General features: G+C 41.3%; 4 protein-coding genes across 4 annotated transcripts; 3 read left to right on the forward strand and 1 right to left on the reverse strand.

Moving 5' to 3' along the window:
* The first annotated feature begins 9,273 nt into the window (after window positions 1-9,273).
* On the forward strand, window positions 9,274-10,010 carry LOC147879988 (eukaryotic translation initiation factor 1A-like). Its single transcript, XM_087371803.1, has one exon. The coding sequence runs from the start codon at window positions 9,387-9,389 to the stop codon at window positions 9,822-9,824; it is 438 nt and encodes a 145-aa protein (XP_087227929.1). The 5' UTR covers window positions 9,274-9,386; the 3' UTR covers window positions 9,825-10,010.
* A 23,283-nt stretch (window positions 10,011-33,293) lies between these two features.
* LOC147879989 (uncharacterized) lies at window positions 33,294-35,125 on the forward strand. Its single transcript, XM_087372152.1, has 3 exons — window positions 33,294-33,846; window positions 34,125-34,552; window positions 34,796-35,125. Exons 1-2 carry the CDS (start codon window positions 33,631-33,633, stop codon window positions 34,512-34,514), a joined length of 606 nt encoding a protein of 201 aa, XP_087228278.1. The 5' UTR covers window positions 33,294-33,630; the 3' UTR covers window positions 34,515-34,552; window positions 34,796-35,125.
* A 22,607-nt stretch (window positions 35,126-57,732) lies between these two features.
* Window positions 57,733-74,408, forward strand: LOC147879990 (uncharacterized). The gene is made up of 3 exons (XM_087371634.1): window positions 57,733-57,931; window positions 73,760-73,824; window positions 74,015-74,408. Exons 1-3 carry the CDS (start codon window positions 57,733-57,735, stop codon window positions 74,354-74,356), a joined length of 606 nt encoding a protein of 201 aa, XP_087227760.1. The 3' UTR covers window positions 74,357-74,408.
* Window positions 74,409-133,083: 58,675 nt separating this feature from the next.
* LOC147879991 (uncharacterized) lies at window positions 133,084-137,651 on the reverse strand. The gene is made up of 2 exons (XM_087371636.1): window positions 136,238-137,651; window positions 133,084-136,142 (listed from the first exon to the last, which is right to left on the reverse strand). The coding sequence occupies exons 1-2, from the start codon at window positions 137,649-137,651 to the stop codon at window positions 133,408-133,410; spliced, it is 4,149 nt and encodes a 1,382-aa protein (XP_087227762.1). The 3' UTR covers window positions 133,084-133,407.
* Window positions 137,652-144,179: the final 6,528 nt, after the last annotated feature.

Here is a 144,179-nt window from a genome sequence, read left to right on the forward strand (position 1 = left end):
ACCACTACCTTACTATAGATTTCCCCCTACATGCAGGAGAATTTCTCAAAGTTTGTCCCTAGCAAGTATCTTACAAGAAATAGCAAGCTGCCGAATGGACTGAGTTTGCTAGCAATGTGGTTGCTAAAAAAACGCCCAATTTGAAATCATGCTGAGTCACATGAATGGCCTCTAAGGGCCTATTTCTATGTAGTGCAGATTCTCACATTGGGTATGGATGCGAGTGCTAAATTGGTTCACATGTGAGGTGTAAAGCCGTGACAGTGGCCCATAGTGCATCTAGGTGGTGGAATGAGTCCAACGGTTTCTATTAGACTGTTCAACCACCCTAGTGGTGCTGGAGGCACTGGGCAAAGTGCCCAACCAATGGGCACCTCTTTGCCACATTCCAGCCTCAGCATCAATCAACATTAGTAGGCTTGTAGCCCTCTTTGTCTCAAACATCTGCTGTCGCAAATGACCCTCGGGTGCCTCTTTGCCACATTTGAGCCGGAGCGTCAACAATCAATGTAAGCCGGCTTCGCGTCGATGAACTTTTGCACTTTCAAGTGTCCATGGAAATAGGCCCTAAAGTTCTCACAAAGTTTATATGAAACAACAAACAAGGTGAAGTAACTTTAGCAGGCCTGCCCTTATGAGCCAATGTAAGGAAGAGTCTCATTTTACAATGAAGTCTCTATATGGAGCAACAAGTGGTTAGACCAATGTATGTAGCTCCTTCTTGTATGTCTCTTCGTTGTGTTCTCATTAGTCCAAATATGGTCGATTGTAGATCGTTAGATTGTTGTCGGGCCTTTGTTGAGTTGGTGCATGTTGTGGTGGAGCATGAAGTCTTGTAGTTGTGTAGAAGAGCAGTTCAAGTCAATGTTGAAGTCACTGAGTGCGAATGTTGGGGTTGAATGTTTAAGGAGTTGCAACATGTTTTCCATGGCTTTCAAAGCAATGTGCTTGTTCTTATTTTTGGAGATTTGTACATGTTAAGCACTGCGATCACACCGTTGTCCTTGTTTTTTAATACTATCAGTAAGATCTGGAACCCGTGAATTAGAATTTGCTATTGTTTTTGAAGTTGGAGGTCTGGTCTGTAGTATGTTGCAATGCCAACACCGGCATGCATGCATACATTTAATGGTGGTGGCATAGTCAACATTGCTTCTGCGGATGTACAGGTTGGATCACCACGTGGAGTATGCTGTCGGAGGTCCTAACATTTTGCACATGATGAACAAGGGACCTTGTATTGAGAGTTTGCAAGGTTGGAGTATTATTTTGTGTTGTTGAGAGGTTTTCTTCATCAAGTGGCCACCAACGACTTTCCTTCATCCTTTTAATTTCATCTTTTATGATGGGGTCAACTTTGATATGCTTTTGTTCTAGCTTTGATAGAATGAAGAGGTTGGATGGGTCATGGACATGGGAGAGAGCTGTGTAAACTAGGCCATGTGCTCATATGTTTGTTAGGTTGAAGGTGACGGATTGCATTGTTAGACCTTGGGAGTGATGGATGTTCTTGCAGCTATAGGTTGGATGGGGAACTGCTTTCATGAGATTGAAGTGGTTTTTCCCAACTTGGAACTCGCAAATGACTTTTATTATGGGTGTCCAGTGTTTTGGAAGTTAGCTTTGTATAGATGCTTGTTTTCTGAACGTGTTCGCACTCCAAAATGCGTCATTGAAGCACATCCAAATGACATATGGCTTGGTGCCCATGTTGCTATCCATGAAAACTCCATCTGCACCATTCACAATCTCGTCTGACACATTCAAGTTCCCCGAACATATTTCTATGATCATCGTTGGTTTTAGACACAGCTCATTGTGAAGCCCCTCTATTTTTCTAGGATCAGTCGGAGCTTGCACAGTATTACTACATGTCTTGTGACACTTTTTTCTTTCAGTATGTGTGGAGTTGTTTGCAACATGTTGAAAACATATTCATTATGGTTGTATTTTGATGTGTTTGTGTAGAAGAGGTGCGGGATAGTGTGTTTTTGTGGTGGTTGTTTTAGGTGTTTTGCATTGAAGTGTTCGAGATCGGCATCTGATTATGATCCAATTCTGATCTTATTGAGCAATGCAAGGAAAGAGGCATCATTTTGGCGAATGGGTGTTCAAAGCTCGTAGTAAAATAGCTTCATTCTCCAAAACGATCCTAGCGTGGCTGAAGGAGCATGTCTCTCGTGAAAAATCCAGGAGTCCTTGGTTGGGATTGCCTAGCAGAGGTCTCCACATAAATAAAATGTCAACTCCACCAAAAGGCTAGTCGTGGTTGTGTTTTATTTCCTACATGCAAGAGTCTATTGCAATGAAGGTATTCAGGCCGACGAGCAAGATCTTGCCAATGACCAATAGTTGCACCTCTTTCAATGTTTTGAATAGTTGTTGCAATTTCTCTATGCAAAGCGAGGTTTAAGCTGATGCAAGTAGTGGTACGTGGAGGGCTACATGCAAAGTCATCCCGCCTATAGCATGTGCGGCCCTTCTAGTGTAAGCGAGCAACAATGCCCTAGGCAATTCAATGTTGGATGTGTCTTTGTGTGAGTAGAAGTGAAGTAGCACGCAAAGTAGCGCTTGCACATGCAGCATGAGCATGAAATTTTTCCCAGTACATGCCTCTCTGGAGAGAAGAAGATGGAATTGTTCTTGAGGTTTAGTAATTTTCTTGAGCATGACATCTTCCAGGATTAATCACTACTCGGAGGTAAGCTTTTTGAGAAGTGTGTAGTATTGTTTGTTTTCCATGATAGCATGCGGGTGGTGTTGTTTATCGCACTATTGTTTTTGTCTCGTGTAGATTCATTTCCAGTCCTAGGTCAAAGTTTTCTTTACTTGCAATGGAGTTGCCCTCGCTATTGTTGCTTGTTGGGGATAGGCAAGGCTCAAGCTTGACAGGTGAAGCTATGTATCTGCATGTCTTGTCAAACTTTGAGTGGTTCTCGTTAATGAGTTCCATGTGCGATTGATACATGTCATGCCACATCGGGAATTCTTCACTTAAGGAGTGCTCATTGTGCAAGAATGGTAGGTATAGCAAAGCAGAGCTCTCTATAATGGTTCTCAAGATCTTTTGACTTGTTGTAGTTATTGAAGCGTATAATTTTTCCTCGTTTTCTTGGATGGCCTTGCTTTGCTAGTATCATGTGCTCGCTGGCCAAAGTAGCAAGGCAAATGTTCTCAAATTGCATGTATCAGCGAATGTACTTTTTGATAACATTGTCAAAGAAAATGTTGGTGCTCGTTGGATCCATTGCCTCAAGTTGTGTGCACCTTTTCAAGAGGAGTGTTCTCTCCTCTACAAGGCTTGTGTTAATGTAGTAGAAGTCTCTTGTTGCACTTGTCAAGGGTAGCGATAGGCAAAGGTAAGAAACATGATGCAAACTTATGTGTTGTGTGTCTTATTGCATTTCCCAGGTTGCATATGGGCTCGTTCGCAGGCAATTCGTTGGACATGCTTAAATTGAGAGCACTTTTGACTGCTTCAGTTGTTTCTTTGTCTATTTTCGTCATGTACGATGTACAATAAGACATTGTTGCATGGGGGTTCAAGACAAATTGAATATCTGTGTTTGCCTCACAAAGCTTGGATATAGTCAGGTTGAAATTGTTCGTGTACAAATCCTTTGGTTCTCTTCTTAAAAAATCTGTTGGTTGGGAGAGTTTGCTTTTAAGTACAAAGATGTATTCATCCCGAGATATTGCAAGAACATGTGGAGGTCAAGTTGTAGCGAGCTTTCTTCTAGCAAGAGGCTTGAAATCTTCTTCATGTTTGCCTTAGTTGCTTTCACGTTAGCCTCTTCTAGCAGGGGAAGCAAGATTTATGTTTCTTTCATAGGTGGTCTTGGGAACCCAAACTTGCAATTGCCCCATCTTCGACAAGTCTTCCTTTGCCTATGTGTTTGTATTTCTTTCTCTAGAAGATCCAGGAGCAAGAAATCTGCCATGATGTACCTATCAATGTATGATGTGATGTCATCATTATCAATGCATCCGAAAGCCAGCGTGTTCTCACACCATAGTAGCCCATGGTCATGCTGGCTGCCTCTATTCTGAAACGCTGTCACAAAGAAGAAGTCAACGACTGCACCTAGAATGGAGTGGTTTTTTTAAAGCAAAAATTTAAGAGCATGGAACCTATGAATGTAGAATTGAGCCGTATTTATTAGGTCTTCCAATAGAGGTTTCCATATTCTCTCTGTATCCTATAAAGTCACAAAGAAAGTGGGTGGGCCAAGTTGGCGCAACATGGTGAATAAGTTCTTCTTCATGTGATGCTTGTAATCTATAGATGTGCGCAAGCATGTGAAGTCACGATAGCCAATGTTAGATTGAAGAAGTTTTTCAACGTTGATGTTGCCATACAGTGTTTGAGGGGACTTGGAGGCTCTTTTTCATTTCCTTGTGACAGGATGAAGTCACCCACATTCAATACACTAGTCCTATGCGTCTCGAGGATATATCCTGATTGGGTGTCACCCATTGTTCCAATTGAGCCTTGAGCTAAGTTGGTAGGGCATGTAGCCTTGATTCTATAGATCTTGCTACAAATGCTAGACATGGGGTACTAGCCGTTGTTGTCTTGGTCATTAAAAAATAATGCAAGCTTGTTGGCAGGCAATCTGGGCAAATGGATGCAATTCTTTGTAAGCGTAGCTCATCTTGAATGTCCTAATGCATGTTAGCCCTTTTTGGTTGGAGCAGATACAATGGAGCAACTAACATTGGCCAAGCCCAATCATTCATTAGAACTTTGTGGTTAACAGGCCCATCGTCATTACCGACTTTGATTGTTTGTACGATTGAGTTGCCATTGTGGAGCAGAATAGTAAAGGATATTCCAAGGACTTTTGATAAACGCTACAAGCAATCATGGACCGAATACCTTGATGTTGACGAGTCTTGCAAGAGGGCCTTGACCTTGTGCTTGGCCAGCTTGTCACTCCGTGGATCTTGGCATGGTCTCCTTAGCTTGTACCAGGGTGATGTTGCTTCGGAAGCTATTGCAGAGATGTGAAGCTGTTGCAGAGATGTGATTATGAAGGATGCTTAGCAAAGAGCTATATGTATGGTTTTTTACTAGTGTTGTGACACAGCTTAGTGTGTCCATTGTGTTTGTCTTTTTAATCATGAGGGTGTCACCCCACATCACATTTGTCAGTGGCTAGGTCGATATGTGTGTCCATCAAAGCATTGTTTGAGTGTAGCACAGGATCAACTCAAGATGCAAGTGCAAGGCGGGTGTGTGGGCTAATAGCACGAGAAGATGCTTCACTTAATGTAGTGTTGGTACTATCTTTAACTAGTTTCTTGTTTTTGAAGTGAGTTAGTATCACGAAAGTGTCTTGTTGGAAACTATGAAAAAGACAACAGTATGTAGAGAACAACGGCACAACCATGCAACGCAAGAGGTTTTATTCCCACCCAAATGTATGTACAATCTTGCGCTAGCCCAGTAGGCATTATGTAGAAATGTTGAGCTTTGGTTTGCATATTATAAGATCATGTTAAGCAAATTGTATGTCTATGCATCTCACACAAACACAGTGACGAATCCTGAGCTATTGATTGTGAATTGCCCTGTAGGACGACGGTCCATCAGTAAATTACATGTGGCGACCATGCTACGACTGTGGTAATCCATGAATGAGTGACACAATCCTGAAACCTCTTCCTCATGTGCGCCACGGAGCTTGACGTCAACCTTGGAGCCATCACGTAGTATAATGCGTCCCTTCAAAGAAGAAAGTGTGAAGATGTCTTCTCAGCCATCACATGTGTAGCAGAACAGCCTTGCTGGGTCGTGGCTAACACAAGAGCCTGAACATTCACCGCATTAGAACTCCACAAGGGGGCCATTCAAGTCACTGAAATGCAGAACACCACTCACCTATGTAAATGTTCATACGATTGTTAGAAATGAAAGCTACTCATATTTGTAGTTGATCACATGTGTGAGCAAGGAGACAAAGAGGGATTCCACCTGTTGATCATCGACAAGGTCCGACACTTGGAAAGCAAAAGCTTCCTGTAGAGTGGCCTGGAGTCTTCCTTCTAGAACAGTCGCAAGAATGGTGAAGTCGAAGATGGCCAAGGAATGGCGAGCATGCATATAGGAAACGTTTTGCGCAACATACATAATAATGCCCTCCTCGTTGAACTCTTGAACAATATGCGTCAGCGTTGGTCTTCGGTCATTCACAAATGATAACTGTATGGATGCACAAAAGACAAGTCAAAATGAAGGTCACAATGGGGTATGCAGACAACACTAGGCATACACTTCCTGTTGCATGGTCTTTGGGGTTGGGACCATATGCAATGATGATTTGCTCAGATTAGGGCCCCTCAAGATCGACCTTCACCACGATAAACACAATAGTCTTCATTACTGAGGTGTAGGGCACCTTTCGTTTCTGCATTTGTTGTGATACCCATGGCACATATGAACTGATTGTTGTCTCTGGGATGGAGGGAGTGCCATCGAATGTGTAAGAAAACAATACAACGTCTATGTTCAACAGATAACAGGATAGATAGGTTTAGGGGGTGTCTAAGTTGGATTAATGCTATTATAGTAGTTCTTAATACTTTTTTAAAAAAAGAGAAAAAAGCCGATTTTATTACTAGTTAACAGAAGTGTACAAAAATGGGCCATCTTAAAGGGCTTCCCGCCCGTGGCCTATGCTGTCACCAGTACCTAGGAGTAAGATCTGGCGATCTTCATCAGCCACACCCCCACTAGGGGGCCATGCTTCTGGGCTATGAAGCTTATCTCAAAAAGGTTTCTTCTGGTCAGGTTGATGACCATGGTGTCTTTGGCCCCTATTGAGCTGCGATCAAAAGCGAAGTAGTTTCGTCTCTACCTGCGGCCCAGGACTCCCTAACCGTTTTGCAAAAGTCCCCGCGCCAGAGAAATTTGTTGTTAGGGAGACTCAAACGAGTGTGTGATTTGCACTGGGAGACTAAACCGCCACGCCATCGAGCTGTGGTCTGAAATGCAGGAGTGTTGTGCGATCTCGCCGCTCATCGGGGCGCAACACCACCACCCCTCATCTGAGAGAGGTAGAACTTGTCCAGTCTGGCGGCACGATATTCTTCTCCCCTTCGTCTGTTGGACCAAGAGAATCCTCTATACCCAACGGGGTCGAGCTCTGCCGAATCGGTTAAGCCTTTGTTCAAGCACAGTTGAGACCAAGCTTCTAATTTTGCACCCGGTCTTGTGCTTTCTCTGTAAAGTTCTAGTCTCCTCCAAGTATCCACCTACTCCCAGCAATGTGAGAGTTGAGCAGCCCCCAACACTCAGCTCTGAGTTTCACTGCATTAGGGGCATAGATGTTTACTGTGTTGAACTGAAAAGCCTCAATCTCTACAGCGACTGCAATGAAGCACCACTCCTTGTCCCTGAAGAGTTCTCTCGCCTTTATCAAAATGGCCGAGCCCCCTTTTCCTCTCAGGGGGCTATTCACAAAGGGGTATAGCCCATCTTTTTCAGGGAGAACCAGAATCCATCCAATTCCCTCCAATTCCCTGTATTTTTATCTCCTGCAGAAGGACTATGTCCGGGTTGAGCTTCCGCAGGGTCGCCATTCATGCACGTTGCTTCCCCGGGCTGCATCACGAATAAAATGGCATATAAAGAACAAGATCGTCCATCGTTGCTGGTAAGCAAGAGTTAGATTATTCTCAGACTTTTTTCTTAGTGGATGATAGACTGCGCGTGCAATCTCAATCTCAAGTTGTAAGTGAGATGGTGTAGTGCTTCGTTTTCTCTGGTGCGCAATGCAGATCGAAGAGGGGCTCTCGTTTCCAGCGCCCAGTTTCAATCGTAAGTGGGTGTGGTGCTCGTATATGCAAATTATTGCTGTTCTACTCTTTTATCGGACTTTGAGGAGCAAGAGTGTTCCTCCAGATTTTCATTACTGACTGACTGATATGTAATGGTTTTGGAAGCACCATTGTTTGGATGCTGATTCATTTCCAATTTGCAAGCAAGGAGAACACTGAACACGCAAAGAGGGAGATTCACAAAATCTATAAATCTAAGGATCCTCAATCTGAGAAAGCGAAGGAAATCAGAGGGCTCATCTGAAACATTTGCGAATTAGCGAACACAAGATGTGAAATCTCAGGAGTACAGGAACATATCAAGGCAGAGATTAGAGAACAATTCCAGGGAGACGAAATCAAATGAGAAAACAACTGAGATCGGAGGGCACATCAAGTCTGCTGCAAAACAATCAATCAGTGTTTGGTTTCCTCCGTCCTGTGCAAGAAAATCTGCGAGAGAAAGGGGCTAATGTTTTGATTTTAGTGGTGACTCGGCATATACTAATTCATCAACACAGTTTGACCTTACGTAGATGTTCATAGCACACTTCATCGTACCTTTCATGCCTTCGTCGCTCAGGAGCTTCCGAACTGCACACAGCAGGTCATCAACCATATTTCCAACAATATTCTAGCGTGTTAAAAATCAGATTGGGGAAGTTACCGTCGACATAGTCCTGTGTTGCCACAGCCTCGAAACCTCTCCTCAGATACGACTTCTTCTTCTTCTTCTTCACGCCCGTGAGCTTCTTGAATAATGGTGCGCGGCAAGGAAGACGTTATCATGCACGTTGCGAAGCAGCTCACCGGATGACCTGCTTGGTAAAAAGGACGCTTAACAACATGCAATCGCAATAAAGACGAAGCACATCCTTCCAGGTACTACCTGCATCTGCTTGACTACCCCGACTCCCCTTATGAGGGTCCAAAGAATTGGCATCATCAGCGGAGCAGGACTCTCCATTCGATTCATACTTCTTCAGCTCTGCAAACAATACCCTTGTACATCATTACGATCGAGGCACCCACGTTCATCCAATTCTAAACCGAACTAAGAAACGAAAATGGAATGCGAATTGGAAAACACAAACAACGAAACAGAACGCTTCAATGACACCTACCTCTTCCGAACGTCCCGCTACCAGAGTCCATGGACTCAACTGCTCCCTCAAAAGCTGCCATTGATAGACGATGCCTATGATTACTTGCGAGATGCACACGAGACACTATCAGAACAGCGCGGCAAGCTACAGTGGAAGAAAACACCGAAATCTTTATGGGAAGCGCAGCCTCCATGTACACCCACTGCGACTGCGAGCTATCCAAATCAGACTGCCAGTCCGCTACACAATACTCACAGATAATTTGGTGACCCGTGGAAACTCACTTGGGGTGTGGCCAATAACTGCGCAGTTACTGTACAGTTCCGTCGTCTTCTCCTTCACCACTGCTTGTTTTGTCGAGCTCGCAGTGAAAGCTTGAAGCTTGACTGTTTCTCCCGAGAAATCTTTGCAGCTTTTCCCCTCCACAGCCTCTCCCCTCTCCTCCCATATCCCTCCTCCATGCCTAAGAACAAGGGTAAGGGAGGTAAGAACCGTAAACGTGGCAAGAACGAGGCAGAAGACGAAAAACGCGAGCTCGTCTTCAAGGAAGATGGCCAAGAGTACGCCCAGGTCCTCCGCATGCTTGGCAATGGCCGCTGTGAAGCCCTTTGCATTGACGGATCCAAGCGCCTCTGCCATATCCGCGGCAAAATGCACAAGAAGGTCTGGATCGCTTCCGGGGATGTCATTCTCGTCGGCCTACGCGATTACCAGGACGACAAGGCGGATGTCATCTTGAAATACCAACCCGACGAGGCCCGGCTTCTAAAGGCTTATGGTGAGCTGCCCGACAACGTGCGGCTCAACGAGGGGATTGCGGGTGGGATGGATGAGGAGGATGAAGGGGCTGGCGATGACTATCTCGAGTTCGAGGATGAGGACATAGACAAGATCTAATCTCGTAGTAGCGGAACTTCTTGCTCTTTGGTTTTATTGCAAATTTTGGTGTTATGTATGCCCGCACAAGGGGTGTTCCACATGTAAGTAATCGCGGTCAAGATACTTGCGTACATCAACTTGTATTGTGAAGACCTGCCTTCCTCGATTTCACAAGAATAGAGCGTGTCTTTGACAGCCTCATCATATCTGACTCTCGTTTTTTTTCTAGGATGGCGTCTGCGTGAGCTTAGATTCTAGTATAATCGTGCTACAATAATACAAGAACTGTGTGTTACAGTTAAATTCATATTCTTGTGTCTCCCTTCATATGATGAATGTGGGAGTGTTCCGAAATCTCTATGCCTGTTGTTTCCATTTTACAGTGTGTGAAGCCTCTGGAAAACAAAACATCCAACGAGATCTAAGACAAGAAACGGAGGATGCAACATAGCTGGTTTATCCTCATTTGTACACTACTATTTGCAGCTACTTCATGGACTTATATCTTTCATTGGATTTAGCTGCATAATTTTTTCAGAAAGCTGAGTACGTGAACGACCTATATCTGCGATGAGGGTGCATGTCGCTGATGTTTGAGAAGGAAGCTAATTCTTTAGCTAGAACTTTTGAGTCATGATGCTGTAATGAATAAGCTCACATGAAATGGTTTGAGACGTTTGTGGATAATGGTCCAAGACTAAGGTCTTATGAAAGTATGTGTGCGAGGCTCCCAACAAGAGTACAGCGTTCTGGATAGCGTTGCAGAGGTTGGGCTACGTCTACACGGAGTTTATTATGTGATGGTGCAGAGGTTGGGCTACGTCTACAAGGAGTTTATTTATGTGATCCTCCAATCTTGGGGCTGTAGTCTTTTACCATTAACGACTATCCAGATTTATATGAGGAAATTGTTTCATAGTTACCGAAATCAACTAATGTATTGTCAACCTGCAATTACCTGATCAAATAAACGTGCTACCGATGTGATGAATAATGAGCTGTATGTTCATTTATTAACCAAGCAAGAGGTAACTGTACTTTCTTGTGAGGAACTAAGTGTTTGCTTTTTGTGATGTCGTGATTCTACAAGGGCAGGAGAGGTTATATGATGAGGCAATGGATCTTGCTTTTTGCATTCAAAGGCAACTTGTACTTTTACTGGGAAAATCTTAGACTAATAAGCCACAGATGCACTCTAAGTTTTCTGTTATAGTAGTACAACCGATCAAACGAAGTAGTAATTGTTACATCATAGGAGAGAGTTTTGATCCGGATGATTTAAACCAGGCAGTTTCAATGTAATGGAAAGTATGAGTAGCCACACAAGATCAGGTTACTGGGTGATACGGAAATTGTAAATTGACAGGAATCCCTCAAACTTGTTTGACCCTGCCGTTCTTAGGCTGAGTTCCGACAGAGAAATTTCATGTGATGACCTTCGTGTATAAATGCATCCATGCTTGTGTTGTAGTGTGCACATGTCATGTGCACGGATGGGTATCTGATGTGTACAGAGGTACACAAGACTAGCCCAGGTAGCCTGGGGGGGCTTGGGGCTAGGCAGGCTTGATTCTCGGGTTGAGTGGCAAGGGTAGATAGAGATCTCCGCTATTTTTGGCGCATTGGGCCCGAGTCTATAACAGGGGCCGAGGGGTTCAATTTTTCACTGTGCAGGTGGGAGCAAGTCTAGCTCCCTCGTGCAAGGTCTGATCCTGGATCGTGTTACGGACACGCGCCTGCATCCTAGCATAGCCCAAGGCCCAGCAACAGATCCAAGGCCTCCAGGTGCCACCTAGTGGTATGGGACACCAGGCTGGTTGGGGATCTAGTTGGGAGTTCGAGCCAGTAGCTCAGCTCGTGGCTTGGAGGGGACATCTCTTGATTCGAGATCATTTTTGGTAGATGTCGTGGTTGGGTGGCGAGTAGCCTGCTCAGTTCCTCACGTTTCTTGCTGTTCTTGTGTTTGCTTGCAGGTCCGAATTCTTAGGAGCTCCGGGGTCGTGTCAATTGGTATCAGAGCCAACTCCTAAGGTATGATTCTCTGGGAATGACGATGGAAGGGGATATTCCTCCAGGTATGCCCAAACTCGAAATTTGCCAAGAAAAAACTCAGAATATGCTCTGGAATCGTCAGGTAGAAATCTGCGTGTGTCAGCTAAAGATAAACAAGATTTCGTTTTTGAACATGAAGGGTATTTGTAGTGCCAGAAATCACTGATGTTAGGGAAAGATGATGGGGAGTGTAGGAATCGCCCAGGTTTTGGGAAGGAGGAGGACAGCGCAAACATGGCTGATGTAGAAACTGAGCAGAGGAGCGATATGACGTAGAACCTGAGTACAGGATGCGCTTGATCCAATGGGGCTGTAGAGAGGGCAATGATTGCTTTCCCAGATTTTCCATTGAAAAGCGAACACATTCCAATTATGGAAGGGAGGGGGGATTTTGGACAGCTTTGAATAGCTGCTTACTGAAAAGCAGGACAACCTAGGAATCCGGAGCTTTATGGCTTTCTATCCAATTTAGGCTGCCCAAAAATCACCAGCCCCCTTGCCTTTATAAATCGCACCTTCTCCTTGGATAGGCGCAGATCAGGCGCTTTACTAGGCCTTCTCTTCCACGATTCTGACTCAGCCTCCTGCCTCTTTTTCTTGCTGGATCGCACAGCTCCCTTGACTCCAGCTCTGCTGGTTCGCATCCATAGCTCTTTGGTCAGCAATTTGCTTCTCCTGCTTTCGTTTCTCAGCCGTACTCCTCTACTGTACTGCTTCTGCTCTTCCCAAATCACCATCTTTCTACCTCTCATGATTCCTCCTCTAGCCCTCATAGCTGATGCGAATTATTCATCCCAGGCTGAGGCTCAAGTGGTCGAACAGGTTATGGAGATGCAAGAAGGCGATGACCAAGACCTATATGAGACTTAATCACAAAGTCGGCTTTCAATACTTTTCTAGCCTGATTAGACTCCCGGTTTAATTTGGTTACTGAGCTGTCCCAACAGATGCAAGCACTACAGAATTCCTTCACCCTCGTGTTAGGCACTGTTCAGGCTCTTACCCACGTGGATGCATTAGCCTCGGTGTTGGGTCCGATTATCACTTTGGAACACTACTTTGGAGAACAAAAATGAAGAACGAAGGAGGTGGTCGACACTTGGCTCCACAAGTGGCAGGTACATGTCCAGTTTCATTCTTATGTTGACGACAAGAAAGTCCAGCTCGCGGTTGGTTACTTATTTGGCAAGGCCCGCCTCTGGTGGAAAGAATTACGGCTGAAGCCCACTAGTTGGAGTAAATGAAGAGAGTTACAAGAAAGAGTTTCTAAAGAAGGACTATGACATCGTAGGCAAGCTTAAAGCCTGTGATATGTCCAAGTAGAACTTGACTTTTGAAGTTTATCTTTAGAAGTTTCGTGATTTGCATGCCAAAGCTACAAAGATGGACCCTGTGACTTTATTGGGATTCTTTGTATATGGATTGCTTGATTCCTATAAACTCCAGATCAAGAACAATAAATGCACCACTTTGCAAGAGGCCATGAATTATGCACGCATATATGAAGCTACCCTAGACGGCGCAAAGGGAACCACTACTTCAGATACGAGTGGGAAGAACAAGAGAAAGAACTGTATGCAATAGTGTATGCTCTCAAGGTTTGGAGACACTACTTGCATGGCTTAAAGTTTCTTGTATTGACTGATCATCAATCAATAAAGTATGTTTGTGACGGGTCAAAATTAAGGGGAAGAAAGGCCAGATCGACAGAGTTAATGCAAGACTTTGATTTTGAAATACGTTATCAATAGGGTTTCTTGAATGATGTGGCGGATGCCTTAAGTCGGGTCAAGTTCATAAATGTTATGTCATTTACGAAAATATCCTCAGACATATTTCAATCCTTGAGAGGGCTTTGCACAACGGATAGTCATTTCAGTTCTTTTTGGCAGAAGGTCCGGATGGGAGTTCCATGGTTGACAAGAACTCAGGGATTGTTCCACCTACACTACAGGCGGCTGGAGGTTAGTGGATGATTAGGAATGGTTTGTTGTTCCGGAGTGAAAAGATTTGTGTGCCAGATGTTCCGGATCTTCGATCCGCGTGCATTTGTTAAAGCTATGTAGTAGGTTGCCGTGTTTGTCAGGCCACTAAGACAGAACGTCTTAGAAATGCGGGTTTATTACAGCCATTGCAAATCCCTGGTAATAAATGGGAAAGTATTTCCATGGACTTTATTACAGGTTTGCCTAGAACGCGCAAGGGTCATGACTCCATTTAGTTCATAGCTGACCGTCTGACAAAGATGGCTAGATTCTTACCTACTAGATCGACCATATCATCTATTTAGTTGGCTCACGAGTTTGTGGACCAATTGTTTTCCTCAGTCAGAAATTCTTCTCGAAGATGATCACAATCAATTAGATTAGCAATCCCGACACTAGCTTCCCACAGAGCCCAACCAACTCTATCAAAAACCATTTCCATAGCCCCAATCCCCACAGAAGAGTTATATGGTTTGCCTTCAAACATAGTTAGTGATCGAGACTTAAGTTTACAAGTGCCTTTTGGACACTTGTTTTTCAGAAGTTGGAAACTACTGTAAGTATGGGTTCCTCAGATCATGCACAATCCAATGGCAATACAGAAAAGGTCAACTAGTTGGCTGAAGATATGCTTCATGCATATGTTTCTAAGAGACAGTCCTCACGAGAAGACTATCTCCCCATGATAGAATTTGCTTATAACAGTGCAAAGCATTCAAGTACGGGTTACAATTCTTTTATGCTTATGTACGGTTTTCAACCTAAGTCACCAGTTATGGTTGGGTTCAAGGGAATAAACAATGATGCTGCAAGGACATGCTTGCAAGACATGCAATAAATGTTGCAGTTTGCCAAGGAGTCTATTAGAAGTGCCTAGGTTCAAGAAAGATTTTATGCTAATAGACATCGTTCACCCAGAGAGTACTCTGATGGAATGATGGTATATTTACGTATTCCCAAATCCAAGAGCTTAAGTACTAGTCTGGTTCCAAAATTATCCCCTAGATACTGTGGTTTGTTCAAGATTATTAAAAGAATCGGACCAGCTGCATATAAACTAGAATTGCGTCCTGATGTTAAAGTACATCCAGTTTTCATGTCAGTAGACTGAAAGAGTTTTTGGGTGCTAATGATCGGCTTGTTTCTCCTCACGAAATAATAGTAGTTACTGATTTGACTTTTATTCCACACAAACCTGAGAGTATTCTTGAATTTCATGAAAGACAGATCAAGAATAGAACTATCACAGAATACAAGATCAAGTGGAAGGATCGTGTTGAGGAGGATGCAACATGGGAGACATAACCTAATCTCCCGAGAACATTTTCGGGTTTTCTTACGAACTCAGGAGTGAGTTCTTAGAGGAGGGGAAGTATGTCATGTGCACGGATGGGTATTTGACATGTACAGAGGTACACAAGACTAGCCCAAGTAGCTTGGGGGGGCTTAGGGCTAGGCATGCTTGATTCTCGAGTTGAGTTGTAAGGGTACGAACCAGATAGAGGTCTCCGCTATTTTTGGCGCATTGGGCATGAGTCTATAAAAGGGGCCCAGGGGTTCAGTTTTTCAGTGTGCAGGTGGGAGCAAGTCTAGCTCCCTTGTGCAAGGTCTGATCCTGGATCGTGTTGTGGATGCGCGCCTGCATCCTAGCATAGCCCAACGCCCAGTTCCAGATCCAAGGCCTCTAGGTGCCACCCGGTGGTATGGGATACCAGGCTGGTTGGGGATCTAGTTGGGAGTTCGTGCCAGTAGCTCAGCTCGTGGCTCGGAGGGGACATCTCTTGATTCGAGCTCATTTCTTGTAGATGTTGTGGTTGGGTGGTGAGCAGCCTGCTCAGCTCCTCACATTTCTTGCTGTTCTTGTGTTTGCTTGCAGGTCTGGATTCTCAGGAGCTCTGGGGTTGTGTCAGCACATCTGCTCAGTTTTACACAGGCTTCTAGAGATTAGGCATCGATTAAACGGAAGTGGAAGTTCGTGCTTTCTTTAACTTTTCATAAGCTTCATTTTCTAGTATCACCCCAGTTTTCAGTGCCAAATCATGTAATGGGGTTGCCATTTGTGCAAAGTTACATTAACATGAACATAGACCAACGACAATGAAATTCGGGTATATACTTTAAATCTGTCTATTCTGAAATTGCCTTGAGCTTATCAGGATTCATTCTAGCTCCTCCATTAGAAACAATGTGGCCCTAAATCTTCTTTAAGGAAAGAATAATTCACTTTTAAGCATCAAAGGCAACTTTCACGTGCTCACGATGCTCTTCCTCCTTACTAAGTTCCAATTTTAACTGATGATGTTTCTAGAAGAATCTGCTCATCATTCGATAGAAGATGGCTAGACGTTACTTTGCAGGCCTAGTCAAGTTCTCATGGAGGATATTATGGGAATTTTTGGGAGTGAGACAGTTAGGTCTGTCTAAGGGTTAACAGTTTTCGCTGTTCAGCCCTGATGGTTGTGTGTTACACACTACTACATATATACAAGGCCACATTATCCCTCAGTCTGTATATGGGTGTGATAGTCCCTCCATATGCCAATATCGTCCTGGGAGGGAAAAGGCCAGTCCTTCCCAATGGCCTCCCACTTGGCCCACTCTACCTGCTATATTGTCCACCCTGAAGATATCCAACCGCCTGCTCCTTATGGGATATAGGCTCAACTGCCTTCAAGACGTACTAGCCACATGCCACAGTCTGAGCTGCCACATGTATTCACCAATCAGAGCAGCCACAACCACGGCCTGTTAAACCTTGTAGCAGCTGCCACGGCCTCCATACACACAGAGCTGCCGCAGGTTGGCATGTTCTGTGACAGCTGCGACAAATTTTTCTGCATGCACAGCCGCCAGGAGCCACAGCATGCCATGCGTCAACCTCGTGTGCACCAGATGGTCAGCCACAGTCAACAGGTCTGCCTGCTCTGATACGATGTTGTCAACCCATAGCCATGTGCAGCCTCAGAGCACCCCAAAAACCTTGGCGAGGGATACATCTACCTAATATAGGCAGTGAGATATAGCAACCAAAACTTCAAAAGACGTGTCCACAAATAGGACCAAAATGTAAGTATTTGGACTCACAACCTACACCACGTGTATAGCCAGATGTTCCTCCACTGGTGCTAGCTCTGAAGCCACGAGGTGTTGAACCTCCTGCTCTCTCTGTCTTCTGTGCGCCTCCAATTGAGGTCTTTGTGGAGCGCCAAGACGCCTTCTCAGCTACCGTTCTGCTGTAGGTGTCCAGACACCCAAGACTAGGGCTGTCTCTCTACTTGCTGGTGCCTGTGCTGCACCCTGCTGTTGCTAATCTCCACCCTGCTACGTCTGGAGTGCAACCTTCCAAGTGCTGGAATGACCTGCTGAAAATGTTAATATAACTGTCCACTGCTCATCCTGGAATGCACCCTGCAGTGACTGATGTGTTTATTTCTGCCCCCCACGAGAGGGCTTTATATAGGGCATTCAGCTGGCCGACTAGATCTAACTTGCCGACTCATTTTGTGGGTCTGCCCGACAACCAGTCGACCAGTCTGTGCAGTCAATGCACTGTCCTTTGACTGACACCTCCTGCTCTCTCCTTCTTCTGTGCGCCTCCAATTGAGGTCTTTGTGGAGCACCAAGAGGCCTTCTCAGCTACCCTTCTGCTGTAGGTGTCCAGACACCCAAGACTAGGGCTGTCTCTCTACTTGCTGGTGCCTGTGCTGCACCATGCTGTTGCTAATCTCCACCCTGCTATGTCTGGAGTGCAACCTTCCAAGTGCTGGAATGACCTGCTTAAAATGTTAATATAACTGTCCACTGCTCATCCTGGAATGCACCCTGCAGTGACTGATGTGTTTATTTCTGCCCCCCACTAGAGGGCTTTATATAGGGCATTCAGCTGGCCGACTAGATCTAACTTGCCGACTCATTTTGTGGGTCTGCCCGACAACCAGTCGACCAGTCTGTGCAGTCAATGCACTGTCCTTTGACTGACAGACATCGAGGCCTATAAATGGCCCAGTTTGCAGGCATATGCCTGCCCCACATTTTGCACTGCTTCATCTGCCCAACCAAATGAAGTCAACTTCAAGAGTATGTTAGGATGAGATGTATTTAACCTTGTAAGTCATCCATGCGACACACTTTTAGAAGGACAAGAGTATGCAGTTTCGTCTTGATTGCAAGGGTTTGAAAGGTTAGGTGTTAGGAAGTCTACCTTGGATGATGTGTTGATGGATTCGCCTCAAAGAGCCAAATGTACCACCAAGATAGATCTAAGATTGGCAAGCACTGAATGTACGGAGACAAGGACGATTTGAGAGAGTCCGAATGTGACTTTTTACATAATACTTTCTTTAGGTCATGCTATGGCCAGGCAAGTAGAATCATTTTCTTGTTTTATTACTAGGTTCTTTGGCTATGACTACCAATCTGTGTATTACTACTATTGAAGTACCACGAGCAGCCTCAGCGCATAAAGGCAATAGAAATACAAATATCCCTTAAATCCTTGCTTAGGGAAAGTGGGGGTATTACAGGTTCCAAATCATAGAGAGACCTATGTGCCTCCATGGATAGTAATTTGTTGAATCACGCCCTGTCACACCTTCCAATTTAGAAGAACCCTCATGTTAGCCTCACAAATACTAGTAAGGGATAAACTCATGGATTAGGCCAAGGGCAAAAGGTGGTCATGAAGGGATAGAGTAAAAGCTTCTATGCAAATAGAAGAAGCATGCATGATAATCAGGAGCAAAAGAGAGCAAGCACTACCTCCATCACAAAACAATAAGGGTTGCACGTACGTTCTCAATGATGATTTTCTTGAGAGACATTGTGCATCTTTTCTTCACATCCAAGTTTTTATTATCATTTTGTGTGATTGTCATTTTGGAAAAAGTAGTAATTGTTTCACATTGTATATTATCCTTCATATTCATAAGGAAGTGAGTGTTGGGATACGACAAATCTAGTGAAAAATAAAAGCTCATAGGAACATATCACGTTGTCTTTTAAAGGCCTTCAACTTCATAAATCGACACGTCAACTTGCTCAAAGCTCTGACCAGTGGCTATATAGGCAAGCTCTGAGCATTGCTCTAGTCTTACTCAGGTGTATCTTCAAGTTCCTCCTCAATGCTACACTATTTTGGTGGTGTATAAGCCGCTCACAACAAATGCTCCCTTAAGCTTTTATGTAGGCAAAACAATCGTCCCAGACATACGTCACTGCCTTGCTGCTTGTAGCTCCCTCTTCAATGTCATAATATGCAAAGGCATGTCAAGTGCCTTCAAATAGGATCATACTGGTAAATATATCCATTAATGGGCCATTACATGGTTCATTTTCATTACCCCCTTGAGCTTTAGATACCCAAACATAGTCTCCTTTCTTAGAGAAATTTCCCTTTTGGTGGTCATGGTACTATCGTAAGGACAGACACTCACAAAAAATGAAGTGGCATACACTTTTGATCCTCAAAGGTTAGCCCAAGGTGCTTTCTTTTTCCTGTATCACATCTTCATAGATTCAACTTGAATGCTATAGTGATGCATAGTGCGTGTTGACACACTTTCTTTCGATTCTATAGATACGACAATCACTTGAACGAGTAACATATAAAAGACATGACACAGCAAGGACACAACATGCAGTGGATGCATTTCACACATAAAAAATATAAGAAGCTAAGGAATGATATATTTGATAAGTTTCCACTAGGGTGCACATGATGTAGAAGTAGCTTTAACCCCCTGCATCCACCCACAAAAAAGATTTGTCAGATTAAAAACTTTTATTGTGGGACTACAGGCCTCAATGCAAAGCTCTACTTGTTATCAATTTTACATTGTCAAATGCCATTACAAATCAAATTTGTAGGTTTAGGAAGACGTACTTTGTGGGGAACTCAGTGTTTAAGTCACTAGCCTCCAAATATTCCATAAGAAGCAAAGAAACTCACACAACTTGATAGTAAAGGGTAAATTCATGGATTAGGCCAAGGGCAAAAGGTGATCATGAAGGGAGAGTAAAACCTTCTATGCAAATAGAAGGAGCATGCATGATAATCAGGAGTAAAAGAGAGCAAGCATCGCCTTCATCATAAAACAATAAGGGTTGCATGTACTTTCTCAACAATGTTGGTTTTCTTGAGAGCCATTGTGCTTCTTTTCTTCACATCCGAATTTTGAGTATCATTTTATGTGATTGTCATTTTGGAAAAAATTGTAATTGTTTCGCATTGTATAGTGCCCTTCAGATTCATACGGAATTAAGTGATGGGCTATGACAAATCTAGTGAAAATAAAAGCTCACAGGAACACATCACTCTGTCTTTAACGTCCTTCAGCTTCATAGATCAACTCATCGACGTGTAGACTAATGTCTATATAGGGAACTCTATTCATTGCTCTAGTCTTACTCAGGTGTATATATTCATCTTCTTCCGCAATGTCACACTAGTTGGGTGGTATATATGAAGCCGCTCACAGCAAATGCTCCCTTAAGCTAAATGTGTAGGCAAAAAAATCACCCCACACATATGTCGCCACCTTGCTACCTGTAGCTCCCTCTTCAATGTCATACTATGCAAAGGCTCATGCTAGTAAAACTTGGCAAACTTAGAGTGTATATCATCATGTTTGTGTGGTTTTCCATACGTCCTCACACATAAATAGGTCCTTGAGTCAGCCACCACATATTTCCAATTAGGGCAAAAACTATGTATCACCTATATGCATTACTGTGCCATCACATGGTTCATTTTCATTACCCCCTTGAGCTGTAGATAGCAAAACATTATCTCCTTTCTCAGAGAAATTTCCCTTTTGGTGGTCATGGTACTATAATAATGACACTCACAAAAAATGAAGTGGCATACACTTGCATTTGTGTACTCCACGCATTTCTATGAAATGTGTGACTACATTTATGGTTTGCATATCGTGATAGCTCTTTTGATCCTCAAAGGCTAGCTTAAGGACTTTACAAACACATGATTTTGTGGTCTGAAAAATCCCGTAACAACACAACCATAGCCCATTATCCATCAAATTCTTTAAAAATATCATGAGATAGGGTCATTAGAATGCATCATAGATTCTTATTAGTTAGTGTAGTCCACTCTCATCCTTATCAACCATAGCAACCAATCTAGTGGGCGTGTTCGCATTGAATTTGCCAATGGAGAATGTGCTCCCCACATAAATGTGTATCAACTACAAAGCCATCACTATCAAAGTGACCACTTACCTAGCAAACACAAGAAACCACTAAAAAAACACTAGAATCTCCTAAACAAAGACCAAAGGAGGAAAACTGAGTCCCTCCACACACCAAGCTCATTACCACCACCAAGACAATAGGAAAAGGAGGCACAAGAAAAAATGGGAAGGGAGAAAGCCAAAACAATTGCCAGGCCGATGAGCAAAAACCTCCTACAACATCTTCACCTCCTACTAACACAACACCATCGACTTTAAGTCCACCCATAATTAACCCACCAATGTGAAAACAAATAGCTCCTACAAAGAAAAGCCACATGAAATCAAGTCATGAAAAACCAAACAAAAATTAATTCCTTTAAACCAAACAAAGACTACCCTAACCACCTTTAAAGATCAATAACACTCCAAGAAACCAAAGAGAAAAGGGCCTAATACAAGCATCTAAGAAAAGAAAAAGATAAGATGTCAATCCTGCCAAACCCAAGATCTATTGGAAAGCAATGATGCATGCAAGCTCAGCCTCCAATGTGTATACGTGTGCTCGCAAGTCCTCGATATCTTTGTCTTGAGATGCAAGGCGAGCTTGTAACTCCTCGGCAGTAGTGACCCTGCTGATAAAGAGGTATGGCAGATGTTGCCAGGTCAACAAGGTCACTATGTGCCTAGGGAGTTAGTACACAAGGCCTTTAAGACATGGGTTCTCTGTTCTCTACTCTTGCTCACTTGCGCTCCGCAAGATGTCCCTTTCCTGTTCTTGATGATAGGTGATGCTCGTCGTTCGAATCTACACATCGATGCAAGATGTTGTGGACTTACGCCTATCGAATGAAGAATATGGGCATCTACAGGTTGTTGGGGATGCTCCCTTCCACCTCTATGAATTGCTCAAGAAGGATGTGGGCAAGATTTTTGTGCCGTGGGTCTGCCAACTTGGGCTATGCATATTTATTTCTAGCATTTCTTGATCGAAGAAACAAGGTGTTTCTTACAAACTCCAATGGACAAAGCCTTTGTACTTGTCAAAGAGAGAGCGTGTCACCTTGCATGGTGTCGTCATCCACTGGACCAGTGGCAAACATTCCTAGTCCCTCCCTTCCCAACATCTCTATTTGGGCCTGCAAGATAGCTTGAGCCTCAACGTGATTTAGTTGGTCTGCTAAGTCGGCCTCTTGAGGCACAAATGATGCTTTTGGATTCTCATGAATTGGAGGATCCTCTGGTTGTGCTTGTGGTTGGGGAGGATCCTGTGGTAAACATTCTCTCCCTCCCTGCTCATATTTAACCTAAAAAATGACATGTAGATAGAATTGTTTTATATCATGTATACCGAATTAAACAATTAAATTCAACATGACACTTACCGCATCAATTCTTATATAAACAATATTTAAACAGTATCTCATTAAATTGTACCATGACACGCATCACCTTAACTATTATCCTAGACCCTTGCTGCTACATCTAAGTCCCTAAAACATAGATCTTAGATCCTAGGACCTAGATCCTAAGCCTTAGACCTTGAACCCTAAACCAAATATCATAACTCCTAAACCCTACCTAAACCCTAAATTACATTCAATAATCTATAAAATATCTTAATTTGTACAACAGCTTGAGGGTGCATCCAACCTGTTGCACAAATTAAGAAAGTTCCTTGAATTGCGCAACAGGTTGGGGGTTTACCAAACCTGTTGCACAAATCATCAAATTTTCTTAATTTGTGCAACAGGATGGGCACACCCCCAACCTAATGCACGTGTAACAGGTTGGGATGCACCAGCCTATTAAGACTGTTTGAGTAATTTTGGGAAAATTTCTTGATTTTGGGAAAATTTCTTGATTTTGGGACAAATTTGATCTTATCTCTCCCTCTCTCTCTTCCTGTTTATTGAAAAGTATAAGCTACTACTCAAACTTATGTTCATGGCACATGTGAAAAGTATAGGCCATGCTCGAGATCGTGGTATGAAGGTAATCGTGAATTTTCTATAATAGTGGGACTTGGTATTTTTCCAATATTACTAAAACAACCTTTGTTGCATCATCAAATTTACATGATTTGTGCAACAGGTTAGGTGTGCACCCAACCTATTGCACAAATCAGTATATTTTATAAATTGTTAATTGCAATGTAGGGTTTAGGATCTATGGTTTAGGGTTTAGGATTTAGGGTCTAAGGTCTAGGATCTAGGTCCTACTGTGTAAGGTTAAGAGTTTAGGTTCTAGGTTCTAGGGTTTAGGGTATAGGGTATAGGCTCTAGGGTTTAGGGTTTAGGGTCTAGTTTCTAGGTTCTAGGGACTAGTGTTTAAGATCTAGGGTTTAGGGTTTAGGATTTAGGGTTTAGGGCATAGTAACTAAGTTTAGTATTTAGGGTTTAGGGATTATTGGTTAGTGTATAAGGTTAAGAGTTTAGAGTCCAGAATCTAGGGTTTAGGGTCTAAGGTCTAGGATTTATGGTTTATGGCATAGGGTTTAGGGTTTAGGACTTGTAGGTTAATGTATAGGGTTTAAGAGTTTAGAGTCTAGGGTTTTGGGTTTAGAATCTAGGGTCTATGATTTAGGGCTTAGGGTTTAGAGTCTAGAGTGTAGGGTTTAGGGTTTAGTAAAAGATATGTAAAAATGCATTTCAAACTATGCAATTGATATTCGATGGGTATGATACTTTGCACGAGCTTTAAATCATTAAGTTTAAGGTTTAAGCAAAGTGATGGAAAAGCATGTTGGCCAAGAGCATAGACGATGCATATTTTTTAACAATTATTCATGCTACATGATAAGAAATAAGAAAATATGCATTTTAGACAACATAAAATGATATTTGATGGGTATGATACTTTACAAAGGCCTTAGACAAAGTGAGATTAAGGCTTGTACAAAGTATCATACCCATCGCAGATAGACATATACGTTAGAAGCACAACAAAGCATATTTTCAACACATAAGGATGATGCCTGGTAAGATAGAAGGATTCAATCATATTCATTTCAAACCATGCAAATGATACCCAATGGGTTTAATACTTTGCAGATGCCTAAAATTACATAGCTTAAGGCCTAAACAAAATATCATATCCATTTGAGTCAAGCACTTGGGACAAAACTACACCAATCATACATGTTTTCAACACTCATGGATGATACATTGTAAGAAACAAGGAAATATGCATTCTACACTACACAAATGATATCCAAATGATATCTGATTGATATTATACTCTGCACAAGCCTTAAAATAATAAATTGTTAAAGGCTTTTGCAAAGTGTCATACTCATAGAAAATAAGCACATAGGCTAAAGGCACACTGATGCTTATTTTTGAACACTAAGCTTACAAATCCATAGTTTATGATTTTGTACATAAATTTCCTTAGTTTATGATTCTCTAATATTATCCATTGTTTGGAAAATATTTATTGATTCTTAAATTTCTAAATTTATTTTTAAAAATATATTAAAATTTTTTGGGCAGTGTTTCCAGTACCAAGGATCATTGTTTGAACGCTTTTCACTCAGTAATAGAGCAACGGGTCTCCGATAGGAAATATACCCTTAGTCAAAATTGCAGAGTAATGGACTTCATATGCCTTTTAAATCATGACTCTGAACACAAGACAATATATAAACAGAGTCTGGCAGCGCGCATGTCTTGGCCACGCATCCATCTACAGGTCATTCACCACTGAAGATTTTTGAAAGTCAGTTGCCAATGCAAACTGATGCTCTGAATCCCCCGGAGTGAGCCATGACGCTCCATACTCGCAACGATAATGCATATCCAAAGTTTGAGAAAGCTTGAGAAGACGCTTAGAGGGCAAAGGATATATATATTCCATAATAATAAAGTGGTAATGTGCTAATGTTAGGGAAGAGTTGAGTTTGAGAAAAAATTATCTCCACCTATTGTGTACGCAACAGGTTAGGGGAGCCTCAAAATTGTTTTAAGTGCAATAGTTTTGAATAGGTTTAAAAAATATTTAAAAGTTTCAAAATTTTCAATTTGAAAGATATTGAAAATTTTAAAATTTTCAAAAGTTGTTACCCATATGATAGGTTTGAAAGATATTGAAAATTTTCAAAAAGCGCAAAGAAAAACAAGTTTTTTTGAAGTTGTTGCGTACACAATCGGTTTGAGGAATATTTAAAATTGTCAAAATGCTCAAAGGAAAAAAATGTTTTTTGAAGTATAATAGGGCTGTGAGAGTTTTTTGAGAAATCTTTAAAAATTAGAAGTTGCGTACACAATAGCTTGGAAGATGGAATTCAAATTTTTTTCAAAAGGTTAATAATTGAAGTTGTTGCATACGCAAGAGGTTGGAAAGCAACTCACGTGTTGCAACATTTGGAAAATTTTACCAATTTGAGCAACAAGTTGAGATGAGGAGAGAACCACAGTGTTTGAAGAATGAAGTTTGGAATAAAGGAGTAAAGGTAATCCTACTTATAGTAAACTAAACATATTCCTTATATCATTCCCTCTCATAGAATCCATATTCCCTCCAATTCTCAATTCCTAAATTTTCAAATTCTCTCATAGGCTCCTCTTCTTCCTCCTCCTCATCCTAGGGACTCCCTCGAAATTCTCTCATTCTCACTTCCTTAATTTTCAAATTCTCTCATGGGCTCTTCCTCCTCCTCCTCCCAGGTACTCCCTTGTCCCCCTCACTCTCCTCCCTTCCTCCTCTCCAGTAACATCCCTCCCCCCTCTCGTCTTCCCCTCTTCCACCCACCACCCACCCCCTCCCTCCTCTCTCGCTCCCGCCTCCTTTCGCCTCTCCTTTCTCCCATTTCCTCCTCCTCCCTCTCTCCTCTTCCACCCTTCCCTTCTTCCCTCCCCCTCTCCTCTCTTCTCCACCTCCCCTCCCCTCCCTCTCCTCCGTCGCTCCTCCCCTCCCCCTAGCAGCTACTCTCTCCTCCCCCTCTACCACTCCCCTCTCCCTCCTCCCTCACTGTGCCTCACCCTCATGGCCCCTCCCCCCTGTAGCTCCTCCCCTCCCCTCCCTGTGGTTGATCCCTCCCTCCCCTGCCCCTCACCGCCCTCTCCTCACTCCTTTACTCCCTCCACCCTGCTACTCCCCTCCCCCTCGTCACTCTCACCATTCCCCTCCCCCTCGTTGCAACTACTCCCCTCCCCCTCACATCAACCCTGTGGTAACGCCCCTCCCCTTTCCTTGCTGATGATCCCTCTCCTTGCCCTTCTCTCCTCTCTCTCTCTCTCTCTCTCTCTCTCTCTCTCTCTCTCTCTCTCTCTCTCTCGGGTGGGAGGGGGTGAGGTGAGGTGGGGTCGAGGGTTGGTGAGCAGAGGGAAGGGACCCCCTCCCCCCCCACCCCCAACTTTTTGCATGTGCAATAGGGTGGGGGGGGTTAGGGGTAGCAAGAGGGGGGGTTTAGCAGGGGGATAGGGATAAGGGGTGTTAGCCAAGGGGGGAGGTAGGGGTAGTGAGAGGGGGGGTTAGTCGAGGGTAGGATTAGGTGGGTTAGCCGTGGGTTAGGGGTAGAGAGGGGGGGTAGGGGGTAGCAAGAGCGGGGGTTAGGGGATATATTATATTTTTATTTAAAAATTAATTTGAAAATGATTAAATTTTACTTATTTTAAAAATTATTTATATTAAATTTACTTTTTAAAATGAAAATAAGTCTATTTTAAAATTTTGAATTTTATGTTTTAACACAAAATATGTTTATTATATTTTTATTTAGAAAGTTAAGAGAAATTGTCTTAGTTTAAAATAACGAGTAGCATGACCCATCTACGACGAGTTAGGGACCCTCCTGCTTCAGATTTCATGTTGGGAATCGAGATCCTATGAATAAGATTTTTAGTTTATTTATAAATCTCATTATTTAAATGATTTTTAGGGAATTTTCAAATTGAATCTTGGTAGCATGTATGTTAATTGTTGGGAAAGATATTTTTCCTAGCATTGCATCTCTCTCTCTCTCTCTCTCTCTCTCTCTCTCTCTCTCTCTCTCTCTTGTGTATGTGTGTGTGTGGGGGGGGTGGAAACTACTTGCTAGATGCATATGTATTTATGTGTGTACATGCACACACATATACATTTTTGTATCATATATTGCACACATGCTCATTGTATGCATGCTATATATATATCTTCCACTTGTTGCAATCACATACGAGTCGTTATAAGCATCAACAATTATTTCTTCCTTTGGCTATAGACAAGCTCTAAAGAAGGTCTTTGGAGGCGGCATAGAAGTAGTATAGCTCGTTGATGATAAAAGACATAGCTGAGCTACTGAACTACGCAAAGTATGCTATGTGGGAGTAGCTACAAGCAAAGTAGCTCAGGCTGCCTGACCTGGGAGCATAAAGCTTTTGAAGTCTTGGAGATGATTTTCTTCTAGAGAGAAGACCCTTTAGGTTGTGTTTGTTGCCAGGAAGGAGGTTTGGACTCATGTTTCTATAATGGGTCTCCCCATTATGATGAGCATCCTCCTCATCACCCCAATTGGCGTTTTTCTTAATCTTTTTCTTAGCAAGTCTGCTCTTCTCCAGCGGCCCATGCCCTCCCCTTTTGAATCAATCGAGTTGCCTCAGACTCTAGCATGAGGGTGGATTCACTTGACTCCAAATGGGGGGCTCGGATAGATAATTCACAATGCTGATAGATTACTCTATTTGACATCATGTACAAGATCTTGCTAAGGTCTTGAGTCTACACCTTGTCCTATCCTCCTTGATATCATCTCTGACGCTCAGTCTAGTCTAAAAAGGTCTCTTGTTTTAAGAAAATAGCTATCATACTATATTTACTTCCCCAAATCTGATGAGATAGGTTTAAGTTCTTTATTGAAGTCACCTCAAGTTATGAGTGCTCTTGCTCATTTGGTTAGAGCATGCTATGATTACTTAGAAATATGTGAAAACATTAGGACAAAAGGCCTTCAATTATGTAGACATTGGTAGAAACCTTCCAATGCATGGAAAGCTAGCCATTCTTCATAGTCCTTTTAGTTGCGCTAATAAAAGGTTTGCTCCTATAATTGACAGTTCTTGAGGACATGTTGTTATTGTTGATACTGTGTCCTTCCTATTTCTTTTCTAAGGGACTATTTCTTAAAGGCAAAAATCCTTCTTCCAAGGATTCATGCCTATTAAAATACCAATGTTCCATCACCTACACCAACGGCGGCGACATATACAACAAAACATTAGGAGGCGTTCATGACCTAGCCATGACATTTCATGCTAGGAATGATCACACCAGAATGTCTTAAATAGTGACTACTATTGATTTTCTACTCTAGGGTCAATAGGGACTACTATAGGGCCAATAGGAACTACTATTGATTCTCTACATTGCTGGTTGTGTCATCTTTCAACTGTGTTGGTCTGATCAATTTAGTGGAATTTGAGAGATAAACACATTGTGTGGGACAAATTTTCAATAATATGCTTAAGAAAGAAATTTGGCTTATTGGACAACTCCCAACCCTCCAAATTTCTTTCTTAAGAACACTTTAGCATATGTTTCTTGTTGCATATTTTGTCTTGCTCTTCTTCCTCTACATGGCCAATAGGGACTACTTCGCTAATTCAGCTCTTGCTTGCAAGCTAGAAGACTATCATGGCAAGGACGAAGCAGATAGCTAGGGTGGTTGGTAGGGGGTCTCCCCTTGCTCAAGCTGCCACTACCCCTACTACTAGTGCCATTACATCATGGCTGCGTATGATCTTCTTTACTTCTGGATCCCAGAGACGATAGGCCATCTCTCCACTTTCACCATAACCCAGAAAGATGCATTTCCTAGACTTAGGATCTAGCTTCTTTCGAAGCTCTTTTGGCACATGTGCATATGCCTCACACCCAAATATACGCAAATGAGAGTAAGAGGGCTTCTTACCACTCCATGCCTCTTCAGGAATACCGCCATCCAAACTCTTACTAGGTGATCTATTGATCACATGCACTGCAGTCTTCATTGCCTCAGCCCAAAAACCACGAGAAAGACTTGCATTGGAAAGCATGCATTGCAACCTTTCTTGAATGGTACGGTTCATCTTTTCTGTAATTGGATTTTGCTCTGGAGTACGAGGGGATGTGAGCTCCCTCTTAATCCCACGTGTATCACAGAAATGCTGAAAGTCATGAGAGAGATACTCTCCACCATTGTCAGTCCGTACGCATTTAAGCGTTCTACCTGACTGATTCTCAACCAAGGCCAGCCATTTCTGAAATACCTGGAACACATCACTCTTCCGAGCTATAGCATAAGCCCACACTTTCCTGGTTGCATCATCAATGAATGTCACATAGTATTCAGCCCCGCCTAATGACCGTGTAGGCATGGGACCACATACGTCTGAATGCACCAAATCAAGCTTTTCAAACTCTTTCTTTCCCCTTCTTTTATGGGCTGATTTAGTCTGCTTCCCATAGAGACAATGCTCACAAAATTCAAAATCAGAGAAACTCAAATGCGGTACATAACCCAAACAGTATAAGAGTTTCATTCCATTCTGGCTCATGTGCCCCAACCTACAATGCCACAAAGAAGTGCTTGGCTGCTCGGTTATTGCAACAACATGATCAAATACCCCTGATACATGTAAGGGATACAAAGTCCCACACTTGGCACCCCTGGCCAAAAGCATAGAGCCCTTCTGAATTTTCCAACTCTGAAAGCCAAAAGTGGTGTGAAAACCAGCATCATCTAGCTGACCCACTGAAATAAGACTCTTGGTCAGCTTAGGCACATGCCTCACATGTTTCAAAACAAATGCAGACCCATTTGCAAAAGAAAACTTTATGTCACCTGCTCCCACTATGTCACATGCATAGTCATTTCCAAGATGCACACAACCCGTCTTTCCACTGTCATAAGTGGAGAACCATTCCCTATGGGGAGTAACATGGAATGAAGCACCAGAATCCAAAATCCAATCCTGGGAATATGCATCATCTGAAGTGGTAAGCAACTCTGCAGATAAACTAGACATGAAGAGAACGTCATTGTCACTATCATGTGTGACTGCATTGATCTCCTCGATCTTCACTTTTCCTTTGTCTTCCCTTGGACTTTCTTCCTTTTGATTTGCACCCCAATTTGCATTCTTTTTCTTATCCTTTTGCTCTCTTTTCAGCTTGTAGCAATCCTTTTTCATATGGCCCTTCTTGCCACAATGGTAACACTCAATGTTCCGTGCCCTGGATTTGCTACGAGACTTCCCTCTTTCTTGGGACTTCCCCCTGAACTGTGATCTGCCCCTTTGCACATTTAAGGCTGCATCTTGCTTGTTGCCATCCATAGACTTCTGTCTAATCTCCTCGGCCAACAAGCTACCCACAACATCATCAAATTTAAGTACTCCACTAGGTGCAGCGTTACTGACAGCTGTACGGAAGGTATCCCATGAGGATGGCAATGAACATAAGAGAAATATTGCCTTAGTCTCCGCATCAAAATTCATCTTCTGAGCCTGAAGCTGGCTAAAAATAATATTGAATTCATTCAAGTGAGAAGCAATGGAGACCCCTTCCTTCATCTGCAGCTCAAACAACCTCTTCATGAGGTAAACTTTATTAGAGGCAGTTTCCTTCTCATAAGTGGCACGTAGTTTCTTCCACAAATCTTTAGTAGTCTGCTCATTTACTACTGTGAAATAAACTGACTCTGCAAGATGAAGTCTAATAGTAGATTTTGCTAATGCATCCAACTCATTCCAATCATCCTCAGACATATTTGCAGGCTTAGCTTCAATCCCTGCCAAGGGTTTAATCTGCTTCTTTTGAATAAGCACATCCCTTATTTGTTCTTTCCACAAAGAAAAGTTTGTCCCATCAAACTTTTTAATGCTGAAAAACTCCTTTTCAGACATGGAAGAGGATGCCATGATGCAAATGAAACAAAATCCCAAATGCTAGTGCCTGCAAGAGAGAATCACACCAAATACCAGGTTCACCCAAATGTGTATGCCACAATAGAGTGAAATATCACCAAAACTCAAAGCTCAAAGCATCAAAAGATGCATCTGACTCATGTGCATATACTATGCATCCATGTGAGCAAATCTGGCCCAAAAGAAAATGCCAATAAGTGCCAAATGACTCAAGCATAAACACCGTCCACTGGCATATGCATCAATAATATCTCATCCAAGAGAGCATAGCACTATCAGTGCATCACTTGCAATGTGTCAAAGCTGTCCCTCAGCATAAAATAGCATCATGTGCAAAGCATCCATAAAAAATAGCATCCCACAAGGCAATTTGGGCCTATCAGCGCATCCAATAAGGACCGTAATGCATCCAAATGGCCTATAAATCATCCACTGCAACCCAATGCATACCACAAATGAGCGCACACTGCTCAAACTGCAACTAGAGTGATCTGCATAAGGTATGCTCAAGAAATCATAGTCCCCCGGTAATGACCACTACTGAAAATAGAACCTGAGATGCCTCAAAACATGGGCGCCATTGCATAATCGGACTCAGCAAGAAAATCTGCAAATATCTCTCTTCTGCCAGAACTCCAAAATCCCAACCGATGAGTGAGAAATGGGAGTCAACACTTATCCACTGCCATGTGGCATAAATCTAAGGTTTCAAAACCTTAGAATGAAAAATGCATAACAGAGAGACGAAATCGAATACACAGAGATCTATAACTCTGAAAATCCTCCACCGAATCGCGCAAGCACTGACAGGTAGGGGTTTTTGGCTGTCCAGAACGCAATGGGATAGACGGTTTTGGAAACCGTGGTCTTAATCACTGGGTCCAACACACGGACTGAAAAACGTTTTTGGAAATAGAGCTGTTTGTAAACTCCACCGGAGTGCAAATGATGAGCAACATAGAAGTTTTAGGACCTCCTGAGTCCACCGGAACTGACAGATCTGCAAATGGTTGCTCCAAACTTGAGTTCCAACACCCGGGCAAAAAACGCAGAAACTGACACAGTGAGTCAGAAATCCAATGAAATGATCCCAGATTCAAGAATGAAGGTGTTTCCAAGCTCCTGAAGTGAAGTGGACACCAAAAGTAAGCAATAGTTGCCTCTACAAGTCAATATGGAGTCTCTGTCATCGAACGGAACAGGGAAAAGCTCAAAAAACGACTTTTTCTTTGAAACCACTTAACAAGCTCTCAAAACCACTTCGCAAAACCAAAGTGACTTTTCCAAAGGTTCCTCCAAGGTCTCTGCACACTCGGATGCAAGTAAAGTCACCCACAAAGCTTCCCACAGAGCTTCTCCTTCCTCCCACAGAGCTGCTGAGCTTTAAGCATTCACGCACGCTCAACTAGATCACCTAGGCTCTGATACCAGTTGAGAGTGCTCTCAACGAAAGCAAGAACGGAAGAAGGAGAGAGAGAGAGACAGAGAGCCACACGAGTTTTGGTGGGTGCAGAACCACCCTAATCTTCTTTTTCATTCATTTATATATGTGTTTGAGTATTGTACATAACCGGGGTAAAGGCACAGTGACCTTTAACCCCCACACCTCTTAGAATCTCCAATTCTTGACTATTTTCTCCACTGTACATCTTGTTCCATAAAGATGCCAACGTAGTGCAGGTAGATGCGCCTATGAAGCAAAGCACTCTCTGAGGAGGTCCCCATGCATCGATGAACCTAGCGGCTAGACTGGAGATTTCTATTCTACCTTGCCACCCCACCAATCTGGGATGTTTTCCCTGGGTGATCATCGCTCTGACAAGGTCTAGGGGGTTGGTGGGGCACCCCCTGCAGCTTGAGTTCTCAATTGGAAGGTGAGTTGATTAAAATAGGATATGACATCAAGTTGCCACCTCTCGTCAAATGGTGTAGAGCGATGGAGTGGCAAAGTTTTCTAGCTCAGCTTGGCAATTGTGAGTTTGCAAGATGGCAATCTCACCCCCATGGGGACTCTCACCTGTCGGCGGGATTTGCTACGATAAACTGTGGGCAGACATGTATTTACGACAATAAGCTTGAAGTTGTCTTGATTTCTACTCAAAGGTATGGATTACAACCCCATGAAAAAGAGACCCCAGCAAAACCTTAAAGCTCAAAGATGTATATGGATTACAAACCCATGACAAGAAAAATGAATTCAACAAGCTAATCAAGAATAGAAGTCAAAGTAATTAATTAATTAGGGGCAAAAATTTGGTTTTCATGGGGCCATGCTCTTATCTTAGTTGGAATCAATCTCAATTTCAAATTCAAAATTTGGCGCTTTGGAGTTTGAACGTTCCGATGGAGAGATTTCAAATTGCACGCTAGACACAGAGACGTACTCTGCAACTCACGAATGAGAGGAAGATCGCGTTGCATTCTCTGAGCTTTCGATCTAGCATAGCTAAGATCACTCAGGAAGTCACGGTTAAGAGGAAGATCGTGTTCCATTTTCTGAGCTTTCCATCTTTACATACAGCAGGAGAGGCAACCGCTAAGGAGACGAAAGAAAAGGTCGCGTTGCATAAAGCGGAAGCGATTGCCATTGCCTGAGAGAGAGAGAGAGAGAGAGAGAGATCGATCTTTCGTTAGGCGTATAGAGGAGAAGATTGCCGAAGGCAGAGAGCGAGAGAGAGACGGACAAAGACAGAGAGAGGGAGAGGGAGAGAGAGAGATGAATGTCCTCCGCGATGCTTTGCCTGAGCGCCCTGCTAAACGCATAAGCCAGCAGCGTCCCAAGCTTGCTGTCGGGGCTACAGGCAAAGAGAACCTTTGTCCTTGGGATTCCAGGGATCCCAATGTACCATTGCACGACAGTAGAAGTCCCTTGCCGGAGGGCTTCCCTCGGTACCCTCTTCAAGACATCACAGATGTTCTCAGCCCTCTCAACGTGCGATATTTCTGTTCCTCCCCCATTTTGAAATTCGCTGTTTGCATTTCCCTTTTTTGTACGAATTACGCTTTTTGGTAGCCGACGCATCTTGTGTGCAGAGCTGATCGTGATTGCCTTCGGCCGTCGGGCTCGCTCTTCTGCCGGTCGTTTAAATTTACCTCTTGTTTGCTCTTTAGTTTTGGTCATGCTGCTGCCGGGTGGTCCGTAGGTTTGCGAATTGCGAATCTGATATTTTTCCCTCATGTGTTTCTCACTCCTGCGTCTTCATTTGGCAGATGCGACCTAAAGAAGAGCTGCATGGACAGACTGCAGCAGCACGGCGTGTGCACAGGCGCAAGAAAACAAAAAAGGAAAGCATTACGAAGGCTAGATCTCCAGAATCCGAAAGGCCTAATATCTCCGGGGAGGGGCTGAGACAGTGCATAATGATCGAGGCTGCAAAGAAAGAGGTCCAAATCCAATGTCAGGCACAGGCTAGTGAAGCCGAGGAAAAGGAAGAAATCAAACAGGACGGTAATGTTGAATCAATGCGTGGATGCAACGTGAGTGTTGCCTCAAGTTTAGAGGGAGGTTCTTTGCATGTCTCTACGCAGCAGAAAAGGCAGAGGAAATCAGCAAGGCTACATGGAACTAAGGCAAAAAGCAGTATCTTGAAGCTTCGCTGATACAACCCCAGTTGTCATGCTCTGTTTTGTCATATTGGGTGAGGAGCTTTTCTAGCAGGACTGCCTCTAATTTTCATGTTACTTCTGTTAGGAGCCCTCCATCAACACAATTTGTTAGGAGCCCTCCTTAATTTGCTCTAGTGATTTGGTTTCTTGTAATTTTAGGGAGCTCCTAGATTGATCCACAATGATTTGTTCAATTGATTGCTAAACCTGGCTTCTTCTTAAATGCCTGGGAGTTCTTAAGTTTCATAATGACCCTCATCCACATGATTTTTCAGGTTTCCTACGGCTGTCCATCCCACAAAGCTCTTCGGTTATAGATAATTTTCTGTTGGAGAGACAGCATTGCTCGTTCATGATTTACTCATTCGACAAGTAGATTCTGAGCTCTTGTAAGTTATCCTTTTGCTCTTGAGCGAGAAATCCAGCTGGCGTGTTTTGAGTCCTAATTTATGTAGATGGATTCTCTCCGTCAGCCAAACTTTTGTGGCAATGCTCTTTTAGTTGCAGTCACGTAAGATATTTATCATGCTTGCCGTTTAGACGCTCAAGCTGATCGGAGCCATGTGTTGAATACAAGGACTCGCCTCATTTTATGGAAGAAATGACAAATATAGTGCTTCGTTTACGTGGAATTTCGCCATTGCTTTGAGTTGTAGTTAGGTGATTGTGGCTTTCATTTCAATCTTTATAATGCTAGAAAACAAGATGAATTTCATTCATGTGGCTTGTCTGGATGGTCAACGGAAAAGGGGGGTGAGTTGCAAGGAGAGAGAGAGAGAGAGAGGAGGAGAAGAACAAGAGAGAGAAAAGGGGGGTGGAGGATTGAAGGGATGAAGAAGAAGAAGAGAGAGAAAAAAAGGTGGAGAATTTCATGGGATACTCACATGCTTCAATCAATGCAAAAAAAAGTGAACATAAAAATAACTAATTACTTGATTTTTCTCTTTGGAGGCCAAATGATTACTAAGGCCTATCCATTGGGGGCAAGCCAAAACTAGGGAAGTTGTCGTCTTTGTGGACTATTAAGTATTGTTTGTTTGCTTGAAACATGCTACAACAATTGTTTGCTTAGAACATGCTAAAGCAATTTAAGTAGGTGTTGAAGTGATTCTTGTAGATATTTGGAAAGCTCCTTTCTATCATGCTAATAGAGGAAAATCCACTTGCCCTTATTGCCACTTGTTGCTTTAAAAATGTAAAAAAAGAAAAAAACATGTCGACTTATACTTAAGGGGTGACTAAACCCAAATAGCTAGTTACAAAATTTGGCTAATTGTAATGGCAAACTACTTGGAACCCTATCAGAGAATAAACACCAAGTAGATAAGAGCTCACCAAGGGGTCTCTCCTTTGAACAATCGAGTTGGGTCAAATAACCCTCACTCCAACGTCCAAGTTATTATGAAACACTTGTTGATTTCTAGTAAACAAAATCAATTGTAAAATAGTTGTCCTTAAGTATTATGATCCTATCTGCCATTTGAGGTATTAAAAAGCTCATTACCAGGCACCATTTGATAATTCATAGTTTGTTGTGATTTTTTGAAGATTAACTCCTTTCTCAATCCATTATTATGTAACTATTGGGAGTTTGGCTCTTATGGGGTGATCCTCATGAGGATCCTTTGTGGTACTAAGGTTTAGATGGGGTGATTGATTCACACCTTCATTGGTCATATTAGGTGGAAGGAGCTTTGTGATTGGACAATGTAGGCAAGCAAGGTGATTGGTTGTCTTTGCTTGAAAAATCACGTGTCAACTCCTTGTTGCATATTAGTCTCGTGACCCTTGGAAGCTCTTGAGGTTTCTCGACTTTTACATATGCGGATCATCTATGCTCTTTGGAGCTCTTTTTAATTGACTTATGCAAGCTTGGCTTGGGGTGTGTGTGTTGTTTTGTACTTTGTGTGTTTAGCCTTTGTTGTTGATTGATATAGGTGCTTTGTGAGGTTGTAATAGTTGGATGATGTTGCCCAGGACGCAAATCCTTCCTACCAAAGAATTGGCATGGTTCATAAGTTTTGTAATACATAGTGACATCCTTGAACAAGGTCGGACATTAGTACCCATCATGTAAAATCTTCTTAGTTGTATAGTCATCGGCATAGTGGCCTCCACAAAATCCATCATGATAATGCTTTAATACCTTAGGTACTTCATTTGCATCAATGGCTCGTCTTAGTATCCCATCCATGCCTTGATGGTACAACACCCCATCAAAGAGAGTGTAGTGCCTAGTATCTCTTCGGAACTTCTTTCTCTCATAGCTAGTACTTTTTGAAGGAAAGGAGAAAGTGGTTAGAAACTTGTAGATACCACCATACCATGGATCCCCAACTTCTATGGCCACTACAAGGGTTACATCGAAGCACTCCTCTAAATCAATCAAAGCATTCTTTAAGTTGGAACAACCTCCTTTTACAATTTTGAAAGAAAAATCATATTCTTGTAGAACTGCCAACCGTTTGGCCAACCAGCCCATGGGATTTGGTGATTGAAGAACTTGTTTTGCAAGACCATTGTTGGAGATTATAATGAAGGACTTTTTAGCCACATAATGCTTAGATTTCTCAATGCTGAACACCAAGGATAAGGCATGCTTGTCAGCCTCAGAGTAGCATTGTTCAGTTTCGAGCAATTGTCGAGAAGCAAATCGAACGGGATACATGAATCGATCCTCCCTTTGTTGAGAAGAATACCCTAGAGTGTGCTCACCAAACCTAGGATTGATATAAAAAGTCTTTGGCCAATCAGGATTGCATAGAATAGGTCTCGAAGCCAGAACACTCTTGATTTATATAAATCCATGATCACAATCCTCATCCCAAGAGAAATCAACCCCATCTTTTAATAGCGTAGTCATGGGTCACGTCAAAGCATCATATTGATTAATGAAGCGGTGATAGTATCTTGTTAGATTGACAAATGGGCATACTTGACATTTGGTTGTTGGCGGGGAGAGCTTGAGGATAGCTTCTATCTTCTCAGGGTTAGGCTTGACGCCCTCAGATGAGGCAATATGTCCCAATAACCTCCCTTGAGTGGCTCTAATGGTGCATTTATCAGGGTTGAGGTTGCCATTTGCATCATTGACCCTTTGGAAGGCTAACCTAACCTTCATGACGTGCTCCTTCTGTGCCGAGAATATATAGAAATAATCTAAAAACACCTCTAAGAAAACCCCCAAATAAGGAGCAAACACCATCTACATAAATATTTGAAAGGTAGGTAGGAGCATTGGTGAGGCGAAATGGCATTACTTTGAATGCAAATGTCCCCCAGGGTGTGGCAAATGTGGTTTTAAGCACATCCTTCTTGACAATTCTAATTTGATAAAACTTGGAGTAATTATCATAGAAAGTATACATCTCATGATCACTTACCTTCTCAAGAGTGAGGTCTTGAAAGGGCAGAGGATGATGGTCCTTCTTGGTGGCTGCATTGAGTTTCTTATAATCGATGTAGACTCGCCACTTGTTTTTCTTTGGGGTGACTACCATTGGTGAAACCCATTTAGTATTGTGGACCGGAACAATAAACCTAACTTCTATAAGCTTCTGCAACTCTAAGTGCAAAGCATCGGTCTGTAGGGACCCTAATCTCCGATACTTTTGAGCCATTGGCTTAGCATCAGGGCTTCAGCTCTATCTTGTGTTCTATGGTAGTCACATGGCGAAGGTGGTGGTAGCTAGTTGCGAAGAGGTTAGGGAAATCTTTAAACATTTCTAGGAACTCGTCTTTCTCACTTGGAGTGAGGTCTGGGGAAAGCATAGATTCAAGCTGTTGAGGAGTAACTATTACCTTTTCCATGGGTGCTTTTCCATGGGTGGTGGGGTCGGAGACACCCCCATTGTGTAAACTTCTTCCTCTGAGAACTCCTCCCTGCCGTCTGAATCTTCCACTGATTCAGACACTGATGATGAGAGAGTATCACTGTCTTGCTCCTCTTCTTTTGGTTCAGTGGCACCTAGTTGCACTTACTGGGATCTTCTCCTTTGAAGTACCAAAAGACATGTGTCTTGTCTTCCAATAACTGACTGTATCTTCAATGTCCATTACATAGAAATTGACGGTGGTGGTCAACCCATTGACAGTGATGGGCCAATTCTCAATGACTCCCAAGGTGGCGAGTCGTCGACCATCTGCTACCTTGATTCGAGTGGAGGAACTCCTTGTGCATTTCAAATTCAACTTCTTCATGTAGCTCCCCCATCAATACACACTTTTGATACCGCAATTATCTATGATGACATCTACTGTATGCGGGTATCAATTAACTTATTCAGAGATAGAAGAAATCTCTTGTACCTTTTCCTTTTTCTTGCTCCTCCTTGTTGAGAGCCCTTGCTATAGCTCACGTCTCACCTTAGGGCTTAGTGCTATTAGTTGAGGAAGCGTGATGCTCAAAGACCGATGAGCAAGGTCCTGAACGACCGAATAGTCTTCTTGCCCTGAGCCAATAGGAAAATTCGAGGGTGACCACTTAATCCTGCGAGATCTTTTAGCCTTCTCTGTTGGTGGGTTTGCCATCTCAGCATCTGAGGGCTCTGAGAAGAACACCTTCTTGGGGCGGCCTGGTCCATGATTTGGAGAGGGGTCCGAGGTGGTACGACTTCTCTTCCCGAGGTCAAGGACCTCTACGTCAGAGTCCTCGGTGCCTGATTCACTTAGAAGATTCACCCTTGGAATATTGGGACATTCGGTGTGATAATGACCCTTCTGGTGGCACTCGTAGCACACAACATTTGCACGTTCTCTTGGAGGGCAATTGTGGCTTGATTTTTGATGCCCACCATCTCAAGTCGAAGATCATTAAGGGCCTTGGCTAAGTCATTTAGTAGGAGGTGCCGGGGGAGTAGGAAGGAGGGGGGCTCATGGGCGAGGCTGGGGAAATCTTCTAGGTGGAGGGTGAGGATATACACCTTGTTGAGGGTAAGCATCTAAGGGAGGACCATACATTTCAGGTTGAGGTGGTGGATACATCCCTGATGGGGGGTGGGGGTATGCCCCTGAGTTGGAACCCCAGGTTGTTGTTACAAGAATTGAGGGGGTTGCAGAGGGACAACCGTCTTCTTTGAAGTGGGGTCAAATTGAACTTTATCAAACTTTTGAGCAATCTCTTGTGCTCGCACCATGGTCTCTAGATTCTCCCATTTAAGCTTGAGGCAGAATTCATCACTTGCTCCTGCTACAAGGTAGCCCAACACATGGTGAGTCATTCCAGCTCAAAATCTGGCATTGTCCTCTTGCGTGGCAATTAAACGGTCCAAGAGCACAGCCTCTCGATCCACATATCGATGCGCCATCTCACCTTCTGATTGCTTCAGGTTTGCCATCTGTAGGTGTGTATTCTCTGGCTCCTCCTCTTTGCCGAAATACTTGATCATAGCTACTATCAACCTCAGCCAACTTTGGCGAATGTCCTCAGCCTACTTCTCATACCACACTTGAGCCAAACCCTCTAGGAATGTGGGAAGAACCAACAACCATCTATCTTCAGTAAGAAAGTTGAGAGAAACACAATGGTGCTTGAAGGCCACAAGATACTCATTTGGATTTTCTTCAACCCGACCACAGAACATAGGAATGTCAGCCATGCTTGGAAAATGGAAAAGAGAGGCAAAATGAGGATTATCTATTGGCAAACAATGGAAAGAGGTAGCTTGAACTGAAAAGGAAGATATATCCACAAAGCACACATAGGTAGGGTAGGGTGTGACTGGTGTATTGTGAAACACTATACGGGAAGAATCTTTAGCATAGAATAGCTCATAGACAATCTTAAAAGGACCAACCCTTATTGGTCGAGGCATGATATTGCATCCATCTTTACAGGTGAGGGTTAGAGACACGTTGCATGAGGTTGTTCATCAAGGCAAACAAGAATGCCATGACAAATGTCAACAGTTGGAGAGCTTGCACATCACCTTTAGCTTCTTCCAGTTCTTGTAGTTGCCATGCTATTTCTTCAAGGGGTGTGCGGTTTGGCATCCTTCTTTTGAGTAATGTCCTTAACGACCTTTTTGATGATGTTTCGAAGTCGGTAAACTCGTATCAAATATGCACAACACTTAGTTTCATGATGATCAGACAACCTTTGTATTCTTTATAAATGATCACCATCATTCGTGGCTTGTGGCTTTGTTGGGGCAGTGCTTCCACTCGTTTCATGCATGATTGAAGTACAAGCTTCATGTGCCAAGAAATCAGAAACTAAATTTTGAGCTCGAGGGATATGTTGAATTTTTATCTCTTCAAATTATTTGCAAAGTTCCAATGCTTGTTGATGTCATGGAACCAAGCCTTCGCTCCGCACCTTCCACCTTCCACTAACTTGTTCACACACGAGTTGAGAATCTCCTCGCACCTCAAGTTGCTTGATGTGATGTTCTTGCGCCTTTTGTAGCCCAAAAATGAGTGTCGAGTACTCAGCTTGGTTGCAAGTACTTGCAGGTGTAGACTTGCTATAACAATACACCTCACCCCTCGGTGAAGTGAGCTTCACACCCACATCAGTAACCTTGGTTGAAGGTTTGTATGCTCCGTCAAATTGAAGGATCCAAGATGTCATTACACCAAGACTAAAATCCAGACATCCCAGGTTTCTTGGTAGTCCAAGATAGGTAGAAGGAGAGGGTGGGGAGAATTCAATACTTGAGCAAGATGTTCAGCACCAAACAAACTTACTATCCTTTCTTGATAGTTTATCTTTTGACCAAAAAGAAATTACAACATGAAGCTTAAAATGTGGCACAAAGGTTGATTAGGTAAAAGGGATTCCTTGGCCGAAACATCATCAACCATAGCCAAAGCCCTAGAAACCTTTGTAGTGAGGTCGAGAAGAAATCATTTAAGACAAGCTTATCCATAGGAATTAATAAGCAGATGCGTCAAATCTCACCCCAAGCTTATGGATCATCCCACCCTTGGAAGAATGTCACCCTTGTAATTACCTTCGATGCAGCAAGTAGCTCGATCATCACACAATGAGTAGAATTGGAATCAAAGTCCTCCCAGTGTATCACTAGTTCTTCACTTTGAACCATCTACGGTGTCTCATCCCACCCATCATCTCCTCGAGCAATGCATTGTATAATCAATTATTGAAGGTTGACATGAAGATCAAGAAAGAGATCTTGCTAATTGGAAGCTGTAATGAGCGGAGGACCAAGCACCAAATCCTTGAACTCGTCGAGAAGTGACATAAATATCCACTCTCCTTGTGTGGCATGCATCTAAGGAGTGAACTTGAAAAAGTTTAGAATCTGCGATCTAGTATGAGATATGAATCGAGCACATGAAGTGAAGTACTTTTTCTTTTTACAGCAAGAGGAAACTCCCCACGGTTAGAGAGTTACAGTTCATGAGATTTCAACATATAAGCAATATCATTACATTTTGATCACTTCCTATTTGCTAGCCCATTGGTAAGTCTTCCTTTTGTGAATGGGGAGGTCTTGGATACAATTCCCACTCCTTAATAAAAGGAGAAGAGAGGAGAAGAGAAGAGAAAGAGAAGGAGAAGAAGAAGACAGAGGGACTCGAGGTGTGTTACAGGAGTTTTTGAAATACACGGAGATCGCGGGTTGGGGTTTTGCAGATGTGCAGCCGCGACCAAAAGGTGCGCAAATGCAGATGCGTGACCAGAAGGCGCGCAAATGCAGATGCAAGCAGTAGACATGTTGAATGTAGGCACAGAAGTAGAGAACCGCACATAGAAGATGCTACAAAACCGCACATAGTCGTAGGAGTAACAGATGTCGATGGATGGATTTTACGTTGACTGTAGGCATAGAAGTAGAGAACTGCACACAGAAGATGTCGTAGAACTGCACGTAGTCGTAGCAGATGTTGATGGGCAGATTTTATGCCACTAGCCATGGAGACTTCGATCCCAGTAGCCACAGCAATTCTATTAGAAAGAAATCAAGGCATGAGGCTTGACGCTAGGCATGGCAATGCTCGAGGGCCATAGAGGAAAAGGGAACGTGAGGGGAGAAGCGTTAACATGGGTGGGAAAAAGGGATTAAGAGCAGTGGGAATGAAGAGGAGGACTATGGCACAAGGGGGAAGGGAGAGGCGGAAGAGAAGCATGTACATGATGGGAGGTGGAATGTAGAGATGGAGACATCAAGGGAAGAGATTCATGCTTTATTTGAAAGGAAGAATGGGAGAAAATCAAAGTACTAGCTATGTGGCTTTACAAGAATGAGCGTGTCCCATCAAGGAATAGCCTCCTCCTTTTATAGCCAAGAGAGGGGGTCTCTCCTAATAAATGCATCCTCCCACATGCATGGTGTGTGTGGAGGAATCTCCCATGTGGGCTAAGTGGGTACACACTCTCAATTGTGTGCGACAATCCTTTGCCTCATTTTTACACATAAATCAAACCCCATATCCCAAGTCTAAGATACTTCCTTGGTCTCTTCCTAATTTTATAATACGTTCAAACATCTAGGAGGACAAATTGGCACAAGGAGTCTTGCCAGCTCATCCTACTTTCCCTATTATTTAACTTGCATTCTTGGACTATTTACACCCCCTCCACATGGGCCTATCCTACATGGAGGGGATAATCCAATATAATATCCATCTCCACCTATTTTATAATACTTCTCCCATGGTCCTTCGGCCATGTCTCAGTAAATGCAAACATGGGACTGCCTAGGTGGAGGGGTGGCACATGGAGGAACCATGCCACCTTAACATTTTATAATATTACTACCATGAATTATGTACAACACACCCTATGGGTCCTCTTACATGGAAGGGTGGCACATGGTCATGCCCTGCCACCTCAACCATGGGCCCTATGCACACCATATTTTATTATACTATTGCCACACATACAAGCACACACACATATTTTTGCCTTTTACCTTGGTCAAATTTATCTATAATAGTGGCTATTATTCATGCAAAAGGGCTTTGGCATGTAGTTGTAATAGGTATCGAGAAGAAGCCAAAGGTGAGTGGGCATGACATTTATAAGTTGCTAGCATGGGAAGCAAAGAAGGAGAGAGCAATTGGTTTCATGGGCAAAGCTTTCGGGCTAGAGTACTTTCATAATTTGGATTTTCATACGAAACATGCGAGAGTAGAACTGAAATAAGATCTCTTTGATTTGTAGATGGGTGAATTTGAGACACTTAAAGTGTTCTTAAATAGGATGCAGGCTTTGTTGAGGCAATTGAATGACCTTGGAGTAGGGGTAAAGGATGAAGACAAAAAGACAATTTTATTTAAGAGCTTACCCTTTGATTAATTCAGTGAAATTGTTCATATAATTTGCCTTTGATCAATTCAGTGAAATTGTTTGTATAATTCGCCTTGATGACTACATGGATTTCCTTGATTGGTGGGAATGTTATTGAGTGAGGAGAAGCACAACATGTCTATATTTAATAGAAGAGCTTATGTTGCCACTAGCAAAAACCATCCTTGAAAGAAAGGAAATGTCATTAATTGTCCAAAGGAGGGTCATATGGAAAACTATTACTACACTAACTTGATCAGCAGTTGAGGCAAACTAAAGGCAAAGAGAAGGCACTTGCAGTGGACGAACATAACAAAGAAGTTACTATGTTGGTTGAAGTGGATCACCTTTATGATCAAGACTATGCATTTTAAACTTTGTGGACTCTGAAGAGTAGTGATTATTGTCGAGAATCAGGCGCATTAGCAATTGCCTTGTGATTGTGTTTGCCCTTTGTGGGTGATAGTTATGGATTTTTGTAAGCATTGTTGTATTGGTATTTCACCTCTCCCCATTTTGGTTGAGGGGAGGAAGTGTTGGGAGTTTGTGCTCCTATGGGGTCATCCTCATGGGGATCATTTGTGGTACTAAGATTTGGAATGGGTGGTTGATTCACACATTCATTAGTTGTATACAACATGGTTAGACAAGGCATATGCAAAAGAAAAGATTACATAAATTGCGGAATTTTCGAGCAACTGCATAACATTGGATGCACAATTGTCTCAGACAATTGGATGCACAATTGTCTCAGCAACATTGGATGCACAATTATCTCAGACAGGTGGATAAGAATAGAACACCATGCTTTATTGAATGTGATGGTTATATCACTGCGTGGGGAGGCCTTTCACACATCCCATGTATAAAGAAGTCAAGGACCTATATAGCTGGTGTTTATGAAAGGTTATAATAGAGTTAGGCCTTGAAAAGGTTGTGCAAGTTGTCATGGATAATGCCAAGAGTTACAAAAAGGTGGGTAGAATATTGCAAAGGGACTATAGCAATCTATATGCATATGTGTGTTGTACGCATACTTTAAATCTTGCATTGAAAAATCGGTATAAACAACTGCCATGGTTCAAACAGATTGTTTATGAGGCTCAAGACATCGTGAAGTTAATACAATTGAAGCAATGTCTCGAAGCAATCTTTATGTCTTGTAAAGGTTCGGCCATGTTGCACTTGCCATCAACCACGACATTTGCCATATACTTCTACACTTTGCAATCCTTGTTGAAGAATATGAATTTTCTTATAAAGATTTTCATTGTGATACATTTGAACAATCGATGTCAGAGTTGATCGATAGGGCAATAAAGGAGAGGATACATGACTTGAAAGAGACATTGGGATCCCCTACATTATGGAAACGAGTTGAGGATGCTGCTAATGTTATGAAACTTGTATTATATGTGCTTAGGGCTTTGAACTCAAGGTTCCAACAATCAGAAAAGCATGGATGCACTTTTGGAGTATTGAGCAAGCTCTTATTTTAAGGAATCCCCCTACTTGCCCATGCCAAGAGAATGAGAGAAGACCATTTAATGCTACAAAACACAAGGAATTGTAAAAACTATTTAGGCCTCGATGGGAGCAAGCTAACAATCCCTTGCATAGTGTTGGGTACCTTTTAGACCTCGAGTGGTAGAATATAAAGCTCGACGAGATCCCAATTGTTATGCATGACTTTCATAAGTTTGTGCGACAATATTATCACCAAAACCATGAGTTTGTAAAGTCTTGCAATGAGTTAGCCAAGTATCAATGCAAGGAGGGGTTGCTTGCATCGAGTGATGTTCAAGCATTGGCATAAACTACATTTGCTTGGAAATGGTGGATGATGAATGGTGGCATGTGTGAGATTCTACGCCCGATTGCAATGAGGGTTTTTTCTTAGACATGCTCAAACTCGGGCTCAGAAAGAAATTGGAGTCATTATAAGTACATTCATAGTACTTTAAGAAATAGACTTCTAGAGGATCGAACTGAGAAGCTAGTGTTTAGTAATGCCGATTGTAGTGCTCTTGACCAATTTCATTTGTTGAAGAGCACGCTAGCTGGCATATGCAATAGAAGCCTATGCAATGATGTGATGAATAGATTCTTTTTGGCTCACTTTTGAGATTAGTTTTAATTGTGTGTGTGTGTGAGAGAGAGAGAGAGAGTAGAGAGAGAGAGAGAGAGAGAGAGAGAGAGAGAGAGAGAGAGAGAGAGAGAGAGAGAGAGAGAGAGCTTATTATGAAAGTGCAAATAAATCTCCATGACTAGGTTAATTCTTTATTTTGTTTGGAGAATGCTTTATTCTTTAGTCTTAAATTTATATTTCAATGGCAAATAGAAAATGCTTTTTCATTTAGGTTTTAGCAATTTAATGCGAGATAGAAATCTACATATTGTTTTAGGATTGCTAGTTTGCCAATTCGGATGGAATGCAGATGTAAGGATTTCTTTTGTTCAATAAACTTTAATTGCAAATGCTAAATGCTTTTCCATTTAGTTGTGCATATTTTGATTTAGAATTGCAACCTACTTTATTCTATAAATTTTAATTAGTTTATTACTTTATTCATTGATAATTGCAACCATATAAACCTAAAACAACATAAATATGAAAGAGCACATAACTTGAAACAAAGTCATATATTTCGATCATTGAGACCGTATACATTGTAAAGAGTGCAAAGTCATGGTTCTAGATACCATTGTCCTAAGCCCAAAACCATGTACAATGCCATTGATAGTTGGGCTTTACAAAGTGGATAAATAAATCTAGTCGACAAGTAATGTACTAGATAATAAATATGAAATTTATGGGTGTAAGGTAGAGCATAATACTCAGTTGAGTTATCAAACAAACATTGGCATATAGGGCACAAATAATTGTTTGGGCTATCTGAGGGAATTGTTTGCACGACATATGGTTGAGAAGTTGGATGTCAACAAAGAGCTAACTGTGCCTTCACGCACGCATCTTTGATGAGTGCTTCACGTGCATCATGGGCCTCTTGTTGCAACTGTGTGTTGAGGTCTTCCAAGCTCTTCAGTTGGGCACGTAGAGAAATAATCTCATTCTATAGCTATGGCTTAGTTTGCAGTCTTTCAGTTTCCAAGCATTGGACAGCTCAAACTGGGGCTATATTCTCTTTACAAAGCTATGCCACTTGTTGCTCTAGTTGTGCACGTGCACTCTCCAATGCCTTGAATAATTGTGATTGGGCGATCGTCACTTCAGTACGATCATATGTACGCTTGCTCTTATAAGATGAGAAGTCATTCGGGATATCCTTTATGAAGTGAACGTACAAGAATTTGGAAAAATACATCGCTTCTTCATTATGGTGCGGTGTCTTTCCATATATCTTAATATATATTGGCTTAGCATTTTGCCAAAACCGTTCATCTCAAAAAATTATCATCTTCCATTTGTTACGGTTGGTGGTTCAAAGCTTGGATTGGGGTGCTTCCACCTTCCTCCGTTGTCCTTTTACATCTCCTAGCTTGGTTGCATGAGGGTTCACCATCATCGACCTAAGGGCTAGATTGCCAAAAGTTCTTATTTCAAGACAAGCTTGTTGATTTCTTTCCATAGCATGTCTGCAAAACCAATGCCCATGGTATTGGTTGCTAGTTCGTATGTAATAATTATTAACAAAAGAGTTAAGAAATGATATATCTAATATTAAAAGTGAGAAAATTGTAATATTAAACATACAGACCTACAAGCTGAGCATATATGAATGTACGTGCAATAGTGTCTGGCACATGCTCGGGTGTTGCACTTGCAACCCTGTGTAGCCACTCGAATTGCGAGTGTTGATGCTCGACACATCGAGCCTTCTCTTTAACCTCCTCTTGCATCAATGGATGATTGCCTTCTCTTCTAGAATCATTGGCTCTGTGGTGGGCTGGGTTAGGAGTACCCTCTCCTTGTGACATTCTCATAATAAAGTATTGCTTGTTTTGCAAAGAGCGAAGTGTAGTTGAATGCTCGATGTACGACAGTATGTAAGGTTTGCATGCATCAAATTCAACATTTGTGAGGCATCAATGTGTGACATAGGATGCAAGATGCAAATGCCACATGCAATATGCTTGATGCAAGATGAAGATTTTACATATCCCATGCCAAATGCAAATTGTTACATATGCTATGCAAAATAATTTATAAAAAAATTACTTTAATTTAACAAAATGTACATGTTGCAATTTTTATTTATGTCGAATGGTATTTGTGCACATCATTTAGAGCCTTGTAAAGCCTCTTGGCTATTTTCGGCATCATTTGCCACAAGCCTTGTAATTCAGATTGGACTATATATTGCAGTTCTACCTTCATCGACAGTTCAAATTTCACTTGCCACATTCAGTGTTTTGCAACAGTTGATTCAGATAGTGATTTCATAGGCACTTTGAGTACATTTCTTGCACCATGTCTACAACTAGTGGGATCTCCAGCTATAAAAATAGTTTTTGCACCTGTAGAGCTGATCCTACCATTGCTCGAGCAGCACAGGAAAAATGGGACAAGAAAGACAAGTATGCATGTCATCTGATCAAGCAGAATGTGCAAGATGTCATGCTAGGATAGCTCAACATAATTAAGAAATCAAAAGAAGCATGGGATATGTTTGCAGCTCTCTACGAGTCCAAGAACACTTCCAGGATTCTCACACTGAGAAACCAAATCAACCAGAGTTTCTGCAATAGCAGTGAAACCGGTCATGCTTACATACTCAAAATCAAGGATTACAACAATCAACTCACAACAACAAGAGAGACTATGAATCCTTTATAAATGGTTCAAGTCATCTTGAAGGGACTAGGAGAGAGATACGAGAATCTAGTCCAGAGTATTGCCATCTAATGGCAAATTCTAAAAATGGAAGAACTTCAGATAGTTTTACTTTGGTAAAGAACTCAGGATGCAAGCTATTCATGCACACAAAGGTCATTCCAATGATTAAGTATTCACAACTTCAGATAGAAGCAGAGGCAGAGGCAGATCATTCTAGTGAAGTGGTCATCACATCAGCAACAAAATTAGCATCAAAGTTAGAACCAACATTAGCGACATTAGCATCAACAAAGAGGAAATCATTCCAATCGAGGAAGAATCCGAGGATGAGGGAATGCATCCACCAATGAGGAAGATTGCAAGGATGAGGGAATGCATCCACCAACATGTCAAACCTCAGTGCAACTACTATCATAAGTTTGGACACTGTGAAAGAGATTATAGCAAGAAGCAGTACAACCAAGGCGGTCAATCCAGCAACAATTGAGGAAATTTTTGCAGAAGAGGAAATCATCGTGGTGGACATTCTAGTCATAATCATTATGCAAATGAACATGGAAATATGTTTCTTGCAAATGAGGAAATGCAAAAGACTAATATAGTGTATCGAGACACTGATTGCAATTCAAAAGAGGATTTCAGCTATCAAGTCAACCAAGCACATCAAGATCCTTGGTACATCGAGAGCGGTGCATCATATCATATGACAAAGCATCAAGAACGGTTCATAGAGATGGAACCATTAGAAGGTTAGATGAATGTCATCTACACGGCAGATAATACACCGAATCTAGTTCAAGGGACATGGATTATCCCTATAAAAAATTTCATTGGTATGAAAGGATTGGTGAAAGATGTACTCTGTGTTCCGAATCTCAGCAAGAACCTCTTGTTATAGCACAAATGATGGAACACAACTATCGATTCATCTTCGACGGAGATGAATGCACTATTAGAGACAAATCCAAAGGATTTTAGCCTAGTAGAAGGAGGAGTCAAGGAAGGATGCTTGTTCGGAATGCTAGCTATAGTACCAGATTCGCATGCTATGTCAGCTCAACTCAAATAGATGCAACTATCCACGAAATGGCAAAAGAGATATGGTCATGTCAATTTCAAGAGCTTGATAGATTTCAAGAATCAGAATATGGCAATTGGGATTCCTAAGCTATAGTTTCTTGGAAGAGTTTACAAAGCATGGTGCTTTAGCAAACAAAAGCAAACTAACATTGGTAGAAGCAACTCTTGAGTAAGAGGTATTCTTGATTTGATACATACAGATGTATGGGGTTATGCCCACACCCACAGCATCAATGGTTCACTTAATACTTGACTTTCATCATGACGACTACAACAGATATTGTTGGGTCTACTTTCTAAAAGAGAAATGTGAAGTGTTTTCTAGATTTCAAGAATTCAAAGCCATGGTAGAAAACCAGACAAGTAGAAAGATCAAAGTCATGAGATCATATAGAGGAGGTGAATACATGTTTTCAACATTCATGAACTTTGCAGAAGTCATGGCCTTTGAAGACAATTCACTTGTGCAGATACTCCTCAGTAGAATGCCAGAAATAATGGTACTTTAGCAGACAGTGCTAGAGCAATGCTTAGTGAGAAGCATCTTTCGAATCAACTGGACACAAGCCATGCATTGGGCATCTCTGCATATTTGGTTGCATAGCATATGCCCACATACATGACGACCATCACTACAAAGTCACGCAAATGCATTGTGGTTGGCTACAATGAAGAAAGCAAAGCATACAAGTTGTATGATCCCATCAACCGAAAGGTCATTATTTCCAGAGATGTAATCTTTGATGAGGAATTAGAATAGAAAACCTCAAATACACAAGAGATAGACACACCGATTACTCAGTCATCTACATAAAAGATTGATGAAAAAGAGCAAGAATTGTCATAAGTACCCCGAGAAGAACCACAACAACTCAGACAGTCTACTAGGGAAAGCAAACCTCCAGCTAGATTGACAGATGCTCAAAAAGGCAAAGAAATTCAGGTTGAAACTACCAACTATGCTCTTATGACTACCATCATGGCTACAGAAGAGCCAGTGTACTTTGAAGACACAGTTGACAAGTTAGAATGGCAAACTACTATGAATGAAGAAATGGATGCTTTGTACAAGATAATACTTGGGAATTATGCGACCTTCCATTAGGAAAGAAGGCCATAGTAAACAAATGGGTATACAAAGTGAAGTACAATCTAGATGGAAGCATCGAAAGATACAAAGCTAGACTAGTTGCAAAAGGATTTGCACAATAGTACGATCAAGACTACGATGAGACTTATGCTCCAGTAGCAAAGATGGATTCCATACAGTTCTTGATATCACTAGTGACACTCAGTAGTTGGAATGTATACTAGCTCGATGTCAAGAATGCATTTCTCAATGGTTACATAGATGAGGAAGTCCACATGCAACAACCAACAGGTTATGTTGAACTAAGAAAGGAGAATCAGGTTTGCCATCTCAAGAAAAGTTTCTACAGCTAAAAGCAAGCACCCAGAAGTTGATACAGCAGAATCGATAAGTATTTTGCTGATCTGGGATACATGAAATCCAATGCAGATCATACTCTCTACTATAAAGTTCAAGGGGAACACATAACTATTGTGCTTTTGTATGTAGATGATCTAATTATGACCGGAAGCAAGGATAGCTTCATCAAGAAATTGAAACAAGAAAGATCTTGGACTTAGGTACTCTATCTTGGTATTGAGTTCTGGAGAGATTCAGACATCACCTTTATGAGTCCGCTGAAATATGTTAACAGTCTCCTGAAGAAGTTTCGTATGGCAGATTGCAAGATTGCAGCCACTCCCATGGAATAGAGTTTGAAACTTACAAAAGATTAAAAAAAGCCTACAGTCAATGACAGGTACTACAGGGAGCTCATCTGATCTCTTATATATTTGACTATCACATGGCCAAATATTTGTTATGCAGTAAGCTCACTAGCATAGTTTATGACAAATCCAAAACAGTCTCACTAGAATATAGCCAAAAGAGTCTTGAGATACGTCATAGGTACAAGACAGTTTGGAATAGTATACAGAGAAAGTCATCCAAGGTTGCATGGATACTATGACAGTGACTATGCTGGAGATCATGAGACTGGGAGATCCACCCAAGGATATGCATTTTTCCTTGGTCAAGGTGCTATATCATGGTTGTCAAACAAATAGCCAACTGTTTCTTTGTCTTTGACTGAAGTATAATATAGAGCACTCACTACATGTGCATGTGAGGCTATATGGTTCAGAAGACTATTATAAAAAACAGCTTACTTTAATGAATCAAGGCCAAGAACAATATATTGTGATAATCAATCGGCTTAAGCATTGGCCAAGAATCCACTATATCACTCTAGGACAAAGCACATTGATGTCAGAGAGCACTTCATTAGAGAAAGAGTGTTACTTGGTGACATTACACTACAGCATTGTGATATAGCAAAGGGAATGTTGTATACATCTTTACCAAACCACTCGGTAAAGAGGTTTTCGAGAAACACCGGCAAGCTCTTGGTTTTGACACAAAGGAAGGACATTCCCATTAAAGGGGTGTGATGGAATGTATTGCTCATTCCTTCTTTGATTGGGTGGGGGAAGGGAAGAAAAGGAGGGGAGAGAGAGAGAGAGAGAGAGAGAGGAAAAAAGACTATCAAGGGGTGGTTGTGAATGTGAGGTGTACGGATTAGGTGTGGCAGATTGTGAGGTCAGTGTGCGAGGATACAAAAAAGTGCATAATGGACATCCTAACCATAATCATCTAGTGTTGACCATGAATACGTGTGGGTGCATGTGTATGGAGGTGACTTGTGAGCTGCGGGGGCATCGTGGTGAAATGTCTACCGTACAGACTCACCTAGACCTAGACTCATCGATGATCATTGTGAAATGTAGTGGAGATGAATCTCGTGCTACTATACAACGTGTTATCAACTATGTAGAGCACGTGTCTAACTTGTGTCTCATTTTGGTTGCCAAAGGTGCATTGGCATGGTGACGATCCTTTGCCGGGAGAGCTTTTGTCACGAGATAAGCGGGTTCTTGTGTGACCGCAACCAGTGCAAAAACTTGCTCTTATGGTTCCGTATCTTGTGCCAATGGTGATGATATGAGTGGAACATCCTTTGATGGCTCACCCTTGGGCTTAGAGTAAGGTTCTTGTGTAACTCCCCCCATTCTAGGGGTCGGTTCTTGTGTTGCTTCCTCGTTGTCCTGGGCAATCTTCGCATTGAGTTGTACAATTCGTGGTACTAGGACACATTTGGGACTTGGGGGTTTGTTTATTGTGGCAGGTTCGATGGTAGGTTCTTGTGGTATTGTATCCACGGTTGACACAGGTTCTTGTGTTACTACCTTTGGAACCCCTGCGGGTTGGGATTTGAACTTTGGTACCTAGACGACCGGCTTGCCTTTGTAGCTATCTTGGTTTTCCACAAGCTTGGTGGCGACCCAACGCTTGTGGGGATGCTACGGTTGGAAAGGTGGATTAGGGCTTGGGAGCCGAGGTGATTGGATGGCATCGTGTCCTCTTAGGTGGGGTTGCCTCTGTCGGAGTTGTTCCCAGGAGTGATAAGGGAGCCATACTCTGCTTGGATCTTTTTAGGCTGCCGATTGCTATTAAAGTAACATTGAACGCAAAGAATAGCTTCTTGTACCTATTGTTTCACAGCATTTCTGAGTGGGCAATAATAGTGGCGGAGTAATTTGTGATCGTACTTGCTGGCACCGCGGTTGGTTCTCTGCTCCCTCTGGGGTCAGGAGGGTCAGGATTCTGAGTGTTAGAGGTGGATGGGGCTTCAGGTCCACCCTCACTTATAAATTCTTTGCCCCAGGCTGATGATGGCATGGTAGGAGCGGGACACAATTCACAAAACAAAATTACCATAGTCCTCCCACCATTCGTGAGGGATATTGTTTTGGCCCTCCAGTCAATATGGCAGTTCACAGTGTAACACCAAGTCCTTCCCAATATTATTTGTTCATTAATCGCTTCTATGGGGAGAACATAAAAGAGGATCTCTACTGCCTGGCAAACAACCATTAGACTCAAGTTCACATATCCCATTGTACTTAAGATTTGACATTTGATGGCACGTACTAAGCGATAGTGAGGTGTAGGGGTAGCTGTAGCTTCTCCCATACATTGTAGGAGATGAAGTTGTGGCTCGCTCTCGGATCCATGAGTGCTTGGATGTGTAAGCCCGGACCGTGCAATTGGACATTCAACTTGGATGGTTTGAAGGGTAGGGAGGGAGAGTGAGTAGTCTATAGTATCTTTTCAATTTTCTCCTGTTAAGGTAACCTTCCATTTCTACTCCATCGAGGGTGGCTATCTGGCACGCCCTTGTGGAGTGATCTCCACCACGTGGTAGGGATCCATGCCTCAGTACTTGAGATTACGTTTGGTGTTGCAGATGCTATAGAGGAGTGCGAGATTGCCCTCCATGAGGTCCTTGTTCTTGAGATTGCGATCGAACCATTTTTTGCATCGTGCCTTCTCCACCCAGAGGCAATAGGTTGCACACAACCTCGTCTCATCCAGCTTTTCAAGGTCAATCAAGCGTTCTACTAGGGAATTCTCAATGAGCCTCTCCTTGAGTGTAAGGTGGAGGCTAGGTACTACATACTCCATTGGCATAACTGCCTCCACTCCAAAGGCTATAGGCTAAAGGGGGTGTAGTTCGTGGCCACTTTATAAGATGTTTAGTAGGCCCGCAAGGCTACGATGAGCTTACGCTCCCAGTCAGTATGACTGGCCTCCATCGTGCATGCTATAATCTTGCAACAAGTTTTATTTGAGCTCTCAGCCAGGCCATTTTCCCTATAGTATGGCATTGATTTCCTATGTATAATCATAAATTCATTGGTCAAAATCGCTATAGCTTCATTGAGAAAATGAGTTCCTTGGACTCGTTGATTATCTGTAGACTAATGGACATCCAAACCGCTTCATAACTTGCTCGTATAAGAACATAGCATTGGGACCTTCACCGTGGCTCTCCCTTCTACTCGCTTGGTGAAGTAATCTATGGCCAAAATAATGTATTCGGCCCCTGTTCCTTTAGCTACTGGGCTTATAGGTCCGATAAAATCAATGCCCCATTTCTCAAAGGGCTGGTCAGTTAATATTCCTATTAAGCGCATCATGTCCACCTTATGGGAGATTTGCACACATTGGCAGGGGTCACCGCTTGACAAATTCAGTTGCGTCTCCAAAGAGAGTCAGATACCAAGGGCCAACCTGTAGCACATTATGTGCCATAACAGCAGTGACAAAATTCCCTCCCGCAATTCCAGAGTGGGCTACTTTGAGCACATCGATGTATTTGTGCTCACACAAGCATCTATACATGATGCCATCTGCAATTCCAGAGTGGGCTTCTTTGAGCACATCGATATATTTGTGCTCGCACACACATCTATGCATGATGCCATCCCTGCCCATGCGGTATAGTTGGCCTGCAATTAGCTGATACGGTGCTACGTCCTTGATGAGTTTGTGAGCTCTGTCCTTCGTGAGGGCTTTTTTTAGAGGCAACCCATTGGCTAGGTAGTGACTGATTTTGGCAGCCTACTCAGGGATGATGTCGATGAGGAAGAGGGAAGCATCAAGAAGGTCATCTTCGACTCTCGTCGAAGCTTCACCATTTGGGATCCTCAAGAGGTGGTCGGCTAGGCCATGGGTCTTCCCTTTATGCACATTGACTGTGAAGTCAAACTCGAAGAGGATTAGCATCCACCTGGTGATGCATCCCATCATGCATGGCTTGTTGATCAAGTATAGTAGTGCTTGGTGGTCCACAAAGAAGACAAACTTGTTGGGCCAACAAGTAATGCTTAAACTTCTTGATTGCATAGACCATGGCCAGGCCCTCTCTCTTTGTTCTTGTGTAGTTCACCTTGGCCTCGTTCAATTTTCGACTCGCAAAGTACACCAGGTAGTCCAGGTTGTACTCCCCTGGTTGGGCTAACAAACACCCAATAGCAAAATTGGAGGCATCTATGTGAACGTGGGATATTAGATTCCAATCCAGGGCTCGTAATACCGGTGCGATGGCCAGGGCTAGTTTGAGGGTTTCGAAGGATTTTTGACATTCCTCGGTCCACTCAAAGACTACTTAAAGTTTGTATAGTGGTTGGGCTATGTCCGCATAGAACAGAATGAACCTTCGATAGTAGCCTGTGTGGTCAATAAATCAATGCACTCCCTTGGCGTTGGTGGGGGGTGGTAATTCCAAGATGAGCTTGATTTTATAGTGGTCCGTGGAGATACTAGTCTAAGACACTATGTGGCCAAGAATTACGTCATGTTTAACCCAAAATTGGCAATGAAGGGGATTCAGGGATATACGGTACAACTGGCACTTTTCCAGGACTAGTCTCAGGTATTTTAGGTGATCATCCCACGTCAAGCTCACACATATGTCATCAAAGAAGACTTCCATGAAGTCCCTTAGGTATTCCTTGAAGACGGTGATCATCAACTATAGGAAGGTGGCAAGCGCATTGGTCAGCCCAAATATCATTACTCTAGCAGCATACACACCCCACTCGGTTGCAAAGGCCATTTTGTGTTGATCCTATGGAGCGATGGACACTTGGTTGTACCTAGAGAATCCATTTAGGAAGCTATAGGATTCCTTTCTAGATACCCTTACCTAGGACATGTTCCATCAATGGCAAGGGTTAGTGGTCGCACTTGGTGGTGGCATTAACTGTTTTTAGGTCTACGCATACTTAAAATTTTCCATTCTTCTTCAAAACTCTCACTATGGGTGACACCCAGTTGGTATGCTCGTTCTCATAGATGAATCCTGCATCTATGAGCTTTTGGATTTCCTCCCTCACTACTATGAGTGCATATTTGGGATTCATAGGGTAGGGACGTTGACGTACCGGCCTGGCATTGTCAAGCATGGGTATCGTGTGTTGCACAACTTCAATGAGCACCCCTTTAATTTCTATGTATTTCTAGGCCATATAGTCCTTGTATTCTCAAAGGAGGGCTATTAAAGCATTCTCCTGATTGGGGGTGAGATCATCGGCAATGAATACTGGCAGGGGGTCTTGCCTCCTTGACTGAGGACCCTCATATCCTTTGGAGCACCCATCTTCCCGAGATCTCTTGGCCTGTTGGTATAAGATCTTGCGATCTTCGATCATGTAGGCCTAGTAGTGGGCTGGTACCTATCATAGATCCTCCTTCTCTCCACCTTCCTCTTCTATTACTTCATGGGGGGTGGTCCTCTTGGCCCTAGCTGGGCTTTTGGATATTGGGAGTTTTGGACCTGGAGGGGTCTCTTTTAAGGCACTTATAGAGCCAACTGGGGAGGTTACCTTGCTTACCTTGGCTCTCGAATTGGAGGAGAACTCATGATGGGTAGTAGTGGCACCAACATATGTTAGCCAATGGAGGTCTGATTTGACCCTTACTATCCCCTTGCTCACCTTGCAGGGTTCGAGCATGTTGAACATCCCAAGGGGAACCACCGCTAGCCAGTGGAGGTCTGATTTGACCCTTACTATCCCCTTGCTCACCTTATAGGGTTCGAGCATGTTGAACATCCCAAGGGGAACCATCGATGTCAACCTCTTGAGTTTGGGGGTTGTCACTTGGAACCCTATTCTCTTTGGGACATCAATGTTGGGCAGAATGTGCATCCAGTTTTGAGAGAATTCTGGCTCTGAGAGGGGTGCATACCAAAATTCATCGGTTCTCATCCTCTTCCCTCCCACAAGGTTGGAACAGCCCCACAGGATGGATGTGTCAGATTTTGCGGCGAATAGTTGTCCTAACAATAGGTGGGCCTTGTAGGTGTGCAAGTCCACCCGCATGATTTTCTCCTCATGCCGCAAATATATATCGTCAGTATGCCAATTGTATATGAGCCCAAACCCTTGCAAGAAGGGCCTGCCTAGGATGGCTTCATACCTCAGCTGCTGGGTAAAGTCCATGACTACGAACCTGATTTGATGTTAATACTAGTGGATGGTATCTGCTGACCCTCTGCTAGCCTTGAGTCTATGCTCTAAGTTTTCTTGGCAATATCGTACCAAGCCCTGAGCCTCTTTTACATATTGTTTTTCCAAGGTTGGGTCCGGATAGGTTTCCTTATATGGATGCAGGGGTGCGAGGCCTTGAGCCTGCACTGGCTTGTTTACATCCAAGTATGGAGGTACACCTGGGTCACCCTGCGTGGAAGTTCTCATCCGGAGGCAGAGGAGATGGTGAGGGTGGCTATCTCCTCATTAGAAGCGTCTTGGATGAGCACCTGGTTGGCCCCCTCGCCTACCCGTATGGCCTTCTTGGACTGGGTTTGTGGTGGTGGTTGAGACACCTTAGGATTTTGGGGTAGGGGCTCTTTATCCTTCCTTGCCTGTTTCTTCATTGCCCTACCCATGGCTTTGGCCTACATCAGGCTTGTGATGATCTTCAAGTGTACCGTTGCAACATGGCCCTGTTTAATACTGAGCAAGTTAAGGCTGGTGCTCTTAGATGAGGTGACTTGAGTTGCTGGTCTTCTTAAGGGACAAACAATCCTTGAATAAATGTTCTATTACCCACCCTGCACACAAAGGTGTAGTGCTTGTCGTGGGTGGAACAGCTGGGGTAAGTTCCTTGTAAGGGAAGTCCTTTAAGAAATGCGGCCCCTGGCACTCGAAGCATGACACTGGAGGATTTGAGGTGCCCTTATAGGGGCACTCACTTGCCCTATGTGGGCCCTAGCAGGTATAACATTGGATCGGGGGCCTTGAGCAACATAGTTCATGTCTCTTGCCCTTGCGATCAAGGGGGTGGTCTGGAACACTAGGACTTTTTGATCCTCTTGCAAGAGGTAGTGACTTAGGGTGCCACTTCCTTCCTCATAAGAGTAATAGTAGAGGTGACAGTGGTCCGGTGTTGAGATATCGAGCTCCACTCACGATATGCCAGGGTGACCGTTGTGCATTTATGGCACCGACTTGTTAGCTGCAGACACGGTTGGTACACCGCCCACGAATAATAGCTGGATGACAGCTATCCTTATCTACTCTAGTTCGTGGCTCAGTTAGTATGCCACCTTAGTTAGTTGAGTTTGGTTTGAGACCCACATATAGGGTTCTTCTATTTCTTTTGTACTAGAGTTCTTTTGGCTTTCACAACTAAGAAGAGGAAAACAGTTTTCAGCCTCCACCTTTGTGTGTATTCCCCCATTTTGTGCATGTGAGAAAGTCGCAAGTGAGACTCCTTCCCTCTCTCCCACTATCTTAACATGGTATCAGAGCCTTGTTCGTGGTAAGGAGCTCAAGAAAGCAAACCAAGTTCGCGGTGTCCTGGTCAGAGGACCAGTGTTGCTTTCCTATTTCGAGTTTGGGAGCAAATCTCTACAGGTAGCACAGCCAGAAGTGCAAGAGTGCACTGTCTCAGATTGAGACGCCCTTCGCGGTGTGGCGAGAGCGCAGTATATGCTGCGGGAGAGGGCGAAGCCCATGGTGACTTTATTATTCTGATTCGAGGCCATTTCGGGGCCCGTTTTGAAGGCGGAAGTTCTTCGCAGGCAATCAGAAAAAGGCCCTGTTTTTGCTGTGCGACCACTGCTCGGCTAGTCGGTGAAAAGTTGCCGCAGAAATTGCATCGTATGCCTGTGTGCAGAGATATTGGGAGTTGCAGAATCATGCTTGTTGCCTGCTGATACAAAATCGTCACTAGGAAAGTGAGTGTGTGGTCAAATACCACCTTCGTCAATTTTGCAGATCTGCCCGTGTGAGGCAAAAGCTGTGTTTTTTGCAGTGACAGAATATTTTGCAGTGTTCTGTAATGGCATCTGATTCTCTTTCACAGATTGTCACTGAAAAGCTTGACAAGAACAACTTCCAGGCATGGAAGTTTAGAATGATGGATTTCCTTATGGGAAAAGGTTATTGGGAGTTCATTACAGGAAATGAAGAAGAACCTGTTCTTCCTAATGTTCCCAATCAACAGGAAATGCAGGCATTTAAAGGATGGCATGAGAGAGCCAGGAAAGTTATGTACTGGCTGTCTATCAGTATTTCGGACTCTATGATTGTGCATATTCAAGATGCAAGTACGCCAAAGGAGGCATGAGATACTTTGGCAAAAATGTACAGCACAAATACACAAGCCAGGAAAATGCAGCTCAAACAGGAGTTGCACAATGTGTAGAGAGAAAATTTGAGCATAAATGACTACCACATGAAGATGAAGAAAATTGCAGATGCACTTGCTTCCATTGGGTCGCCAGTGGAAGATGATGATCTAGTTTCTGTGACCTTGAATGGTCTAGGAAAGAATTATGCACAGTTCCGGACATCCATTGCCGTCCGTGAAAAATTTCCTGATTTTGAAGAGTTGTTTGCTCTTCTAATTTCTGAAGAGCAGAGAAATGGGGTTGCATCTTCTTCAGGAGGAACTTCAAAAGAAACTGTCTTCTACTCAAATGCTGGCAGAGGTAGAGGCAGAGGTAGAGGAGGCCGATCTATAGGCCGTGGTAGAAATCAGAATATGCAGCAAATTCAAGAAAACCAATCCTATGCAGGAGGACGTGGTAACTCTAGAGGCAGGGGGAGCCAAAGAGGCCGTGGTGGATGGTAGAGAGGCCAAAATGCAAACAACAATATTGAATGCTACTATTGTGGTAAAATGGGTCGTATGGCTAAGGACTGCTACAAAAAGCAGAATGACATTATGAATGGAAAATTGCAGCAAGGCAATTATGCATCTTCCGGTAGACAGGGTGATGACAGAAATGAGCATCTATTTATGGTGCAGCATATGACCAATTCTGTGACAAGTGCAGAAGAACGAAATGATGTGTGGTATGTTGACTCAGGTGCATCAAACCACATGACAGGTCATGCAGAATGGATGCAGGATGCAAGGAAAATGGAAAAGCCAGGATTTGTGGAGACTGGTGATGATACTGCACATCCTATTGTGCAGATTGGTAAAATTCCTTTGTCTATGCAGGATGGGAAAAAGAAATACCTGTCCGATGTATTTCATGTCCCGAACATCACCAAGAACCTGGTTTCTGTTGGTCAAATGGTTGAGCAGGGCTTGCAGGTCAGATTTAATCCTCATGGATGCTTTGTTGAGGATATGAAAAATAACGGTCGCTTGATAGCAAAAGGAAAGAAGAAGGGCAGGATGTTTACGCTGGATGCAGACATGCCTGAATTGAGTGCAGCAATGTTTGCACATGGGACAGGTGTAGTTGCAAATATTGATATCTGGCACAAACGCATTGGTCATGTTAATATACAGCGACTTAAATCAATGCAAGCCCAAAATATTGTTGCAGGATTGCCTAAATTCAAGGTTGCAGAAATGCACAAGATTTGTGAAGCCTGTCAATTTGGGAAACAGGCAAGGAAACCTTTTCGTAGGCATGTTCAAGAGAGTAAAAAGCCTGGAATTAATCCACTCTGATGTGTGGACTACTAAAGCTGCATCTATTGGAGGCTGTCACTATTTTGTCACATTTATTGATGACTTCAGCAAAAAACTTTGGGTGTATTTTATGAAAAAGAAAAGTGGTGTTTGGGCACTTCAAAGCTTTTAAAGCTATGGTTGAAAAAGAAACAGGCCTACAAATAAAATGCCTAAGGTCAGATGGAGGGGGAGAGTACCTCTCAAATGAGTCTGCAAGGTTCTTGCAGGAGCATGGTATAAAGCAGCAATATTCATGCAGTCATACCCCACAGCAAAATGGAATTGCAGAAAGGAAAAACAGGCATATTGGAGAGGTATCTCGGGCTATGCTAAATGAAAAAGATCTACCAGATTATTATTGGGCTGAAGCAGTTGCTACAGCAGTTTATATAATGAACAGGACTCCCACTACAGCAATACATGGCATGACGCCAGAGGAGATGTATACTGGTAGGAAACCAGATATTTCTCATTTGAAAATTTTTGGTTGCATTGCCTATGTCCATGTGCCAGATGAGTTGAGGTCCAAGTTGGATCCAAAAGCTGAGAAGTGCATCTTTATTGGTTATTCTCTGCAGCAGAAAGGGTATAGATGCTATAACCCTTCTACTCGGAAGTTTACAGTGAGCAGAGATGTTGTTTTTGATGAGATGAGCAGCTGGTATAAACCAGTAAATGTGATGATTGATGTAGATGCACAAAATGGTAATGCTGCACAGAATTCACAGCAGCAATCACAAAATATCAGTGGAACTGCAGTGTCGTCTAGCAGTGGTTCACATACTTCGCCATGGACAGGCAGATTGAGATCAGGAGAATCTCCTCAAAGCAATGCAGAGAGTGGTATGCAGGTATCACGAAAAGGAAAAGAGAAGGTAGATCAGCCCATGTTTGATGTGAATGCAGGTCACTCTTGTGTGGATGGTGAATCCAGTGGCTTATAATAGAGCATTGATGATGAGTTGGGTATTCCTTCTGTTGTTACACCTGGAGTAAGGAAGACCAGGGATGTTTTGAGAGCACCTGGAAGTGATCCTATTTTGCGCAGGTCTACCAGGGTTAGGTATCCTGTGGATAGGCTGAAATATGATGGATTTACATCCATTCACTATGCCTATATGGTCAAAGTGATACAGGAACCAGAACCCACTTCTTTTGAGCAAGCCATGGGAAATGAAAAATGGGAGAAAGCCATGGATGAAGAAATGGATGCAAATGCTACATGGGAATTGGTGCCTTTGCCTAAAGACAAGAATGCAATTGGCTGTAAGTGGGTTTATAAAATCAAGCACAATGTAGATGGTTTTGTGAATAGATACAAGGCAAGATTAGTTGTCAAGGGGTATGCACAGACATATGGCATTGATTATGAAGAAACTTTCACCCCGTTTGCAAGGATGGCAACCGTAAGAGCAGCCATTGCTATGGCTGCATCAAAGGGATGGTCTTTACATCAGATGGATGTGAAGAATGCCTTCTTGCATGGTGATTTGCAAGAAGAGGTCTTTATGGAGCAGCCACCAGGTTATGTTCATGCTGTTCATCCTGAGTTTGTTTGCAGGTTGAAGGAAGCCTTGTATATTGTTGAAGCAAGCACCTAGAGCATGGTCTGACAAGATAGGACAGTATCTTGTCACTATTGGCTTTCAGATCTCCAAGGCAGATTTCTCACTCTATGTGAGAAAAATAGAGAAAGGGATTATGCTGCTTGTCATTTATGTTGATGATTTGATTTTCACAGGTGATAGTGATGAAGATATCCTTCATGTGAAAATGCTATTGAAGCAGAAGTTTGAGATGAAGGATTTGGGAGAGCTGCGTTATTTCTTGGGCATTGAGGTGATTAGATCACCAAGTGGGATACAGCTCTTGCAGAGGAAATATGGATTGGACATGCTGTCCAAATATGGGATGACAGGCTGTAAGCCTATTTCAGTTCCTTTGGAGCAGAATGTGAAGCTAAGCTCAGATGCAGGTGAGCTTCTGGAAGACCCTACTATGTACAGACGCATAGTAGGAAGTTTGATTTATATGACTATTACCAGGCCAGATTTAAGCTATGCTGTTGGATTGGTAAGTCAGTTTATGCAGGCTCCAAGGAAACCGCATTTGGATGTGGCTAGACGCATACTCAGGTATGTGAAGTCCACGTTGCACTATGGACTATTTTATGAGGCTGGGGTTCAGATACAGTTGCATGGATACACTGATGCTGATTGGGCTGGTAGTATTTCTGATAGACGATCTACCAGTGGATATGTGTTCTCTTTTGGGAGTGCTACAGTCACTTGGAGCAGCAAGAAACAGCCTACAGTTGCCTTGTCGAGCATAGAGGCTGAGTACAGGGGTGCAACAATGGCTGCATGCGAGGTAGCTTGGTTGCATAAGCTACTCTATGATATGCATCAGTCTACAAATGGGCCAGTTGTCATTTATTGTGACAACATGAGCAGTATACACTTGGCAAAGAATCCAGTCTTTCATGCTAGAACAAAGCACATTGAGGTGCATTATCACTATGTGCGGGAGAAGGTTTTACTAGGACTTATTGATCTAGTTTATGTCAGCACAGAGGATCAGGTAGCTGACATATTCACGAAAGCATTGGGTGCAGAGAAGCTGCACAAGTTCAGAGACCTGCTTGGTGTGTAGGAATTGGGATTGAGCTCGAGGGGGAGTGTTGAGATATCGAGCTCCACTCGTGATATGCCAGGGTGACCGTTGTGCATTTATGTCACCGACTTGTTAGCTGCAGACGCGGTTGGTACACCGCCCACGAATAATAGCTGGATGACAGCTATCCTTATCTACTCTAGTTCGTGGCTTAGTTAGTATGCCACCTTAGTTAGTTGAGTTTGGTTTGAGACCCACATATAGGGTTCTTCTATTTCTTTTGTACTAGAGTTCTTTTGGCTTTCACAACTAAGAAGAGGAAAACTGTTTTCAGCCTCCACCTTTGTGTGTATTCCCCCATTTTGTGCATGTGAGAAAGTCGCAAGTGAGACTCCTTCCCTCTCTCCCACTATCTTAACATCCGGTTCCACCTGCTCCTCCCAATCATTGGGCACTTCCTCTACCAATACTGGATTGACGGGAGTTATACGAGGTGCGGGATGTTGGGGACCCGGTATGGGCAACAGTAGGGGAGCCTGTTGTGCTTTGTACTACCCTGGACTAGCCAAAGGGGCACCTTGTGTGTGTATAGAGTTAGGCGGGGCCGTCAGGGCTAGTGGGGGTCTTGCTTGATACATAGGTTGGGGCAGGGCCCTCAGAAATCGGCATTGGGAGGTATCATGGTTTTCCCATCTATGACAGTGTGCGTAATAGAGGGATGCTTTCCCTAAGGTGGGGGCATACATTGGAGGGGTGATTGCCATTACATATCCACACCACACGTCTCTCAATGGAAAAAAGTGGGGGTTACTTGATGCCTCCTTGGAGGTCCCTGATCTCCACTGTTGGCCTAGCTGATTCAGCAAATTTGAGGCCATCTCTCTCATATCCAAGCCGTTGGGCTCATTGTTCTCCTTCTTGGTTGGCTCCACACTAGAAGACCTTACTGATGGTGAAACTTTTGATGGGGTTGGGGTTTTGTATTGGGTAACCTCGTCCATCATATTATCGCTTATATGGATAGCCACCTTGTTGCATAGTTCGAAGGAGGTAGGATTCATAACCATCAGGTGGTCATGCAGCCTTGAGTCTGTCAATCCGATGAGGAAGAGGGGCAACAATCATTCGTCGCTCATCCACTCGTATGGTTTGCAATGGGAATTGAGGTGCTTGATTCTAGCTATGTAATCCCGAAGGGATCCTTTGTCATTTTGATTCACCTCATACAACTGATCAATTGGGCTCCATTTATGTCATTAGGGGTGAACCCTACAATGAATGCTTTCCTTAGCATCTCCTAGTTGACTTTTTCTTCCGGTGTGAGAGCCCTATACCATTGGCTTGCCTTGCCATCTACACTGAGATCAAACGCATAAGCCATTTCTAGATCTCTAGGAGCTCCAAAGGCTTCACATATCTACTCGAATCGCTTCACGTGGGAGACCGGATCTCCTTCCCTTAGGAATTTGGTCATAAACTTGGAGATGGCTATGGGTTGACTCCTCGAGGGATTTGTGATCCCTGTTGGAAATGCAGGTATAGGCGGGGGTGGTGTGGCTCCCCTTTCTAGTGCATTCACCAAGATGCACATCGCCTCATTCGATAGCACCGTTTGGGAAGTTGGTGGAGGTGGCACCATTGTCAACATTTGATACCACCGTTTGGGAAGTTGGTGGAGGTGGCACCATGATATAGAGGCAGCCTTAAGCTTGGTCCTGGTGGTGAAATCCACTGAGTTGCTGGTACTGGCATTGGGGAGGAAGCACCTGGCCCTCCATCCATTGGAGCAACAACTGTAGGCAGAAACGGTTAGACTCACGAAGGGGGTGGGTCATGCATTTGCATGGAGGTTCCTTGCATTGGGCGGTACGGTGGAACTTGTGGTGCCACATAGCCGACGAAGGTCGGGGGCACTTGGAATGTCATTAGTTCATAAGAATCCTCTCCATGAGAGCCTCACGCCTCTCCCAGCTAGGGTCTTGTCCCACAAAGTCCCTCATCCATGGGTCTTCATCCTCCATGCATTCCCACTAGGGGTGCCTTGCGAAAGTTGTGGGCCCCGGGTCCACAAATGTGGTTTCAGTCCCTGTCTGCGGCTTAGGAGCTAGTTGTTGCTGACCTTCCCTTCCCACATACATACTGGGCGAAGGGGTTCTCCATGTTTGCTGAATTCATCCGGCCTAACCGTACGAACATTTTGGTGATTGTACCTCTTAACCTGGACGTTATAGAAGGAGCAGGGGAGTCGGGGGGAGCCAAACTAGTGAAGGGGGCTTTGGAAGCCCTCGGACCTGTGAGGTCTTGCATCTCCTCGTTCAATCTCTCCATCTTGTCGGAGCTAGATGGATCCTCCTCGTTCAAGCTCTCTGTCTTGTCAGGGCTAGATGGATCCTCCTATTGAGGTCCTATCAGTGAGTGAGAGCTAGGAACCGAGTTTTTGGTTTGGATCGATCCCTAACTGGGGCGAAAGGTGGGCTGAGCATAGCACGAAGCACTATCCTCAAGTGCAGGTTCCTTGGACAAAAATCTTCTAGATCTCAAGTGCATGCATAAGATCTCTAAAATGGCACACTTTGACCGAAGCTTTAATTCTGTATCCTTTTCGACTAACCTAGAGATATCCCAACGGGCGTGGGGATAGGACTAAGGCAACGGTCGTAGGGATGGGAAGTGACAATTGTCGGCATGATAGAATGCAGGTGGTATCCCCACGGTCATGGCGTTGGAGCTACGGCTATAGGCGGTGGGATGATAAGATTGGTGGGATGCTAGTACAATGATGGGCATGGGGTTGGCAGTAAGGCAACGGTCGTAGGGATGAAGCTAAGGCAACGGTCATAGGGAAGTGACACATGTCGGTGAGATAGAATGCAAGTGGTATCCGCATAGTTGTGGGATTGGAGCTACGGCTATGTGCGGTGGGATGATAAGGTCGATGGGATGCGAGTACAACGATGGGCATGGGGTTCATAGTAAGGCAATGATTGTGGGCATAAGCTGAAGACCACGGGCTCGGGGGGTGAACTACTAAGAAATCCTAGGTATCACATGCATTCAAGGGGTATTTACAAAACCCCTCAATTAAAAAATTTTCCTCAATAAAACTATCCCTCTTTACCTATGAGCTAAGAGGTTTTGATCTAAAGTTGGATTGAAAAGCCCCTCTTGTTATTGTAATCCTTTTAAAAATTTCCCAAAAGTTGGATTAAAATACCCCTTCTTTTGAATGCACATGGTACACTAAAAGTTTTAGAGGTGAGCCCCCCGAGCCATGGGTCAACGACTATCAGACCAGCAGGATCACTGATCTTGACATGTATTAATTAAGGCAGCGAGTTAGACGACGGTCAGAAGTTAGGTCATGGGGATAAGGACTAAGGCCACGTGTCAACACAGGTTTGACCAACGGGTTAGCACTATGGTGATGGGTCAGCATGTTAACGCTATGGCGATGACCCGTGGGGATAGGAAATGTCTGGGAACACAAATTTTGCCGATTTCTGTTGATTTTTGAGTTTTTGTGCGAGCTCTAAGTGTTTGTGGTTGCTATGCACTACCTAAACCACCTATACTAAACAAAAAAGAGCAAGAAACATCAACTTTGTGTTCCCCCTCAAGAATCATTTCGAGATTGAGCTTCCATCTCCATTTTTTAGTGTTTTTGTTAGGATTTGCAATCACACACCCCTTAGAAATCTTATAAACTACCTTCCTATCACTTCAAAACACTAACAAACATAAAAACCAAGCCTCCCATGCTAAAAAATTCTTTCCAACAGAAAATGACAGTTTTCATCTCTTTACTGTCCAAACTCATACTTCCTCCCTCATTCCTCTCCTACAACTCCACTAACAAAGCTCCAAGTTAAGCTTGAAAAAATGTGCAATGGGTAGATTATGAGAGAAGGCAAATTCAATGCAAAAGAATAGCTTGAACTCCCCGGAAATGGCAGCAAAGATGTGTAGTGTCAACGGTGACTCACATGTTGTGGGGATCTTGAAGGAATGATGATGGAGCCTCCACTCCGAGCTAGAGCAATGCAAGGCACAAGCCATCCACATGTGTCACTCAAGCATCTCTTGGATTGTTGCAATGTGTTAAGAGGGAAGGGGGAGAAGGGAGAAGAGAGGGGAGTTCACAGAGGGAGGAGGAGAAGGGAAGAGGAGAGTGAAGGGTGATGGAGTGGCAAACACAAAGGCACTACAAGGGAAACAAGAGAACACCCAAAGACACTCTTGGAAGAGAACAGGGAGCTTGTATTCCAAACTTGTGCATACAACAATGAAGACCAAAGTCAACCATTTGGCCTTTTATACAAGTTACCTTTTGAAGGGAGGGCCAACCCTTTTCCTTTTTGCACTCTCTCTTTCTTTACATTCACAAGGCTCTTGGGCCTGTAGGTTGCCATGGCATCTTCACTATCCTTTCCATCTCTCTCCTATTGTTCCACTCTTCATGTGTTGAAAATAGCACTTGTGTTAACCATATAAGAGCACTTGGGACAATCTTGGCATTAGGAGGTGATCCTAACCGGGGGTCCCACATAACGCTTGTGTTAACCTCGCCCCTCTTGAGGCTCAAAACCCATTTACGAGGCTCAAAACCTGGAGTGGTGAGGCCGATCTTGAGCCATTTGCGGCTCAAACCTCGTAAGGCCTGTAAGTACTTGGGCTATTTGTGGCTCAAACCCTGTGAAGCCTATAATTGTACTCCCTCCATGGCCACTAACCGTTGAAGTAAATCATGAAGCCTAATCGCCTCTAATCACTCATTACCATACATTTTGCGACTGTACTCTATGGGTGTTAAGAAGATATAATATAATACAACTTTTTCTGTTTGCTAAAAAAAAAGAAAGCAATAAAATCAATAACTTCCACACAACCACGGAAACTACAAGACCAAGAACATCCAAAGCTTCAAACTACCAAAGTAAGAGCCACCATTGCACTTCAATAAGGGCCATCGACCTATACATCTCAGTCATAGTAAGCATGGGATAGGACCCTAAAGACCTAGCCAATGAAGGAAGAGAAGAGGAAGGGATTTGTTGCCCAATCACATAATAATTGGAAAGACAAGGGAGCCAAAGGTGCAATGAATACCACCCATACTTGATTTTATCCCAAATCACAAAATTTCCAGGAGTGGTACACCTATGAAATTCCCATGACACTAATGAATCAGCTACATGTTGTGACTTGTAGCTGGATCCTTGCCAAAAACTATTGCAACGACTTTGTGTTGAGATTGCAAGGGGCTTGCAACGTCATGTGCTACATGGAAAATAACTTCTTACCTCCTAGATTGTTTGCTAATTGTGTGTGAAGTCTAGAGGAAGATAATGAATCCATAAGGGCCACCTACGTGTCATATGAGAAAGATGAAAAATGCTAGCATGCCAAAATGGCCAAGGCTATAGAGCAAAACATCACGGTTGTTCACAAGGCTACTAAAGCCAAGTGCAAAGCACGTCCCTTTGAGAAGAATTAAAAAGCCTCCAAGTAGAAATATGCAAATAAAGGACTCAGAGATGTAGAGCAATGGAGTAGATAAAGAAAACCTCAAGCTACATGAACTTCTCAAAGCATGATGCCCAAGACCGTAAGGACAAGCTCTTGGCCTAAGGCCTAAAAAATGAAGCTACAATTGGTATAAGAAAAGAATATGAAATCTTTAAGGGATCTAAAGGAAAAGCGACAAATGACAATAACAAGTGGAGAAATTGCTCTAACTCCTTACATGAACCTAGGACCCAAAAAGCAAAAGGATGGTAACAACAAATGTGAAGGCAGCATGGGAGCCACATTGCCATTGCCTTTGATAATTTATAGATCATTCAAGCTCGCGAACCCCTCACAAATCCACCAAGTGGGAAAAGCAAGAAGTCACAAGTCGATAGAATTAGCCACCACAGGCCAACATATAGGGTAGCCCTCAAATAGCTAAGAAGTGGACAAACATTAACCAACCAAAGAAAACCAAGCTATAGAGACGATGAAGACCATGATGATAGACAAGAAGGGTGAAGAGACAACGGCCAATAGCTCAATGACTCAAGGGGATAAGGAGAGGGAAACAAAATACCCAAACCCAAAGGAGCCATTGACTTGATCATCCACCAAGCTAAGGAGCAATGCTTTTAGAAGTCAATCTTGGTGCCAAAGGAGCTGGAAACAATCCCTGTCACCCAAGCTCAAGTTGAGGCCACCTAAAGGAAAAATAAAGAAGAGGCCAAGGCACAAGACAAGGAATAAACCAAATAAGAGGACAAAGCATGAACCAAGCAAGAAGACAAGGAGTGAGAGGCCACACTCCAAGATTTTCTCTCATGACAAGGGACTTGCAACGCTGCAAAAGATCAAATAACAGAGATGCATCACTAAGCACAAGCTAAGGGGACCATGAATGAAGAATTGATAGAGATAGACATCGAGGATCCCCCACCGCCACCATCATCACAGAGAACCCATAAGCAAGAACAATAAGAGGTAGCACAATAAGGAATGTATGATGCACAATGCATCATCCTATCCCCCATCTTATTGTTAAACCCTGTCAATGTTGAGTAGACATGTAAATGATCTATCAAGCTTAGACACGATTGTGCATCCAATGCATTTTCAAACATATTTCCTTGTTTTTACCTTTGTGACATGTAAGTGAAAGGAAATATGCATTGACGGCGGGCTCGCGTTGGGCTTCTAGCATACGTAAAAAATGTCAGATGGGTACTATAATAAAGTCCTTAATTTGTGTATGTTTCACATTCTTACAAAGTTACATTGGTTCAAATTTTTTTTAATGAGTAGGCATTGGGCATGCATATTCCCATATGTTTACTAATGTCTCACTAATGTGATGTATAAGTGAAACGAAATATGCATTGATAGCCTTCTAGCATGTATCTATGTGTCAAATGTATATGATACTTTTTGAAAAGGACTTAATTTGGATATTTTTCACATTCTTGCAAGTTTCATGTTGTTTGGATGCATTTTTATGGGTTCTCATGCATGATGTGTAAGCACAAGTAAACATGCATCGGTGGCCTTCTAGAATATTCAAAGTATTAGATGGGTGTAATACCTTTTAGAGGCCTTAGTTTAAGCATTTGTCATCTTCTTGCAAAGTTTTGGTGGGTCAGATGTCATTTGTATGTGTGGGCATGTGTATTTCCTTATTTTCAACTAGGTGTGATGCGTATGTGGGATTCAAGAATATATCAAAGTTTTAATGGGTATGGTACTTTTCAAATTCCTTATTTGGTTATATTTCATACACTTGAAAAGTTCATGCGGTTTGAATGTTGTTTGTAGGGGCGGTGACACCTATTTCCTTATGTTTTCCCATGTGAGATGTGTAACTACAGTAAATATGTACAATGGGGCTCCTAGCATATGATGTCAAAGTATCATATGAGTATGATACTTTGCATAGATGTTAATTTGAGCATATTTAGTGTGATTTCAAAGTTTCATGTGAGTTAGATGTCATTTGTATGGGTAATCATGTGCTCATCATGTGTATTTTCTTATTTTATCAATCTGTGATGTGTAAGTGCAAGGAAACATGCATCAATGGTATTTTAGAATATGTTGAAGATTCATATGATACGATAATTGGTAGCGGCATTCATTTGATTATATTTTACATGGTTGCAAAGTCATATTTGGTTTTTATGCGTGGTCACTTTATCTCTCATTTCCAATTTTGAGGGTTTTAGTCACCTACAACTATGTTGTTGCTTGTTGTGGCCCCATTGTGGCATACATGTTCATAATTGTAGCATAGGTCCTCAAGTCATATTTTAGTGAGAGCTATAGAATAAATTGTGGAAGGTGGTTCTTGTATGAATTTAGGTGTGTTGAGCATAAGGCTTGATGAGGTTCTCACCTCCATAATGTTTCATTTGTTTAGGAGAGTAGGCTTTTGAAGGAGGATAATGTTGATGATGAAATTAACTAAGCACTAAAGTTGAAAAAGATTTATGGCATTGACCACTGAAGAGCTAGTCTTCTTCACAAAGTCATGGGGTTAAGGATTGAGGAGTAGGGAACAAGGGTGAAGAGGAGGGAGGAGGAGGAGGAGGAGGAGAAGGGGGTTGAACTAAATATTGAACCCTAAAGAGCGGAGGTCTTTGGGGTTCCATATTGAAGGTTATAGCATGCTATCACTCGTTGATAGTGTTGAGGAAGCATGGACACAAGGAGATTAAGCACGTGAACAAAATGCGAACTAAATATTGAACCCCAAAAAGCGGAGCTTCGTTGCATTAATAGATATTTATACATGTTCTTGCATTTCCATCTTTACATGAAGTGTATTTCAAGGATATTAGTATTTCTCTCTCCAACTCAAGTGTACATCAAGAATCTTAGTCTTTATCTCTCCAGCACAAAAAGTGTATGTCACTAGGAATGTAGAGTTTCTATCTCTAGCACAAAGTGTATGTCAAGGAATGTGAGTCATGTGAGAGGGATATAGACTTTCTCTCTCTAGCACAAAGCTATGCCAATTGAAATGTAGACTCTCTCTTCCAGCATCGAGTGTATGTCAAGGATTTAATCTTTCTCTTTGGACAAAACAAAGTGTATGTCGAGGATTTAAGTCTCTCTCTTTAGACAACACAAAGTGTATCTCAAGGATTTTCATCTTTCTCTCTATAGCACAAAGTGTATGTCAAGGATTTTAGTATGCCATACTTACAATTACCACATGATAACTTGATATACCATATGCAAAATTAGAGGAAAATTACTAGATTACCACACATTATTTCAAGTTATGGGTGATAACCAACTGTGCACTAGCCTTGAATTAAAATGTAATGAGATCAATCTTTACAAGGTTTTTCAGTTTTAAAAAATCATTATATTGAATTAAATTTACGATTCAAATCTGGCGTAAATCCCACAAAGCCTTTGATGGTGTACAAAGCTAGGGGATTGTAACATAAAGGGTGTCATAAAAGGAAGCTTGGTGATTCTCCATGGAAATCGTATAGCTAAATTCAAGTAAAAACTAATTATTAAGGGAAACATGATTCCCATTGATTACTAGGATTTTGCAAAGACATTAAAGTGCGCAGATGGTTACACCTAACAAATTGTGAATAAACGTATAACATAGTTAGTTATTGAAAAGGACATTCTATTGGACCAATATTGAGCATTGTTGCATCTTTGTGGCACGGTATAAGTTTTTTCTCTCTTTTTTTGGTTATATGGTAATGAGTATAAAATCAAGGACCAATGGAAAGAATATTCTTGCATTCAAGTATCATTTAGGTTGTCAGATTGTCTTTCTCTTACAAAGGGCCCGTGGTAATATAAGCTAAACCATAATTGTGTAATACTTCTTACATAAAAGATCCTCCTAGACAACATGGAAATCATATAACTAAGTTTTAAGCAAAGACTCTTAAGGAAACATGGTTAAGATGGTTCACATTCTTTATGTTAATTTTGCAAAGAGATTAAAGTCCACATATGGTTGGACTTAACAAAAAGTGCATTGGAAACAGAGAAGATCTAGGTAGTTATTGAAAAGGACATTAACTAGACCATTGAGTTTCACATGTTGATAATTTGCTGAGTAAAATGAACAGACAAATGCAAAGATGGATTGATCTTTATAATGCAAATGAGGGAACTTGTCCTTAGACTTTAGTAGATTCTGGACCCTTAATCCACTTGTTTGTGTTTTCAAGTTATACCTTTAGGCTTTGGGAGATTCTTGACCCTTATTCCAAGTGTTTATGTATTCAAAGTTGTACATAAACGTGAGTTTTAGTATGTCACTCTTGGTGCTAAATGATGTAAGAAATCAATATATGAAGAGGAATATACTTTGCTCTATCTAGTTATATTATAGTGAAGTTGCTTGATCTCTTCTTATCTTTTGAGCCAAACCGAAGGCGTATAGTTTGCGAAGCCAAGTGGACATGCATGCATACAAAAGGAAAGTATGACTAAGGAGTATCGCGTGTACGTCAAGTGCTACGCGTTAAACCTGTCCTCGCACACGTTATGTTCATAACTTTTCCCACCTCAACGAACGACGCCGTCGGACTTTCCGGTACTAGAACATGCAGGCTTCGCCCCTTTTCACGAATTGGTACCGCAGCTGTGGCTTGTAGTCTTGTCTGACAAAGGCAGCGTAAGAATCAACAGAGAGAGAGAGAGAGAGAGAGAGAGTAGTTGCTATGGTTTGTGTAATTAAATATCCCCTTCAGTATTGTTGGTTGCAATTTTGGTACAGATTTTTTTTCAGATTTGAGCTTTAGTTCCTGCTACGGTATCGTTTTTCCGTTGAGACATCACTCGCAGTTGCTCGCTACGTTTGTCAGATTCTTCAGAAAGCAGTGAGTTTCATCATCTTGCGGCCTTTCAGAGGGTCATCGTATCGTTTTCCTCAAGCTTCAAGAGGGCAGCAACCTGCACCTGTTAGACAACAAGTCGGGCCTGATCGTATTGGTGTAGCAGCGATCATGATCTACTATCACGGCATATGGATCTCCATACCGTTTGTGCTGCTTGTGATTGGGACGATTCTACTGTGCTGTTTGCTTGTGCAACGGCGGCGCCAGCAGCAAGCTGCTGCCGAGTCCTACAATTACCCATATCCTCCGCCTGCGCAAGGTGTCCCATATCCGGCCCCTCCTAGTTCGTATCCGCCCTACAAAGTCTGAGCTTCATCTTCACGACGACACCTTCACCTACAAGTATTTACAACAGGCATCATCTTCGACCTTTGAAAAAAGTCCTTTTAGATTTCATGTACTGCACTATCTTCGTCCTTTGAAGCTACTTTGGTAGTTGTTTTTAAAAAAGCATCGATCTTTGCATGCTCATACGTGCTGTGTTACATGTTACTGGTTTGGACAAGTGATCTTCGAAAGCATTGAGTGCCTTATACATGAGATGACAATTATGTAAAAGTGGAAATGGTATTTTGGGTACATGCTGCTTTATAGATGAAACTGGAAATGGTATCTGGATCCATGCTGCCTTATAGATGTTATATGTGAGTGAATCTCAAGGTTAAATGGAGTGGTAACTTCGCATACTTTGGTTACATTTGTGAGCGCATTTTAAAAGAAGTATGTTGGAGCCTACAAATTAACCTCTTTGTTGGTTTGTACATAAAAAGCTTTTGCCATTCTAAGGCAATTTGTACAACAAGGATTGGAATGGTATTTAATATATTTATATCTATTTACACACACAAAAAAGTGACGATATTAATGTAGATAGAGCAATGGGTATAAACCGGAACCAACGTGATTGGAATGGTATTCAATATATAAATTGATTTACACACTAAAATATGTGACGGTATTAATGTAGATAAAGCAATTGGTATAAACGTTGACCATTGTCAGAGAAAACTTTTGACATAAAATATCATTGAGCATTTAAAGCATAAATATTGATGTAGATACCAAATGGGAAATTAAAATGATAGAAATGGGCCCCTTGGTAATAGTAGCAGGAGGGGAAGGAGGAGGAGTAAGCAAGATGGAGGGAGAAATTAAAATGAAGGAATGGACCCCTTGGTAATAGTAGGAGGGGGGGGGGGGGGGGGGCGGAGGAGGAGGAGGAGGAGGAGGAGGAGGAAGTAGGAGAGAACTTGGAAGATGGAGGGATTAGTAGTTGGAGGGAAAATTGAGGGAGGGTTTTCACGTGATTGAAATTCCTTTACTAAAAACATCCCAAAATTGAGGGATTAGTAGTTGGAGGGAAAATTGAGGGAGGGTTTTCACGTGATTGAAATTCCTTTACTAAAAACATTCCAAAATTGAAAGCTTAAATCATTTGAAAGACACATGAAGTTTAGTGTTAAAATATCTTCATATATTAATGAATTACAATACATTGAAAATCTTAAATTATTTGAAACGCACATGAAAGTTAGTGTTAAATTATCTTCATATATCAATGAAGAAATTGGTGAATGGATTGTCATAATGCAAGTGTAACTACAAGGGCAAAGGATGAAAATCCCTCTCCATGATAAATTATTCAAGAAAGTGGGGGTTTCATAATTAGAGCTAGGGCCATCATGCCAAATAATTAGTTCTATCCCTTGGTCACCCATATCATTGAGATCTTTATAAAGTTGAAACTTCTTGTGATCATGAATGCTTTTATCGAAGCTATGCTTTTATATTAATATAAAATTTTGGCAAAACTTTATCAAGATAATTTTTTTAGTTTCACGATATTGACAAAACAAAGAGTGTTTTTATATATTTTCTTTTGAATTTAAGTAAAATATGTAAATCCTGGCAAAACTTCTAAAATTTGTACATAAAAGCTTCAAATCTTGGTGAATATTTTAAATTTTTATTTTTATGACATAAACTTTTGATGCTAATATAAAAGTTTCACTCCTTAACGAAAACAACATGAAAAAATCATCCACGCTTGTGATCATGATAATGATGATGATGATGATGATGAACCTGCTCTAACTTTGACTACTCTTTGAGTAATTCAGACAAGGAGTACTTGCCTAGGCTATCTAGCATTTCCATTTATTAACATGGAGTACATTGCTCAAGTGAATAGGGAGGTACCTTTATAGTTGGTGAAGAAGCAAATTAGGGGCAGACATGACTAGTGAGAGGCTACACAAGGACACTAATCTATTGTTATTTCTTTATTGAATCACAGCTTTAGTAGAGCAAGCTTTGTTGTTCGAATCCAACTTGGGCATCATCATAATGATGATGAGGTCCTGAGTGACCCTTCTATCCACCATGAGGAGGACAATACAAGTGATAGTAACACAGAGCGGTAGAAAATTTCTTTCTTTAACATGTGCATGAGAATGTCTCATATGGAGACCAATTTTGTTTACAATACTAATGTCTTTTACAATACCAATTTTGTTTCTACTTTTGGATATATGATGATAATGTCTTTTATGAAGACCAAGTTCAATTTACGAAAACTATGATAAATTTGTATTGATAAATAAAATTTGATAAGTTACAACATTAAGTCTTAAGTAGTAAATTGTCTTTTAAGTAAAATGTAAGTATATCTTGCTCTATATACTGATTTTCTTCTTGGATGATGTACCCACGGTCCAAGAAGATGTCAACGCAGTTCATTATATCCTTCACGGTCTCTAATTTATCGATTTATGGCTCAAACCAGTTCCTCCAAAGCTTGCGCAAGGTCCTCATGTTGGATCTTGTGACCTGCAAGAAATGCCTCTCCTTTGAAGATCTATTTCGACCCCACCCACACGCGTGCACTTCCACATTAAACTTTACCCATTCTTCATTGTGCTTAGTCTTCTCTACGACATGGGGATAGTAAGGTATCCAAATGTCGTATGGTGGCAATAAGAGGCAAAGGGTTTGAGTTTAGGGAAGACTGTCCCGAATTTGGCCGCTCCATTAATCTAGTGAAAAATAACAAGCAAGTACGGGCATGTAAAACACATTACAAACCAAGAGGAGGGGGGGAAAGAGAGAAAGGAGAGCAGAGAAAGAGGGGAAGAGAAAGAGGGAAAATAGAAAAAGAGAGAGGAGGGAAAGAAGAGTAGGAGAGAGGAGGGAAATAAGAGAGGAAAGAAAGAGAGAGAGGGAAAGGAGGGAAAGAGAGGAGAGAAAGAAGAGGAGAGAGGAGGAAAAGAAAGAGAAGATAAAAAGAGAGAAAGAGAGGAGGGAAAAGAGAGGAAAGAAAGAGAGAAGGAGAGAAGGAAAGAAAGAGAGGAGAGAAAGAGAGAGAGGGAAAAGAGAGGAGGAAAGAAAGAGCGGAGCGAAAGAGAGAAAGAGAGAGGGAAAGAGAGGAAAAGAAAATAAGAGAGGAAAAGAGAGAAAGAGAGGAAAGAAAGAGAGAAAGAAGGAATGAAAATGAGAGCAAAGAAATTAAGAAAGGAAAAGAGTGGCGAGAAAGAGAAAGAGAGGAAAAGAGAGGAGAGAAAGAGGGAAAAGAGAGAAAGAGAGGAAAAGAGATGAGGTTAAGAAGAGTAGGAGAGAGAGAGAGGAAAAGAGAGGAAGGAAATAAGAGATGAAAGAAGAGGAAAGAAAGAGATGAGAGAAAGAGAGAAAAAAAGAGAGAAAGAGAGGAAAGAAAATAAGAGAGGAAATAAAATAAGAGAGGAGAGAAAGAAGGAAAGAAAGAGGGAAAGAGAGGCCTGGAAAAGAAAATAAGAGAGGAGAAAAAAGAGAAGAAAAGAGAGGATGGAAAGAGGAGAGAAAGAGAGAAGGGAGGGAAATAAAAGAGGAAAGAAGGAGAGGAAAAGAGAGGAGAGAAAGAGAGAGAGAGAAAGAGAGGAAAGAGAATAAGAGAGGAGAGAAAGAAGGGAAGAAAGAGGGAAAGAGAAGAAAAGAAAATAAGAGAGGAGAGAAAAGAGAGGAGGGAAAGATGCGAGAAAGAGAGAAAGAAGGGAGGGAAATAAGATAGGAAAGAAAGAGAGGAGAGAAAGAGAGAAAAAAAGAGAGAAAGAGAGGAAAAGAGAGCTATGCCCATCACTATAGCTAGTGCTTAAGGTGCTAGCTCTGTGGGACAATGTATGCACGAAAAGAAAAACAAGAGAGGGAGAAGGCACGTTCTTACCTAGAAAGTACGTGTCTTACACGCGACACCGGATGATCCTACTCAAAGTTTCGTGTTTTGTATTTTTGGCCCTATAAAAGAGAGGAAACATACCATTTTAAACAAGGGATTGGGGGTCTAAGGGTTTAGGGTTTTCGCATGGGGCTTGGGAGATGTTGGGGAGGGTGAAGGAAGACATTGCATCTTTTCGGGCACCCATAGAACACATGCATTGCCTTAGGGGAACATTTACAAAGGACTATATGCTTAGTGGCCTCAAGTCCCATGATTGGGACAAGGTCTTACAGGTATTCTACATGTTAGCTTTAATGATTAGTAGAATTAAGAATGTGATGCTTTAGTGTAACTTATATGATTATGATACATTGTTATAACTCCTTTGTTTCTTGGGTAGTTTATCCTCCCAATGACAAGGAGATGATTCTTATCGGAAGATGTTAGAAAAGCTATCTACAAGTTCAATGGCATTGTCAGGTATGCTTACTATCATATCATCTTCATTATATTTCATACAAAAGGTGGACTCCATTGAAGCTGTGTGCTTACTTGAGAAGCACTTTCCCTCAAGCATTATGATAACTCAGGTGCACTTGCTTGTACACGTAGTTGATGAGGTCACTATTGCAAGAACCGCCGTTCATGGTCGTTGGATGTTTTTCCTTGAACGATTTATGAAAACTTTGAAGGGATTTGTAAGGCAAAGAGCTAGACCCGAAGCAAGCATGGCAGAGGGATGGCTTGTGCAAGAGTCATTAGTGTACCTCATAGAGTTTCTTGCATCCATGGATCCTGATATGCCACATGCTTGTAACATCAAGGAAGATGATCGTGTCATTGTGGAGGTTCCTCAAGGTAAAGGGGTTAAAAGAAAGATGAGCGAGGAACAAAAAGAGAAATTCAATAAGTTTTGTGTTCTTAATAGTCCCGAGATGCAAAGATGCGTGGAGAGATATGAAAGGCCAAAACAAAAAGAATCAATGAGAGGATGAGATTTAGAGTAATGCACAAGCAAAGGGTGCCATATCCATGGGACCTTGCTATTCTCCCCAGACACATGTCCCATGATTGGCTACAAGAAGCTCTTCGTGAAGCCGAAGATGATGGAGAGGACATAACCGATTGAGAGCAGGAGCTTGCAGTCAGATGTATGCCACATGTAAGTTTTTAACCTTTCTAGATTAAGAGCTAATATCTTTGTCTCAATCTTTGTTTTCAAACAAATATTGGTAGATATTCATATATATATTTTTATGTACTTAAGCATAAATGAATATACTTACTAGCATCTAATGTGTATCTTCAACGTAGGTGGTCTTTCATCCAGATCATTTGGATCTAAGATGGTGGTACGTGGGTGAAGTTGCTCCTCAAAGAAAACATTACTACAAGGCATAGGCCCTTTTCCGATGAAAATACCGACGCTTTTTACATTAATTTTTTTTTTCACGGGTGCAAACGTCGCTATAAAAGTCGCTAAAAGCGTCGAAAAAGAACCGTCGCTATATAGCGACACTGGTAAACGTCACTATATAGCGACGATTAATAAAATTTAAAAAAAGGATTAGTGGGGCTAAATAGGGCTTGCTATGGAAAAAAAATTTTATAACAAAATTTCCCTTGCGAAAAGGGTGATACAAAATCGCTCAAATGAAATGATCGAGCAACAAAAGCATATACATGTTGAACATATACAACATTGTTTGTTACAAAATTACCCTTTCGAAAGGGCGATACAAAATTGCTCAAATGAGCGGATATACAAAATGACATATAGGGCGAAGAAAATTCAAACTGCTACTACCACTACTACTACTACTACTCATCCGAATTCGAATCATCCTCGTCTTGTTGGCCTGTTCCTTGGTCCTCGTGAGCTGCGTCTTCTCCTTGATCCTCGTCACGTGCGTTTGATCCCTGGCCTTAGTGATCGCTCGCCTCTGATGATGGGACGCTTGAGCTTTGACCCTAAGAGTGAACCATATAAATCGAAAATTAGATTGGAACTTAAAGAATAAAACAATTTAAAAAGTGAGATTACAAGTAGGAGTAGACTTATATCGTGCGAGCAGCCACCTCAGCCCAATCGACCGTTGCTCCCATTGCCTCTTGCTCAATAAACCACAGCTTTGTTCCTATGCAAAATGCGCATTGCGTCTCTGCATCTGTAGGAAGACGACCCATCGCAGCTTGCTGTGGATCCAATTTACGAGAGTTAGAGTTAGCTAAAGTGCATGTAATATGTAGTAAAACAAATAGAACAATACATTAAATAAGAAGAAGTAGACTTACCACGGTTGCCTCGAATGCCAACCGTCCACCTGCACCAAAGTGCGAAGTACCTACGATGTCCAGCCGTCTCTTTGCAGCCCTCCTCTGACCCTCGAACAATTCGGGATTGTCCCTATTCTACTTCTTGAAGAACTTCCAATCAGCTTTGTCTGCCCAGCTGGGTTTAGCCAACCCCTTTGTGATGGAAGTACGCAAGGTTGATCTACGATGCTTCAAGACCAAACCCATGCGCTCTCGCATATAATCCTCATTAAACTCCCAATTCGGTGGGTTAGGGTATTTTTGTTTTAATTCATCAATGACCGCCTGCTTCTTTTGGTCATCTTGATACCGCCAATCGGTAGCAATGCCGCTCTTGAAGTGATGGCTCATCAACCGCCTCATGGTGGCCATCACTGCTTTGCCCTTTCTATCTTCTATTATCTCTCTGGCAGTTGTGATTTGATAGGAGAGAAGGAGGACAGATGGTAGCAAAGTCAGAAGGAGTGGAAGTTGTGCGAGCGCTTCCGGAGCGAGGATTCCGGAGCGAGGAGTAGCAGTGGGAGTAGGAGAGGGCAAGGGACCTGACTAATACTGTGTCTCCAGACCAAGTGGAGACCTGTAGGAATGTGAGTGTGCTGACTCGTCTACATCTCCCGAGTTAGCACAACATAAGCGCCCTTCCTACTCTTCCTTCCCTTACGAGAGGCATGCACAGGTGATGACCCCTCGGTCGAAGGGGCATGAGAGGATGGCTGGGCAGTACGTCCAACCGTCGGTGTAGGGGAGGGAATTGTGAGGTCCTCTGAGATAGCACAGAGAAGAATATCACTGCCTCCTCATCGCTCATCTGCGCTACAAACTCGTCGGGACTCCTGACAAAGCCATGCACGGCTAGCAAAGGAGTTCCCCGAGGGGTAGTCGTAGTGCTACGTGGAAGAGGAGTCGGTAGTTGTAGTGCTAGGTCCGAGAGGATTTGGACCAGGGGTAGTCCTCGGGGTAGTCATCTGAGAGGAATCAAAGTCCTCTGGAGCATATAGATCGTGAGCTCTCCTCCTGCGAGGCTGTCCATACTCGTCTGATGAACGACGTGATCCCATGTCTAACATAGACACAAACATGAAAACAAAAAACAAAAAAACAAACATAAGCATAGGCATAGGCAAAGAGGGAGAGAAGAGGAAGAAGAAGAAGAGGAATTTGAAGAAGAGGGAGAGAAGAGGGAAAAGAGAAAGTGGAGGAGAAGAGGAAGAAGAGGGAAAGGAAAGAGGGAAAGAAGAGGAAGAAGAGGGAAAAGAGGAAGTGGATGAGAAGAGGTCGAAGAAGAGGGAAAGGAAAGAGGGAAAGAAGAGAGAAAGAAGAAAAGAGGGAAAAGAGGAGAAGAGGAGGGAAAAGAGGAGCATATGTCTACTTATCTTATGCTCATGCTTAAGCATAAGCATGAGCATATATCTTCTTATCTTATGCTCATGCTTATGCTTATGCATGAGCATAAGAACATGAGCATGAAAGAGGGAAAAAGAGTGGGAAAAGAGGAGAAGAGAGAAGAAGAGGAAAAGGAGAAAGAGGAAAAAAAGAGAGAAGAAGAGGGAAAAAGAGAGAAGAAGAGGAAAAGGAAAGAGGAAAGAGAGATTGGAAAAGAGAGATTGGAAAGAGAGCATATGTCTACTTCTCTTATGCTCATGCATAAGCATAAGCATGAGCATATGTCTCCTCTTATGCTCATGCTTATGCTTATGCATAAGAGGAGTCTTATGCATAAGCATAAGCATAAGAGACGGAGACATATGCTCATGCTCATGCTTATGCTTATGCATGAGCATAAGAACATGAGCATGGAAGAGGGAAAAGAGGGGGAAAAGAGGAGAAGAGAGAAGAAGAGGGAAAGGAGAAAGTGGAAAAAAAGAGAGAAGAAGAGGAAAAAAGAGAGAAGAAGAGGAAAAGGAAAGAGGAAAGAGAGATTGGAAAAGAGAGATTGGAAGAGAGCTTATGCATGAGCATATGTCTACTTCTCTTATGCTCAAGCATAAGCATAAGCATGAGCATATGTCTCCTTCTCTTATGCTCATGCTTATAAGCATAAGCATATGCTCATGCTTATGCTTATGCATGAGCATAAGAGAAGGGGGAAAGAGAGAATAAGAGGGAAAGGAAAGAGGGAAAAGAGGGGGAAAAGAGGAGAAGAGAGAAGAAGAGGAAAAAGAGAAGAAGAGATTGGAAAAGAGGAAAGAGAGAAAGAAAGAGAGAAGAAGAGGGAAAGAGAAAAGAGGAAAAAAGAGACATATGCTCATGCATAAGCATGAGCATATGTCTACTTCTCTTATGCTCATGCATAAGCATAAGCATGAGCATATGTCTCCGTCTCTTATGCTTATGCTTATGCTTATGCATAAGACTCCTCTTATGCATAAGCATAAGCATGAGCATAAGAGAAAAGAGGGAGAGAAAGAGAGAAGAAGAGGGAAAGAGAAAAGAGGAAAAAAGAGACATATGCTCATGCTTATGCATGAGAATATGTCTACTTCTCTTATGCTCATGCATAAGCATAAGCATGAGCATATGTCTCCTTCGCATGAGCATAAGAGAAGGAGACATATGCTCATGCTTATGCTTATGCATGAGCATAAGAGGGGGGAAAGAGAGAATAAGAGTGAAAGGAAAGAGAGAAAAGAGGGGGAAAAGAGGAGAAGAGAGAAGAAGAGGGAAAGGAGAAAGTGGAAAAAAAGAGAGAAGAAGAGGAAAAAAGAGAGAAGAAGAGGAAAAGGAAAGAGGAAAGAGAGATTGGAAAAGAGAGATTGGAAGAGAGCTTATGCATGAGCATATGTCTACTTCTCTTATGCTCATGCATAAGCATAAGCATGAGCATATGTCTCCTTCTCTTATGCTCATGCTTATGCTTAAGCATAAGCATAAGCATATGCTCATGCTTATGCTTATGCATGAGCATAAGAGAAGGGGGAAAGAGAGAATAAGACTGAAAGGAAAGAGGGAAAAGAGGGGGAAAAGAGGAGAAGAGAGAAGAAGAGGGAAATGAAGGAGAGATTGGAAAAGAGGAAAGAGGGAGAGAAAGAGAGAAGAAGAGGGAAAGGAAGGAGAGATTGGAAAAGAGGAAAGAGGGAGAGAAAGAGAGAAGAAGAGGGAAAGAGAAAAGAGGAAAAAAGAGACATATGCTCATGCTTATGCATGAGGATATGTCTACTTTTCTTATGCTCATGCATAAGCATAAGCATGAGCATACGTCTCCTTCTCTTATGCTCATGCTTATGCTCATGCTTATGTTTATGCATGAGCATAAGAGAAGGGGGAAAGAGAGAAGAAGAGGGAAATGAAAGAGGGAAAAAGAGGGAAAGAAAGAGAGAAGAAGAGGAAAAGGAAAGAGGGAAAAAGAGGAGGAAAGAGATTGAAGGAGAGAAGAAGGAAAGGAGGGAAAGAAGAGGAGAGAAGAGGGAAAGAAGAGGAAAGAGAGGGGAAGAGAGGGTTCCTACGCCCATCACTGCAGCTAGCGCTTAATGCGCTAGCTGCAGGCCAATGCAAATAACAAAAATAATAAATGGAAAAAAGAGGAAGCACTTACTTGAAATAGTACGTCCCGCTCGGTGTTGTGGATTGGCCCTACAAAAGAGAGGAAACATACCATTTTTCAAATAAGATGTTAGAGGAAGGAGGAGATTACAAAAGTAACTTCTTGAAAGGAGGAGATTGAGGAGACAAGGAGAAAGAGAAGGAAGAGATTTAAATACAAAAAAGACTAGAAAAGGTGAGTCTTCTTTCTTTCTTGAAATCTCGTTTTTTGTTTCAATCCTTTGAAAAAAAGCATGAAAACTAGTTTATAGCAATACAAGGAGAAGCACTCACAAAACTAAAGCTAACAAACAAATAACCTACATTGTTGAAACAAACTCACCTCTTGAAGAACTTCCTTTCAAGAAACTAAAGAGGGAAAAGGGTAGAGAGGGAGTGCAAGAGCTAGGAGAAGGGTGAGGAGTGGAGAATAGAGGGGGAGGTTATCGGAAATAGGTGGGAGGTCGACGAAAATAGGTGGGAGGAGAGATTGCCTTGGTTACTTGAGAGATTAGAGAGATTGCTAAAGAAAGTGCTGCGCGATGGGAGTTTCGGGTTTTCACCCATAGCGTCGCTATATAGCGATGCCTTTTTCATCGCTATATAGCGACATTTTTAATTAAAAACATCGCTATATAGCGACAAAACAGAGCAAAAAGTTGCTATATAGCGACACTTTAAGTCACTTTTTGTTCTAACTGCATGCTTCGGGAAAATTTGTCCTCCCGAAAGCAATGTGGATCCTCTCTACGAGGGAGGAGGCAGCGGTCAAGGCAGACATTGCCTCTTTTCAAACACCGACAGGGTACATGCATTGCTTGAAAGGAGCATTTTCAAAGGACAATAAGCTTAGTGGGCTCAAGTCCCATGATTGGCACAAGGTCTTATAGGTATTCTAAGTAGAATTAGTGTACCGATAATCGTGATGTGTTAGCATAATTATGATTATGTTATATTGTTGACATGACTTCTTTGTTGCTTTGATAGTTCATCCTCCCAATTACAATAAAAGGGTGCTTACAAGAAGATGTTAGAAATGCTATATTCAAGATCTGTGGTATTGTGATGTATGCTTACTATCAAATCGCATTGATTGCATTTTCTTCAATTTAAGCTGATTAATCTGTAGACTGATTATGAAAATATCTTACATGGACATGTGAAATAGGTGGATATCTCAAAGAGAGATCTCCATATCGAGCATCAAGAAGGCTACGGTGGAATCCATTGAAGCCGTATGCTTGCTTGAGAAGCACTTTCCCTCGAGCATTATGACAACTCAAGTCCACTTGCTTGTGCACATAGTTGATGAGGTGGCTATAGCAGGTACTGTTCATAGTCGATGGATGTTTTTTCTCGAGCAGTTTATGAAAACTTTAAAGGGATTTATAAGACAAAGAGAAAGACCAGAAGCAAGCATGGCAGAGGGATGGCTTGTGCAAGAGTCATTAGTATATATCACAGAGTTTCGTGCATCCATGGATCCCGATATGCCGCAAGCTTGGCATAACAAGGATGATGATTGCATCATTGGCGAGGTTCCCCAAGGAAAAGGGATTGAAAGAAAGATGAGGGAAGAGCAAATGGAGAAATTCAATAAGTTTTGTATCCTCAATAGCCCTGAGATGCAGAAGTGGATTAAGAGATATGAAGTGGCCAAAGTAGAAAGAATAAATGCAAGGACGAGATTCAGAGTAACGTACAGGCGATCGCAACCATATCCATGGGATCTGGCTCTTCTCCCTACTCACATGTCACTTGATTGGCTACAACTGGCTCTACGTAAAGCCAAACACAATGGAGAGACAATAGACGAGCACGAGCGAGTGTTATCATCTGGATGTATGGTGCATGTAAGTTTCTTACCTCTTGACGTAATTAAGTAATTATTTGTGGCAATATACGCTATAAAATAGATGCATCTTCATTGTTTTAATGATGCTCTTTTACAGTACAAAAAGTACAGTGCATTATGGTCATATGGACGACATTTTCACGTGGAACGCATCGATTCAAAGAGAGTCACGTATGATTGTGGAGTCATGGCTAACTTCACACAAGATAGCCGAGCAAGTGCTTCGGATACCAATCTTCTCTCCTCACAGTTGGATTATTGTGGAACCATACGCAACATCTATGAAGTTGATTTCAGATGATTTAGTATTTTCATTCTTGATGTAAAATGGTTTAGAACTATTTACAACGGTCCCCATGCGACAGTGAGAAAAGATAGTAGTAGTTTCTTTGCAATAGACTCCACCAAATATTGGACCAATGAAAGTGATACTTTTGTTCTTCTGAGCACTGTGAGTAGGTGCATACTAATGATTTAATTAATCGAAGCATTCGTTTTTAAAGATCCATTGATACATGTACTTGAGCATAATTTCATATATATAATTAACGACATTTGACACCCATCTTTAATATAGGTGGTTTTTCATTCGGATCGTCCTGATCCAAGATGGTGGTACGTGATCCAAGTTGCACCACAAAGTAAGCAAATTTTTGAAGATAAAGATGTGGATATGGAGATGCCACTACCAATGGCGGATCCAATTGATGAATCTAGCGAAGAAGATGTAGATCACCATATGAGCCAAGAGGAAGATGCGCATAATGACATCGCACGGGAGGAAGATGGAGATCACGATATTGAGGAAGAAGAGAATGATCATCAAGAATCACCACACTTTATTGAAGAAGATGATCAAATACTTTTAGGTAAACGTACGATGCTAGAGTACGATGATGATATAAGAGATCAACTCGGTATAGAGTTGGAGATAGACTTGTTTGGCGCCTTAGACTTGGCTCAAGATGAAACAGTTGATGTAAATGCTCTTAATTGATTTGTTTCATCTCAAACTTGGACATGAATATATGAGCTTCAAAGGCTTGATGTACATGCTCTCATATTTTTATTCTCTATGAGATCAAACATGTACGAAAATTTAAAAAAATTTGTCATTGGAAAAAACTAACTTTTAAAGCCTATATGGGAAAATAAACCTCTCTAAAAAACGTCACTATAAAATAGTATACCAGTGTCGCTATATAGCGACACTTAAAAGTCGCTATATAGCGACTTTTATAAGGGTCGCTATATAGCAACTTTTGGCAAGCGTCGCTATATAGCGACGCTTTACGGAACCCGCTTTTCATACCGATGATTAATGCCATGCGAGCACTAAACGTTAGTACGTAAGCATCGCAATAGGATCCGTGTGTAGTAGTGCATATTTTTGAAGATAGGAATGTGGATACTGAGATGCCGGTAGAATATCCAAATAATAATGTCGATGGATCTAGGGAAGAGGATGAAGATGATGATATGGGCTAGGAAGAAGGTGATAATAATGACACTATAATGGAGGAAGGTGGAGATCATGACTTTGGGAAAAAGAGGAAGAACTAGAGGCCCATGAACTAGAGGTTTAAGTCTTAGGTAGACATACAATAGGGGATCATGATGTAGGTGATCAATTGTGTGTAAACCTTGAGATAGACTTATTTGGTGTCATGCAAGACTTGGCTCAACAAAGCCATTGATGTAAATGCTACTGATTGATTGTTTTGACATTGACGAGAATTCCTATGTTTGGACCTCTCATTTATATAATGACATTTTATACATTTGTATGTTAAGTTCACTATCAATATCTCATCAATATATGAGTGTTTTATTCTCAATTTTGGTGTACATACTCTTATATTTTTTATCTTTCAAATGAACAAACCTGTGGTCAAGAATTATTTTGTCCCTTGGAAATGACGTTCTATAAATACGTCGGTATGGAAAACTTAACCCAAAAGTTGGTGCAAGCGTCGGTGCCATGATTATGAATCATTAGCGTGCACGTCGATATAGGCATCGATGTATACTGACATCTATATGAACGTGCATACCAACTACCATACCAACTCCAATTTCATCATCTACATTGATAATTTTCCCGACCACCAGCTGTGGCATCAATTTTCATGCCCATGCCCGCAAAGCATTGGTATACAGTGTCAAAAAGAGGCCATGTCTTGTAGTGAAGCATTGGTATACAACATCAAAAAGAGGCCCATGTCTTGTAGTGAGTGTTTGAGATACTCTTCCAGCCATCTATTTACTATTTTTGTCTGGCCATCAATTTGTGGTTGATCAGCTTACTAGGAGTGCAAAGCATTCCCATAAACTTGAACAACTCTTTTTTTTTGGGGGGAGGGGGGGGAAGAAAGAGGTTTATTTTATTGATATATCATAAAGTTTCCATAATATCCTTTAAAAGGGAAAGAGAAGAAAAAACCATGAAGTAGTAAGCAACCTACAAGGTGACAAACAACAATAGTGATAAAAGTTTATCTTCTTCTTTTCTAAACTACAAGGTGACAAACAACAACAGTGGTAAAACTTTAGTCTTCTTATTTTCTTTCCACTTTTGAGTCTTGGGTACAACCTTTAAATGTCCACCGGTAGTGAATTCCACACATTTTTGGTAACCTTAAGGTGCTCACAAGAAAAAGCCCATATTTCTTAAGATTGCCAATTTTTTTCTTAATGAGTGTATTAGCTTCATCAATATAGAACTTTTGAGCCTGTATGCAGTAACCAATGAGTAGTGAGTTTAGTAGTGTCTAGAAAATTACCTTTAAAACCAAAGCATTCCTTTGTAACCAAATAAACCATAGAATCTATCTTCTAAGGACTTGCTACTTTCTTAGTAATCTACAAGGAGAGTCCCCCAAGAAAAAAAAAGAATGATTAAGAGAGAAATGACAATAGATCATCTCCCAAACAACTTTAGACATACTACAATTAAGGAAGAGATGGGAGATATATTTAGATGCTCAATTGCAAAGCTCATAAATACCAATCCCTCTACTTATAGAAGCTACTCAGCATCCTGCCTAAATTTCCTTATGTAAAATAAGCCACAATAAGCAAGATTTTTTCTTTGGAATCCCAAGTTCCCATATTTTGTAGAATCTCCTCTTCCACACAACTAGACCAGGCTTTCCTTAACTATTTCTTAGTGAGAATTCCTACTAAATTGATATTTTTTTGAGAATTGGAGTATCACAAGGAAAGAGGGACATGATGGGTTGACTTGAGTGAACCCATGGTACCAGGGGATAAGGTAAACGAGATAAGGGCCCAAAAGGATCAAGTTGCACTCCACTAGTGATCGAGTAGTGTCAAGGGAGCTCAGTTGGAGAAGGAATACCCCTTTGCCATAGATGGTAACCTCTTAAATATGGTCCCTATCCAAAGCTAATTTCTCTTGGATCCAATCATGAACTTGGATCTTGGTTGGTGTGAGGCCAACTATCCTGTCTACCATTGCCTTGTCCTATAATGACTATAGAGTTTATTTACCAAGTGTTTGTCTTCTAGAGAGAGAAGAATCTTGATGGCTTGGTAAGACGAGGGTGTTTCCATGTGAGCCATGTTTTAGGTATTTAGCCCAGTAGCCTAGCATCCTTCCAAATTATAGATAACAGGATGGAATAATTAGATACTATGAAGGCCGCTCTCTTTCTATAGAAATCCTTTTGCTTTACATTTGTTCTTAGCCTCTCCCACCCATTCCATATTGTATTTCATAGGCCACATCCTTTACTGACACAAATGGTTCAAGCCTGACAAATTAGGAAGTCCTTCTGTGGATTACGACAAGAGGTTCTTATGCTCCTAATGTTTCTCTTTTAAGAATAGCTGAAGTGGTAGAGTCTATACATTCAAAGGCCTTTAGAAGCCACTTGCCCATAAAAGCTATAGACCACTCCAGGTTTAAAGGTCTAAACCACCCTTCTTCTTAGGTAAGGTACAGATCTCCCCCCTACCTTAGCAATTCTTTTATTATTTTCATCACCTCCCCACAAAAAATTCTAGTACTTTATTGATTCTTGCTTTGGAGGGGTACCAATAGGAAATAAAGTATCTAATAGACGGGTAGAGAAAATGATTTAGGAAAATGTTTCTATGAGCAAGAGAGGGTTGCAAACTCTTCTAGTGCTAAATTTTCTTCTTTAATATATAAATCACCCACTCCCACCTCTTTTTCATTAAAATATGAAATGCCATAGGGATTCCCAACAATAGTCTAAAAGGGACTCCATCCCTGGTCTCCTTATACCCAATATCTCTTAGTATATATGGGATTAAGATTTTAGTGCCATAGAATCCAGTCTTGGTGTGGTTTATTTTAGAGTCCGAGGCCTAGCAAAATATTTAAGAATCCCTCCTATTGAATGTTCATCATTTTGAATAATGATATTAGTATCATCTGCAAATTACTGGTAGATCAACTGCATCCTGTCCTTCACTTGAATACCTTTTCTTTCACCTTCGCTAATATTTCATGAATTAGACAACCCAAAGTTCAGTCGTGCGCTGCGATTCTAATCAAAGGGGCCGAAGGGAAGCCTTTTCTAATAGACCTTTTCAACATAAAAGGCTCAAATCTCATCCCATTAACTTCAATCTTTGCCTTAGAATTACAAAGGAGGGTTTCAAAAAACCTTCTAAAGTTGGGACCAATTCCCATCGGTTGCAAAGCATGAATGATGAAACCCCACTCCATTTTGTCATAGGCTTGGTCAAAATCTATTTTCAACATCCTACCCCTCTTCATCACCTTGTTCCAAATCTTCCCATAGAGTGATTCCTGCGTCAAGTAGATTTCTAGCACTAATAAATCCTTTTTGGTCCTCTCTAATCTAGTTTGCATCTTATTCTTGAGCTTGAGAACTAGGGATTTGGATATGATTTTGTAAATAGTAATCAATTCTCTCCTAGAATTTTATGTAGAACTCAATAGCAAGACCATAATCCCCAAGAGTGTTTTCTCCATTAGGGAGGTAGCATCCTTCAATGCCTCATAAGAGGATTGTTTAATACAAAAGGAAGTATCAAAGGTTGCCACAACCTTTGGTCTAATTGCACCACACTTGACCTTGGCCCTCATCTTCCCCATGTCTATCACTCTTTTGATCCTAGGATTTTATTGAATTGATTAAAACCTTCACTAAGAATTTCATGATTCATCATCAAAAGATGCAATAATATCTACCCAAACTAGTATAAATACCACTTCTAAATTAGATACAATATTTTAGAAAGTGGTGCATATTGGATTTGGAAATCAAGTGGTAACTATTACTAACAAGCAATGTCAAGCCTAGAGATAAGGGCAAACGAGTACACTTACTAAGTCTATAGAACCGGTCAATTCCAATATTGTTCTACTAGTAAAAAAATTTATTAAACCTAGATTGGGTGCACATCAGTCCAAATAGCACTCATACTAAATGATTGTAGAACATTGATTGTAAATCTAGTATTGTACTCCTAAAATTTCTAGTATGTTCTTGATACCACTATTAAATTAGATATAAGATGTTAGAAAGTTGTTGTTATAGGGATGATAAAAAAATTCATTGTATAATGTCATCCCCTTTTATTTTTATTTATTTTTGTTCAAATCAACTCCAACACAATCAAATGGGAATGCAACATTGTTATATCACACTCCTTAGGCTTGCCTTAGTCAAAGAATGGTGACTCGCTCACTTTGGGTATTGTCATTATTGTCAGATTAGGCCTCTCTTATTGCCAAGATGGGTCTTCTTAAAGCTCATGCTCTTTGCTATTTGGGGCCACCCACTACTCTCATTATTTGTTGATGGTTGCCTATGCCAAGCATTGAGTTCATCTTTGGATTTGGGCTGCCCAAATCCTACCCATGCTCTTGCCTTGGCAAAGATGGTCTTCTTGCCTTTTCACATGCCTTTGTCTGTGCTCAAACTTGTCTTGAAAATTTTGCTAAGATGGTCCTCTTGCCTTTTCATGTATCTTTGTCTATTCTCAGACCCTATCAACATCTGCAAAGATAGTCTTCCTACCTTTTCACGTACCTTTGTCTCTTCTTAGACACTATTTTAAACATCTACTAAGATTTCTAATATTCAGCTGATAACTTGTTCTCATTCTTTCGTCCAAATGCCTATAGACACACAATTGTTAAGAAGCTACAAGTCTTCTCTTGGAGCTTGTAGCACCTTCTTGTTGTAATGTGAATCACTCTAGTGGCTAATAACAACTCGTTCCTTATTAACATCAACTTTTGGTCTCAATGAATGTGCTCTGTTGTCAATAGTTATTTGTTCACAAATAGGAATTATCTTATCATTGACTATTTTATAAAAATTAGATACAGTATCCAACTGGAAGGGGGAGTTGGTTAGAACTATGGTGTTCATCTCAAAATTCCCCATATCAAATTCTATCCACAATGCTCTATTGACCTCATGCTTCAATAGTCCTTTACTCTTGAGTCCTTTAATTCAGCTACTTTTTTTTACTTGTATTTACCACTTTAATATGCACATAGCATCTAGTCTTATACTTCTTTAGGCCTTTAATTGGTACCTTGACTTCTTGGAGGAGTTGTCAATAATCAATCCACAATATAAAGTTTCTTTTAACTCTTAAATGTATCGACTATATCAAATGTCCAAAAACTATAAAAGGATACATCCTCCTCAACACGTTCTCTTACTATAGTTGCCTAATGTTTTGATTTTGCATGTCAACTCCATTTAACATTCCAAAGAACTTTTGGAGACAAGCATTTTTTTAAATCTACTTTTCATGTTGATCTCATTCCATGTGTCATGTTGGTCACATCCTATGGAATGAGGTCAATATGAAAAGTGGATCACAAACAATAATTTATGTCTCCATTGAAATGAGTAGGACCTCAGGGAGAGTAATGTTATCTCAAACCTCCTGACAAACCTCTCTCACTATCCTCTCGTTGCATTTCTGATCTTTAAAGTACTCTAGCACCATGAAGCATGCATTCTAAATTTTCTTGTATCTCATCTATCCCCTATCTTGCCTCTTTTAACTTTTGTTCAATAGGTATGTTAGATAACTTGTTCCATATAAAACTATAAAAACACCGGTTAAAAAAGAACAATATATATACATACTATTCTAACACTAACAACAAGACTATTATACCCTTCTTTGCAATCACTATTTACACAACTGACTATTCTACTTGGCCCTAACCTATCAATAGTACATCCCTTAATGAAGAGTGGTTTCCCCTCCTACATTAAAATCCTTAATGAAGAAATGATTTCACCCAAAAAAAAATCTAGACGAAATGATGGCCCAAACTAGATGGAAACATATAAACACCTCTAGCTTGTTATGCAACAATTGTCTTGTCATCCATTTTTTCATAAAAGAGCCCTTTCACTATGAGAAACGATGTTTCCCTAGCTATTCTTGAGAGTATTTGGAAATTTATTTGTCTTTTGTACACTTGACGATGTAAAATTCAACCTGGACTACATTATACTTTTCTGCACTCGTTGCAAAATTGTCTCCAACCACTGTTTTACTAACTATTTCATGATTTCCTTCATATGTCACATCATCAAGGATAGTTGCATCAAGACAACTAGTAGGAGGACTACCCTCTACCAATGGTTGAATTTTATGTCATTCAAATTGGTCACATGTGATTGATTAGTACATCTCTAAAGTTGCAATGACCATCACACTGGTACATGTGATTGATTCGTACTTCTCCTCCAAAGTTGCAATGATCATCACTTTAGAATTTTTTTTGAATATATGCACTGGATCCAATAGATGTGTGACTTTATGTTGCCTCCAGTAAAGAAGCATGTAAAATATGGAGAGATGTTGCATGGCAGGTGGAGGTTGGCGGTGTTTGGAATTTCAGATCATGCCAAAGTTTCTCTTAATCTCATGATCTCATGACTGGAGGAACACAAGCTAATTATGCCTCCCCAAAATAGGATCCACACAATATGGATGGTCCATATGAAGAAACCACCTGCGCTACTCATATACCATCTTTGAAAGATCTTTTGAGTACCAACTCCACAAAATGCCCCTTCATCCAAGAAGAAATATTATATATTGTGACTACTACTAGCCATGTGGGCTGATGTCCAAAGGAATTAACACCATCCATAGCTAGCCCAAGATGCAAATGATGAGGCTCAAGCCAAACTCCAGCTGGAAATATCACTTCTTGATCATGTGAATGGTACCCAATGGGCATGATACTTTGTATGGCTTTAAATTAGATGATTTTAAGGCTCGTGAAAAGTATCATGGCCATCAAGTTCCATTTTTGTGCTTAGAATATCACCAAGGCATTTTCCCCCCGCACATGCATGATGCATGGTGAAAAAGTGATACCTACCCTTTAAAAAGTGTAATATAATAATACCTAGCAACAATATTTGTACATCATGAATTGGAGGCCTATCATATTTCATCCCAATTCACCCTCTGGATGTTAAACATGGCCATGGAAACCAATATCATGGGCCCACAACGTCTTGGTGCCATTAAATAATTTGGACCCTAAGATAATGCTCCTAGGTTCAAACCTTCACAACTCCTTTCATGCTATCATCTTTTAAAATCTATCAAGAATTGGAGCAGATACAAGCATTAAAATTTTGAGCCCAAATAGAAAAACTTTCAAAATTAATGTATTCAAATTTTGACACTTTACGCTAATATCAACGCCTTCTTGGATGCTAATATCGATGATGTGGGAGCTAAAACGAAGTCTCAAATCATATCAATTTCATTCATCTCTCCCAACCCTCTACTCTCTTCAACCACCTCCAGATATTACAAGCACCTCTCCACAACTTCAGAGCACCTCCAAACCTCGCAAGCACCTCTCCTTTGAATTTGTGTACCAAGTATGTTGTTTTTGTTTTGTTTTGTCAAGTTTTTCTTTCCTTTACCCTTGTCCTCCCTCTTGCCTTTTCCTTCCCTTTCCCTTCCCTTTCCCTTCCCTTTCCCTTTCCTTCCCCTTTTCTTTGTCCCCTTCTCCCTTCCCTCTCCATTTTCCTTTGCCTTTCCCTTCCCTCTTTCCTTCCCTTTCCCTTCCCTTTCCTTTTCTTCCCTTTCCATGTCCCTTATCTTCCCTTCCCTTTCTCTTCTCTTTTCTCCCTTTCTTGTTTCCCCTTCTCCCTTCTCTTTTCTTCTTTCCCTTCTCCTTTCTCTCATTCTTTTTTCCCCAATTTTTATTTCTTCTCTTTTCTCCAATTTCTTCTTTTTAGTTTTTCTCTTCTCCTTGTAATGCCATTTGCAATGCCTTAAGCATTCGCAAATGAGATGGGGTAGGTTTTTTGCATTGTTTTCTTCCTTTTGCATAAAGCTTCATGCATAAATATTTAAAGATTTAAAGCAATAATCATATGCTCTATGCATATGCAGAAGGCTTTAATGTATATGCTTCATATGCTCAAAGCTTTAGAACTATTCTCTATGCATATGTTTTTGGGGTATAAGCTTGAAACACATGCAAAGCTTTAAGCCTATGCATATGATCAAGATTCCAATGTTTACAATAAGAAGGAAACTTGTGTGCAATTGTTTTTGGGATGGGGGGCTTATTTCAATGAACACAGTGCTAAAGCGACCGAGCCTTCACCATTGTGCTCCCTGGAATATTCTCCCTTCCTTGGTTGAAAACATTGCACACGATATTTCAGACATTGAACTCTAGAACACAATGACAAGGATAGACATTGACCTCTAGAACACAATTAGAAGGAAACTTGTGTGCATTTTGCACAGGAAAAAACTTCCAGGGAACACAATGCTAAAGTGGCCAGGGCCTTGGCATTGTGCTCCCTAGAATTTTTGCCCTACTTGAAAAAATGTCACACACAAGTTCCCTTCTCATTATAAACCATTAGGGGAGAATGTGATCTCAAAAGGGCCTCCAATTAGTGTCTCATAATTTTAAGGTATTAGAGAGGGATTACAAGTGTACCAATGAGAGTGCTCCTTTATGTGGGGAAATGGTATGTGGATGGTAGGCTTGCATAGAGCCCCTATTGGCTATTCTTCTTACATTGGGGACCACCCAAACCATCCTCTTTCCCCTCCTATAGCTACTACTATTTTCCCAATAGGTATGGTTAGGAACAAAGTGACAAAAGCTGGAAATATTGTGAGCTCTAGTGTGTTCTAGAGACATGGTCAGGAATAAAGTGACACAAGCTGGCAATATTGTGAGCTCTAGTGTGTTCTAGAGGCATGGTCAAGAACAAAGTGATAGAAGTTGGAAATATTGTGAGCTCCAATGTGTTCTAGATAGTCATGGAAGGTTTTGCTAAGGGTCCACATAATCTTTCCAAGAGGAAGGATGTCTTGACACATCTTGAACTTCAAGGAGAGGAAGGATCTCTTACCAAGTTGCAACATGTGTACAAGGCAAAGGACACATGCCTTGCTTCTAGGATACCATAACATTGTAAGTAACTCTATCTATGTACTTTCCTTTTCTATCTTCTTTACAAGTATGGGTGTCAAGAGCCTATTTAAATGTTGGAGTGGGAACAGTGGAATCTTTAATAGGTAATTCCATTGCCCTCGTGAGGTTTAGATATTACTGACAATAAAGTCTCTCTAAGTAATGTGCATGGATACCTTTTAGTCATGGATAATGAAACGCTAGAGTCCTTCAACTTCAATTCAAATGGTGAAAAGGTAGGCAAGCATCTAGAGAATTGCATGAACAATGTCCATTCTGTCCCTCATGGTGAAAAGGTAGGCAAGCATCTAGAGAATTGCATGAACAATGTCCATTCTGTCCACATAAATTCTAGGTTGGGCATTTTGGCATTTGCATAGCTTTTCTTCATGACTTGGAGTACATAAAAAAGAGTGATCCACTTTATTTTTATGGTTTTATTGTGTGGTTTTATGTCTAAATTTTTCATCTAATATATCGCATTTGTTTTATAGTTTATCTATTTGTTTTTGGTATATAAAGGTATAAGGGGCACTTTCACTTCACTTTTCTTCTAGAAACTATCCTTGTGCTTTCCTTACATCATCCAAAGGTCAATGAACATTGGAAGAGATGAATTTTTTTAGAGATCAATCACAATTAAAGGAGACAATGCTATGATGGTAAGCAACGTATGTATTGGTGTATATTTTATGGTCTTTTAATATCACGTGCTTTGTTACTTTGTTAGGTCTACTAATGTAATGGTTGTTGAATTGTTGTAGGAGGCATTTGAGATTGAGGAGTTATCTCCTCAGCAAGCCAAATTTCATAGCACATTTGGTTGAAATCACTTATTAGTGCACTATATTAGTTGAGCAAGAGGATGCATTGTGGTCTTCCACGTCTAATTTTCACAAGGGCCTACTTAACTACTACTGCAGTGCATCAAAATATTGACAGCTTGATCATTGTGATCAATCACATGTCTTCCCCTAATGCATTTGTAACCAATTGACAATGATGTAATAAACTTTGTGCTTGGCTACCCTGGGAGGAGAGCCTTTATGGTATTTGTATTAGGAACTTACTTGGTAATTTCAAAAGCCTCTATTTTTTATGTATTAGAGGTAGCAAAGAGGAGGTACAAGCTATGAAGAGTTTTTGTATTTGAATGGAGAGATTATAATACAAACATGTATTTTTATCACATTCTCATCCTTGCAAGATACCATGTCATAAGTAATAGTTTTGATATATCTATGGTTAAATTTTGAATGTGTTGTTAATGCAATATAAAGTAATGCCACTTTGAATTGTAGAGTATTGAATACACCACCTCCAAGTTTGTTGTGTACAGAGATGAACCTTTTATATGCAAACTTGTCCCTTTTCCTTCACTTGTATCCAAAGTAATTACAATTTTATGACCCCCTTAACTTGTCACTAATTTTTAAGGGTCTTATACATTGACTTTTAAACATTCGTGAAAAAATACGGTCCTAGAGCTACTCATGCTCTCGATTTTGAAATAAAATGGTTTGCAATCAGAGTTATAATGCAAAATTTATAGCTATTTTACTATTCTCTTCATATTCCATGCAATTAAGTTTTATCAATTATATATATATTATTTTAAATTTAATTTAGTAAAATATTATGAAGATTCCAAGTCAATAAAATACTCTGAACCAAGTTTGGTCCTTTTGATGACCATTTTTGGCAAATCTAGAAGGAAATGGTCTGTGGCATAGAAGGCAAAGTTGATCGTGATGACATGGGGTGTCTGAAAATGCCAAAACCCGATAGCGCAAATATAGCTATTTGGACACCCTCCAAATGGTCAAATTTGTTATGTGGTGGGTTTTGGCATTTTTGGACACCTCATGATGTCTCGACCAACTTTGTCTTCTATGCCATGATCAATGTCCTTCTAGATTTGCTAGAAATGGGCATTGAAATGGCCAAAGTTGTTAAATTCCTTCATCTACCCCTTCAAAATCTATATTTATTCATAGAAAATCATGAAATTCATCAATCATCTACAAGTTGATATACCCAACCTAAAAATTAAATTAAAAAATACATGGACATGGCCAACCTACAAGGTGCCTTCATGAGCAAGAAAACATAGAAAATGACATTTTTACAAGGTGATGTAGTGGAAAACCAAATTTGTTGGATTCCTCTTCAAAATATATCTTTTCTCTTGTAAAACATGAAATGCATCAAATTATTTCAAGGTGATTTAGGGATATTAAATAAAAAATTACATTGACATAGCCAACCTAAAAGGTGCCTCCAAAGGCAAGATAAACAAAGAAGTGAAAATTGACAAGGTGATGTAGTGGAAGATCAAAGTCTTTTGGATTAAATAAAAAATTATATTGACATGGACAACCTAAAAGGTTCCTCCAAGGGCAAGAAATTATATAGAAAATCTTTTACAGGAGGATCTTAGTAGAGCTGCTCTGCGGGGCACACAAGTTGTCATATTGACCAACCGTCATTTGCTAGGTTACTTTGTATATATTTCTTTTCTATGTTTATCTATGTTGAAGTTGATACATCCCATGATTTTCTATGAACAAACATGGATTTAATGGGGTAGACGAAGGAATTTGACAATTTTGGCCATTCCAATGTTCCATTTTTGGTAAATCTAGAAGGAAATTAACCAGCACAGAAGGCAAAGTTGATCGAGATGGCATGGGGTGTCCAAAGATGTCAAAACCCAACTTTGGCTTCTATGCCGCAGTCAAATTCCTTCTAGATTTGGCAGAAATGGTCATTACCCCTTTAAAATCCATATTTCTTTGTAGAAAACATGAAATGAATCAATCTTTTACAAGGTGATGTAGGAGAAGCTCAAAATTTGGTGTTTTTGAACACTCCATCTGATCAATGTTACCTTCAGTGCTGTGGTCAATACTTTCTACATTTGTCAAAAATGGTTATTGGAATGGCTAAACTTTGTAAACAACATTTTAATGACTTGTAATTTGCATCAAAATGTGATATAACTTTTGTGTGGAAGATGATATAAAAAAAGCTGCAATATAGAAAACAACAAATAATTAAAATAGCAATAACAAAAAGATTCACCATTTGGCCATAGATAAATGAAACATTTTAGCTTTAGATAGAAGATATTATGAGAAATAGGTGTTTGTATTTCAGATTGTAGTACAAAGGCTTCATAGTCTATTTCTCTTTTTCTTTAACTCTAATATACCAAGAATAGGGGTCTTTGAATCCTCAAGTAAGTCCTTAGAAACACCGCTATGCTATAAGGAATCTCACATTCAACTCATAATTTTTTGTAATCTCATGTACAACACATTGGAATGGATCACTAGGCTATCGTGGGTCAATAGTGTGAATTCTCCATGCCTTCTTGTTCCAAATGGGTAGATTCCCCATTCCTTCTTGTTCCCAAATGAATAGATTACTTACAACAATGGTCGATGCCCCTAGAGAATATGTTCCAGAGAAACATCATTTTAGAAATTTAAATTTAAATAAATGTAATGCATCATGTGAATTCCTATTCTTGAATCAACTTCTAAGTTGCTTTACAAAGAGAAAGGTGTTGAGGTTCAAGACTTACATCAGTAGTATCATGAGCTCCAAGCATCTCCTTTACATCATCATTCCCTTCAAGTCTTGCATCACCTCTCCAACAACTTGCTCATGCATGACTTTGTGTCTTTGGGTATGAAGAATCAATATCATCCATGCCCATTGTTCTAATCTCATCCTCCATGAAGTTCCTAAAAGAGGAGCAAAGGGAACCTTAGCATAAACAATGCACCACTATGGATAATGAGTGACTATATGTTCACATGGTAAGCATTGCAGATGTCCTTGAATGGTGCCACCAATAGTCGTAGAGTGTAGAGTTAGTGTGAGAGGCCATAATAGAAAGTGTGTCATGGATGAAAAGGGACGAGAACGACCATGCACTATTAGGAGGAAGGAGAAGCAAGCAAGGGACTAGGTGTGAGCATGAGGGCAGAGGAATAGGTGTGAACAAAAGGGAGGAGAAGCAAGAGGAGGAGCAGGCATGAGCATGAGGGAAGAGGAGTATGCATAAGCAAAAGGAAGGAGAAGCAAAAGGATAAGCAAGCATGAGCATGAGGGCAGAGGAGCATGCTTGAGCATGAGGGAGGAGGAGTGTAGGCAAAAGCAATAAGGGGGAGGGGGAGGAGGAGGAGGAGGCATGTGGAAGAGGTAGGAGCAAGGAGGCAGGAGGAGGAGGAGGAGGAGGAGGATTCATATGGGAAGATGGAGGAGGAGGAATGCGACGTGTGGAAGAGGAGGGAGGCAAGGAGGAGGAGAAAGAGAGAGACGGAATCCAAATTCAAAATTGGAAATTTTGACTTTGGAGGATGGGGGGAGGAGGAGGGAGGGAGAGGGAATTCAAATTCAAAATTCAAAATTTTGACTTTGGGAGAAGTGCCCCCTCCTTGGTGTAAGAGGTGGCCCCTCCTAGTTGTAAGAGGTGGGCTCAACTAGGCTTAACCTACCTAGGTAGGGGGGTTAGGACTCACTTGGACCCCACAATAGGGATTGCATTAGGCCTAATCCATATCTTGATCCATTCCTTATGGGACCCTTTTAAGACCCTTATTTCCCCCTAACACTTGGCCTCTATGCTTCTTTTTCCCTTCATGGAAAGGGGAGGATGCTTCCTTGTTTAAGTAAAATGCATTCTAAAATCAAATGTTGTGTTCCATTTACTTTTTTTGAGGGATGGCTAGTAGAGGATCTAGTGGAGGGGGTCATAAGAGACCCTCTGATACTACTACCTCAGGTAATAGTACAGAGAAAGCTCAAAAACTACTTGTGCACCTATCTCCGAAAGATAAAGCTAGACTTCTGCATGAGTTTGAGAAGAGAGAGAGTGAGTGTGGGGTTTGCCAACCTTCGTAAAGATCTCCCAAGCTACCATTGGAGTTAGGGAGAGAAAAAGTGAGCATCAACGTAGATGCTCTTGCTCTGGTATAGCCAGTGCCACCAGGGGGAGTCAAGATAACTACCAAAATACCACCACCCACCCCTATGAGGCCAATAGGGAGTTTGAAATAATAATGGAATCTAGAGGTTCTCAGGTTATGAACCAAATGCACGGGCTGGTCTCCTCTAAATTCAAGAGGGTGGTGATGGATTTCCACAAGCAGACATAGAAGAAGAAAGATTATACCATTCAGACATTGAAGGAGGAGATTTGAGTGCTGCCTAAGGAGCTTGAGTTCGACAATCGCTGGATGGTAAGCAAGATGGCTGATGTGCTCAAGTCACTAAAAGACCAAATCAATAGGAAGGCAAAGGCCAAGGAATCAAATCCTGCTTGGGTCCACCTAGAAGATTGGAAGATTGTGAAAAAGGAATTAAAGGATCCATAGAAGTACAATCACCAAAGAAAGGAGGTAGCTTCAAGGAAGAGTAAAGTGCACCAATCCCACTTGGGCTCGAGTGGGAAGGCCTAATTTTATGCTTATTTTGTAATTACCTATTGTTTCAATCTTTTAGTATGTAATTTTGGAATGCAACATGTCAACTGGTGAAACTAACGTGTATTCTTGTAATGTTAGGAAATGAAAATGGGATGAGAGTGTACAGATGAGGAGTACAAATATGCATATGATAACAATACGGAAGCTCTGATGAACCTACTTGATGAGAGAGGGGAATTTGTGCCTTTCCTCAGTGTAAGACCTTACTACACACATGTTGTTTCACATGCTGGAATTGAATAGCTAAATGCTATACTAACCTTTAACTTGTGTGCTGGCCAGTTGAACAAGAGGATGGAGACAAGTATTTGAATAAAGCCTATCAAGAGGAAGGAGAAAGTGGAGCTGGTAGAGGAGGGGAAGGTGATGACAATGGTGTAACGATGAAGATGCCAGAGGTAGTGGCTTGGAGGATGGGAGTAGTGATATGAACGAGTTTCTTGTACATAAGATGTATAGACCTCAAACAATGTAATAGGCAAATCTTGTACTTGAAATGCAAACAATACAATACAATGGCTAGTACAGTGTAATACAAATGTTCATAGAAAAGGGTAGATTAGGGCTTGGCCAATCCCTAAATTTCCCTTTAAAAATTTGACCATAAAAATTAGCTTTAGGATGTTTTACCAGCATCCATATTAGTGTCAAAATTTGTTTATCGATGTCAATATTATCATCAAATAGGTCTGGAGGATTATTGACAAGGATCAAAAATACCATCGATATTACTATTTCTATTAGGGTTGCAAATGTATCAACAAAAATATCAACATATTTTGCAACCATAATATTGATGCTTTCCTTTCAACACGAATATGGACACTGATTGTGAGGATTTCTTGAGTTGGGAAAAAAATATCGAATGTATTTTCTGTCAAAAAAAATTTTGAGTAGGGAAAAACATTTCCAATGTATTTTCTGTCAACAAAAGCGTAAAAAATGAGGTGAACAGTGGTAGTGAGATCTGAAGTGTACAGTTGGCAAAAAGAGGTGATGACAACCCTATTTGAGCACTCCGAGAGTTTTATCAAAGTGACAAGCCAAGTAGCAACCACTCTAAACATAGAGAGACAACATCTTCAACAATAGCAGCAAATCACATTCTAGTGATGAGATAGTCACCTGAGTGAACTTGTGTAGGATGATAAGCATGTGAAACCATAGAGTTCAAATCAATAGAAGAGAGCCGAGCAAGTCTGCAATGACAAATGGCTTGTGTCAACAATGACGCGTTGAAATTTGGATTTATGAATTTTGGCGAGTGGATGTCTACACATTCTCTTCACCAAAAATAATGGAATTTATAATGGATTCAAGAACCTCCAAACAAAGGCTATAGAAACAAGAGGAGGAGAAAATAATGCAACACCTGCCAAGTGATAATCTTTATGTAAATGTACAATCTTGGAGAGAAATGTTAGAGAGAAAGACTTTGCGGCAGTCAAATTTTTTTGGCTGAAGAAGAGGCACAGTCTATCATTTGTGTTGCAAAGCCTATAAAGCTACCAATCTTTTTGTTTCTTGAGCTAATGCAAAGAAAATGAACTTGGTGGGAAAATCAAAACTCCAGCTAATGCTTGGGACATCTTGAGCATTGACAACTGTGATTCAACAACTTAGAATAGATAGCTTCATAATAATAGATCAGCAGAGATGAGCTTCATCGAGCTACAACGACTCGTGGGTAGATAGAAAACATTAAAAAAATGCACCTCTAGTTGAAAGACTTTGTGGAGAGGATGTGGCATTCCTTCTAGATGTGACACTTGCAAAATCCACCAAAAAAACAGCTTGATGGTAGATGATTTGTAGCATCCCTACAAAAGTTTGGCAGTGTGAGTAGCAGCCTCTAATACCAATTGATGGTAGTGATGTAGCAGAACTAGCAAGCCATGGTCAAAAAGAGACAACAAGTTACATCGTGAAGTAGATGAGTCAATGCATGATCTGATTTCATTATCGATCTAAAGGTACAAGGCCTTTTTTGTAGATTGAGGCATCACAGATGAGGTCAAGGGACTTCCACCTCACCCAATCACAACTAACTAGAATGTAATCACACCAAAGTCACACATGTCACACCTAGTTAGCTTGGGCAGGCATCTTCTTCTTCAAAAGAATTTAATTGTTTAGGTGCTAGGGTTCGAACATATGACCATACTCCCATGCTCAAGAGTCTCTCCGCCAAACCATGGCGATGTGTATGCATCCCCCTTCCCGCCATGGGCCTGATCATTCAAGCTTGGGTGGGCGCTTGACCAAGGAAAATGCTTTTAGGGCTCTCAGGCTCACTCGCATTATGTTGTCTGTCCTGTCGCACGGAGTTCTGTCCCCACACCTGGCCTGCTGCGCCATGTGGATAGTGGCTCTCACATAGTTGCAGCTCTAACTACAACTTTGACAATGAAGCTCACGGTGCCAATGGAAACCTCTCTTTTTGAGGAAGCCCCTATATGCTTGGGAAATGTCATGTCTCCATTTGGGCAGAGATATGCTAGTGGGAGCTCTCTAGGGAAACAACCCTAGTAGCAACATTTTCTGGCTATGTGTTGCCCTCTTACACACTGTTGGAGTTGATATTTGAAAGCTAGCATCTAGACTCCATGTCCCGCCTGTGGCTTACCTTTGCATGGGTAGGGAGGCTTGCCTAGCCAAGTTTGGGTGTAACCAATGGCTATCTTTCAAGCTTTGATGAAACTTACCTCATTATGAAGCGTTAAAAACAAGGAGACCACAATAAGGCACTTGGTGTGTAATGGGTGCTCTTGCATTACCAAATTCTTGGTTGCCCATAGCCTTGGCGATGTGTGGCACATTCCCATATGCCAAACATTTAGCTACCATTGTAGGGTCTTTCCTTTCTTTTAGGCTTGCCCGCTTCATTTAAACTTTGCTTAAGCCTCATCGACTTTTAAACTTTACACATTTAGCAAGGCCTAAAGCCATCACTTGTTTTCCTTTGAGCTTCCTTGTATCCTACTTGGATTGCTTACTCCTATTCTTGCAACCTGTATTTAGTGAACTTAGCCCCCCTGAGGCACACCCCGCTTGAGAACACAAAGGGGTTAACTTCAACCCTCATATGAACACCTCAAAGCCCTATCAACTCACCCATTAAGCCTCTAAGGCTCCATGCAATAGTGATGTTGTTCAATCCCTTTCCCCATCCTCTTTGGAATTCAAAGGACTAGTTCCTCTAATAGGTTACTAGCAATTTTCAATTCTCCTTGAAAGTGAAATGGATAGTTCTTCTATGATTAGATTGGTCCATTCTATTTACCACAGCCTTGTAGTGGTCCATATTTGCCACCTTTTCTGCGGCCATATATATATGTCTTATTCTCTCCTCTTTTTAGATTCTTCTTTATGATTTGATTGTTCAAGCTATGCTAGCTTGCAATCCTAAATTGATTGTCCATTTTGAAGCATGAAGCCATCCAAATAGATACTAAGTTAGGAGTTTTTAAAGTTAAGGCAATGCCACTACTAGTTCGAATGTGTGAATTTTGATCATTGTAAACATGCATAATCCTAACCTTTATTTTTGAGCTAGCTTACCAATCCTATCTAAGAGTTGGGATGTTTACTTTTAAATACTCAAGGAGAATATTTCATAGGATGTGGGTCTTGCATTTCCCTCGCCTAGGTAAGGCCGATAGTGCAATTTTCACATCTTGCTAAGTCAAAATAGCAATGCCAATGACTTCTCATGGCATGGTCTTCCTTATAGAAAATTTCAAAACTATTATATTTGCTCTATAGCTGCAAGTATCCTCTTCATACATGGGAGCATGTGCTATGACACATGCTCTTATGTAGATATGAGAATATCAATAAAGGGTCAAGGGCCAATGAGCACTCAACGTAGAGTAAGTCCATCAATACTGACTCTATTCTTAAGGCCTGAATATGAAGGTTTATGCTCAAAGGCCCAAATATGGATGACAAAGGGCTATCCCCAAAGGTCTATTTGAGGATCCAACTTGGAGTTGAAATCCAATATTTTGTACTAGGGACCCATGTACTATGCAAGTCATGGTGTCGTCCATATTAGCCCTGGCCCACAGTAGGCTAACTTCGTGTGTTGTATAGTCATCCGCACACACACGAGTCAATGGCAACATCACTCTTGTTAGCATTCCTAATTCCTCCATGGCTAGATCGTGTGTGCACTCATCACCAACCTAGCTTCCCATATTTGATAAGTAAGCTCGAGAAGAGGTCCATTTATTCTAGCTCTAGCCTTGAAGTTTCATCTCATTTGAATCTTGAACACCGGTAGCCAGTCAAAGATACCTAAATTTGGTTCATGCTAGTCTAGGGGGGCACTTAACAGATAGTCAAAACCATGAGTCATCCAAGGAAGCATGTTTTAGAGGATAAACGTCAGTTAGTGTTGGTCTAAAGAGCCAAACCTAGGTGTATTTCACCCTTAGTCCCAAAATTAAATAAAGAAAAAAGTTTTGCAAAGCTCAAGGACATCCAAATTTGGTTTGCAATTGCCTAGGGGCCAACCACAAGCTACTTGAGCCCGTTTTGCCCTGATTCCCAAATCTTGATCAAGGAAGAAAGGTTTTAAAGGCTGAGGAAACTTAGATTTTGTTCATGTGGGTCTAAAGGCTAGCCAGAATATGTACTAAGAGTTGCTTGAGTTCAGAAGTAAGATCAACACAAACTGTTTCAAGTCTTTACCTATGTCCCAACATTGGATCAAGAAAGAAGTGAAAGGGCTCTATACGAGTCTAGCTTGAGTGGAATGAGTAGCCAAAGTAGTCATGAAGGACCAATTTTGATAGTGCCATGCCATCATGTTCAATGCCGAATTCGGTATTGTTTTGCAAGGACTTATATATCACTTTGATAGAGCAGCCAACCTTGAGAGTATGGATGTTTTTTGTAGTAAGTAAAGGGCTAGAGGCCTGTGACTACTCAAGGTAAATCAATTCCATGAAGTACTGATTCTACTCTTAAAAGATCAATAATGGAAGTCAACCCTATGAAAGGCCAAATTGATAAGATCTTCTTCAAAGTCTAGATTTGGGATCTTTTGTTGAGAGCCTCAAGTCACTATTCAATCTGTGAGACTTAAGACCCATGTACTATTTAGGGATGTTTTATTGAAGCTATACTTATATAATAATATAACATCCTAGCAAAAGTCTCATGAAAGTTTATTGAACTAATATTTTAAGTTTCGCAATGATGTTAGAATATGGTATGATTATATATATTTTTGTTGGAATTCTGAAGTCAAAAGTGTAAATCTTGGCAAAACTTTGTATTCTTTTGCATAAAAGTTTCAAATCCTGGCAAATGTTTCAAACTTTTGTCTTTATTAGGGCATATAATCTTTCGATGCCAACATAAAAGTTTCACTTCTTAACAAAACTAACATGAAAAATCATCCATGGTACTATTGTCCAGATTAGGGTGTCCTCCATGTTAGACCCTTCTTATTTACACCATTATCAAAGTCTTGCTCTCCCTTAAGATGATAAGGGAAGTTCTATGAGATTTTTGGTGATTGATTGTGGGAAGGTCATCATTCCACATCCCAATCCCTTCTCTCAAAAGTATAGAGACTCTTTCCTTGGAATTTCTCATAGGAGGAGTCAATTCTAGATAAGGGAGGACCTCTATAAGATCCAAAGGGCTCAATTGGGTCTCCAACTTCTTAGGGAACACTTTGGTGCTCAAAAGGGGTGAACCACAATGCTAAGAGGGCTGAACAAAAGATCCATCTTCCAATTTGACATAGGGTTGTAAGGTAACTCCTTCAATCTTTGGAGTTGTAGGGAATGATCCAAAACTGAAGTGCAAAGCATTCATTCCAAATGTGTAGGGAGGTTGCTATAACATCAAAAGAGCTCACATGGGCCTCAAATTCGTTTGGAAGAACTGATAACGTGCTTGAAGAGATTGTATTATTGAACACAATTAGTTCGCTACATGGACAAGGGTTGTTAAGAGGGTTAGAGTAGACCTTTAGGACATGACCAATCACGTGTCTTGGGAAGGAGACACGATATCGGGAGGGCTCAATAAGCACCTTACCATCAGTGGTATATCATTGCATCTCATTCATCAACAATGAAATCATTCATTAAGTCCTATAGTGAGCTAGTTTTCCCTTGGATATGCATAAGTCATAGCCTACTCATGGAGCATCTTCATCAACATTACAACCTTCATAACCATTTTGAATTTAGCCCACAATAGGCTACAAAACACCCTTAGATCCAATGCAAATAACATCTAGGTTTACTTGGCTTTTGAAACATGTCTTCTTTGATCTAGGTTCAGGTTGAAACAAGTCCAGGTATCTTTTAGTTGGCCCCCTAGACCAACATGTCTAATTTGGGTGTCTCTCACCGGCCTCCTAGACATAGTGCCCAAGATCTGAGTTGAGGGTCAAAGCTAAATCAATTGGCCTTCTTCTAGTGTGAATCTTTCTATTCAAGACATTAGATGGTCCATGATGATTGCATGCACAATATAGCCATGAGGGATTGGGGGTGCTAACAAGAATGAGCTTGATTTGTGCAACCATGTGTATTGAACCCATACCTAGAGTGCTTCATTCTTGGACCTAAAGCAAGCCATGAGGCTCCACTTGAGTCCCAACATTGGATCAGGGAAGGAGAAGTCAAGGGTTTTGTTCTAGTTCAAAGCAAGTGGAGGGAGCAATTAGGGTAGTCACAAAGGACCAGCTTTGATAGAGCTACAAAGGCATCGTGAACTTGAAGATATGTGCAAATCAATGGAACATTTCATTATTTGGTTCCCACAGTCTCTTCATGATGCTCTAGACTTGCTATACCACTCCCCAACATGTGGTATCAGAGCCACCTCATGCCCCTAGCCTACTCTAGCTCCAAAATGCCACCTCATCATCTTCTTCTCCACTCTCCACCTTCTTTCCCCTTTTGCATCCTTTCTCTCCAAATCTTGCTAAGCTTTTTTCTCCTCATCTATTGTGCCATTTGCCAAGCCCTTTGAGTTGAATATCCCTCGTCTTGGGGCAAAGTTTTGACATCATGGAATTAAGCAATGCTTGTGTCTATTGCATGTGCCGACAAGATAACTGTCCACTGATCTGCTACAAAATTCTGACAAAATCCTTGACTACATGCCAATTTCTCTTAGCCACAGGTGGACGACACTACAAGCTATCAGTGTCCAAGTTTGAGGCCCAATAGTTTTTGCAACGAGGAGAATTTATATTTTCCACAATTGAGAAAGGCGCAACTACAACAAAAGACTTGGCACAATATTGTGAAATTCCTCTCAGGTGGACAACCTTCAGTATATGTGCTTTCTTTTTGCATTGAAATCCCTTTGAATTGAGCTTCCAGCTATGAGAAATCAAGCCTCCAAATATGCAACTTTCTGGTAAAGCAACTGCCAAATTTTGGATATTTGATGGTTGAAGCAAGTGATAATTTGTGTTGACGATGCTAAAGTGACAACACACTTCCAGTTTTAGTCACTTATCTCTTAATTGATGCTGGTATTTTGGTCCAAATACTCTCCTTTAGTTTTTTATTCCATTGTGGCTACCTTCCTTGATTTGAAGATGCAAAATTTGAATACACATGCACTATGTTTTTTTATGAGCATTTGAATTGTAAACATGATTAGCTCTTATGGCTCTTCTAATGAGTAATATATGAAGAAGTCCAAGTCAACAAGAAAGGAAAAGATAAAGGTTAAGAAAACTCCTTGGAAAAGCCTACTCGATATTTATATGCCAAGAATTTTGGATTTTCTGAGTACCTAGCCAATAATTTGCATTTGTACAGTGAGGGATATTTCTTTGTTAAGAAAGATTGACCATTTGTAAGACAATAGACACTGCCCGATTATAAAGGTAAGACCCTCTCATGGCCACCTTTAAGATAGACAAGTTCAATGGCCAAGGTTTCCACACTTGGCAAATGAAAATCAAAACTTGTGCTTATGAAGGAGAATTTGTGGGATTTGGTCAAACCAAGAATCAATCATCACAAGAAGATGAATCCACCACAACCAAAGGTAGGGAAGGCAAGTGACTCTACCCAGTCATCATCACTGAAGATGAATCCACCACAACCAAAGGTAAAGGGAAGACAATTGGCCTCAATCATCTCCCCAGTCTCATCACTAAAGATGATGCAATGGCTGTGCTCTTGAAGAGTATGCCTGAAGATTTTGACTATGTTGTGATTACCTCGAAGAATATTCCACAACCAACACTAGAAGGCATCATTAATGCTCTACAAGAAGAAGAGAGAAAGAAGACTTCAAGGAAGGGTGAAGAGAAAACTCAAGCACTTACAGTGAAGTTTTCATCAAAAAGCAAGTACAAAGCAGGCAAGCATTGTGGAAAGACCAATCATCTTGAAAAAGATTGCTATAAGATCAGTCCTTGCACTTATTGTGGCAAAAACAATCACTCTAAGAAGTTTTGCAATAAGAAGAAGAAAATCATGGCAAATCTGGTTGAAGAGAGAACTCCATCAACAAATGAATTTACAAACTTTGTAGTAGAAGAAAATCTTTATTTTATCTTTTAAGGTTTAATATCTTTGAACTTTTATTACTTGGTCATGTAGTCTATTTTGAGATTCTCTCCCTGGAGTACTACTCCAAAAGAATGTTGTGTGTTTTTTTGTCTTTGCAAATGTTGTGTGTTTTTTTGTCTTTGCAAATCACCTCTAGTCACCATATGATGTAGGCCATGTGATATGTGTTTGCCTCCATGATACCTCTTGTAGACATGAGAAACTAGGTCCACACAAAGGCCTAAGATTAATCCTTGTACATGTAAGGGAGATAACCATTAGGGGGGGTCTATCCCATTTTTTAAACCTTGGGGCTAACATGAGATCCTAGCCATATATTTTTCCTTGACCACCATGAGATGGCATTTGAAACTATGTGACTAGATGTATCCTTGACATAGCAAGAGGCAAACCCTTGAGGTGGGGTATGTTGGGAATCGTGTGATCAAGGGCTTGCTCTAGGAGTCATATGATCCTATGTGTGTTGTGTGAAGCACACTTAGTGCTATGAGGTGTCTAGACCCCCATGACATAGGTGATGATGTAATGCAAGGCCCCCACTTGGGGAGGTGCCTTTGATTTCGGAGTTCCTATGATGTAGGGGTTATCTCTTTTGATGTAGGAGAGGTGCCTATGATTTAGGCCACCCTCTCTCTCACTCTATAAAAGAGAGGATTTCCTCCCAAATCAATGGAACATCTCATTCTTTGGTTCCCACACTCTCTTCATGATGCTATCCTACTCTCCCACTCCCCAACACTATTCTCTTGGGAAATTTCAACATGGTAGAGGCTATCATGGATAGATGGAATGATTTGGGAATCGTCATTCGAGGGAGTGAGGCCAGAGCTTGGCAAGAGGTCAAGAGTCAGCAGAACTGATTGACATCTCCGACGGAACCTCATTCATGTGAACTAATAACCAGTGTGGTGCTCTGTATAGGAAAGCAAGGATTGATAGAATATGCACCTCTAAGTCCATCTGTGAGGAGGCTATGATGCTCAAGAGAAAAAGGGATTTCCACTCCCCTTTTTGGATCATAGCCCAATATTTTTGAGTATTTTTTACAAATGGGTCAGGGCAACAGATAGAATGAAGGTTTTCCTTAAAGAAACTAAAAAAGACCATACAAATTAGGACGGAGGGACGCGAGAAATTGGAGGATGAAATAAAAGCCAAAGAAGCGAACACTACTGAACGAGGTCAGATTATCTATAGATAAATTAAGGAAAACCTTAGAAGAGAAGCTATAGCTGAAGCACAATAAGCAAACATTTACACGAGATTGGTGGGTGGGCAAAGGAGATAGGGCAAATGAGGGAATGTTTAGGATGCTTAGGAAAAAACACGTTTAGGAAAGCATTAAAGAACTCAAAGTGGCCCTGGACAGACAATAATCATACTATTGTACCTGGGCCTTCCTGGCCCTCTTGCATTTTTCTCGAGCTAGGCATTCCTTGGGAGTAACAAGTATAGTAGGTGAGAGTAGTTTTTGAAGTGATTAGTAATGAAATCCACATTCTCAATCTCACTTTTAGCCCACTGTGAGTCCACAACTTTGAGGCATGTGCTCTTGGGACCTCTTCCTTCTTATCAATTTAAACACTTCCTTGGTTGGCCTGTCCATTTTTCCAGCCCACCATTCCCTTAGATAGATCCGAGTATCTTGCAATCTAGTCCTTTTTTGTCTCAACAAGTCAGACTTAGCTTGAAATAACTCGGCTTGAGCACTAGCGCATCCTTGTCTCGCCCTGAACTCTAAAGCCTCGATGGTCTCCTTCACTCTATCTAACCTCAGGGCCCTTATTGGTGCTCTATGTTTTCTTGCATTTTTGGCCTGCCCTATGTGTGGGATGGGTATAGTGATGGTTCTCCTAATATGAAAGGTAAAATAATTTCCTTTTTATGAAAGGAGGTGATGATATGTAAATTCTTTGTTGGTACTTCAGGTTTGCAACGTGTCCAAGGGACCTCCTCCCTTAAATATCTTTTAGAGCTCCCTCTAGGGTAGGTGATTTCTAGCTTCAAAGACTCCATCATCCTATGCAATTTTTCTCTTAATTAATGGCTCTTTGCCAGAGCTTAGGTCTCTGCATGCAACATTGATTTACTGAACACGGTTTCTAGAGAAGAATTGGTCTTCCTACTCATGTTGCAGTAAGTTAAACCAACATACAAGTCTACATGGTGCTGTGATTTGACCTTCTATGAGCAAAATATCTAAGAGCAATTTTGTTTGCAACTCACTTTTGTGAATGAGTGCAAGGGATTGTTCATACACCTTGTACAGGAGTACAATGAAGAAGGCATGGTGATGTACACATTGAAAAATGTGTCCTACATGTCAGTTAGAAATACGTTATGTGTTTTTAACTTCACTATCTTAGCAAACAGACACAATGAGTCAAAGAAGGAGGAGCTGATGCAAGTCTTCATCATGCAAGTGTGCAATCTTGGATATGGCCGCATGGTAAATTTTGGCCATATATTCTCTAGTTTGTTTTTTAGGTTGCACTACTAATGGTGTGGTGTTATTTTTTTATAGGTGACTAGATTGCTTAACCTTAACTCACAGCTTGTCAAGTATTCTTGCAAAGTTTGTGCTGGCATGCATGTGAGCTATGACCATCGACACCCTTTCTGCTACACTTGCAAGTGAGCCCAGGCTATTAGACAAAATCCAAGCTTGACTGGGAAGATATTTCTCCGTGGAGGTGATGAGGCCACTGTTTAGCTTCGTTGTAGCAATGTGGAGATCATATTCGCATTGGAGGTTCCACTATTAGAGTTGCATAGTGAAAGCACCCTTCATGTACACTCAATGCTTCATTGCATTAAGTGTAGTGAGGGCATAGTGGAACTTTCACTGTGAGCACTTCTAGCCACATTATTGGTTTTGAGGCAGATTTTTGATGCATGTTCCAAACCTTGTAATTCATTTTGAAGAAGTAATGACAATTCTCTTTTGCATCATTTGACTTCCACAAAATTTGGCTACATTGAATTTACTATTTCTATCCACATGATTATGCAATTGTAAAAGAAAAGCTTGATTGAAAGATGATGCAAGGCTTGAAAAAAATTTGATGTAAACAAAGGCAAACTTTCCCTCCAAATCACCTCATTGGAAGAAAGTCCTTGTTTTTTTCATTGTCAACTTGTAATCAAATGGATATCTTATTTGAAAGAAAAGTGCTTCAAAGTCTTAAGACATTTGATGTTCTTGTGAATGAAAGATTCTTAAACAAAAACTCACATAACACGAACATTTTTAAGTGTTTAATACACATTATTCCTTTACAATCATACTCATCCTTATTACACATGCTTACACAATCCATCCTAGAGAATGCTAACTCAAGGAATTGCCCATGGAATGCCCTAAAAAACATTGATGTTGATTGGAATAATGTGCAAAGAACATTGCAAATATGGTAGCCAATGTCTCTATTTCAAGAGAATTACTATATAGTTGTTCGACTATCCTAGCACAACAATTGCATTCTTTATTTAGAACAATTTGCCGACCTGCAACCCATGTCTACAAAATCTTTCATGTAGTCCTTGCTCAAGGTACATCATATGATACAATTCTTCTTGATGAGACAAGCATTCCAATGCAAATATCTCCTTTGAAAGAATGTTTGCATAAGTGAGCATATATAACTTGGGAAAAAGAGGATGAGATGGCCTTGCACTCCTCCTCCAAAAGAACCCAAATCTAAATGCTAGAGAGCTTGGCAACAATATTTATTCAAGGACTCAATAATGCATGCTATTCCATTCAATCAGTTATGCGCAAGGTTTATAGAATAAAAGATGCAAATATTGTAAAGGCAAACAAAGCATCTATGCTTCCTACAATAGATAAAGTACATCTTGATTTCAAAGTACATGCTTCAATGGCCAACCAACAAATGACAACACAAGAGGAGACGTCTAACAAACCAAGAAAGAGAAAAAGGGAAACTAGCACTACTTACAAGAAGCATGCAAGAACAATTCAAGACTCACCACGACATGCTTGTGTATGCTGCAACACTTTAACATTTCTTTCAGATAAAGACCTAAAATATCTAGTTTCTTGCTAGAGAATAGTATCATTGAAAGTGAAATTCCTTCGAGGCAAAGATGTTCATATAGACTTTGCTTTAAACATATTTAAAGTAGTGTCATCCCCACATATTGTCATAAGAACATGGTTCTACCAAAGAATAAAACATTTACAAGTACGTTGATCGATATCAAAGCACATCTTGTATCAATATGAATTCCTCTCGCACAAATATAAGAACTTAGCTTCGATGGTCAATATGGTCTGAAAGGAAGTGTAGTCAATGTATTCAAGGTGTATTCGTTGCTGACATCAATAGAGCATAGCATGTTCTTCTGAGATTCCTCACAGATGGTGCAACAGCCATAGTTGCCATATTAAAGAGAAAAATAGAACTTATGCACACAATTATATGAGTGGCTTGGTAAGGCCTACACTTACAATGTGTACATTGAAGGAATTTTTACAAGCTTATTATACAAAGAGTACAATGTCCAATTAAATTTCATTTAGACTGAGCACATTCAAAGCTTGCAAAATGAACTATTCGAAGAAGACTCTACAACATCTTCTCCCCTATGTGCAAACTATGACAAACTTGAAACGACATGCTATTGCATGGCATCTATAGAAGGCAACAAGAAATCGACTTCAAAGACAAAAGACATTGTTATTGCACCTTCGAAGGGCTTCTAACCATTGAGCATGTTCAAGGACAAGTATTGTGAAGAACTAGCATTTCCAAATATCATTTATGGCTGTGCACGCACATAAAAAGTGCTTGAATGTGCTTCCTACCAAGAAAATGCATGCTTGACTAGCAAGGATCGACGCTTCGCTATGTCAATAGACAATGTTTTCTTTAAATCAATGAAAATATTGGTTCGCTAGATTTTGTCTTCCACATGGGTGCGAATGCGCAAAACACAATTGCATGAATGTGCATTGAAAGTAAAGGATGCACTCGAAAACAGCTTCTTCATTCAAACATTGGGTACCATGACTTCGCTTTCCTACACACATCCTTAGACTATGAAATGAAACTTTTAAAAAACCTCTTTGCCATGGTACGACAACTAGGCCCTTCCACTTTCTTTATAACTTTGTCTACTACTGTGGAGAACCTATGGGACCATATGCATGAAATAAAACACAATCATTTGGAGCCCTTCAGTGCTATAGATGTACTCCTCGGTGGGGATTTACACCAAGCAATCCCAATAAAGGATACATGGATCTTTTTAGACAAGACCACTATGTTATCCACACTACCTTGCATTTGTACTATGAGCTAAAGATCCCTATGCAATAGAATGACCATAAATTCCTAGAAGCTTTAAACTGCAATTAAGCACACACTCGCATGCAAAAATATTTGAACTATTTAAATGCGCTTTATCATCATGCACCTATAAACAATCATGGACTTCCACACCTATTCTACACAAATGCAAAAAAACAAAAGCACAATGAAGAGGCCTCCATATGTTGAACTCTGAACCCCACTTTCTTAAATCCATGGACATTAAGCATAAACATGTAGCAAGTCAATCCAACTACCCAACTGACCCAAAGAATACAGGAGGCATTCATGCTGACTACGCCTCAAACCTAGTATGATATTTGCACTTTTCTCTAGAAATCTATACATTGATAATGGCCTGGTTAATGGTGGAGATGCCACCTTCATGGACTCCAACATGCACAAAAAACCATTCATCGCATGGGTGCGCTTCATGAATGATTAGCCTCTTCTCTTGGCCATTGGAGTCTTCAATGTGGGTGGTATTTTTATGAACATTGTAATGGGTGACGAATTGTAATGGGTGATGAATTGGGACATCACCTTATGATCCAAGTGACATGGAGATTTTGTGATCATGGGACTCAGCAGACCGAGGCCCTCCAATTTTTGTTGCTCCTCTGGATCCTCTAAACACTTGTTGTAGTTGGCACTCTGGTAACTGACCTTAAAATCATAATTTGATTTGTATCAGAATTTGGAGTGGACTACCACATTGTATAAGGCTTCAATCCACTGTTGTCACAAGGAGAGATGGAGGATAACTATATGGCATGCTCGGTGTAGAGGGCAAATGAGACAGAGTGCCGACTTGTCTTTTCTTAGGTGATCAAGATGTGAAAAGTTGTGTTGAGGTCTTGGGGTTTGGTTGTGGTTGAATTTCTTCTTCTTCCATTTGTCATTTGTGTCCTGACATCTTTGTCTTGAACTCAAATTGGTAGTTAGGTTCATGAGCAAAAGGATTTCTTAGAAGGCATTCCACGAAATTGGAGGACTTTGATGACATGGAATGATGATTAGGTTCTTTGAGAGGATGCTTTGGAAACTAATTTGAAGCTAGAGATGGAAATTCAAAGGTTAGGGGAATGTTGGATGAATTCTGGAAGCATATTTAGGAAAATGCTAAAGTCAGCATTTGGGGCCCCCAGCCTTTTATAGTAGGCATTGGCTAAGTCAACGGTGCTGACTTAGCCTAAATCAGCATCCTAGCTAAAAACATCTTTTCTAGTGAGGCACATGGGCATTTTTGGGGTTTTGGCAGCTTGTATTGACCTATGTATAGTGTCTCCATCAATTAATTCCAAATTTTGAGTTGATGATGGGGTCCCTTCATCCATCATGCTAACTTGACCATTAGTTAGTGGCTTGTTATGAATATTCTTCTCTAAGAGATTCAAGTTGAAGTTAGGATTTGGTGACCTTGGAAGACAATGCAATTGTAGATTTTGATGCTATGAGGTGGCCAATAGGCCATGTTGACTTATGCCTAAGTCAGGGTCCTCCTCTGCAAGTGGTGTTTTGACTATCCAGATGGATTCTAGTTGCAAACATGTTTCTTGGAACTATGATACCTCTTGGAGTACTTAGATGCAAAATAGTACCCTGAGGTGGTCAAATCAACAACCATGCTGACTTCGTCATAAGTCAATGCCTTCTAGAAAAATGAGTCCTTGATTGAATAAAATAATAACCTTTGATTCTGAACCTCTTTCCTTCAAATATTGATAGTTTGTCAAACACTGAGACCCTATATTTAGCATTATACTAACCTGTTCAATACTCATGTTGATAGGTAGATTTCGAAGGACCCAATTTTGAACTGCTAGTGATAGTAACTAGGTGAAATTGGTAATATTATATTAGGTCATGTTTTGCATGCTAGGACAAGATATCTATTTGCATGAAGATAGGAACTGATTGTTTATTGTAGAACTAGTTGAAGATATGTCAGTGGAGGCATGGGAAAAAAGAAATCGAGCGTCCCAAAAAAAGCAATAGTCATTATTTTGAGATATATTTTGATAGCAGGTAACTCGAATCTAGGAGATTTTTTTTAATTGCAAAGCGAAGATCAAGCCCTATGAATTTCTATAGAAGAGGTTATAGCTTAAATCTATAAAAAATAGTGGAAATTTCAGAATACAATAGGCGACATGGTTTTATTGTGGAAGGCATCAGAAAGTTATTGTTTTTGAGTAGCGGATGAGGATTGTAAGTGTCTTGGCACTGGAATAAGATTGGTGCCCCTACTTTGTGCTAGGCTAGAGTCTTCCTTATGTATGAGAGCCTCCTTTGATCATTGTTCTTGTTTGCAAAAGCAAAAATTAATAGTGTGGGTTGTAGACGTTATGATCATTGCAAGATGTATTGATGAAGTATATGAGTTCCTAGCCCTTTTCTAGAGTTTGAAATATGTTTGTATATTAGATTCCAATAATAAATATCACCCACAGTCCTTTGGTTTCTCTTACCACACTGTTTGGAGCCCCCGGCACGAGGAGATTCCTTAGGAATTTTGGGTGACTGCAGAGAAGTACTCATGTCACATATGTAGATATTTTTGCACAAGGGAGATGGCACAAGATTGTGCTAAGTTTCTTGGGTTGTCTAATAAGGATTCTTGTAAATTCATCAAAGACCTTTAGTTCATAGCATCGTTAAAAGGCTAATGTGTGCAAGGTGAAGCAAGGATATGGTTTTATAGTTTTGTTCAAGGTGTTTCAGGACCCATTATCAAATGTTGAATATCAAGAGGTAAGAGCTGTGTTTTTGGTCCAGTATGCATATAAAAGGGATACTGATCAAATCTAAAAGGAGTTGTGTAACCACAACAAGAACCCAATCAACAAGGGGACCACTACCTAAATCACTTTGGTTAGCTGTGGCAAGAATGGAAGGCTTCTTTGCATCTTGAAGTCCCACCTGAAGTATTGAAGATCAAGAGATTTGTTGCTCGGCTCATGCTAGATCTCAAGTTGAGCGTGGAATTGAAGAATTCTAATCAATTTTATGAAACTATTGAAACTGCATGTGTCAAGTAGTGGAAAATACATATATTGGATTTAATTAATGTGTCCAGTTTACAAGGGAAGTGGTATTATGCATCAAAGCTTGTAAATACTTCTTTGGATGTGTTTGCATTGTTGTATATGCAAAGCAATGGATTTAATTTTAACACTTCCATAGGTTGGTAATGTCAACAATAAAATTGGATACTCAGAGGTGAGGTGGAAGGAGTGCTGAGGAGTCAACTCAGAGGTGAGGTGGAAGGAGTGGCCTTTGGTCTTTGGCTTGGTGCTGATCGGGAGCATTCAAGAGGGAACAAGGTGGTGGTACAAGAAGATCCTGTAGAGACACTTCATGTGGAGGATGTGGAGCACATTGAACAGCACCAACACAATGAAAAGAATCTTGGTGATTCTCTATCAAGTCGTGAGAAGCTCCTAGTACTTGGATATGGTAGATGATTTCCCATATCTCTTTGCAACAAGCTATTCACAAGTTTGACCAGTCTCACTTGTGGAGCACAAGATTGAGTTGAAGCCAGAAAGCAAGCTAGTTGTGCAATGCTTAAGGCGATTGGGGGTGATCCAAGCTGAGGCACTAAAGAAAGAGGTAACACAACTACTTGAGGTTGGATTCATCTTTCCTGTTGCTGATTCATAATGGATATCTCCTATAGTTATCACATCAAAGAAAGGAGATAAGTGGCGGGTTTATGTGGACCTTCATCCTTTGAATGCATGCACTAAGAGGGATCATTTTCCTTTGCCATTCCAAGATGAAATATAGACCACGTAGCAAGGCATGAGATGTATTTTGTATGTGATGGGTATTCTGGGTACTTTCAGATTCGCATTCTGGAGGAAGATCAAAAGAAGACATCATTTGTTGCACCTTGGGGAGTCTTTGCTTATAACATGATGCCTTTTGGGTTGAACAATGAACTAGCTACATTTCAAAGGTTCATGAGTCAAGTGCTTGAGCCTTACTTGGGAAAGTTCATAAGGGTGTTTTTGGATGATTTTTTCATTTATTCTCAGCACATAGATCATTTGGAGAAGTTAAAGAAGGCCTTAGCCAAGATTGATGAAGCAAAAGGGTCTCTAAATCCTAGCAAGTGTCATTTGGCTCAAAAAAAGGTAGTTTTATTGGGGCATATCATATCTGAAGAAGGCTTGCAAATAGATCCTGACAAGGTTAAAGCAATTTTGTCATTGCCAAAACCAAACAGTGTGAATGGTGTTCGGAGAATTCTAGGAAAGAGCGAGTGTTATCAACGCTTTTGTGATGATTTCACAGAGATAGTTCATCCAATGAACTTGTTGACAAGAAAAGGAGTTTCTTTCCAATGGTGTCATGGTGTCAAAAGCTCATAGTTGTATGCCAAATACCTACAAAATTAACCAAATTTAAAAAAATACTTCAAAATTATATTAGACTAATAGAATGTTGACTTAGTAGAGTAAAGTCAACACTGGGATTTAAGGACTAAGTTTATGCTGCTGACTTAGCTTGAGTCAGTGCTACTGACTTGAACAATTGGACTGCAATTACAACTTGAACTAGGAGTGAACCACTTGGAAAGGTGATTCTAGTCCACCTATATGCACCTTAGGTCCAGTAGGGTGCTGCAAACACAACAAAAACCCAAAGATAATGCTTCAAACAACATCTTATCCAACTACCTAACTACCCAATTTTGCATCAATCCTATCGAAAGCATCAATCATTAGTTCATACTTTGTACATGGACCAAAATCTGGTGACTTATCTGGCCCCACGAGCTTTGACAAAAAAATGAGATAACCCTCTAATGCTAGAACTTCCATGGCACCAAGCTGCAATTCTAATGAACACCAACCCCCTTGTGACAAAACCATGCCTTGTCAAAGCACAAAAGTAGGTACATGAGTGCCAAGAGAAATTTGAGCAATGGATCAAGGCAAGCAAAGGGACCAATAAGGTCCACCCAAGGCACCACGTGGCCACCCGAGCCTCCAAATTCTTATATGTGTTCGAGAAGGTAGATGAGGAGTGCTTAGGGATTTTAAAATCAAAACCTTTGGATTCACCTATTGAGTGTGGTCTATAGTAATGCACTTTTGCAACCAAGCCAACTCCTATGAAATTATACTAGGTAAACTATGCATGCATCTCACCGAGTCAGTCCAAGAATGGTACTCCAACAATATCTATTTACGAAAAGATAAGCAAGTCATTAGGTTGGACCTCCACACATGTAAAGCTCATCCAATGTTTGGAAATTTTGTAGCAATAGCAATAGAGTGTGATATGACACAATGGACAACATCAATTAATGTGTATACCAGGAATGTAATGAGAGAAAAGAGGACAAGGACTGGGATGATCATTGTTATTATCCATTACTCAAATCCAAGTTCTCTCAAATTTCAATGCACATACTTGCAACTATAGATGTACCCAAAAAGAGGGGAACACAAATTGTTACCCCATATCAAAAGTAAAAGACGTGATTGTGCCACTCAATATGATTAGTTTGCTAAAGACAAGTCAAGGTCAAGGCAAAATCTAATCTGCATTGGCTTAGGTATGTCGGAGCCACCATATCTCATCACAAGTCTTCATCAAACTAGGGTTCACGGCGGCTAAGTCAAAGTCACTACACTAGTAGGATCTACTAATGTGCAAAATGAATAGAACCTAAGGACCAAAACTAGTAGGGCTAAAGATAAGGATGCTCTAACTAAGAGTAAACATCCATCTAAGGACTTGCTCGAAAGATGATGAGGATGAGCAAATTTATGCCACATCCCTGCCACTATAAAGCATATAAAGTCAAAGACCAAAAAATATTATTTGAGCAAGCTAAAAGAATGTTTGAGGAAAAGTAATAACTAGGGCTTTTATGGTCTTGCTAAGGTCAAAGAAGTAAACCTAGCAGAGGAATCTGAAGATCCTAAACCGGTCTACATCGCCTGATGACCTCACGCCAAAGCAAGATAAGGCCTTGATTGCACTTCTCCTGGACTTTAAGGACTGCTTTGCATGGAAGTACACAAATATCAACGGTGTCCCACCATAAGTTGTATAGCACACCACCCCTATGGTGGAAAATGCCAAATCTATTTGACAAAGTCCTTACCCCATGAGTCCTAAATATGCTATGTAGTAAATGAAGAAATTCGAAAGCTAATTAATGTACATTTCATATATTAAATTTTGAACATGTAGTTTGGGTATCACCTATAGTGATCATAATTAAGAAGAATGGAAATTTTAGAGTTTGCATAGATCTTAAGAAGGTAAACACTGCCACTTTTTCATAATCACTATCCACTCCCCTTCATAGAACATGTTCTAGAAAGAGTGAAGTATGCTGCTTCCTCGATGGAATTTTGGGTTATAATCAATGTTCATCACTATCAAAGATCACCATAAAGCTGCTTTTGCATAGAATGGGGAATATTTGCATTTGGAGCGATGCCCTTTGGCCTCACTAATCATGAAATATTTGCATTTGGAGTGATGCCCTTTGGCCTCACTAATGCTACATCCACGTTTCAATGATTACTGATGATTAATGAGAACATCATTCAAGGAGTATCTAAAGGACTTCATGGAAGTTTTCCGTGATGAGTTGTGTGTTCAATTGGTCTTCACAGGGTGTTCACTATATACCCGCTCAAATGACAATTTTGGGTAGAACATGGTGTAATTCTAGGGCATGTTGTGTCTAAAAATAGAATTTCTACAGATTCCAACAAGATCAAGCTCATTTTTGGAGCTACAACTTCCCACAAATCCTAAGTACCTACAACGGTTTACAAGGCATAGGAGCTACTATAGGAGGTTGATCCTCTTGTATGCTGACATTGCTCACTTTTGTATAAGCTTTTAGTGGCTTTTTTATGTACCAAAGAATGCCAGACAACCTTTGACATGCTTATGCTCACACTGGCTACTACAACAGTTTGAGGAAACTTGATTGGGATTTGATACTCCATGTCCATACCAATTTCAAGAACTTTTCCATAGCATGTGTGTTGGCCTAGCTAGGCAAGTACAACTTGGACTATCCAATCTATTTTACAAGTCGCCAACTAAATGACGTAGAAATGAACTATATAACCAAGGAAAGGGAAGGCTTTGCAATGGTCTATGTGATTAAGAGATTTTGACATTACTTTTTAGCCAACAAGCTTGAATTTTTTGTAGACCATCAGGCACTTCTCTATTTAGTAAATAAGCCTTACACGACTAGGTGAATCACGTGATAGATTTTAATTCTATAGGAGTTTTATTTTACAGTTGTGGTTTGTATAGGTAAAGCATGTAATGGTTGACCATATGTCAAGAATTCCCAATGGCAAATGATAGACCGGTGTTGATGAAGATCTTCCAAATGCCCTGTTCTTTCTCATAGACTTAACACAAGAATCGGCGAAAGAGATTGGTCACTTTTGGAAAATGGATTTCCCCAAGTTCAACACCTAAAGAAGGATAGAGAACAGGAACTTATTAAGAATTCAGCCCCATACCAGCTAATTGTTTAGCAGCTTTATCAAATGGGAAAGGATGGCATCATACAATGCTATATGCATAAAGATGAGCTCAAATTGGATATCCTTCAAGAAGCACATTCTAGCATAGCAGTTGGCCACTTTGCTACTACCAAAATGATGGCCCAAAAGGTGTTACAAGCAGGCCTATGGTGGCCTACAATTTTTAAAAATTTAGCTAAACTTGTGAAACGTTGCAATCGCTGCCAAAGAACCACTATACCATAGGAGAGGGAAAGAATTTTTCTAAATGGAACACTCACCCATCAACCCTTTGAAAAGTTGAGTATTGATTTAAATGGCTCAATAAGCCCAGTTGTTGCCAAGAGCACACAAGCATGGTATATTATTATCACCCAATTGACTACACCAAATGGGTAAAGGCAAAGACTGTGATGCCCAAACTAAGACTAAATTCTTGTACAAAAATGTGATATTGTGATCTGGATGTCCCCTGGAAATCATTAGCAACCGAGGATCTCATTTCAAAAATGAATCAATTACGATCCTAATGAGTGAATTCCTAATCATCCACAAGAAATCTATGCCTTACTATCCTAGGGAAAATGGTCAATCCAAAAGCACGACTAAAACTTTGTGTAACACAATGATACATATGGTGGAGGCTAGTAAAAATGATTGGGAACATAAAATTACGGCCTCTATGGGGTTAGAGTTTTGAGTTTTGAATATAAAGTTGCCCCTTAAGCCTTGCATTTGGGATGGAGGTTGTGATGCCCTTGGAATTCTTGGTGCCAAGCCTTAGATTTGTGGTAAGGGATAGATTGGAATCCCTATGTGAGTGATTGATTGAGCTTGAAAAGCTAGACAAAACTAGACGTAAGTATCCCTATAGTATGACTGTAGAAAAACTACAATGTAAATAGTGGTTTGATTGTAACTTAAGAGAAAAGGACCTAAACAAAGGAGACCTTGCACTATTGTAAAGTTTAGTAATACTAAAACAAAATTGTAATATAGGGTTATGGTTCCCTATCCAGTTGTACAAAATCAATCCACAAGGGTTGTGTCATATTGCTTCCTTGGATCAAGTAGGAATAGATGGGTATAGAAATGGTAGCAAGCTTAACTAATATTATGGACCATACACCCTACCAACACTATAAGCTATTTGCAAGATAAGATCAAAAGAAAGAGCTCAAATTACTACAAAGACGAGCCCAACAAGAAGACAAATCTACAAATGCTAAGCTTCAGCAGAAAATACATGTGACCATTCCTGAGGCAACCCTTGAGGATGAGAATACCTTTTAAGATTTGATAGTTGACCCTGCCAGGTTACCTGTGTGTTTGCAGGTTCATAATTAGGCATTGGTAACACCCAATGCATTGGTTAAACATGGTGCCAATCATAATTTCATCACTAAAGAGGTATGGAAAAGCTGCCACAAATACCTCTTAACCCCATCTTTGCAAAAATAAGAGCCATTAATGGCCAAGATCTAACCTCTTTGGGTTTTATCACACTTCAACTCTCAGTAAATAACCATAGACTTAATTTTTTGTCATGCTTGCTGTAATAACTGAAGAGTAGGTTATTTTGGGACAGATTTGGTGTTGCAACATTAACTATCAAATCGATTGGCGAGAAAGAACAGCCACTTTGACGAATGGAGATCAAACCTTAGTGGTATCCCTTCACAGGAAGTTTGAAAAAACAAGATATTTGGCAAAAGGCAGAGCCCTCAACTCCAAAGTTTTTAAGAGTGGCTTGGTGTCTGCTTTATTTGTGGCAGCCACTTTTGTGGACATGCATAATGAATTGCCTCATCGCCATGAGTACATGAATCTTAAGAACAAGAAGAAAGCAGGGTAGATTTTAGCCTTATGAGTACATGAGTACATGGATCTTAAGAACAAGAAGAAAGCATGGCAGATTTTAGCCTTTATGCACAATTGCAAGAGAAAGGTCTCACCAAGTAGCTTTACCTTTTTTGCCACCTTGAAAGCTGTTTGCAACACACTAACTCTAGATGTTGAAAAGGAGGCGAAGGCATGGAAGATTTTAGCATTTATGCACGAATGCAAGAGCAAGGTGTCAATAGGACCCCTCAGTGAGATAAAAACCCCTATTAATTAATTAGTTAGTGTGGGGGTAGGGAGCCATTGTATATGATGCTAAATATTTAGGAGGAGGGCTTTAATTAAATGACCAGGAGAGGGGGAGGGGCAATAATTAGTCTCACTCGTGGGGAGGGGGAGAGCTTGAATTAAATGAAGGGGGGAGGGGGAGGGGGAGGGGCATTAAACAAAAAGGGACATGTGAGATTGGGGAGGGGGGGGACAACTTATGAAGAGGAAATGACATCTCAAAGGGGGAGGGGGGTTTATCATACTATTATAAGAAACGGGGCATATAATATTACTTTATAGCTTAGTGGTAAGTCTTTTGCATGAAAAAAAGAAGGTTTTGAATTCAAAACTTTTCTTGAACGTTTTGGGAAGCCCCCTTGGACATAGTTTATGCATAAAATAAATTAAGCCATGGAGAAACATAGGTTAATTAATCATAAATAAATTAAGCCATAGAGAAACATAGGTTAATCAAAGCATAAATAGATTAAGCCATAGATAAATATAGGTTCATTAAGCCTCCATGCACCAGAGCTCATTAATTAATGGGTTGGAATAGGAGAGGTGAATAGGAAAGTAGCTTGATCTTTTTTGCCATCTAATAGCATCTCTAGATGTCAAAAAGGAGGTCCATTCTCAAATTAGCAAGGCCTCTTTTGAGACCAATGCTATCATGGCAAGAATTCTCATTGACATGAATGCTAAATGTGGGAGCAGGGTTGAATCCCAATAATTTTTTGTTGCATCACCAATAAGAGATATCGTACCATGGAATGCATTAATTACAGGATACGCCCACTAGGCAAAGAGTGAACTCCACTGGCATGCGGTCCTCAGTTAGATTTCAAATCTTATAGTATAGCTCCATTACAAATATTTTGGTCTAGTTTCATTCCGAAGCTTTTGGCATAGCTATGTTCCAAACTTTTAGCAATCTTCTATGACTACACATGTATATACGTATGAACACACACACATGCACACGCACACACACATGTATACTTCCCCAACCATTAATTATTCTTTTATGTACTATCGTGTGAATTGCCTCATCACAATGTGGTTACATGGAGTGCAATGATCTTGGGGTATGTCTAACAAGAAGAAAATGAGGAAGCTTTTAGCCTTTATCTGCAAATGCAAGAACAACATCTATCGCCAAGTAGCTTGACCTTTGCTTCCATGCAAAATGTGGGGACATGGAAGATGCACAAAGGGTTTTTGACCAATTTCCCTATCTTAATGTGTCTTCTTGGTATAGCACAATCATGGGTTGTACAACAAGTAGGACAAGGATGTGTTGGCTTTACATTAGTATGCTTGGATGTTGTGGGAAGGCATCTGACTAAATGCCCAAACATTCATTTGTGCATTGAAGTCTTGCAATAGCCTTATAGTGATGGAAGAGGGAAATCAACTTGAAAGGAAGTTTCGAAATCAACTCTAAAGTTTTCAAGCTTGGCTTTGTCTGTGCAAACCACTTTGGTGGACATGTACACGAAATATGGGAGCATTGAGTGTCTTTAATGAATTGTATCATCGTAATGTGCTTACAGGGAGTACAATGACCTTGTGGTATGCTTTTGGCTTTTATCTGCAAATGCAGGAGTAAGGTCTATCACCAAGTAGCTTTACCTTTGTTGCCATCTTGAAAGCACGTGGCAACACAACTTTGGATATGTACACGAAATATGGGAGCATTGAGTGTCTTTTATCATCGTAATGTGCTTACAGGGAGTACAATGACCTTGTGGTATGCTTTTGGCTTTTATCTGCAAATGCAGGAGTAAGGTCTATCACCAAGTAGCTTTACCTTTGTTGCCATCTTGAAAGCACGTGGCAACACAACTTTGGATATCGAAAAGGAGGTCCATTCTCAAATTAGCAAGGTCACTTTTTAGATCCCATGTTGAGATCCAGTGGAGCGGGTCTCTGACCCATCGTAGACGGGTGATGCTACTCGTCTTATACACTATAATTCTTCCATTTGAGTCCTTCTTCACTTACCCTTGGTGTGTCACTATGTCTATGTGACTTGTCACCCTAGATTAATTGGATCCATTTCTTTGGGAGAGCAATGCAAAAATTAACACAAACATGTAACAAAGATTTAACAATACAAAGCTCAAGCAAATAGATAGCACACCATCTCAACTATAAACACACAAACTTGACCAAGAAATTACACGACAAAGACACAATGGATGGCAAATACAAGGCAACAAACACAACTCATAGCAAGCACGAATGGCAAGTAGACACCCAAGCAGTGACGATACATAGCAAAAGCAGACGATAAATAAACACCCAAGTGATGACAACTACAAGCATATCAAAGCGCAACAAAGCAATAAGCAGCAAAGTGGCTTCGTTGTCCTTTACTATCGTCTTTCGCCACCTCTGCAATTTTCTATGTGCTTCTTTCCTCTAACTTTTATCTCTTATTGAACCTTCTCTCTCTTCTGTCTCCTCAACCTTCTCTCTCTCTCTCTCTCTCTCTCTCTCTCTCTCTCTCTCTCTCTCTCTCTCTCTCTCTCTCTACATTGTCTCTCTTCATCACACAAGACCACGTGGCAAATTGGCCCATCTCCCTCCTCCACACAAGGTGGCCATGTGACATATAGGACAACCGCTACATGACACAACCACATCTTATCCTCCACGTGGTAGTACCATGGCATTGCCTACCATATCACCTCCTCCACATGGAAGTGCCACATCACTTGCTTACCACATCAGCACCCTCACATGGCACACTGGCATCTCACTACATACCATGTCATCATTGACATGTGGCAGTGCCATATTATCATAGCTTGCCAATGCCATGTGACAGTACCATCTCATTCGGCCACCCCAGACTACTATCTCAACAACTATGCCTCATAGGCACGCTTGTGCTTCAACATATGCAAATATTGCCCACATCATCAGTGCATCCACAGCACCATTATGGCTACTCCTTTGGACAAAAGTTTGTCTTGAAATAGCCATAACTTTTGATCCTGAAGGAATGTGGAGGACCTGCAAGAAAGAAATTGCTCAAAAACCACTCTTGTTACCTCAAATTTGGCTTTTGGGATTCCCACACTACAGCTTTCACTAAATCCTCTTCATTGTAGCCCCTCTGAACCCAACACATAAATTGAATCAAGAAAAGAAATTGTGTGCTATATTTTCCTCAATTGATGTGTAGTCTATGCATAGGGCTAGCATATCTTAGTATCCACCAAGACAATTGAGACCTTCCTTGAAAACCCTACCCTCACACAAACTGACACCCCATCAGTACTTTGGTAGTGGATAATTACACACTTGGTGAGTCAGTTGGCAAGCGGATCTGTGACTTCGGTATATTTGTACACAATTGCACTCACATGCCACCATTGCAAGTTACAAGATGACAATCTTGGCATTGATTCTTACACTTTTTTCTTATCAAGCCTTGTAAAGTCTTTGGCTATCACTGGTACTTTGTTACCCTATATTATATACGGGTTATAATTTTGTGCACATAGCTTGCTTAGGGCCTTTTCCCACTAACAGTTAGGTTACGTTAGTGAGCTTAACATATCTAGTTCTGTTATGTTAAAGTTAAACTTAAAATGGACATTACATTCCCATTGGTAACCGATTATGTTATGTAGTAAGTAGTCTTAAATAGTAAGTGGTAGCCCATTATGTCATGTAGTAAGTGGTCTTAAATAAAACTTTCGGGGTATTTTTTATACAAAATGGTTTATCTCATCAATCCGGGTCAAATATTTAAAGATCACAATGGATTCTTCTTTTCAAGACCTTTCAAACGATATCCATGTTGTATAGTTCCAAGTTGATCTTGACCATGAAATTTTTTAAACAAGAATCTTGCTTTAAGTATCATTCCCACTGGTCACCCTTACCATATCCAGCATCAACAAGTGATTTTGGAGCCATTAGATTTTCACATTCGAGGCGAGGTCTCAACACTAATTTTAAGAATCATGGGAATGCCTTTAGAGCTAGAGGAGGAAGAGAGTTCCTTAGAGAAAAAGGCAAACAGTCTCAATCTTCATCAAGACATGATAATCAAAACCATGGTCCTTTTGCTCGCAGGGGGACATAGAATCCCAAAGATAGAGAAAACCTTGGAAGAGGAGGAAATTATTCACATACTTGTGAAAGTTTTCGTCGGGGTGTCAAACCTTTTCGTCCTTGTCTAAGTCCTCGATTTGAATCATAGTTTCGGGAGTAATGGATTGGAAGTGCTCTTGGCTATGGACAATAAGATATTTTTGGTCAATAGAATTTCCCCTTTCTCACTTCACTACGTCTACAACAACAGCCTCCTATGCTATGGCAATGCTACCCATTTGGAAGCCTTATGTGGCAACTCTTCTTATTGCTATAGTTTGCCCATGTGGCTGCCTACATGGAAGCCCTTGTATTGAGCCAGATCCATTGTATCTCCCCACCTGACAGCACGCCCACCCCCCATCTTATGCAAGTTTCATATCCCCATGCTCTTTCCATACGGGGGCTTATGTGGTAAGACAGTGAATCCTCTATTCCAATACCTCCCTCTTAGTGTCACACCATGGGTCCACATTAACCCAAAGAGATATCCACTCTTTCCTTTCAGGAAGTCTCATATATAGATTTGAGAAAAGTTGTCAAGATCTAGTTCAGATGCTTGCATACATTTCAACTCCATGTCCAGCTCTGCATTATCCTTGAACTTCAGGAACCAAAATAGGATATGGGAGTAGCATCCTTCAATCCCTCACCTTGAATCCTTCAATGGCACCCCCAAATCTCATTACAAGGCTGCCATGCACAGCACAACATCCAAGTACAACCAATAGGTCCATTAATTATCTCCCGTGGAGGACAGGGACAATCCAAACCCTCCAAAATACAAAGTACAATGGGTGGTCTGCTTCAACCCCGTCTACAACCAGCACGATCCACACTCATAACTATCTACAAACTCGAACTGCTCTGACCTAAGCTATCTTCAGAAACAAGCTTTGAATCATGAGAAAGGTGACATGCGAATAGCTCACTAGTCTGCCATGTGAACCATATTAGCGAAGGCTGGAAGGCCAGGTGGAGGCATGTGTGAGCCTGTCTGCAAGATTTGACTCATGGAAGGAGCAGGTCAGCGTAACCCCCGTCAACCTGGGATATGTACACAATCAGGCCAGGTGACCTAGGGCAGGTCAGCCCAGGGAGGGCCAGATAATTGGTCACCCATAAAGGGGCCCTAGTCAGCATAGATCCAAATGGCGGGTTAGGTAGGACGTGCCCGCTCTCTCCTATCTACCTCAGCCACTCTAGAAAGCACATGGCAAGGAAGTGTATGGGGCCAGCATAGGAGCTTGGGTTTACTCACTTGTTGCGGCGTCTTGACTGTAGATAGGCTGCCTACACGTGGGTACTTGAGTCATTCTTGTACCAGACAAGTCCACATTCAGTGGATATGGAGATATACTTGGCAACCGATACTTTTGTTGGGGGATAGGATAGTAAAGTGTACGCTGCCTTGTTACATCTGAGAGGGCTCATGGGTAGGCCTATCATGCATATAGCATACACAACCCTGGATGACCTGAAGCAGCGTGCCCACAACATCTACAGGATTAGGTCCTGTAATCACCAGGTTCGATACTGCAAACAGTGACTAAACACAGTACTTCTGAGAGGTACCAATTCAAACCTGAACATAGATTTAGACAATAAACCCCCCATTTAATGAAGCATATGTTGCACTGAGGCCTATCGTACATGTGTGCAAGCCTGGATGCCATTAACATCCCCACTGCATTTAAAAGGATACACGTCAAATTCTTAGTGCCAAGTGTAATCATCAGGTTTGGTATTGCAAGTGGTGACGAAACACAGTACTTTTTCGTGAACAAAAGAAATGATTTGCACTGTGTATTGATTAAGAAGGAAGAATACCAGACAAAGTCTCTCAGATCGGCAGAGACAAAAACCCAGATCAATAGCCACTAGGGTATCCATTCAAAGAAATTCCATGTGTCCAAATTCCCTCTGCTAGTCTTTGCAAACTATAGTCACCTCCTGTGCTAGATATAGGTACTCTCCAGAGATTTCACGTTGGCCAATGGCATGCATACATTTTCTGGAAGCCGTCCTGTATCTTCTTGGTCTCCTCCAAGAATACTCATGTTTTGCAGTACCAATCAGTCCATACCAATGAAGTGTTAGTAGCAATCATTTCAAACACAAGTTCGTTTCTAGCTGCGAACGCTTGTGACGTATACATTTTGGGGACTATAGTACCATATACGAAGTAGCAATTTGATACACCTTGGATATAATGGCAGATTGAACAGCCCCTCAATATCCCGCCGGCTTGCTCCAACAGTGGTGTTAGAGCCTTCATCACCTGTGGACTGTGTGTGGTGGCTGCTGCTCATAGGCAGCTGTCTGTCTGGCTTGAACTTTGTAGCAGTGGCTGCTGCGTATGGTATGGACCAAGACAACTGCGTGCTTTCAGGATGTGGCGGCCCACGAGCGCTTCGATTGCATTGACTGCTTTGACTGGCAACAGGTCGCGCGATCAATTTCTATGAACTAGGTGGTCCTGCACTGTCTGGGTGGTCGTGTTTTTACTCTGGTCGGTCCGGTCCTGTGTGGGTGGTCGAATTGAATGTCTGGACCTGGTCCTGTGTGGGTGCTCAAATGTAATAGCTGGCGTGGGTGGTCAGACATCGTACTTAGTGTTGACCCATTGGGCGGTGTCAGAACCCTTTCATAAGGCATGAAATTGAGAGGGGTGTGCGCTTGTGACTTGGGGACTTGGGGGACTACTAGTCCCATATACCAAGTGGCGATTGCCTTGGATATAATGGCAGATTGAACCCCTCCTCAATATCCCACTGGCTTTTTGGGGTATTGGTGAGGCTCCAGCATGGCTATGGGACAGATTTGCTATCTGGGTCAAGAGGGCAAACAACAATGAGTGAAAGTTGTACCCTCTCATTCCTGGGCACCTCTTGCAGCAGCCATCAGATTTACCAACGTTGGCTGCCCTGGCATTACTCCACACAGCGTGACAATAGAACTCTCATTCCTGGGCACCTCTTGCGGCAGCCATCAGATTTACCAACTTTGGCTGCCCTGGCATTAGTCCACACAGCATGATGATAGATCAGCCATACGGTGGTCCCATATATTTCAGAAACCTCCTTGCTCCAGAGGCATTTCAAATCTGTACTTATTCAAGATATCGATTAGATCCTTGTCGTCTTAAATTTTAAAAAATGAGTGGCACCAATTGAAAACCTGGACACACTTTACCACACTACAGCCATATCAACTAATTCCACCACAACAAATGTGCGCTCTCAATCCTCCTGAATTATCTTGTGTTAGAAACGCTTGCACAAGATATTTAGGGTAATGTGCAAGGTGACAATATACCAACACCTTCATGTATTCAAGTCATGCCCATAAATACTGATAGTTTCCAACCTCACCTTCATAAGGCACAAAGAGTTGCAGATTCATGCAGGCACAAACAATACACGTGGGGAAGGGGGCAAAATACAACCTGGAAAGTACAGATGAGCATTGCCTCTTAAAATTGATTGGGATGATTATCCAAAGTCAATAAGGCACTGAGGACCCCACCTTGGACACAAAAGAGAGTTGACCAGAAATTAAAACCAATATAGAATCAGCACAATGCATGTTCGGGCAGTATTTACAATCATTAAGCGACTCCAAACCTCTGAGTCATATATAAAGATGAGCTTCTTCTAAGCAAGAGACACTGAAACCTCAGCGAGAAAAAGAATGATTTTTAATCAGATGGGTATTCAATTTTTTGCTCCACCACTGCAAACCTGGCCACAACTAGATATTGGAAACCACAATCAAAGGTCATCAAGGCCCATATTTTAAAGTCCATTCCAAATCCACAGACGAGGTTTGCAGCGATTTCTATAGGAAGCTAAGGACTCTTTATACATTACAAGCACTTGTCCTTCTATGATCAATTATGAGTGGGCGCATGATCCCTTTATATCTGTGAGGTTTTCTCATAATCTCCTGAACTACTACCACTTTGTGAACTGGCCTGTCTTGCCCAACCTCCACCCGCATTCTCTTCCTACTTGATACCTTCAATCCACTACCCTGTCCGATAGGAATACCATTTCCAGACAGAAATGGGGGACTGCCTTCGTTCCACTTTTGTGCGATATGGTCGCTAAATGCTTTTTTTGAATATGAGTTGTTAAACTTCATTCCAGCTTGTCTCATGTTTGGGATTCCAAATTTTGGCAGTCGGGCACTGCTAACTAGAGGCACCTCTGTAGGTGAATTCATACCCTGCCAGTGTGATTCTTCAATCCTCTGCTTTCCTTGTGCACTCTTTCTTTTTTGTGGAATCTCTTGAAAATCACCCCTGAATCCTTGCTTTGACAATGAAGAAAAACTCCCCAACCTGTCACTTTGGTACCATTCATCTGAGCAACAATCCAAATCTTTCCTTCTTCCAGCAGGGCCACTTCCAGCAATATCACAACTGGGGTGATACTGACCTTCAGTTTCTAAATACTCTCTTTTTCTTCCCCAGAAGAAGCTAGGCGCAGCCCATTCTCCGACAGCACGATTTCTTAAAGATCGTCTGCCCTGAATAACCTCACGAGGTGTAAAAGAACGGTCACCAGGTACCCCAGCAGGGTTCATTCTCCAGCGAAATGACTTCTGGTATTTTGGTAGCAGCTTGATCTCATTACCAGCTAATACAAATACATTTCTCAATGAAAGTAAGGCGTAAACAAAATCAGCGTTTGGAAAGTAACCTATAATATTAGAACTTTCATCCCGGTCAAGGTATCTGACGATGAGCATTCCAATCTCGAGCAGTCCAGTGTGATAAAGTGTTCTCTCAAACAATTCATTCAAAGCTCCTCGCAACAACTTGTAGCTGAGACCTTTGGGGAGACCCTCAACAATTATCCTTGAATTTGAGTCACCTGAGCAATCTCCAGAGAATGGCATGCCATTCCACAATGCAAGGGGTGGAGGAGAAACACCAATTGACATAACGCAATCTGGTTTCCTTCCAGGTTCAGCTCCAAAGTTTCGAGGAACTTCAGGAATGTTTGTGTGGTCATCTGCAAAATTACTTTTAGGCCTTGACAACCCTCGATTAGTCACAAGAGATGGATATTTTCCCAACCTGCGTTCCTGTCTCCATTTGCCCTTAGTCATTTGATACCGATTGAGCCCTAAACGCGATCGTCCAAACTGTCCTGGCCGATTGTCATCTGAATGGTACCTTGCCCCAGGTCGAACATACTGTGGTGGCCGTAAAATTATGAATGATACAGAACTATCTTTACACACAAAAAGCTGTGTATTATCAATATACTCATCCATTATAGCATCTGCAGTAGCCTCAGAGTTAAACTGGAAAAAGGCATAATCTGTACCAGGCTGAAAGGATATAAACTCCAGGTAGCCACGATGATTGCTCTTCCTTGAAATGAACGACAAAACATCATCAAATACCTTCCTCACATATTCGATCTTGGAGTCTATTCCAAGCAAAGATAGCCCAACAAAAAGGGACCGTTGTGGGCATATCGAGCTTGTGTGCCTAGACATCATAGGTGTCGAGCTTGCATCTCGGCAAATGAATACGTCTTCACCAATGTCTTTCAAAAGCTGAGGATTCTTATTGCACTTGTAAATAAGAGCATCAGCTATATATTCTGAAGCCAACTCCAAATATGCATCACAAGATTCAGGAAGTAGATAAACAGAAACCACTAATTTCAGGTTCCCCTGTCCATCTGAACCCTGCAGAATCCCAGAAAAAAAGGCTTCAAGGGAATCCTTTTGCCAGCGAGACTTTGGTATATTAGCAATAAAGATCACTCTGGCTGGCTTCAATGGCACGTATTCAATGAGGGGCCTCACTGCTGTGTGAGTTCCAATGCAACCTTCAATGTTGAAATGATGCCCATTTGCTCCCCATTCAAATACATCAAGTTGATTTGCTGCCAAAATAATCTGTGCAACTTTGTCTGTGGCCAATTCAACAAAAGCAAAATCTTTGTGCACTACAACCAGTTGCATCTCCCTTAAAACAGCAGGAGCAAAATCAAACCTTTGAAGAAAAGTTTTCATTAAACTCCCCAGCACTTCTTCCATGTTCCCAATACCATCTGGGATGCAGCCTATAAAAACTGACCTTTCTTTGACGACCACAGACCGATTATTCACATCTGCTGGAGTATTGATTGTATAATCAGCATTTGAGGGCCATTTCCAGTTCAACTGAATCTGGTGATTAGATGGAAGACTCTCTCGGGCAGGAGGGCTCTTCACTGCACAGTCCTCTACTTCATCACAGTGAGAGTCATGACCAGATACAAGCTTCTCCCTGGCCATGGTTTGCAAGGGAGAAAGAGTGCAGCAATCTTCACTCCAGCGTGCCTTTTCCCCAGTATGACAATCTTCACTTGCCTGCGCCTTCTTCCCCTTTCGATAATCTCCACTCTGAGCCTTTTCCACAATTTGACAATCTTCACTCCCCCGTGACTTTGCTGCCTTTCTTGGATCAACATTCCCCCGTGCCTTCTCTGCCCTTCTTGGATCAACATTCCCCCGTGCCTTTTCTGCCCTTCTGGAATCGAGAATCCCCTGTGCCTTTTCTGCCCGTTTACCGACATGCCAGATGTTACCTGGGTTTTGTTCAATCAGAGGCATCAATAGTCAGGAAACCAAAGAGCTCCAGGGCATACTTCAAAATTTTCAAAACAAACAATTCTGTATTTACCTTCTGCATCACACAGCACAGATGGGACTTGATCAGTTAAGTGAGCTCCGCCACCAGGAGTGCGGGGAGTGACAGGAGAGAAATGTCCACATTCTTCCTCTGAATAGGCCTGACCATGGCTAGACTCACTGTCCCCAGTTTCCGACCCTTCACTTTGACTTGACTCCGTATCAGATCCTTCGGAATCTTCGCTTTCGCTAGACCCTGTGTCAACTCTGTGTGACAGGCGACGATGACTAGAATCAGAAACTTCAGCTGAAGTGTATCCAGGTGGGTCATCTGGAAGAAGAGTTTCCAAAACTGTCTGCTCTTTCATGTCCACCAATGAGATCTCCGACATTGCACCACCCTCGTCACAAACATCGACAGAGCCTTTGGCGGCCCCGGAGTCCCTAGCAGAAGGGCGTCCACGGGTAGGAGGACGGTATTTGTGCTCCTTGACCGTGTGTTTTCTGGAAGAATCTTCACCGGATGTCTGGACTACAGACTGTCCTTTCTCTGAACCGAATCCCTCGGGGGGCGCACAAAACTTTGTAGCCGGAGCCACGGTTGCAGACGAGCTGACCTTGTCATCAGTTCTATCGTTAGAAGAACATTTAGAAGAGAGAGTCGGGAGATGGGCGACAAAGGCTTCCGGAGTGCATGTATTCTGCGCATTGACATGCCGAGACATGGCTGAAAGATCATTGACGTGATCAATCACTTCCAGGCGCAAGCCAGCAGATGTGCAAACTCGAGCGCTTGCCTTACGACGAGGCTCGAGACAATCACCAGGCATTTCTCCATCAAAGCCTGAGGTACCTGGCAGTTCAGCACCTCCGGAAGATTTATGCTGGTCACTCACATCTTTCTCCAACGCCCCGTTATCCTTAGAAGCCATTGCATCGATCAATTTCGTTCCAGGGGCGTCTCGACTTTCACCTAGTGCGAATACATTCGTCTCAGATTTCTCATCTCTCTTGGAAAACAAATTGGCCTTCGGAGACACCCAGAATTTCTTGAGTCGAAAATGCACTCTCTTGACCGGCTCACTGCCAAGAGCATCTCCATTAGAGACATTATCGGCGGGCTGGCTAACTAGTTCACTTCCTTCGGGTGGCGCCGTTCCTCGATGCTCCACGTCCGAGCTTTCGGGGCCGGGGCAAGCGTTTCCGGAGCTCTGGGGCACACTGTCAGTCACGACGGGGCCTATTTGGGCGTCTTGAGCGCGTTCGGGATGCGCACTCGCACTCCTCTCGTCGCTGGCGGCGAGGGAAATCACGAGAGTGTCTGAGGAGTGAGCGGAAATGTGCGGGTGAGGAAAATGACGAGCAAGGAAGCTGTGGGAGATGGGAGAAGGGGAGGTGAGGGGCTGAATGGAGGGGGGGGGGGAGGAAGGAGGAGGGGGGGGGGGGAGCTGAGGAAGGGGAGCCATGGCGAAGAAGAGGATAAGGGAAAGAGATGAATTTTGAGGCCACCGCTCTGTTCTTCTAAAACCTTCCTAAACCCTCTGCTGCTTTTGCTCAGAATGGCACCCTTCCCTTTAAAATATCTTCCTTTCCCAACTCCACGACCTCAATCTTTCCATCCATCTTGGCCCTCAGCACTAACTTTCTCTCCTGGAATCGTCCCTCGCTCATCCTTCTCTCTTCATGCATTTTAGATTTCTCATTCCCCGCCAAAAAAACAAAAATGCATGCCAATAAGCCCAATTTCAACCAAACTTAAAAGTCCCTGGTCGGCCAAGATATGATACCAGCCGTCGGATCTTAGCCGTCAAGACTCTGATACCAACCGTCGGATCTTAGCTACAAGGGCCACGATTAACTTCATTAACATATTCGTTATCTCGCTACAAGGGCCTGTTTAACGGAACACATTCGTTTAGCCGATCGATAAGCAAAATTCCAATTACAAACACAGCAATCCACATTGCACCAAGAATGGGCAAACATTAAAATCGAAACAATATACACAAAAAGCATGGCAATGCTTTAATTATGTTCCAGAATATTTACAAGCATTCACGAAACAAGTATCTAGCATTGAACTGCTTTGTTGCATTCAAGCAATACAAATTCCCATCTCTATTTGTTGATCAACGACAATAGTCAAGAATATGTAAACAAGCACTACTCGAAAATTCAATTCCAACAAGAGTCATTGCAGACTCCTTACCAAGCCTATGCTTTTTGGACGGAGCCCATGCTCTCCGATGGGTAGCAGTCAAAGGACTTTCATTCACCAAGAGAATCTGGAACATAATAGGCATCCCTGATTGCTGAACACTCATTCGATTAGGGAGGTTTCACAAACGGGTGCTGGACATTGGACCATGGGCCCTACATGTTCGGCAGCTAAGGGAGAGCTTGGGCATAAGCACTTTCACAAACAGGCGTTGGACAAACATATAAATTTAACTATATCAGCAAATGCGAAGTGTCCAAGTGGTTATCATTACAAATTCTCTACTCTTGTCCGCCTCCAATTTTTTTTGGGTGGCCTTGGATTGCTGCCGCCCAAGAAATATCCTCTGTCCAAACTTTATTGGGATGCCACATAAGCATGTCCGCGCCCATTTGTGAAACCATTTGAGGGTAGACAATTGAAATGGCAGCATGCTATTCACGGATATCATTTTTGCTAGGACGTTCACTCCCTCGTTTGTGAATCCTACATTAGTTGAAACCACAATCCTTGGAGAAGGCATTACCCCACAATCCTATGTTGGTTGAAACCACAATCCTTAGAGAAGGCATTACCCCACAATCGAAATACCTAGGTGCATCACAGATGCCCCTGATCTCCTTATCTATTCTCAGCTGGTTGGTTGACTCGCAACAAAAATAAATCATGCTAGCATGGGCGTCAGAGCATGGAGATATCATGCACTTCCACAGGCACTACACTCTTCTTGCATCCATACATTTCCCATCACCCTCGCAGTGGTAGACAGGTAGTATTGACCCAAACGTAACATTTTGAGTAAGCATTTGCTTAGAGGCATTCCTAATCTACACCTTAGCTTGAACTTCCAATACATGAACAAACGATCAAACATATTGGCACTACTTAGAAAAACACGATTTTCAATCTCGTCAGTGCCATAACACACATACAGCTCCATGCCAAACTCTATGTCTTGTGCACTAATGTTCTTCAATACACTCTTAAAGTGAGGCTCCCTATAAGCCTTGAAGTAGTAGCCCAACATCCCATGAAAGGTGTGCATATTGTATTGCCTCAATGCTCGACACATTATCACGCCACCTTCTGGCCTCTTCACATCCCAACCTATATATTTTTGAATTAACTTGTTCACGGCCTGTATGCTCCAAGCACAAATTCGAATGACCATTTGGAAGTGCAGATGTGACAATGCACCTCCTCTCTCCACTACACAAAATCCAAATATCCAAGCTTCCTCCAAAAACCTTTTCAAATCGTCCAATAGTCGAACATCCACATCAGTAGCTCCTACTCAACAATCACAGTCAATTCGAATACCTTGCTATTTGCATTTTTCTTGCTCGTAGACGTCATCACCCTTCCGCACCTCATCTTCATCTTGCACCGCCAATAAACAACTCTTTTGCAGTTATCCCGCCGCATTCAAAACCATGCAAAACAAACAAGCTTCCTACCGCACCTAAAACTTACGTTTGCAGTGCTCCATCACCCTCAACAACATCCGATACCTTCTTGGGCTCACCATCGCCATCCTCATTGGCTTCATACTGCCTAGCAAGAACCTTTGCCTTCATCGTGCTCACATTCCACTGGCTCCATCGTGCGAAACAAACATTTATCACCTTGTCATGCATCATGAACCATCGTTGGATTGTGGAGCAAAGCCTACATGATGGTCTTGCCCTTCTCCCAATAGAATGGCACATTCAACCACAGATTTCTTCAAAGCCCCACTCAAGATTTTGTCACGTTCAGGGCTCTCTCTCTCTCTCTCTCTCCCTCTGTGCTAGTACTACACATCGTGGAGCCAAAACAAGTTTTTTCCGTCATCTTCTCTATTTTTGTCACGTTCGACGCCTCCTTGAGCTTCCATGCCTCCTTCAGCTTCCCCACTCCTTCCACTCTTCTTGCACTTTCTTGTCTTCAATAGCTCCTCCCTTAGGTTGTCATTCTTCCTGCTATCAGGTGTCACATTGTAATCTTTAAAAATTCTCCATTTTTGTCGTCCCCTCTCCATTTTCACCGCGCTCTCTAAGGAGGATTATGAAGACAAAGAGCAGTTGGAAATAGCAATACATGAGAAATAAAGTCTCCCTAACTTCAAAGAATGCGTCATCCTCATTCTTCCACACCTCTGCTCTGCTTCTTCATCACCATCTGATGTGGCTAGCAAGAAATGTGGTACGTCATTAGCTCTCTCTCTCTCTCTCTCTCTCTCTCTCCACATACAAAAAGTGTGTTTCCCTCCACTTATCTCCTTGAACGTTTTCAAGTTGAAGGAACTTATTGAGTATGGATGGTCATGCAATGGGAGAATATCAGTTTTTGCACATTGCAAATGGGCATACAATGGAAGAAGATCAATTTTTGCACAATGCAGTACCACAAGCAAATGGAGGCACATTTGTTCTTGGTCAGGAAGGAATAGAGTTTATCAGGAAGTATTGAAGCAAAAGGAACGTCAATCAAAAGCCAAGGAGAAGGAAAGTGTTGAAGAGAAGGAAAGAAAGAAGATTGGTAGAACCGTAGCTAACTCCTAGTAGGAGCAGACAAAGGGCCTTGACAAAGATAGTTGCAAGCAACTAATTCTAGAACTCCTCCATCCCACGTTCAAGGATGTTCAACCTAAAGAAATGGGTTGCAAACGAGCTTTTTTGGCCAACATTCATAACACTTGACACGAGTCAAAGTGCCCCGATCAAAAGATGAACTTTTCTTGAAGAGGTCATCTCTACTGACGGTACTTAATGGTAATAGGTTCAATGGAGAAGCTGGCAACAACAAATCTATCAGCTTGGCAAAGGTAGCAAAGGTCCCGGGTGTCCATAAGAGAAACCTCTGTGCAGCCAACGCTCGCCTACAATTAGAAGAAGATGGAGTCTTGCCCCTACAAACATGCCATACACAACAACCTATAAGTACCATCATCACACAAGAGGTTAAAGATCTTGTTTTTAAATTTTGGACACTCCAGACTCGAGTCTCCCCTAACAAATTGTTACAAGAGGAATACGAGACGTTCTCTTATAAAGCATCCCATACATTTGCTTGGTGAGCCTCAGGTTTGTACTTTACTTTTATTCAAGCAACATAACAACAGTCCTAGAGCACCTTTAGACCCTCTGAAGCACTTTCAGGTGGTACTTTTAATAGCTTTGAAGCACTTTCTAGTGGTTTTTTCATAGCTCTAAACCACTTTCACGTGGTACTGGTAATAGCTTTGTAGCATTTTTAGGTGGACTTTCAATGGCACAAAATAACTTCCAATGATTTTAAAGTGATACTGAAGTACTTCCATGTACTTAGTACCACTTGGAACAGGTTTAGTGTCACTCGAAAATACTTAAATGCTTAAGGGAAACACTTGAAAATACTTGAAAGTACTTCTGTGCCAATTTATATTTCTAAAGGCCACCTAAAAGTGCTTCAGATCTTTGAAAAGGACTTTAGGGTCAAGGTAAATTACTTGGGAAGCAAGTATAAGTACTTTGAATAATTCTAAACTCCCTTTATAATTACTTCTTATAGGTCCTTAGGTACTATAAAATGGTTTAGATGCCCTTCTAAGTGGTCTAGAGGTACTATTGACTACTTTATAAGCACTTCTTAGGGGTCTTAAAGTACTTTCCCAAGTGCTTCTTAGTGGTTTGGAAGTATTATTAAGTGGCACTGAAGTACTTGTTAGTGCTATAAAAACACTTTTAAATGGTCTTGAAGCACTATAAGTAGTTCGGTAGTATTATTAAATTGTTCTAAAGTACTATTAAGTGGTGTTAAAGCACTATTAAGTGGTCTTGAAGTACTATTAATTGGTTCTACAATACCATTAAATAGTTATTAAGTGCTATGAAGTGATCCAAAAGTACTAGTAAGTGCTTCTAAGTGGTCCAGAAGTACTATTTAGTGGTGTTAAAGCACTATTAAGTGGTCTTGAAGAACTATTAAGTGGTTTTGCAATACTATTAAATAGTTATTAAGTGCTAATAAGTGGTCTAGAAGTACTATTAGTGGTCATTTTTAAATCATCTTGTTAGCCTTATTGTTATAGATTATGAAAGAAGCAAGATGGGTTTTTCAAGAGGCCAGAGCTATCAGAATTCTCTCAGAGGATCTTCTCAAACGAATGGACACATAATATTGCTTGTAGTTTACTTTCCATGTTATGTTGATTTCGTTCCTCGAAATCATGTTGATTTCGTTCCATAGGATGTGTTTGACATGAGAAATCAAATGAGATCAACATGGAAAGTGAACTACAAGCAATATTATGTGTCCATTCATTTGAGAATATCCTCTGAGAGAATGCTGATAGCTTTGGCCTCCTTTCAAACCCATCTTGCTTCTTTCATCATCTATAACAATAGGGTTAACAAGATGGTTAAAAAATGACCACTCTTAGTACTTCTAGAGTTCTCAACCTTCTCTCCTAGGATCTTCTCAAATGAATGGACACATAACATTGTTTGTAATCCATATTTCATGTTGACATGAGAAATTGAATGAGATCAATATGGAAAGTGGACTACAAATAATGTTCAAGTCTCCAAAATTCTCTTTGCCCAAATTGGACCATATGTTTTTGAAAAAGAGAGCAAAGGAGAACGTACTTTTTGCATGAACATGGAAACGCAAAATCAAATAACTCAATCTCGCTATTCATGCTTTATTTGACCATAAACTAGAAGGCTTGAATTAGACACACAAACTTAATAGTCCAGAAGTTATATTAATTGGTTTTGCAATACTTTTAAATGGTCTAGAAGTACAATTAAGTGCTTCTATGTGATCCAAAAGTATTATTAAGTGGTGCTACAACAATATTAAGTGGTTTTGCAGTACTATTAAATAGTTTTGAGGTACTATTTAGTGGTCTAGAAGTACTGTCAAGTTGTATCTCTAAGTGGTCCTGAAGTACTATTAAGTGGTTCTTAGTGGTCAAGAGATACTATTAGCCAATATTTATTCTGTGGTAGGTGGAGTTCTTTAAAAGATTCAAGGCCCGCTACACACAGATCAAGATTTCTCAAAGATGCTTTGAGGGCTTATGACATGCGGTAGAAACTATTCAGACTCCATGGATGGATTTTTTTTTCAAGTTAGTTTCATTGAGCAGCTAAAATTTTATATTAGCATTGAAAGTTTGTAGGCCCTAATAGAAATAAATGTTTGAAACATTCGCTAGGATTTGAAACTTTTATGCAAAAAACCTTAAACTTTCACTAGGATTTACATTTATTCCTTCAAGATTCAAAAGAAAATATATAAAAAAAGGACTACATTCTACCAACATTGTGAAACTAAAGAAATGAGCTTGAAAACTTTTGCCAAGGTTTTATATTAATATATAAGCATAGCTTTGATAAAAACATCTCTGACTCCACTGTGACTCCATGGGACACTATGCACATGTGCCTATGGTGCTTGTGACAAGGGCAAGAGAAAATTTATGTGTGGAGCTGCAAATCGTATCTACAAAAGCATCACAATTTTTTATGAATCATTACTATGCCCAAAACCAATAGATGCACTATTCCATAGTTATGAATGTTGCTTGATGGGACTATGTGGTGAATGTGGCCTAACAAGAATGGTGCTATGTCATAACGAGAGAATAGATAATTACTTGCTCCTCCCTATGAAGGTCTTTAAAGATATAGAGAGGCAAACTTGATGAAGATGGTGGAAAGAAAAAGAGAAAGGATATTTTGGTGCAACATATGAAATCTCTTAATTTTTTGTTCTTCTTTACAAAGCACATCAAGGGTTTTATTTA

Source organism: Dipteris shenzhenensis, chromosome 33, assembly GCF_047967505.1.
Source record: "Dipteris shenzhenensis isolate YYH24624 ecotype China chromosome 33, Dip_SZ_1.0, whole genome shotgun sequence".
Classification (NCBI taxonomy): domain Eukaryota; kingdom Viridiplantae; phylum Streptophyta; class Polypodiopsida; order Gleicheniales; family Dipteridaceae; genus Dipteris; species Dipteris shenzhenensis.

Excerpts from the sequence above, each read along its gene's own strand:
- LOC147879988 (XM_087371803.1), top strand. The coding sequence starts at position 9,387 with ATGCCTAAGAACAAGGGTAAGGGAGGTAAGAACCGTAAACGTGGCAAG.
- LOC147879989 (XM_087372152.1), top strand. The coding sequence starts at position 33,631 with ATGAATGTCCTCCGCGATGCTTTGCCTGAGCGCCCTGCTAAACGCATA. Across the intron at positions 33,847-34,124 it reads ATGTTCTCAGCCCTCTCAAC|ATGCGACCTAAAGAAGAGCT; the intron begins GTGCGATATTTC and ends TTCATTTGGCAG.
- LOC147879990 (XM_087371634.1), top strand. The coding sequence starts at position 57,733 with ATGGATGCAGGGGTGCGAGGCCTTGAGCCTGCACTGGCTTGTTTACAT. Across the intron at positions 57,932-73,759 it reads GTATGGCCTTCTTGGACTGG|GCTTCGCCCCTTTTCACGAA; the intron begins GTTTGTGGTGGT and ends TAGAACATGCAG. Across the intron at positions 73,825-74,014 it reads TCTTGTCTGACAAAGGCAGC|ATTCTTCAGAAAGCAGTGAG; the intron begins GTAAGAATCAAC and ends TACGTTTGTCAG.
- LOC147879991 (XM_087371636.1), bottom strand. The coding sequence starts at position 137,651 with ATGGCTCCCCTTCCTCAGCTCCCCCCCCCCCCTCCTCCTTCCTCCCCC. Across the intron at positions 136,143-136,237 it reads TGTGCTGTGTGATGCAGAAG|GTAACATCTGGCATGTCGGT; the intron begins GTAAATACAGAA and ends AACAAAACCCAG.